General features: G+C 51.6%; 8 protein-coding genes and 3 long non-coding RNA genes across 15 annotated transcripts; 9 read left to right on the top strand and 2 right to left on the bottom strand.

Annotated features, from left to right (window-relative positions):
• The first annotated feature begins 7,820 nt into the window (after positions 1-7,820).
• HOXB13 (homeobox B13) lies at positions 7,821-9,560 on the top strand. The gene is made up of 2 exons (XM_032711062.1): positions 7,821-8,418; positions 9,301-9,560. Exons 1-2 carry the CDS (start codon positions 7,821-7,823, stop codon positions 9,558-9,560), a joined length of 858 nt encoding a protein of 285 aa, XP_032566953.1.
• A 44,461-nt stretch (positions 9,561-54,021) lies between these two features.
• Positions 54,022-58,634, top strand: HOXB9 (homeobox B9). The gene is made up of 2 exons (XM_032711595.1): positions 54,022-54,686; positions 58,067-58,634. Exons 1-2 carry the CDS (start codon positions 54,179-54,181, stop codon positions 58,300-58,302), a joined length of 744 nt encoding a protein of 247 aa, XP_032567486.1. The 5' UTR covers positions 54,022-54,178; the 3' UTR covers positions 58,303-58,634.
• An 8,828-nt stretch (positions 58,635-67,462) lies between these two features.
• On the top strand, positions 67,463-69,971 carry HOXB8 (homeobox B8). Of its 2 annotated transcripts, none has more exons than XM_032711598.1 (2): positions 67,463-67,928; positions 68,725-69,971. In XM_032711598.1, the coding sequence occupies exons 1-2, from the start codon at positions 67,508-67,510 to the stop codon at positions 69,027-69,029; spliced, it is 726 nt and encodes a 241-aa protein (XP_032567489.1). In that variant the 5' UTR covers positions 67,463-67,507; the 3' UTR covers positions 69,030-69,971. The 2 variants fall into 2 exon arrangements, with proteins under 2 accessions (XP_032567489.1, XP_032567487.1); XM_032711596.1 differs by having other exon boundaries at positions 68,722-69,971.
• Positions 69,972-71,422: 1,451 nt separating this feature from the next.
• HOXB7 (homeobox B7) lies at positions 71,423-75,584 on the top strand. Its single transcript, XM_032711601.1, has 2 exons — positions 71,423-71,953; positions 74,720-75,584. The coding sequence occupies exons 1-2, from the start codon at positions 71,551-71,553 to the stop codon at positions 74,971-74,973; spliced, it is 657 nt and encodes a 218-aa protein (XP_032567492.1). The 5' UTR covers positions 71,423-71,550; the 3' UTR covers positions 74,974-75,584.
• On the bottom strand, positions 71,556-74,612 carry LOC116798905. Its single transcript, XR_004360963.1, has 2 exons — positions 74,176-74,612; positions 71,556-71,870 (listed from the first exon to the last, which is right to left on the bottom strand). It is a non-coding gene; the product is annotated as an uncharacterized LOC116798905 (long non-coding RNA).
• A 2,632-nt stretch (positions 75,585-78,216) lies between the features above and the next one.
• Positions 78,217-87,763, top strand: HOXB6 (homeobox B6). 2 transcript variants are annotated; one of them, XM_032711599.1, is made up of 3 exons: positions 78,217-78,327; positions 85,388-85,975; positions 87,219-87,763. In XM_032711599.1, the coding sequence occupies exons 2-3, from the start codon at positions 85,567-85,569 to the stop codon at positions 87,485-87,487; spliced, it is 678 nt and encodes a 225-aa protein (XP_032567490.1). In that variant the 5' UTR covers positions 78,217-78,327; positions 85,388-85,566; the 3' UTR covers positions 87,488-87,763. The 2 variants fall into 2 exon arrangements, with proteins under 2 accessions (XP_032567490.1, XP_032567491.1); XM_032711600.1 differs by lacking the exon at positions 78,217-78,327 and having other exon boundaries at positions 85,198-85,975; positions 87,228-87,763.
• On the bottom strand, positions 78,432-108,714 carry LOC116798904. The gene is made up of 4 exons (XR_004360962.1): positions 108,256-108,714; positions 97,591-97,684; positions 83,359-83,672; positions 78,432-79,069 (listed from the first exon to the last, which is right to left on the bottom strand). It is a non-coding gene; the product is annotated as an uncharacterized LOC116798904 (long non-coding RNA).
• Positions 90,423-93,049, top strand: HOXB5 (homeobox B5). Its single transcript, XM_032711594.1, has 2 exons — positions 90,423-91,250; positions 92,238-93,049. The coding sequence occupies exons 1-2, from the start codon at positions 90,701-90,703 to the stop codon at positions 92,483-92,485; spliced, it is 798 nt and encodes a 265-aa protein (XP_032567485.1). The 5' UTR covers positions 90,423-90,700; the 3' UTR covers positions 92,486-93,049.
• Positions 94,473-112,801, top strand: LOC116798906. The gene is made up of 3 exons (XR_004360964.1): positions 94,473-94,744; positions 111,251-111,313; positions 112,742-112,801. It is a non-coding gene; the product is annotated as an uncharacterized LOC116798906 (long non-coding RNA).
• On the top strand, positions 108,015-110,355 carry HOXB4 (homeobox B4). The gene is given in 4 exon segments (XM_032711602.1): positions 108,015-108,033; positions 108,036-108,055; positions 108,166-108,592; positions 109,432-110,355. Coding segments are annotated over 4 exon segments (771 nt in total). The 5' UTR covers positions 108,015-108,029; the 3' UTR covers positions 109,752-110,355.
• Positions 112,802-128,418: 15,617 nt separating the features above from the next.
• On the top strand, positions 128,419-136,879 carry HOXB3 (homeobox B3). 3 transcript variants are annotated; one of them, XM_032711432.1, is made up of 3 exons: positions 128,419-128,453; positions 134,441-134,988; positions 136,063-136,879. In XM_032711432.1, the coding sequence occupies exons 2-3, from the start codon at positions 134,559-134,561 to the stop codon at positions 136,824-136,826; spliced, it is 1,194 nt and encodes a 397-aa protein (XP_032567323.1). In that variant the 5' UTR covers positions 128,419-128,453; positions 134,441-134,558; the 3' UTR covers positions 136,827-136,879. The 3 variants fall into 3 exon arrangements, with proteins under 3 accessions (XP_032567323.1, XP_032567325.1, XP_032567326.1); XM_032711434.1 differs by lacking the exon at positions 128,419-128,453 and adding an exon at positions 131,143-131,188; XM_032711435.1 differs by lacking the exon at positions 128,419-128,453 and having other exon boundaries at positions 132,619-134,988.
• Positions 136,880-137,215: the final 336 nt, after the last annotated feature.

Below are 137,215 nucleotides of genomic sequence, written 5' to 3'. Positions count from 1 at the left end.
GGAGGAAGGGAAACCAGGGAAGAGCATCAGGGAAGAGCAGCCTTGCAGGGAAACCAGGGAAGAGCAGCTCTGCAGACCCAGTTTGGCCCCGGAGAGTTCCCAGTTTCCAGTGAGTCACATTTTGTGTCCTGTTCTCGGTCCTGCTCTTCCCACCTCACTCTGGGATCTCCAGCTGGATTCAAGGGCGGAGAAGGGACAGGGAGGAGCCCCTGCCCTCAACCCTGGGATTAGGGAGTGATTAGAAACGTGTAAAAATGCACTAAAGGCCACGGGGATGGGGGTGTCTCTCCCTGTCCCCCGGGATGTCACAGCCCAGGCCACCCCGGAGCTTTGGGATGCTCCAGGCGGGATGCTCGGTGCCTTTCCATCTGCATCCAGGTGTTCTCACCCCAAGCCACAGGGCAGTGGGCAGGGAAGGTGGGAAAGGCCTCCCCAGGCCAGGCCTGGCAGGAGCAGTGCCAGTGCCAGTGGGGAGGGCAGGGCATGGATCGTCTCCCAACGTTTTTCCTGGCAACCCGTGAATCCCAAAGTCTCCCAGCACTCCTGGCACGGTCTCTGCTGTGCCTGTGCAATGCCTGTGCCTGCAGGGAACTCCCTTTAGGAGTTATGGATCCACCACCAGGCTCTGGAAGGCAGAAGAAGCCGGGCTGAAGCACTTGGCAGGGGTTTTTTTTTTGGATACACAGACGTCTCCCTGCAGCACGGGTGAGAAACACACAATATTTAGCTGGAAAAGCAGGAATGCTGCACTTCAGACACCTCCAGGGGGCATTTCCACAGTGTGGCTGCACTGAGGACGTTCACACCCCAATATTTTACCTGCTCTGAAAAACATCCCAAAGAGCTGGGGGTGTTTTGCCGTGAATTATGCAGGAAGCAAAATTCCCATGGCACAGGGGGCCTGGAGAGCTCAGTCACCGTCCTGCTGCCCTGAGCACCCCTGTGCCCAGCCTGGCACCAGGAGCAGCCTTTGCTCGTCCTGCTGTGGTTTATGATCCATCCTGCTGAGCCCAGTGAGGGTTCTCTGAGGGTGGAATTGTGCCAGGCAGTGAGTTAGGCCCTGGCCTCGGTGGGAACGTGGTATCCATGGCTCAGCCTGGAATTTCTGCCCTCGGGAGAAATCTCTGATCTGGTAGAGAGACCAGAAAAGAGATCAATAACCCACCCAGAGCAGCAGAGCCGTGCTGGAGCAGAGACACACTCACTCCCTGTGAGTTTATACTCCCAGGGAAGAGAATTCCTCTGGTTCCCACCTCCAGGATGTCCCATGCCCCGGGTACCAACCAGCGACACGCCTGGCACGGGAGAGCTGCTCCTGTCCTGGCTGGATTCCACCGGATCCACCTCCTGCACGGAACATTTTTGATCATAGGCCTCAAAATCCCCCTGATTCCACCCAAACCGTGTCTCCCCTCCAGCCCCTCCGTGCTGTGCCCCCTCGTGCAGCACCCAGAGCCAGCTCAGGGCTCTGGCAGCGCCAGAAACAGCTGGGAAGAGTGAAGGATCCCCACGGGAAGAGTGAAGGATCCCCAAGGGAAGAGTGAAGGATCCCCACGGGAAGAGTGAAGGATCCCCAAGGGAAGAGCAAAGGATCCCCATGGGAAGAGTGAAGGATCCCCACAGGAAGAGTGAAGGATCCCCACAGGAAGAGTGAAGGATCCCCAAGGGAAGAGTGAAGGATCCCCACAGGAAGAGTGAAGGATCCCCACGGGAAGAGTGAAGGATCCCCAAGGGAAGAGTGAAGGATCCCCAAGGGAAGAGTGAAGGATCCCCACAGGAAGAGTGAAGGATCCCCAAGGGAAGAGCAAAGGATCCCCATGGGAAGAGTGAAGGATCCCCACAGGAAGAGCGAAGGATCCCCATGGGAAGAGTGAAGGATCCCCAAGGGAAGAGTGAAGGATCCCCAAGGGAAGAGTGAAGGATCCCCATGAGAAGAGTGAAGGATCCCCACGGGAAGAGCAAAGGATCCCCACGGCTCCCAAGGAATGAAACATCAGCAGAAGGGCTTAAAAGCCAAGCCCAAAGCAACTCCCCTTTTCTCCCACAACAGCTGAAACAAATTGCTCTGGCTGAGCAGGAGCTGGGGGAACACAGAGTCAGGCCCTGGGGGAACACAGAGCCAGGAGCTGGGGGAACACAGAGCCAGGAACTGGGGGAACACAGAGTCAGACCCTGGGGGAACACAGAGCCAGGAGCTGGGGGAACACAGAGCCAGGAACTGGGGGAACACAGAGTCAGACCCTGGGGGAACACAGAGTCAGACCCTGGGGGAACACAGAGTCAGACCCTGGGGGAACACAGAGCCAGGAACTGGGGGAACACAGAGCCAGGAGCTGGGGGAACACAGAGCCAGGAACTGGGGGAACACAGAGTCAGACCCTGGGGGAACACAGAGTCAGACCCTGGGGGAACACAGAGTCAGACCCTGGGGGAACACAGAGCCAGGAACTGGGGGAACACAGAGCCAGGAGCTGGGGGAACACAGAGTCAGACCCTGGGGGAACACAGAGCCAGGAACTGGGGGAACACAGAGCCAGGAACTGGGGGAACACAGAGTCAGACCCTGGGGGAACACAGAGCCAGGAACTGGGGGAACACAGAGCCAGGAGCTGGGGGAACACAGAGCCAGGAGCTGGGGGAACACAGAGCCAGGAACTGGGGGAACACAGAGTCAGACCCTGGGCCGTGCAGGGACGGGCGAGCGCTGCCAAGGGGGAAATGTGAGCAGGAGAAGGGGCAGCTGCTGCAAAAGGGATGGATGGATGGATGGATGGATGGATGGATGGATGGATGGATGGATGGAGGCACAGCCCAGGGCACAGTGCATGGGTAGGGATGGGCAGACGTTCACATTTTACCATATCTACAGAGAGAGAGAGTTTGAAGGGCTGTGTTTTACCCAGAGCAAGGTAAGCGAGGACCCCCAGCTGCATTCCCGGGGCTGCTTCCAGGTGGAGGAGGCACAGATGTCTCTGTGTGGGGCAAACAGAGAGATAAAACACGAATAGGAATTATAACACACTCGTATTTTGTCTCTCTGCTCCTGGGCAGGAGCATTTCCTCCATAAACCTCACCCAGGCCTCATCCCCTCCAGGCCTCTCCCCCGTGGGTAAAACCATCCCTGACTCCCAGCACACTTTTCCCAGCACACTTTTCCCAGCACACTTTTCCCAGCACACTTTTCCCAGCACACTTTTCCCCCTCCTGGAGGCAGGAGGGGGGGCAGGGTTGGTCCCCTTTGGGGTTTCAGCCTCGCTGGGCTGGGGGGAGCTGGGGCTGGAGGGGAGGATGCAGGAGGTGGGCAGGGGGCTCACGGGGGGGTTATTTTCCAGGGGGGTTGGAGCTGGGAGCAGAGGGCACCACCAGCCTTCGAGGAGCCACCAAGGGACCTCATTTTCCATTTTTGTGAAGGGCAAGGAGAAACCAGACTGGAGGTTTCGGGTTGGACAGCCCAGGAGCAGCACAGCAGCAGAGCTCAGCTCCTCTGGTTCCTCAAAAAGGCAGGAAAAGGGAAGGAAGGAGCCTCCAGTCAAACCTTAGGAGCAAAAAGAAAACCAGGAAGGTGCAGGGCCGGCGAGAACCGGTTAAACAAAACACCCCGAGGCTGAAATCACCCCACATTTCAGCCCGAAAAGGGGGGAAGGGAGGGTCAGAAGGGCGCTGAAGTGGTTGCGGCGCCGGGGCTTCAGCAGCGAGGGGATAAAAAGAGCGAGGAGAAGCCAGGGCGGGCTCTCTGTTCCCCTGCCAACTGATCCGTTCAAAGGATCCACCAGGAACGCGCTGTAAAGTGCAGATTCTGCTCCTCCAGGCAGCGGGGAGAGAAATATTCGCACCTTCCGGGGCTGCCCGTGGGGTGGGAAAGGAGGGGCCGGTGGGGAAGAGAGGGGAAAAAAAATAATAATAATAAAAAAAAGAAATAAAAGATCAAAATGTTTGCCTTTATTTGATTTTTTTTTCCTTCCCCGAAATATTGTCAGAATCAGAAACCAAAAAGCTGGGCTCCCTTCCAGACCCAGAATTCAATTTTCCAACAATTGATTATTTCCAAACGTGAAGTCTTTAAGTAGTTCCAATTTTTTTTTTTTCTCCCCGCTTTCAAACTGCTTTGGGGTTTGGGTTGGTTTTGAGGTTTTTTTTTTTTTCTCTCGTATTTTGTGACGATGGTTCGAATTCAATCGCTTAAAAAAAAAAAAAAAAAGGAAAAGAAAAAATCACAGACTGTTAAAAAGTTATTCCACAGCTTTTCAGATTCCAGATGGTACAAATATTAAACGGATCCTATGGAGAATCTAATAAAAGAATAGTTGCAAACTGATAAGAGCATTTGATAATTTTTCTCTCGGCCACTGAGAGAAGAACTGACGAAAGAATTCGGGGGGGTTTTATTTTAAAATAACCCCGTTCCTCTTGCTTTATTGTGACCTTAAATATTACCCTGAAATTTTCCCCGCAAATTCGTCAAAGAAGGAAAATCTCAATATCAGTTTGGAAGTCACATTTTAGACCATTCCCAAGGCAAAGCCTGCTCGGAATTGTCCGCACATGTTGTGCAGGAGAGGGGCTGAAGGGAAGCGCGCTCTTAAAAACGCGAGGCTTCGGTTTCGGAAGAAAACGGTATTTTCTCTCAATAAATGACCCGAAGTGCGTTTTTGGGGGGGGTGAAAAAGGTGAATTCTTCCCCGGGGCGGCATCCGCGGGGCCGGGACAAAGCCGCACTCACCGGCCGGCCCGGGGACTCCTCGGGAAAGGGAATAAAATCCGATTTCCACAAACCGGCCTCATTTTTCGGGGTACCCGGCCGGCGGATCCCTGCTCCTCCTCTGGTGCTGAAAAAAAAAAAAAGAAAGAAATAGGAATAAATAATAAATAGGAATAAATAAATAAAAGGGAAAAGAAAGCGGGAAAGTCCCCGGCGGGTCTCTCTGTCCGCGGATCCCGCTCCGGCCTCGAGCGGGGGCACCTCGGGGGCTTCTCCCCGCGAAACCCCCGCGGGCTCCGGGCTCTTTTCCCGGGGTTCGGGCTCTCCCCGCGGGCTCCGGGCTCTCCCACCGGGGTTCGGGCTCTCCCCGCCGGGTCCAGGCTCTGCTCGTGGGGTTCGGGCTCTCCCCCCGGGATCTGAGCTCTGCCCATGGGGTCCAGGCTCTCCCCGCGGGCTCTGGGCTCTCCCCCCGGGATCCGAGCTCTTCCTCCGGGATCCGGGCTCTCCTCCCGGGATTCGGCTCTCCCTGCAGGGTCCGGGCTCTCCCTTCGGAGTCTGGGCTCTCCCCGCGGGCTCCGGATTCTCCCCCCGGGATCCGGGCTCTCTCCCCAGGATCCGGGCTCTCCCCTCGGGCTCGGGGCTCTCCCCCGTGGATCCAGGCTCTCTCCCCCGGGATCCGAGCTCTACCCCCGGAATCCGAGCTCTCCCCTCGGGATCCGGGTTCTCCCTGCAGGGTCCGGGCTCTCTCTGCGGGGTCCGGGCTCTCCTCCTGGGATCCAAGTTCTCCCTGCAGGGTCCGGGCTCTCCCCCCTGGATCCAGGTTCTCCCCCCGGGATCCGAGCTCTCCCCGCGGGATCCGGGTTCTCCCCCCGGGATCCAAGCTCTCCCCCTGGGATCCAAGCTCTCCCTGCAGGGTCCGAGCTCTCCCCCCTGGATCCAAGCTCTCCCCCCAGGATCCGAGCTCTCCCCGAGTCCGGGGGGTCTCCGGGGGGGCGATGGGGACGGCGCTGCCCCGACGGCGGCGGCCGCGGCGAAGCCCCGGAGCCAACAGGCTTTTAACTTTCAACTTGGCCTTGACCTCCGCGTTCAGCCCGACCTTTCGGTGCGGGGAAAAAGGGTGAGACGCGTCGGCAAACAGCCGGGCCCCGGCGCCCCGGTTATGGGGCTGTTGGGAAGCAAATGGGGAGAGGGCAGGAGCTGGGGGAGGGAGGGGGGGGGAATAAAAAGGGCATCAAAGAAGGAGTGCGGTCGTTAAACTGCGGAAAAGGGAAGAAAGAAGCTTTGAAATCGGGAAGGTGAAGGTTGAAGAAATAGGGATTTTTAAATTTTATTTTATTTTATTTTTTTTCCCTCCGGAAAAAAAAAATCGTGGAACGCGGGGAGAATCCGGGGATATTTTTTTAGGGGTCGAGGAGCGAAGGTGCAGCTCCGTGATGGGGTTGATTTCCCTCCCCGGGAGAGAGGACGCGATGCGGGAGCGGATCTCCCCCGACCAGCCCCGGGCAAAGCCCCCGCGGGCGCGGGGAGCTGGAAGGAGCCGTGTTTGGGGGTGCGAGGGCAGTGGGGGGCTGCCCCCAACAGCGAAACGGGGCCGCTCCCCCCCGGGCGAGCTTTGCCATCATCGCTTCTACCCCCTGTTTCTGCCGGGATTTCTGTCCCTCTGGGTCAAACCCTGTGGCGGCTCCTCTGGGTCGTTGCTCTGGAGGCCCAAAGACGCGGCAGAAGGAGGATTTTTATTGCCATTTGACAGTCGGAAGGCAGAAATCTCTTGATTTCTTTGCGACGCTTGAGTTCCAGCTGCCTGCGGGGCAATTTCGGCAAAGCTTTCCTCAGACGAGGCCTTCGGGAGAAAACCGGGTAGAAAAAGGAGGAGGAACGTGTCTCGGTGTGTTCGTGCCGTGTGTGCGGATGGTTAAAAACCTGCCTACCTGAATCATTCAGTAGCTATTAAACGGTTATTGTATTTAAATGATTCTTGTGTTCACCCCAAACTTTTCCAACCCGATGTGATCCCTCATCACCACGTCTGTCTGTCCTTCCCCTCCTCTGCTGTGTCTCCACCTGCCCAGTGCTCCTGAAACCCAAAGGGACTTTCTGCGTTATTTTCCCACCTCCATTTTCCCAAACCTTTTCCCTTTGGGATGGTTCCCAAGCGGGATCCCCATTAACCTGCAGCCCAGGATGCACCAGCCCCGTGTGTGGCAATATCTGTGTGCGAGCGGATTGTTCCCCACCAACACCTCTGCCGTTATTTTCTCGGGGTACCAGAGACCCTCTTTTCCCTCCATCCTTGCTTTTAGGGTTTTGAGGGCACGGCCCTCTCCCCAGAGATACAGAACTGGGGGTTTGCAGCTCAAAGAGGGGCTGCCCGATGATGTGCGTGGGATAAAGCCCCACCCGAGCAAGGGAAGAATGAGGCCGGAGCCGAGGGGAGGCCCCATCCCCGGGGGTCCATCACTGCCCCACCATCACCCACTGAGGTCGAGATGGGTCGCTGGGTCTGCTCGGGCTGTGCCGGGATTTTTGCGAGGGCAGAAGGCCCCGAACCTGCGTGGGAATGATCCACACAAAAAACGAAAAAGAAAAAAAGGTGGTTTAACCTGAACCCGGATTTTTCCACCGTGATTCTCTCTCTCCCCCCCTCCCCTCGTTCTCCCCATTTCTCCACCTCTGCCTACCCTTTTTTTTTTTTTCTCCAAGATGCAGCGCAGGAGGCGCTTCCCGTGTACCCGCCTGTCAAGTGCGGGGGGAAGGGGGGGTCCCCTCCTCCTCCTCCTCCTCCTCCTCCTCCTCCTCCTTCTCCTCCTCCTTCTCTTGCAATAAAAGTATTTTCGCAATTTCTGCAGCCGGGCTTTATTGGGGCTGGAAGGTTGGGTTGTTTTTTTTTTTTTTTCATTCTGTGCTGGGTTGGGGGTTTTTTTCCCTCCTCTCCGTCCTTTTCCCCCGCCAGCAGCAGCCAATGAGGCGGCCTCCGCCCGTTGCGTCAGGGCGGCCCGGCGGGGAAAGGCAGCTCTCGGCAGCTCTCTCAGCCTTTTAAAAAGATCCGGGGACCCCCCTCGGGCAGTGCCCGGGTGCCGCCGAGCAGGTTCTCCCCATGCCCCGGCCCCCGCGCCGCCCCCCATGCAGCCCCCGGAGCCCCGGGGCCTCGAGGGGCTCCTGGCAGCCGGCGGCTTCGCAGGCGGCCAGGGCAGGGGGTTGCTGCCTCCTCCGCCCCCGGCCCTCGGCGGCCCTTCGCCTCCCCCCGGGGTGAACCCGGGGTACCCCGCGGAGGGCCCCCCCGAGCCCCCCAAGCCGTGCCCCGCCGCTCCGCCCGCCCCGCCGGGTCCCGCCGCCTCCGCGCCGCTGCCCTACGGATACTTCGGCAGCGGGTACTACTCGTGCCGCGTCGCCCGCAGCGCCCTGAAAGCCGGCCCGGCCCAGGGGCCCTTCCCCGCCGACAAATACCTGGAGCCCCCCGCGGGCAGCGAGGACTTCCAGAGCCGCCCCGCCGAGTTCGCCTTCTACCCCGGCTACGGGGCCCCGTACCAGCCCGTGGCCGGGTACCTGGACGTGTCGGTGGTGCCGGGGCTGGGCGGCCCCGGGGAGGCCCGGCACGAGACTCTGCTGCCCGTGGACGGGTATCACCAGCCCTGGGCTCTGGGCGGCGGCTGGAGCGGCCAAATGTGCTGCCCCAAGGAGCAGGGGCAGGCCGGGTACCTCCTGAAATCCGCCTTCGCAGGTAAAGTCCCCTCTTCTGGGGCTGGGAGAGGATAAAGGAGGGGGTTGGGGGGGAAGAAATGATCGCCGAGGGTTAAAATGATCTGTCGTGGGTTTGTTCTTGCCACCCAGGAACGCTCGCTCGTGAGCTGGACCAAATGAGGCTTCACAAAATTAGTTATGTTTTAGGTTATTTAGGTTATCACCGCCCTTTGCAGCTCATCGCCCTGCGAGCAGGGAGGCAGATGATGCTATGGGGGTGACGATAATATCGGGGTTCGGATGGCGGTGTTACCGAGGTACAGACGCTGATACTATCGGGGTACAAGTGGTGACATTATCCACCTTCCGGTGGTGACACTATCCTGGTTCAGCCACGACCCGGGGCAGCCGCAGCCCGCAAGCAGCGCTGGGATTCGGGGAGCTTAAAAGGGAACAGGGGGTGCACATGGCCCCCATATTTCAGGGCCGTGAAGGAGGGGGGCTCTTCCCACCGCCCACGCCCCGCCCGTGGCATTGAACCTTCCCCCGGCCCTGCTCGGCCGCGTAGAAACCGCGGCGTTAGCGCGGCTCTCACCCGCGTCGGGATTGTGCCAATACCTGGATTTCCTCACCAAAAAAAAACACCAAAAAAACCCCTAAAAAAACACAAAAAAACCCCCCAACTTAAAAATTCAGGGAAGAAAAAAAAAATCTATAAGTATCAATAGGGAGAATACAGAAATTAATGATAGAACTGAAATATCTTTAATTATTGTCGCTGCCGCGAGGCTGGAGGGAAGAAACGGGGGGACAGGGAGAGAGGAAGGGAGGGTGCTGTGTGCGGGGAGGTGGGTGCAGGGTGGGTGCAGGGGGCGCGGGGACCCCCCCGGCCCCACTGAGCCCCGTGTCTCCCCTCACCCAGACTCGGCCGGGCAGTTGCCCCCCGACGGCTGCTCCTTCCGCCGGGGCCGCAAGAAGAGGGTCCCGTACAGCAAAGGGCAGCTGAAGGAGCTGGAGAAGGAGTACGCCAGCAGCAAGTTCATCACCCGCGACAAGAGGAGGAAGATCTCGGCCGCCACCAACCTCACGGAGCGACAGATCACCATCTGGTTCCAGAACAGGCGGGTGAAGGAGAAAAAAGTCGTGGCCAAAATCAAAAGCGGCACCGGCGGCACCCCGTGAGGACGCGGCCACCGCGAAGCCCCCGAGGGGTCCCCGTCCGTCCCCCGCCACCCCCGGGGGGCTCCAGCGGGGCCGGGGCAGCGCGGGGGGCGGGCATCGCTGCGAGGGGTGAGACCCCCTCCAAAGGAGGGGAGATGCCCCCTCCCTGCAGGCAGAGCCCCCCGGACAGTTCGCTGTCGCCTCCCCGCGCCGCGGTTCGAACGGAGCCCTCAGAAAGTAAAAATATCGACGAAAAACCGGCCCGATGGCGTTAATTAACCCCAACACGCAGCTCCCGGAGCGCGGGGTTGTCCGGGGATGGAGGGAGGGAGGGAGGGGGGAACAAGGAGAATTTGGTCTTTAGAAAACAAAACCCGTCCCTAAAAAAAAAAAAATCTCCTTAATTCAGGCCGAAGTATCCAAACGAGCTTGTAAGGGAGAATAAATAAATAAATCCGGGTGCGCGGCAGCGAAACGCACCTGAATTATCTGCGTAAAGGTGAATGTACAGAAAACACATATCACGTATATGTAGGCACGCATTTATAAAGGCACGTACGACTTTTTTTCTTTTTTTTTTCTTTTTTCTTTTTTCTTTTTTTTTTGCGCGCGGTTATGTATAAAATACACATACGCACACGCCGATATTTAGCGTTATTTTACCTATTTTATCACACGCGATATTTGTGTTGGTGAGTTTCTCTATCCCCGGCTCCGTGTCTGCACGTGTGCGTTCGATGTAGCCCTGGCTGTGTGGATATAAATATAAAATATATACTCGGATGAAGGTGTATATACGCGTGTTCCATATACCTGCAAATATCTATGCTCGTGGCTATATTTTGGCACAGGTAAACGCGACGCCTGTAATTCCAAACGCGCTTTCGTTTGTGCTTAAAATCCGTGTATTTGTACACAAGTTTTTTCCTCCTACTAATCCGGAATTACAGCGATTCACTTCGTAGCATGCGCTGAGATAATCCCCGTGTAACACTAAATGATCTTGGTTAATATTAAGGAGCGTCCTCGTCCTTTTCGGCGGAATAAATGGGGTGAAATTAAATACACTCGAACGTGCGTTTTTCTCTGCTCTTTTCGGCTTATTCGCGGCCCGGGGAAGCGCCAACTCCACCTACACGGTTCCTTTGTTTAATATCTCGGCTCGCAGAGTCCCCGTGGCGTTCAAACCCGCCTGAAACTCCCCCCAAAAAAATCCCAAACACCTTTACCACGACCAAAAAAAAAAAATCGCCTTTTTTCCCCGTGCCTTTTCCCTCTTTTCCCGAAATTCGAAGCTTTAAGCCGCGTTTTGCCCTAAATAACGATAATTTCAGATAGTTTGTTGTTTAATGAAATATTTATGAAATATTTCAGCCTCGGGGCGGCTCCGCTGCCCGCGGGTTCCCGTCGGGGGTTGGAGCAGAGTCGGTGCGTTATCCCTTGCTATTTTTCCCTTTTTCCCCCAGTTTTCCCCAGATATTTTCTCCCCGAGCTTTGCGGAGGTGCCGAACCCTTCTCCCAGTGACGTCACGAGTGACGTCAGAAGTCCAGGGAGGAGAACAGCCAATGGCGGAGCGCTTTGACCTGTGACGTAAGCACGGGAGGCGGGGCATACCGCCCCGGGGGGAGCCTCCGCGACCCCCGACGGCACAAAAAATTCCCGAAAAAAAAGAAAAAAAAGGAGGAAAAGGGGCGATCCGGCCCCCGGGAGCTGGGTTACCAAAAATGGGATTTCTCGCCCCAATTTCTGTGCGTTTGCACACGAAGCAGAGCAGAAGAGGCGGGAGGAGAACCCTCGGCTGCCCCCCAGAGAAAGGCAGAGAAGCCAAGAAAATAAAAGAAATCCGGTTGGCTTCAGGGGTTTGGAAAGGGACCCTCCTCCCAAAGTCTCCCCCCCGTGGCACGTTAGGGGTTAATCCTCTCAGTGAGACTTTTTCCCCCCATCCTTTTTTCCCCTCTCCATCTGGGGATCTTTCCCCGATGTCCCCAAGCCCGCACAGGAACTCCTGGAAAGCCCCGGACACCCCCTCGGGATCGTCACCCAGTGGGAAACTGGGCTGGAACTGGGAGAGACACCAACCCCCCCGCCCCCAACCCCTGCCCTCGGCTCCGGCCCCGGGTCCCAAGCGGAAAATGCAGATGGGAAGGGGAGGGGGAGAGTCTCGGGGAGAGCTGTAAAACCTTTACACGGCGGCCTCAGCAAAGGGCGAGAAAGGCCCGACATCCTCGTAAAACGCCGGCAAGGAGCCGCTGCCGGGGGGCGCCGGGCCAGGTGAAGGCTCCCCCTCCTCCCTTTGCCGTTGAACTTGAAACTCAGAAAACCTGGGCCAGAGCAGCCCCAAAACCTGGGCCAGAACAACCCCAAAACCTGGGTTAGAACAGCCCCAAAACCTGGGATAGAACAGTCCCAAAACCTGGGATAGAACAGCCCCAAAACCTGGGTTAGAACAGCCCCAAAACCTGGGATAGAACAGTCCCAAAACCTGGGATAGAACAGCCCCAAAACCTGGGCCAGAACAGCCCCAAAACCTGGACCAGAACAACCCAAAACCTGGGCCAGAGCAGCCCCAAAACCTGGGATAGAACAGCCCCAAAACCTGGGATAGAACAGCCCCAAAACCTGAGATAGAACAGCCCCCAAAACTGGGATAGAACAGTCCCAAAACCTGGGATAGAACAGCTCCAAAACCTGGGCCAGAGCAGCCCCAAAACCTGGGATAGAACAGCCCCAAAACCTGGGCCAGAACAGCCCCAAAACCTGAGATAGAACAGCCCCAAAACCTGGGCCAGAGCAGCCCCAAAACCTGGGATAGAACAGCCCCAAAACCTGAGATAGAACAGCCCCAAAACCTGGGCCAGAGCAGCCCCAAAACCTGGGCTAGAACAGCTCCAAAACCTGGGCCAGAACAGCCCCAAAACCTGAGATAGAACAGCCCCAAAACCTGGGATAGAACAGCCCCAAAACCTGGGATAGAACAGCCCCAAAACCTGGGCCAGAACAACCCCAAAACCTGGGACAGAACAACCCCAAAACCTGGGATAAACAGCCCCAAAACCTGAGATAGAACAGCCCCAAAACCTGGGCCAGAGCAACCCCGGGAGGTCCCGGCTGGGGAGGGGGAGTGGGGGGAGTGGGAGGCTCTGGGATGGTGTTGGTAAGAAAATTGTGTTTAAAACACAGTCTCTTTCTCTTCTCTTCTCTTCTCTTCTCTTCTCTTCTCTTCTCTTCTCTTCTCTTCTCTTCTCTTCTCTTCTCTTCTCTTCTCTTCTCTTCTCTTCTCTTCTCTTCTCTTCTCTTCTCTTCTCTTCTCTTCTCTTCTCTTCTCTTCTCTTCTCTTCTCTTCTCTTCTCTTCTCTTCTCTCCTCCTTCTCCCTTTCCCTCTCTCCCTTTCCCTCTCTCCTTTTCCCTCTCTCTGTCTCCCTTTTCTTCTCTCTCCCTCACCCTCTTTCCCTTTTCTTCTCTCTCTCCCTTTCTCCCTCTCTCTCCCCCTCTCCTTTCCCCTCTCCTTTGTTTTTTTTCCCCCTAAACCAAATTAAAACATCCCCAAAACGCACCTACAAACTCCAGCAAGGCAGAAAGAGGCGCGGTGGGAACACCTCTCGAGCCCTTCCCTTCCTTCCCGCCTCCCCCCTTTCCCAGCCTTTGACTCCTTTCCTTTGTTCAAGTTCATGCCCACAGCACAAAGTGTCTGGGACGCTTTTTTTTTTTCTTCCCCCCTCTTTTCCTCCCCTTTCCCCTTCAAAGGATTTTGTCATTGAACTTGAGCCCGCGCTGTAAACATTCTTGGGGCTTACAAGCATCTTGCCGGGATGTCATTAACGGGGACCTCAGACTGCTCTGTCTTCCCCTGCCTCTCCTCCAGCACCATCAAAGGTACATTTTTTACCTCCTCGCTCCATTTGCTTCTTAATTCGAGCCCCAAAAATACGACACAATATTTCGTTTTCTATGTAAAAAAGGGAGCTCTGCCTCTCTCCCCCTTTTTCCTTTCAATTTTTTTTATTACTGTTATTTTTTCGAGCTCTAAAAAGACGTGAACTCTTAGTGCGGGAGCTGCTCTACGTCACCTTGTAATTTTAGACCTGTAAACAAAATAGGAAAACTCCTCGTTGTAGTTACATCCAATAAATTCAGAATTAAATTCGTTCCTCTCCAGCCCTGCCAGGGCAATGCCTCCTCGATATGTCGGGGTTACACGCCGCGCAAAAAGGCAAAATAGAATTAATTTTCCACCGGAATCAACGCTTTCTTTTCTCTGCTAGGTGACTTAATTGCTTTTCATAAAATTAAAGATTTAAAAAAAAAAAAAACCAAAACAAACCAAACCAACATGAAACAGGTTTATTGTTTGCAGCCGCCTGGGCGTTGATGGGTCTCGCTCCACTCTGGAAGCGCCACGGGGACAAAATATTCCCCAAACAAGAACTAAACCGCCTTTTCGATGGGGTTTTTTTTTCGCTCCCATCCGCAGAACTTAAGCGTCCAAGTGAGGAATATTTCAATTTTCCGAGCTGAAATTTAATACGGCCGCGGTTTTCTAGCGGGGTTTCGTTCATTCCCACCCGAACCCATCTCGTTCCTGCTGCAGGGAACCGTGTGCGGAATGTTAATGTCCGCGGGGAGACCGGCAAATATCCGCATTAGGGACCCGGCCGCGAGTTTCTGTCGCAACCGAAACCCGCAGGAAAAAAAGGGGCTCTTTTCAATCCCTTCCAAGCGCCCTTTTGCCTTTATCCTGACGAATAAACGTTTCGGGTTTATCTTCATTTTTTTTTTTATTATAAAGGAAGGCCCGGAAACCCTTCGCATTTCCCCTCATCCCTCAGCCTCCTTCCCCCTCCTCGGCATCGGTTTGAGCGCAAAAAAAAACCGGCGAGGAAGAGGATGAGGAGAAACCAGAGCGCGGGGGTGAAATGAAGGGGGGAAAACCCGATTTTTTTGGTCCAGCCACCCCTGTCACCCCGCGGGAGATGCCGCACCCGAGAGGAGGGAAAAAACGCTTGGAAAAAACAATTTAACCTAAAAAGAGAAACCCTGAGAGCGTCTCCTGTGTCCATCAGTAATTTGAAGCCCGACAGAATTTTTGCAGTGCCTATTAGTTCTTTCGGTTTGTTTTTTTTTCACTAAATGCCCAAGGCTAAATTTTTTTATTATTATTAATCACCATTTTACCTCCTTGCTTTTAATGAATAAAGTCTCTCTCCAGCCACAGGAATGGGATTACCTGCTGAAAAAAAAATATGTGGAAATCAGCGCACTGGTTATTACGAGATTATGGGGGTTTTAGCACGGAGAAGGGTGAGAAAATCCAAGTGGTGCTTGTCTTCCCCTGCCGAAAACCAGGCAGTTTCCAGGACCTTGTGGGATTTGGGGCTCCCGAGGTTGTCCTCCAGCTCCACATGAAGCCACCACAGTCACGATACCTGGGGGTATAAATGGCTGAGGTCGCTGGGATGGTCATTGGCACCTGAAGGGCAGCAGAGGAGGCAGAGGAAAATATTTCTGGATTCGTGAATCCCATCAGGAAAAGGCCAGTTGGAAGAAATCTCTTCCTGGGAAAAAAAAAATAAATTAAATATTAAATATTCAATTAGCTGCAAGCCTTCCTCTCGCCTCCCCCATCCCAAATTAATGAAGTGATATATAAAAGAAATTCCCTTTTCTTTTAGCAGGGCACCTACACACCCATCCACATCCAAATCCACACACAAAACCAGGAACACACCTTTTACAAAGGTTACCAGGAAGATTTCCTTTCCTAGTAAATAAACAAACAACAACTTTTATTCTTTTCTCGTGTATTTTGGGGTTGAGCCGTTTAACAGGGGAGACAAGAGAGTCTGGATGTGGAATGTGACTGAATTGGGTTGAATGACGTTTGTCCTGCATGGGGGGGCTCAGTCAGCCTTGGGAGCTCCAGGAATGGCAACTTCCAGCTTTTTCCAGGGCAGAAGATCCCAGTTCTTCCCCGTGAGGGGCTGGGATGGATTTCCCAGAGGAGCTGTGGCTGCCCCATCCCTGGGAGTGTCCCAGGCCAGGCTGGAGCACCCTGGGACAGTGGAAGGTGTCCCTGGGGGTGGAACTGGGTGATCTGTGAGGTTCCTTCCAACCCAAACCATTCCATGACTCTCTGGGATTCCAAACATTCCCTCAAAAGCCAGGGCTGTGCCGAGGTGCAGCACTTTTGGCCTTGCTGGGCACACCCAGCCCTGAGGATGAGGGTGACCCTTTCCTTCCCTCCCATACCCGAGCTCAGCACCTCCACCCACCTCTCTCTTCACTTCCCAGGCTCACTCTGACCTAAATCAATAGCAATTCCCCTAAAATTCATCGGGAAAACCGTGCAGAGCTCTCCTCCACTAAAGCTCAAACCACCTCCCCAGGGTGGGTGCAGAGGGACCCTCCTTTCATGGGCATTTGTGAGGGATGAAGCAGCACCTTCCTACAGTGTGAGCCATCGTTTTATATCCCTTTATTGTGGCTTCTATTCAGCCCTCCACATCTCTCAGCCAGCACAGCCTGCTGCTGGAGCTGGGCATGGCTGCTGCCTCCGAGATTCCCTCTTCCCTGGATTTCCCTGCCTCTCCTCCCCATCTGAGATTCCCTCTTCCCTGAATTTCCCTCCCTCTCCTCCCCATCTGAGATTCCCTCTTCCCTGGATTTCCCTGCCTCTCCTCCCCATCTGAGTTTCCCTCTTCCATGGATTTCCCTGTCTCTCCTCCCTAATTGAGATTCCCTCTTCCCTGAATTTCCCTGCCTCTCCTCCCCATCTGAGATTCCCTCTTCCCTGAATTTCCCTCCCTCTCCTCCCCATCTGGAGCTGGGGATGGAGCTGTTGCCTCTGAGATTCCCTCTTCCCTGAATTTCCCTGCCTCTCTTCTCCATCTGAGATTCCTTTTTCCATGGATTTCCCTGCCTCTCCTCCTCGTCTGAGATTCCCTCTTCCATGGATTTTCCTGCCTTTCCTCCCCATCTGAGATTCCCTCTTCCCTGAATTTCCCTCCCTCTCCTCCCCATCTGAGATTCCCTCTTCCCTGAATTTCCCTCCCTCTCCCTCCCCATCTGAGATTCCCTCTTCCCTGGATTTCCCTGCCTCTCCTCCCCATCTGAGTTTCCCTCTTCCATGGATTTCCCTGTCTCTCCTCCCTAATTGAGATTCCCTCTTCCCTGAATTTCCCTGCCTCTCCTCCCCATCTGAGATTCCCTCTTCCATGGATTTCTCTGCATCTCCTCCCCATCTCGAGCTGGGGATGGAGCTGTTGCCTCTGAGATTCCCTCTTCCCTGAATTTCCCTCCCTCTCCTCCCTCTCCAGCCTTTCCAGCCGAAGTCTCTCATCTGGGGCCGAGCTCCGTGGGCTGCAGGAGCTGAGCCACCCTGTGCTCTCGTGTTCCTTCAGATGTGCCCCCAAAAACGCTCCCCGGGGGCCTGGGAACTCCAGGCTGGGCCAGACAGTCGGGAAAGAAGTGGGAATTCACGGCTCGTTCTCTTTATCCAGGAAATTCTGCCGGGGTGGAAGAAAGAGGAATTCTGTTGTGGTTTCTGGACGGCCGGAAACGCGGAACTGAGGAAAATAGGAGCGGATTGAATCCATGGGGATGTGTTTGGGATGTGCTGGGACCTGCCACACACGAGCCAGCTCCGGGCAGAGCCCTGACAGTGAGTCCAGCAGGGCTGCAGGGCCCACAAATCTGCTTCCTGCTGGGAATTTCCGAGCCCTGTCCGTCCTTCCTTCCTTCCCCTCCTTCCTCCAACACTCATTCCCTCCCGTGTTCTGGGTGCTCATTTTTTTTAACCCTGGTGAATATTGGTTAATCCCAAATATTCCCTCCCCTCCGGATTTGAAGTAGGGGGTGGCAAACACGTCCTGCAGGTCCTGCAGCAGCTCCAGAGCCGGAGCTGCCCAGGGAACCATCTGGGCCCGTTCTTCTGCTCCTGTAGAAGCACAGATCAGCTGTTAAATCAAATATCTTCCTCATCTCATCATTTCTCCCCTCTGATACTCCTCAAGAGTCTGATACTCCTCAAGAGTCTGCCTGAACTCTCGGATGCTGAGAACGTCCAAGTCTCTGCTCTGGAACCCGCAGGGTTTTGGTCGAGCAATAATTTGGGAAGGTTTTGAACCCCCCTCCCCACCTCCAGCCCTATGTGAAAAACAGCCGTGGAGAGTTTAATCATTAGAAACAATATGTAAACTGATGTGCTTGATTAAATTTAACAACGTGTGTAAAGCCATAAAGGCCGGAGCTGAGCTGGAGGAGACAGGCAGGTGCTTCTTGTTAAAATTCCTCTGCTCAACCACACGGCAGGTTGGGGGGAGCTTCCTGCCACTTGAAGGCTCCCCCTTTTTGCCAGGACCATCCCTCTCCCCCAGGATTCTCAAACAGCTTTTCACACCTCTGTATTTGCCGAAAACACTTCGGGATACTGTGATTTTTAAATGCATCAGCCTTTCCCGGAGCTCAGGTTATTTTTCTGAGAAGACACCCTTACAGAGATGGTTCTAGACAATGATTTTGCTCCTGCTTTTCCCTCCCAGAATTCAGGCACCAGAGGAGATATTTTTCCAGATTCTTCAGTGCATTTAGGTATATGTAGGCATTGATTCTTCATTTTTGAAGAATATGTAAGTATATACATATACATATGTGTATATATATAATGTAGGTATTTATTCTTCATTTTTGAAGAATATGTAGGTGTGTGTATATATATATGTGTATATATATATAAGTAGATATTTATTCTTCCTTTTTGAAGAATATGTAGATAGATATATATGTGTATATATATATATATAAGTAGGTATTCATTCTTCATTTTTGCAGAACCAACAGAACTAATTTTTCCAGCTCTCCCCAGCAGTGTGTTTTCTCCCTTGTGTGTTCTTTCCTTGCCCAGCCCTGGGTCTTTCTTTTCCCAGCCCTGGGACCTTCCCTGCCCAGCCCTGGGACCCTCCTCCCCGCCAGCATTAAAAGAAAAAGTGCTTTTGTGCAAACTGGGAAGGGAGCCCTGAGGTGCTGCAGCTCCTCAGCCAAGATTTGCCCGAGCAAGGGAAGGTCAGCGGTGCTTTTATGGGAGCCCCTGGTTAATGGGCGCTGCCCTGCCTGAGAAAACCCCTCAGTTTTCTATTCCTGTTGCTCCTGAGCTCCCTCCCTCAGCCCCGAGTGCCCCAGGATTGAGGAGGGTTTTCAAGGAAAGGTTTGCTCACGGCAAACGTGCCCCAGGTTCAGAGTCTGGAAGAGACCAAAGAACCGGCATCTAAATAAATGTTTGCATAAAAATCACACACCTTCAGCTTTATGGCCCCTCCTGGCTCTGTCTGCAGTCTGGGCAGGCCCTGCAGGGCAGGGGGGGGGTTTGTGGGCTCCCTGCACAGCCCGTGGCACGGAGGGGAAGATCAGACTCTCCTCTTGCCCCCCAGATGGGCTGGGCAGGGTTGGAGCTGGGCAGGCTGGTGCCCTCAGCTCCTCTGGCAGCTCCTCTGGCCCCCAGGGCTGGGAATCTCAGCTGGGGCCATTGGAGGAACCTCAGGGAAATCAGAGACTGGTTTTAACTGGCAGTCAGAGAGATTCTGGTCTCAGCCTCATCACTTTGTCCCCATCACCAAATGGGCTTTTCCTGCACAGTGGGGATGAAAAAAGGGACAAAGCTCATTCCCAGAGCCCTGCACGGCCCCAGCCCTGAAAGGGAGAGTCAGGAATAACAAGCCCTTCTCCCTGCCCTCAGTGTGGGTAGCTGATGGTGAAGAGTGACAGCACTTCACCTCATGGTTGTGCTGGTTCTGCTTCACCTCTCCAGGCTGAGTTTGGCTGAGTTGTGGATTCCTGGGAATCTCAATTCTCCCACCCCACCTGCCCAGAGCTCTCTGTGCCCAGAGCTCTCTGTACCTGGAGCTCTCTGTACCTGGAGCCCTCTGTGCCCAGAGCTCTCTGTACCTGGAGTTCTCTGTGCCCAGAGCTCTCTGTGCCCAGAGCTCTCTGTGCCCAGAGCTCTCTGTGCCCAGAGCTCTCTGTACCTGGAGTTCTCTGTGCCCAGAGCTCTCTGTGCCCAGAGCTCTCTGTACCTGGAGTTCTCTGTGCCCAGAGCTCTCTGTGCCCAGAGCTCTCTGTGCCCAGAGCTCTCTGTACCTGGAGTTCTCTGTGCCCAGAGCTCTCTGTGCCCAGAGCTCTCTGTACCCAGAGCTCTCTGTACCTGGAGCTCTCTGTACCTGGAGCTCTCTGTACCTGGAGTTCTCTGTGCCCAGAGCTCTCTGTACCCAGAGCTCTCTGTACCTGGAGCTCTCTGTACCTGGAGCACTCTGTACCTGGAGCACTCTGTACCTGGAGCACTCTGTACCTGCAGCTCTCTGTACCTGGAGCTCTCTGTACCTGGAGCTCTCTGTACCTGGAGTTCTCTGTGCCCAGAGCTCTCTGTGCCCAGAGCTCTCTGTACCTGGAGCTCTCTGTGCCCAGAGCTCCCCGTGCCCAGAGTTCTCTATGCCCAGAGCTCTCTGTGCCCCCAGCCAAGCCCCCAGCACCATAAATCCATGTTTTCCAACACAAACCACTGAACCACCTTCAGGTTCATCACTTCTCACTTCCCACTCGCTCTGTCTGTGTTGCTGAATCCACCCCCGAGCTGACTGGGACAGCAGCCCCCCGGTTTCCTGCCCCTCTCCCAAGTCCCCCATCAGCACCAGTCCGTAGAGGATGTGAAATCTGGGATGAGATTCCAGGGCTCGGAGCCTCCGTTCCTGCTGCTGCAGCTCCATTTATTGCCAGTCCCATGTCCTTTCTTGGAGTGCTTTTGGCAGTCCTTTCCTACATCTGTGCTCAACCATCATTCAGGCACATTCCACTAAACCTGGGACTGTGCACAGGCACATGGAACAATGGGATACGTGTGGAGCAGAACTGGAAAGGCACTGCAAGCTTTGGAATCATGTCCTGCTGTTGCCATTACCTTTGTCTGTGCTCCACATCTTAATGTTCCGTGAAGAGGTAAAATACCGAATTAGGAAATCCCATCCACAAAATAATTTGAGGTTTTGAGTGTGGCTGTAGCTATTCTTTATGGAAATACTTCCCAGAATCAAGTTCTTCCCCTTCCCCACCCAAGCTTCAGAGGAAAAGGGGAACATTCAGGACTTGGATTTCTGCAAGACTAAAATAAATGTTGGCTCGTCTCTGCTCCCAGCGGGAATTCAAAGCCCGAGACCGAGCACTTTAAACAAAAACCCCAAGATTTGGTTTGCATTTGGTTTATGGCTTCTGCTGTAAAGGAATTAATGTGTTTCAGAAGACCCAAAAGCCTGGTGGTTGGGTACTACCCTGGGACTTGAGAGGTCTGAGTAGAACTTCTGGCTTTACCATCACCTCTGATTTTATTTCCCCCTCTCCCAGCCACTGTAAACTGCGCAGAGATCTCTGTGAAACTTTGCTGTGTAAGGGCCAAAGTCGTTTATAGCCTAAATTGCAAAGAAATCCTCCTAAATCGGCCTGGAATCCAAGAATCCGCCTTGTTTGCCAACACCAGGCACGAAGCAACGTGAAACAGGGCAAAGCTGTGGGGTCACCCAGCCTGGAGGAGGGCAGGGCTCAGGGAAAGGCTGCAGGGATGCTTTGGGAACAGCAGGAATTGCCTGGAGCACCAGGAATGGCCCCAGCAGGGCCCAGGCCACCGAGATCCCCGAGGTGTGTCCCCCTCAGGGAGCTGTTCTGTCCCAAAATCCAACCCCCCTTTAGCTGCTCCCTTCTGCCAGCCCCCCAAATCCAGCTCTCCCAAACTTCCAGAGGAAAAGGGTGACGTGGGAGTGGCTGTTCCTGGCTCACAGGGATGATGCAGGGCAGGGGCAGCAGCACCCGAGCAGCAACCTCAGAGCTCAGCAAAACCCCGCAGGAGGACAGGACTGATCCCCCAAGTGGGGTTTCCAGACACAGGCTCTGAGAAAAGCCCTTTATTCCCACCTGTGCCACGGGAATTAGGGCAGGGATGGCTCTGGCTTTGCCCCCTGCAGCCCTGGCATCACCAGTGCTGAGGGGGCAGAGCTGGTGGGCACAGGTCTGACATTCCCAACTTCGGCTCCTTGGGGCTCCACATCTCCTCTGCTCTGGCCACCTCCCAGAACAGGCCTGTGGGAAAGGAGGAGAAATTAATTAGGAATTGGGGTTCTCTGTTCAGCCAGATTGATTGGTTTTGGTGGGGTTTATTGTGTTGGTTTTTTTTTTCCTTCTGTCTCCCTGTTTGGTCTTAAAAAAATCACCCCAATCAGTGGGAATTACCACTGTTCCTCCTTATTTTATTTTCTCTCCCTCTTTTTATTTTTTTTCCCCACTTTTTTTTTTTTTTTGCTGCAAATATCAAATGCGAGCAGGACAAGAAGTCAGATACAAAAATCCTCTGAGGGTTTCTCTGCTCTCTCCTCTTCTCTCAAAGTATTTCTCCCCCTCGTTGCTCACTTCCCCCTTGAACCCCTCAAGGGAAAATCCTCCGGGTTCTTCTACACGATGGAGCCCCGGCATGATTTGGGGGGGTTGAATCCACCCGAGCCCACCCCAAATGTCCTCATGCTCTGGACGGGGGCTCTTTTCCCCTCTGGGGCAGTGTAATTCCACCCCATAACGCTCTGGATATAAATCAGGATCCCTGATCCCCCTAAAACCTGCTCGTGGCACCTCCTCGCCGAGCAGGGGGTGATCCGCTGGGGAGCTGGGTTTGACCCCCCAGGATGAAGCTGCCGAGAACCGAGGGGCTGCAAACGAGCCCCCTTCCCGGCCGGGCCCCCCACCCCGTTTCCCCCCCGCCGGGGTTCAATTTGCTCCGTGCCACAGGGGAAATTTATCGCCGCCCGAACAAGAGCGCGGGGCTTTTTTTTTGCTTTTTTTTTTTTTTTTTTTGGCGACAAACTCGGCCCAAGTGACATTCTCAGACTTTGTCGCCTCGAGTTCCCCCTCCGGGAAAAGCCGCCGGTGCTTCGGCTTCCAACCGGACGGGTCGTAAATCCACAGCCCGCCCTCCCCCTCCCGCGGCCCCGGAGAGGAAGAAAAAAGGGGAGAAAAAACCTTTTCCGTGCAAGGAGACGGGGAGAGGGAAAAGGGCTGGGGATGGTTCGTTCATAAATTAAATAAATCCTGCGTAATGCCGGGAAATCCCGGCTCTGGGTGTCTTCTCCAGCCCAGGGACCTGAAGAAGGGGGGGTCCCCATCCAGGCTCCGCACCCACTGTCTGCAGGGAAAACCATCCCGAATAAAGCTCCCGGGAAGGGGCTGAGGGGCTTCTCCGGACAGAAAGGACCAGGAAGGTCTCGGGGGGCAGCCCTGGTGGTGCCACGGGAAGTTTTCTTGCCTCAAGGACGAGTCTGAGGCGGCGGTGGCAGCGTGGGGGTCACCCGGCAGCCGGGAGGGTCGGACCGAGCCTGTTCCCACCACCGAAAAAGCCCGGAGTTGTGCTTGTGGAAGTTTAGAAGCACGAAAACTACTCAATTTTATTTTTTTGCCAAAGAAAAGAAACTAATAAAGGCAGCGGGAAAAACCCAACCCCTTTCTTTACATCATTGAAACTGGTGGATAATGCCGATTTTAATTTATTTTGGACAACGACAACTCTCCAATATTCAACCTCAAACCCCACAACCTAAAGCCTTATTTCCCATTTTGAAGGGGAAACCCTTAAAATCAGTGTGGCCCTTCTGCCAGCGCACGTTTGCAAAAGCTCTGCAAAAACCTCTCGATTTTTGTTGTTTTCGTTTTCTTTGTTCTTTTTTTTTTTTTTACGTGAACACACAGCGAATAATGAGGAGGCATTTAAACAATAATATGGGCGCTGTGTAACGTTCTGCTGGGAGCAACGACTGCACAAAACGCAGATTTCAACCTCCAAAACATCGCTGTAAAAACACTCGCGCTCGCATCGACCATTTCCCTGCCGAAAACTTGCACTAATCCCCATCCCCAGCCGCTGTTGCTCTTCCCGAATCCGAAATAAATCTCTCCCTAGATCCGGACACCGAGTTTTTTAGGCTGCGAGTTATTGTTTGTCTCCATTCTCAGCTACACTTCCCGCCGGGGAAATGAAATTATCCGTACCGTGTGAGGCTTTTCTTTGTCCGCTGCCTGACCGAAGAAGAGGAGAGCGAAGCAGTTCAATAATGATATAAAGTTATAAGCGATAATAAGGAAGGTCCCGCAGCCCCAAAATTCTCGTGGAAAAGCGAAGAAAGGTTCCCTTTCGCCGGCGCTGAGGGGAAGGGAAAGAGGAGCTGAATTCTCCTCGCTCCGCTTTGCGTCCTCCTCGATTTCTGTTCTGCAAAGAGTCGTGATTACAGTTGTGCAACGTAAAACAAAATAAACCCGAACTCCACGTTTGTTCTTCGCACAAAGCCGCTGCTTATTCGGTAATTTTCCATCTGTTTGGCTGGCGAACAAAGGCGATTTTTCAGGGCTTGGCCACAAGAAAATGTATTTGAAAGGCGGCAGAGGGGAGCGGAGCCGCTTGTGCCGCACACGTGGGGTCTTCCCAGGCAATAATCCCCTCCCTGCACATTTGCAGACGCACCTGATGAGCTTGCAGAAAGCACAAATACATCACGGCACTCTGCTACCTTTATTTTACTCCTTATCTTCCTGATTTCCCCCTCCTCTGCCGGATAAATTATTCCTTCCGTCCCTTCGCATTAAATATTGCTGATGGTGCTTAAATAATTATTATTATTATTCTCTTTATTTTACTTTTGTAATTCGAGCTGGTCCAATTCTTTACTCTTGAAATTTAATTTGTGCTTCGCGGGGACTTCACGCAGCTGCAGGGGCGGCTACGAAGAAATAAAGGCGAGGGAGAAAAGCAAAGTACCAGCCCAAAAAACCGCTCTTATGGAGCGTCTGCGTTGCTTCAGGAGAGCGCGGTGGGACACGGGACTGACGGGGATTCACAACCATCGCAGCTCTTGCTCCTCACACCCACCCTTAGCGTTTGCTGCCTGTCACAAAGAGGGGACAGCCACCCCTCACTGCGGGCTCGTTTCGGAGGGTTGAGCTGGAAAACTAGAAGCCCTAAAGTTTGTGGGAAAGGAGAATCCAAGGCGGGATTTGGAGGAGCTTTGCTGTCGTCCGGCTCAGTCAGAAAATCTGGGGATGTCGACGCCCAGACGGAATGATTCTTAAATATATATATATATTTATATATGTACACAAATATAGATATAAAAATACGCTGTGTGGAGCCCGGTCGAGGCCCGGGGGTTCCCCTGCCCGAGCCGGGGGGTGCGGAGCTCTCCGCGGTGCTGCCGCCCCGGGTTCAATCTCGGGAGGATCCCACCGAGCCCGGAGCCCTCTGGGGTGGGACCCCCGGGCTGCGGGTCCCTGCTGCCCCCGGGATGGGCTCTGCCTTGGGCCGGGGGCGGTTCTGCCCCGATCCTGGGCAGGGATGTTCCTGCAGGAGCACCGGGAACATCCGATGGCGCAGCGCCACGTCCCGCCAGCCTGCGGGTCCCCGGAGCGTTTTGGGGGTAATTAAGGGAAAAGTAACATTTATTGTCTGTGTTCTGTCACTACGGGCATGGAGCGGGACACGACTCGCTTATCGTTTTCCCTGTGATCTTCCTCCTCAAAGGAACGAGACCCATCTGTCGGGCAGAGCAAAGCTGCTCGAGCTGAATCCATAAATGTTCCCGTTTAAGGGGTGCAACCTTTGACAGAACAGAGTACAAGCCTTTGAACGACTCAGTTGTGCAACCGGCGTTAAATGGCCCGACTGATTCCGTCACCAACCACACGCGCTCGCTTTGGGCAAAGGTTTGCTCTGTGCAAATATGATCCTGTCCATTTGCTGGGAAATTTATTGCCTTTCCAATCATGTGAGTCCCACGCTATCTGCCGACTTAAAAGCTTAAACATCGCGGATTCATCCTCTGCGTGCCCACGTTTCATTAAGGTGCCTCGTAAATTCATTCTGACTTTCATTAGTTTGCCTTCGCTTCCGCGTTACGCTCGTTTCTGTCTTTTCAAAGCGTCTCGGTTTGAGTTTCCCCTCAAGCTCTGCCCCTGCGAGCCGGAGACGCGATATTTGTTCTGGTGTGTGCTAAACCGGAGCGGTTTCTCCTGGCTGGGCAGCTGCCGTCTGAGGGGAGCCCCCAAAATCCTCTGGAGGTGTTGGCCACGTCCTCTCTCGAGTGGACATCTCATCCCCTCCCGGACTCTGCTCCTTCTCTCGCATTCCCGGGGGTCGTGGAGGAGCCGAAGCCGCGCAGGGAGGGCAGAATTCCCGCGGCCGGTCCTGCCTCCCGCTCCCTCCCGGCGGGTTTTATCCCGCACCTTTGGAGGGCAGAACTCCCACGGCCGGTCCTGCCTCCCGCTCCCTCCCGGCGGGTTTTATCCCGCACCTTTGGAGAGCAGAACTCCCACGGTCGGTCCTGCCTCCCGCTCCCTCCAGGCGGGTTTTATCCCGCACCTTTGGAGAGCAGGCTCGGGATCCCAAGGGGAAGTGAGGACAGGCTGGGGCTGGTCCGGAATCTGCTGCTCAGCTGCTCCCGGGCTCAGAGGTCAATAAAGGCGTCCTGCGAGGGCTGGAAGAAGGAAGGTCGGAGTCCCAGGCTCGGTTTGCCGCATGATCTCAGTTTTACCTCGTTCCCACCCAGCATCGGGGATCTCCCTCCGCCCTCGGCCTCCAAATCCGTCCTTTTTGTCCCTCGCAAACACAAAAACCACTGAAAATGTGTAACATAAATCTCAGCTGTGAACTAAACCCGCTGCTCCCTGTCCTGTCCACCAGGAAATTAGAAACCCCAACACACCCCAGTCTCGCCCCCACTTTCACCTATTATTTAGGCAGCACTCTGAAGTTCATCTCTAGACTTTATTTCTTCAGGAACTTAAGTATTTAAACATCTGCAAGGTCTCATTGCATTTATACAGAAAAAGAGAAATTGCTGGGATTCACTGCTCAGCGTTTGTGAAGGGTCTGAACCGGGGCAAAAATGAAAAGCCACTGGAATTTCTTTTTTTTTTTTCCTGCTTTGCAATCAGTTTGTGAGTCCCCCGTAGGATTTGGCCTCACGCAGCGACGGCAGGGCAATAATTTTTATTGATAATAATGGTAAAATGAGGTGCATATGGATGGTATTGTTATAATGTGACCGGGTTATAGCGTTACGGTTCTCTTTTATTTTTTAAAGAATTGTTATATACGGCCGTGAAAGGGAAGCTTAAATTAGAAAGCTGCTCTGGACATTGGATTTATTGCATTGCATAAAACACTCGTCAACCTGCTCGATCTGCTTTTTTCCTCTTTACAGCTTTCTGGGTGATGGCTGAGACGGGACTTTGCCCGGACTCTGCTCCTGGCAGAAGGAAAGTCCCTCCTGATGGTTATCACTGGCTTTAAGGAGTTAACTCCAGACCTTGCTCTGGCTCCATTTCTGCCGAGTGGGTTTTATGGGCTCCTTTTAACTCCCAGCACAGATTTGACACTCTGGCCTTTCGTAATAATCCTCTCACTCATGTTGTTTCTTCTGGAAGCTTCTCCTGCTCGGTCTGTGCCAAAAAGCTCCACATTCCACTTCTCCCAGGCCTGAGTGGTTTTATTCCTCATTCCTGCTTTTTTTTTTTCCCCTGTAGTTAACAGTGAGAGACAGGATGGTCCAAGGACTGTTGTAACAAGGTTTTGTTCATTTCTTTACCAGATATTCCCTCGCTGAGCCACTCACCCTCCCTGGGATGAAGTGGCCTGGTGGGATCCACTTCCCTTCCAATATCTGCACATTTTCCCAAGTTTCTCCCTGGAATCAGTCAGGAAATCACGGAGGTGACGAGCTGCCCTCCTCCAGAGGGTTGTACCTTCACTCAGGAGCATTTTGACCCCCTTTCCTCTGCCCACCTTCCCCTCCTGCCAGCTCCTGGACACCTCCAAGTGCTTCCCTGGCACAGCCGGGGCACCTCTCCCACGGCCAATAAAAGGGGTTGGAAAGACTGGCTTGGATCTTCACCACCCTCTTAGGGAAGAGGACATCTGAAAAAAATTAGGTTTAATTCCTGCCTTCTGCAACGGGGCATCTTGCAAAACGTTACAGTTTCGGGAACCTGATTTTGCAGATGGGGAGGCCGAGGCAGAGGAGAGGCTGCTTTGTTACCCAGTGGTACAGAATTAAACTGGGAATTTAACTTCTGCCAGGGTTTTGCTCTGCCTGCTCAGGGCAGAGTCTGTTTGCTGGTGTGGGAATGTATTGTATAAATAAATTGAGTGCTGAAAATCGAGTATTTGGAGGAGGTTGAGAGAGAGAGAGACCTGTAGAGCTGCTGGTTTTGTCCACCATGTAACTGAATAGTCTGGCTGGGGTTTAAAAAGAAAAGATTAAAGAAGATAAATTCAACAAAAACCTGATGAAAATAAATGATGAGCTGTGTTTAGGATTGGATCACCCAGCATGAAGTTCTGACTGATTCAAAAGAAACTCTGGCTTATTTTTAACTCTGATTTTTTTTCCTTTTCTTGGAGCCAGTTTGATGTATGTCACCGTGTAAAGAGACACTGGCTGCCCCAAACTCGCCCTCCCCATAAGTTCCCCCATCTGCGTTTTCCATTTTACAGCCTTCCTCCATCGCGGTAATTTGAGCTTTTGCCTGGAAGGAGCAGCGAGAGGGGAAAACCCTCCCGAGCATCTCGGTCTGAGCAGAGATTCCCGGCTCAGCTCCAGCTCCAGCTCCAGCCGGGCATTGCCCTCTCCTGGAGGACGGGAGAAAAGTCACATCCCGCGACCTCGCAGTCCCTCTTCTCGGGCTGGGGTCTGATCCCTCCACCTGCCAGAGCCCGGGGACAGTTCTCCATCCAAAAATTGGGGTGATGAGCCCGTCTGAGCTGCCAGGGACAGAGGGAGGGTGGGGATGGAGGGGGGAGAGCTCTGTCCCAGCCGGGGAGGTGAAGGGGAGGGTCCAGGGAAATATTCACCCTCTGTTTCAGAGCACAGGCAGGTGGTTCCTCCCCAAACACAGCAGAACTCGCTGCTGCTGGGGGACTGAGGAGCCAGGATTGTGGATGGGAGTTGGAAAGGGATCTGGAAAGGCAGATCACCGAGGGGTGCACCCAGTTTATCTGTCAGTCACCACAGACCAGGCCAGGAAGGTTTTTACCCTGCTGAGACATCATCCCCAGCAAAGGTGCACTCTGTGCATGCTGCCTTTTCCCTGGATATCTGCTCCTGGGCTGCACTGGAAGCCGGGATTGGGGTTGGGAGTGGGTTTGGATGATGCTCCAGGGTTGGAAGTGGGTTTGGATGATGCTCCAGGGTTGGAAGTGGGTTTGGATGATGCTCCAGGGTTGGAAGTGGGTTTGGATGATGCTCCAGGCTGACAAACGTTGTTCCACCCAGCAGCTCCTGGGACTCGCAGCATTCCTGGTGTTGGTTCCTTGCTAAGGGCCTGACATGTTCCAGTTCCAACCATCCTGGGTCACATGGAGAGTCACCTCCATCCAGGCGGGAAGGGAGCTGGGAGTTTGGATTGACAAGAAGCTGAACAGGAGCCAGAGTGTGCCCAGGTGGCCAAGAAGGCCAATGGATCCTGGCCTGGCTCAGGAACAGTGTGGCCAACAGGGCCAGGGAGGTGATTCTGGCCCTGGACTCAGCACTGGTGAGGCCACCCCTGGAGTGCTGTGTCCAGTTCTGGGCCCTCAGCTCAGGAAGGACATTGAGGGGCTGGAGCAGGTCCAGAGGAGAGCAACGAGGCTGGGGAAGGGACTGGAGCACAAGTGCTGTGAGGAGAGGCTGAGGGAGCTGGGGCTGTTCAGCCTGGAGAAGAGGAGGCTCAGGGGAGACCTCCTGACTCTCTGCAACTCCCTGACAGGAGGGGGGAGCCGGGGGGGGGGGGTTGGTCTCTTTTCCCAGGCAACCATCAGCAAGACAAGAGGGCTCGGGCTTCAGCTGTGCCAGGGGAGGGTTAGGTTGGAGATTAGGAAGAATTTCTTTGCAGAGAGGGTGCTCAGCCATTGGAATGGGCTGCCCAGGGAAGGGGTGGATTCTCCATCCCTGGAGGTGTTTAAGGTGAGACTGGATGTGGCATCAGTGCCATGGGCTGGGAACCACAGTGGGGTTGGATCAAGGGTTGGACTGGATGATCTTGGAGGTCCCTTCCAACCCAGTTGATTCTGTGATTCTGTGATTCTGTGATTCTGTGATTCTGTGATTCTCTGATTCCCTGATTCTGTGATTCTCTGATTCCCTGATTCTCTGATCCCTGGAGGTGCCCAAGGAACAGTGGCACTCGGTGCTCTGGGCTGGTTGACAAGGTGGGGATGGGTCAGAGGTTGGACTCAGTGATCTTGGAGGTCTTTTCCAACCCAAACCATTCTGTGATTCTGCGATTCTGCTGCTCTTTCCTCTCCCTTCCCGTGTCCCCAGCTCTGTCCCTGTGCCCATTTCCAGCAGCTGCTGCCCCTGGACATTCCCAGGGTGCCGGGAGAGCCCCGCGGGGCAGCGACACGGGAAGGTAAAGCATAAATCCTTTATGTATTTAAGTCTCGTAAAAACGAAGCCCACGTCTCCTTCAGCTGCTCCCCCGAGCCCCAGAGACTCGGCCTGATAGGAAGCGGGGTTGGGGGGGTGGGTTGTTTTTAGCGTTGCTATTTGGATAAGGGCACCAGCAGGGGAGAAGGTCCATTTCTCTGCCTAATGGTCCTTCAAGCGCTCTTGTGAAGTTGAATTAACGCCACTAAAGGGAAAGATTAGGAGTCACTTTAAAGCGGCTCTGGGGGAAGTTTTCAGCCCCATCTATTTGCACCCATGACACTGTGTAAAGGCAGAGCTAATGGGAGTGCAGCGAAGTCATAAAGACGGGCTTGGTTTTAAATTAACAAGAGCATTATTTACACCTAGGCCGTGGCACACAGCAAACCCTTCCCATCATCTCTGCCGCTTTCCAGCTCCCCCCCCCCTCACTGGCTTAAAAAATATCAGACAGATTAATTAAATAGACAATATAAAACTTCCAAAAGCTTTGATTCCCCTGTTTTCCTTATCGAGCAATTCGTTTTTATTAAGGTTGGTTGATTTCTGTCAAGATAAATGCACAATATCGGTGTTTTATTCTCCGAAGAGCCACTGAATGGGATGCTAATAACATTAAAATGACAATAAATAAGCCCAGCAGCAGCTTTTATGACCTCATTTCTTCCAAGATCCCTTTTGGTTCAGTTTTGCTCCCACTCAGGTCTGAACTCACCCACCACAGAGCTCCAACCCTTCCACCACGCCAGGGGGACCCACCTGGGGGCTTCTTTCCCTTTTTCCCCCTCACAAAAAAAATCTCTCTTTAAGTCTTCCACGACCCCTGAAAGTCCCTCATTGCTTTCAGGAGGGTTTGGTCCCGCAGTAAAGGGGAGGGGGAAGCTGAGCCTGAGGCTCAGGAGGGACCTGCAGACTCTTCTCCGTGCAGACAACACCCTACAGGGACCCCAAAACCCCGGGGATCCTCCTGTGGCTGCTCAGGCTGCACCCCAAACCCCCGGGGATCCTTCTGTGGCTGCTCAGGTTGTATCCCAAACCCCAGGGATCCTCCTGTGGCTGCTCAGGCTGCACCCCAAAACCCCGGGGATCCTCCTGTGGCTGCTCAGGCTGCACCCCAAAACCCCGGGGATCCTCCTGTGGCTGCTCAGGCTGCACCCCAAACCCCCGGGGATCCTTCTGTGGCTACTCAGGTTGCACCCCAAACCCCGGGGATCCTCCTGTGGCTGCTCAGGCTGCACCCCAAACCCCTGGAGATCCTTCTGTGGCTGCTCAGGCTGTACCCCAAACCCCCGAGGATCCTCCTGTGGCTGCTCAGGCTGTACCCCAAACCCCCGGGGATCCTTCTGTGGCTGCTCAGGCTGTTCTCCAAACCCCCGGGGATCCTTCTGTGGCTGCTCAGGCTGCACCCCAAACCCCGGGGATCCTTCTGTGGCTGCTCAGGCTGCACCCCAAACCCCGGGGATCCTCCTGTGGCTGCTCAGGTTGCACCCCAAACCCCCGGGGATCCTCCTGTGGCTGCTCAGGCTGCACCCCAAACCCCGGGGATCCTCCTGTGACTACTGAGACTGCACCCCAAACCCCCAGGGATCCTTCTGTGGCTGCTCAGGTTGCACCCAAGGGCCCCTAAACCCCTCACCCGTGACCCCTTGGCTGTGATCCCTCTGCATTTTCAGGCTCTGGAGCAGAGCCCGGGGTCCTTCCCAGACCCTCTGGTCTCCCCGGGCACGAGTTTATGGTTGGAAAACGTAAAACTCCTCAACATTTATTCCTTACGTTTCCCCTCCCTCCAGAGGCACTTCAAAAATCAGTGCTGGCATTAAAAGAAAAGGGGCATTTTGGAGACAGATTGATGCTTTTTGCTTCCCTACAAAGGCTTTAAAGCACAAAATAAATACGTAGATGAAGGGCGAGTGGGTCTGACAAGCCGTTTAAATCAATTGGAGCCCCAAATTGCCCCAAATCAGATCACAGAAACACAAAAGCCTTTTCCTTTGCTGTGTTTTGGGTTAGTGGCACCTCGCTGCTACACGCGTGGGGTTTTTTATTAATATATAAATGCAGCTTGAAATGCCAGTGACAGCTCAGGGAAGTGAATTCTCGCTCTGTCTCCCAGCTCCGATGTGTTTCCCACTCGGTTAATTCTCTCTCGTTAATTAATCGAGCCCGGGGCTCCCTCTAGCGTTGCTCAGGGTCGCTCCCGGGGCAGGGGGCTGCTCTCATCCCAGCCCTGTCCCGTCCCTCCCCGACCACCAGGCCTGAAAAAGGGCAGGGAAAGGCCCTAAGGATGAGCTCAAGCATCTCAGCAAACCCCGGGCTGTGGAGTTTTCCCCCTGGATCTCCAACCCCTGGGTGCATTTTGAGGGTGGATTTAATGCCATGTGACAGCCAGAGGGGTGTGTTTGCAGTGCTGTGTGGTGCTGCCTGCTTTGGGTGGGATGTGAAACCTCCAGCAGGGAACAGCAGCAGGACTGTGCCTGATCCTGCTCCCAGCACCCACATCTCCCTCCCTGGGCAGAGCAGGGCACAGCCTGGGCACAGGTACCCGGCAGGAGACACACACAGAGCTCCACCTGCAGGGTCCTGGGGTGCAACCTGATGTCTCTGAACCCCTGAATGCCTTATTTTCCTCTTTGGGATGGAGATCCCAGCAGAGAAATAAGATTTCTGTGGGCTGTTCTACCCTGTCTGCCCCAAAATAAGGCTTGGGGTGCTCTTTGCTCCTCTGGCTGCTGCTCCTGGGGGGAAAGCAAGGCACAGAGCTGGGAGTGACTCCCCAGAGCTCCAGGGGATCTCCGGGAGACTTTCCTGGTTGTGCTGGACACGGGTTTGAGATCCAACCTCCTGCTCTTCCTCTGTGCTCTTTCCCTGCCCTTTGGGGAATCTCTTCCTCTCTTTCCACACTGCAAAGATTCGTCTGGACAGCCTCTTTTCTCCCCTCTCTCCTCCTTTCTCCCTTCTCTCCTTTCTCCCCTCTCTCCTCCTTTCTCCCTTCTCTCCTCCTTTCTCCTCTCTCTCCTTTCTCCCTTCTCTCCTCCTTTCTCCCTTCTCCCCTCCTTTCTCCCTTCTCCCCTCCTTTCTCCCTTCTCCCCTCCTTTCTTCCTTCTCTCCTCCTTTCTCCCTCCTCTCTTCCTTTCTCCCTTCTCTCCTTTCTCCCCTCTCTCCTCCTTTCTCCCTTCTCTCCTTTCTCCCTCCTCTCTTCCTTTCTCCCTTCTCTCCTCCTTTCTCCCTTCTCTCCTTCCCCCCTTCTCTCCTCCTTTCTCCCTTCTCTCCCCCTCGAGGCTTCCCCAGTGCTGGGATGTTCTTTCTGTCCTTTCCTTCATAAACCTGCCAGCTCTGGGGCCTCTGGGCCTGCCCAGAGTGCAAATAGTAATAAATAATGGGGCCTCCTGGCTCCAGCCATCCTGCCCCTCCTTTCTGCCCTCCTTTCTCCCCTCCCTCAGCCCCCGAGCATCCTTTGGGGGGTCTGCAGGTATGCAGCCAGCCGGAAGGAGCCCATAATTCTTGGGGAAATCGTCGTTTCTCGCCCCCATCGAGGGCATTCCTCTTTGTTTGGAAGACTTTTCCTGGCGATCTCCAGCAGACACACCTCAAGTTTCAATCCCAACCTCGCACTCCTGCTCCTTTATTCAAGACCGTGACCTGCGACCTTCAAGGTCAGACGTCTCTAATCCCAAGAACAACATCTCTCCAGTCAACAGGGGGATCTCTCTCTCTCCCTTTCTCTCTCTCTCTCTCTCTGCCCCTAAATTCCTCCAATCTGGCTGCACAAATCCCTCCTCCTCCGAGAAAGGGAAAAAAAAAAAAAAGAGAAAAATCCCACCACATTAGTAAAAATAATATATGAGGGGTAGTGGCTCTGGGGGATGGGGTGGGGAGAAGAGACCTTAAAAGGCCCCCATCTCCCATAGATGGGAGCTAAATGGTTTCAGGATGGTGCCACAACTTGCCTTTGCTCTGTTGGAGGGGAGACACGTCGAGTTCTGCCTCTGGGATCCACCGTCTCGTTTTGCTCCTGTGACTCCCCTTTGGATTTTGGGGTCTTTTCGTTCTGTTTTATTACTTTATGGGGAACAGGGAGCAGACCCCCACCACCTCCCAAGCACAGAGGTGGAGAAGAGGTATTTTTTTGGCTCTGTCTGGGATCCAAACCTTCCGAGGGACCGGAGAAGGGGAGGTTGTGTCATCCAGGGTGTGAAACGCTGACACTGCCCAGAGAAGAACCATAAACCCAAGAGCCGAAGGTCCCTGGACAGGGGCCAGGTGGGTGAGGGGGAGAGGAAAGCTCACATCATCCACTTCCAAGGGGAGTTAAGCCATGGATTTGCTCTTGCTTTGTTTCTCCCCTGACTGGATTTCCAGGGCTGCTTTTCCCCTTCTCCGGCTGCTCCGGGCTGGGATTGGATCGGGATTTTTCTGCCAACACGGGAGCAGAGTGGCCTTTGGGATGTCCTGAGGCCGGGAAACCCTCGGGACAAACCAACCCCAGCATCTTCCTGCGAAGACCAGAGGGGCTCTGCCACCGCCACGGGAATTCCAAGGGCTTCTACAGAGCCGAAAATCCCCCCGGCTGGAATCAGAGTTCAACTCCAGACGGTCCGAAAATCCTGCGGTTTAAGGCCGGGTCGTGAATCAGCTGCAAGGTTTGAACGTTTAAATTCGCGCTAAACCCGGAGGGGTCTCTCAGTGGGAAAGGCAACCAGGAGGGAAAGGGACGGGGAGACACGGAATTAAATGAAATTTGTCCTGGGAGTCGGGTCGTAAAAACTCGTTACCTGGTAGTTTTCAGGCTCGGGAGATGTAAAGTGACTTTTACAAGGGAGGTTTTTCCGAGAACCGGGGGTGCCCCGAGCAGACCGGGAGGGGGATGCCCGGCCCGGGGCCCGTCGCCTCCAGCACCCGCCGGCAGAGAATTTGGGGAGGCAGCGGTTTGGGGCCGTTTCTCGTGTCATTTGTGTCGTGTGGTAAAAACCCGCCGCGTGTCCCCCGCCCCCGGTACCTCGCGCGGTTGTGGCCGCGGGGCTTCAGCGCGAAATCCCGAAAGAGAAGAAATTCGGGATGGGGAGGGGATGGAGCCGCCGGCTGGAGTCAAGTCGAGGAGCGATTATCGGGATTCGGCCCCGGGGGAAAAGGGAGCAGAGCCCTCGCCCCACCCGCCTCATGGGCCGCGTTTGGTCCGTCCCGTCGGTGTCTCCTCCGGGCGGGGATAAGGCCCCGAGCCCTCCCCAGCCCCCCCTGCGGAGGCCCATTTGGCATCCTTCGAGTATTTCCAGAAGAAAACCCTGGGGAGGGTCCTTCCCGAGGGATGATCCCTGCCCTCTTCCCCGCGAGGAGCGCAGCCCGCGGGCTCCAGCCGCCTTTTCCTTCGCCCTTTCCCAACAAATATTCGCTTTAAAAAAACCCCAAACCATCACCCAAACACCGACCAAACCACTCCTTTTGGCCTGAATTTTCGGGGTGTTTCAGCCCTGCATTTTCCTTTGCGAGTCCTGCTCCCATTTATCCTTCCTGTTCCCCCTCCCCAAATTCCCCGACGGCTCCCGGCGATGGGGAGACGGCAACGAGAAGGGAGCAAGTGCCGGGAGCGGGGTCGGGGCTGCGGCGGGTCCGACGGTCTGGGGGCATCTCCACGGCCGCTCCCCACGGGACCAGGCCGGTTTTATCCCCCCGGCTCGCTGGAAGCGTCCAAGGGTGACCGTTTGAACGGCAGGATCAATGTGCAAAACGCGCCTGGACTTCGGTCCCGGGGGGAAGAAGAGGCTGAAGGGAAAAGTCCCCCCGAGGGACAGCGGAGCAGGATCGGACCCTGCAGGAGAAAGGCGGATTTTTTTTTTTTTAATTAAGGACGGCAAAGGCCCGTCGTGAGAGCAAGTGGGGAACCGGTTGGAATCGGAGAGGGGAGGCAGAAAGATGAAAACGGGGGAAACCACCCCAATTTCACAGTCACGGCTGCGGCTCGGGAGCGGGTCCTGCGCGCTGCCCCAGGTCAGTCCCGGCCCGGGGGGAGCGTTGGGGTAGGAGGCGGCTGGAAAAGGGTTCAGGGCTCTCAGAAATGTGTCCCTTCTCCTCCCGCTCCGATTGTTTTGTGCCAGAGGTTTGGTTGGGTTTGGGGTCTTTTTTTTCCTGTGTGAAGTTTTGGTACATCCTTACGCTGCCCGAAACCTCTAAAATCCCACTCCTCCACATTTTCCCTTATTTTTTCCCCCATTATTAGCTATTTAAATTGGCGTATTTTAATATTTTTAGGAATGTGTCGCGAACACAGAACCAGACACAGTCGCAAAATACCTTCTGCCCCCCTAAGCTTTGGTAGGTTTCCTACGACACCCGGTTCCTCCCAGGTTCATTTCCAGGAGGGAAAGTGTATTATAATTGGGAAAATTGCATAAATGGATTCTATGGAAGAACCAGATTCCCCCTTTTCTCCATGTTCTGCGTCTGAGCCATTTTGGGAATGGTGCATCGAGCCATCGGAAACCCGCCAGTGCTGTCGGGGTTTGGGTTCTTTTCTTCTCTGCCATGACAGAGGGCTGTGCCACAAACCATCATTTTTCTTAAAGGCAGAGCCAGAACTAATTCCCGCCGATTATTAAATTGTCCTATGCGGGTGGGCTTTTAATCCCGGGAATAAATCCTTTCTGAGGAGAGAGCGAGTGGGCCGGGCTCCATCCTCCCGGGAATCCTGACTCCATCCTCCCGGGAATCCTGACTCCATCCTCCCGGGAATCCTGACTCCATCCTCCCGGGAATCCTGACTCCATCCTCCCGGGAATCCTGGCTCCATCCTCCCGGGAATCCTGGCTCCATCCTCCCGGGAATCCCAGATGTCTCTGTGCTGGACTTGCCCCCAGGCAACCCCCAAATTCGGGAGACCTCAACAGAGCCCGGGAGGAGGGTCCCCACACAGCCAAGAACTTGAATTCCTGCGGGAGAAGGGGTAGGAAAAAGGAGGTGGATGAGTGGGAACGGGGGGGACGCGGCCGGGAGGGGCTGCTCTGCCCGCTGCCCCCCAGCCCTGCAGCCCAGCCGGGCCCACGCGTGTGCCGGGCGGGTTTCCCGCGGACCTTCGCTCCGGTTTTGGCCCCGGGAAGGACGAGGCGAGGCCGGAGGAGGCGTCCTGGGGTCCTCCGACCTTTTGGACACTCGGTGTCATCCCCTGGCTCTTCCCTCCGTTGTTCTCGGCGCCGCAGCAAGAAAACCCATCCCGGAGGCCGGGTCGTCTTCCCTTCCCTAAAATCGCGTTTAATATCTAATGTTCAATATATAACATTTAATATTTGCCCCCCTCTGCAGCGAGCCGCGCTGCAAGGAGGCTTCGAGTGGGGGAATCTGGCGATCAGCTCCGCGCAGGGCTCTTTCTCCTCCTCGTTTTTTATTTTTGGGGATGGTCTTTCACACCCTTGGCACGGCCACGGGCCCTCGCTTCACCTCTGCCAAGGGCTTTCCCAAAATAATCCCCTCGCCAAAAATGGGGAACCCGGAAGGAGAGGTGGGAGCGAAACCTCCCGGGAGCCGAGCGGGCGGGGAGGGGCCGAGGCAGCCGCAGGTTTTATATCAAAAAATACATGGCAGCGAAGTTTCCCATTAAAACTGACCCCGGGGGACGGTCTCGGCAGCCTCGCCCGGCCCGGATTGGTGAGCTCGCTGCAGACGCGCTTCCTAACAGATAAGTCGATCGGCAGAGACCTCCCCCCACCCCGTTTTACCCCCAAAATACCGGCTTTGCCAAGCCCCAGCCCGCTCCTTCCCCCGCACCGGCGGCACCGACCCCTCTCCCCGCCGCCTCCCCTCCCTCCCTAGAGGGGGGAAGAGGGGTCCGGTCCCCCACCCCTCTTTTGGGGCTGGAAATGAGCGACCGGCAGCCGGGACTGCGGGTCCTGCCGCCTCCCCCCACCCCGCCGGGGTGACCCCCAGAAGAGCCCTGCCCACCCTCATCCCCCCCGGGCACAGAAGAGGGGTCCTGGCTGGAAAAGGAGGAGGTTGGAAGCCCCCTGGACCCCCCCCCGCGGCTCGGGGGGGGGACGTGCCCGAGAACGGCTCCCCGCTTTTGATTTTTTAGGCGGGTCTAAAGGCGCTGAAAGAGCCCCGAGAATTCGAAGGTGGGTAAAACGAATCAATAAAAACGAAGCTCCACTCCCCCCGTTTTACAGCAGAAGGCGGCAAACAGGAGCAGGAATTAGGGAGGAGCGGGGAAAGGCTGCGGTTCGCCGTCAAAACAGCGATTTGGTCTAGACGGGGAGGGAAGGTGCTTGGGGGTTTTTCGCCTTTTTTTTTTTCCCTTTTGCTAACACAATGGCCCTTTGGTTAAAAATTAATTGGCAGCACCCTCGCTCTCCAGCCAGACTAACGCTCAACCAGAAAGAGTCCCTGGGCTTAAAAAAAAAAACACACTAAAAAGAGAAATCTAAAATTCTTTAAGATTTATCGAATTAAATCAGGCGGAGCTGGAGAGGGTTTTGCTGGGCTGTAACAAGTGGTGGAAGGATGCCTGTGCAAAGGAGGGGTCTGCTGGGATTTCTTTATCTCCCTGGTGTTTTTAAGGGGGAGGGGAAGATTTTGATTAAAAAACAAAAGAAAAGAAAAGCCGGAGAGCAAAGGCACGGCCAGGTAAGTGAGTGCTGGCGGTGGCTGGAGAGGGCGGCGTTTTTCCTGTCGTGTCGGGCTTTGATAATTTCCCACGTGTAGCTTCCCGAGGATATTTTACCCTCGTCATCTGCAGAGCTCGGGGTAGAAAAGCGCCGCCCGGCTCTGGGGACGGGCGGACACACTCGCTCATCTTCCTCCTTCTCTATTATTTTTTTTTCCCGCGATAATTTCACGCCGCGGCTTCAGAACCACCTCGAGCTCTTCTGAAACACAGACGGGGGGCAAAGCCGCGCCGCTCGTGTCCCCCTTTCCCACCCGCCTGAGACTCCGCCGGGAATTCTGACGGTTCTTTTTCCATCCTTGATCCGACTCTTCGCCACTACCGGCACCTCTTTCGTTTTCTCTTCGCCTCAACCCACGAACCCGCGCGAGGGACTCGGGGATGGGAGGCGGCCCCGTCGCAGCTCCAGCTCCCCGCGGAGAAATCCCGCTCGGCTCAAAGGCCGGGAAAACCTCCGGGAATAACACACACACCCCCACACCCCCACACCCCTCTCCAGCCTCTCCCGGCGCGTACCTGGTGTTAAAATAACACCGAGAACAGCCCAACCCGCTCTTCCCACTCACGCGGCTCCACCTTTCGCACCGTCATCCCTTCTCCCTCTTTTCCTTCTCCGCCGGAGGGATGGGAAGGAAGGAAGGTTTCTGTGGGATGGGAAGGAAGATTTCTGTGGGATGGGAAGGAAGGTTTCTGTGGGATGGGAAGGAAGGTTTCTGTGGGATGGGAAGGAAGGTTTCTGTGGGATGGGAAGGAAGGTTTCTGTGGGATGGGAAGGAAGATTTCTGTGGGATGGGAAGGAAGGTTTCTGTGGGATGGGAAGGAAGGAAGGTTTCTGTGGCATGGGAAGGAAGGAAGGTTTCTGTGGGATGGGAAGGAAGGAAGGTTTCTGTGGGATGGGAAGGAAGATTTCTGTGGGATGGGAAGGAAGGTTTCTGTGGGATGGGAAGAAGGAAGGTTTCTGTGGGATGGGAAGGAAGGAAGGCTGCTGTGGGATGGGAAGGAAGAAAGGTTTCTGTGGGATGGGAAGGAAGGAAGGTTTCTGTGGGATGGGAAGAAGGAAGGCTGCTGTGGGATGGGAAGAAGGAAGGCTGCTGTGGGATGGGAAAGAAGGCAGGCTGCCGTGGGACGGGAAGGAAGGAAGGCTGCCGTGGGACGGGAAGGAATTCTCCTGGCTAGACTTGAAACCAAAAGGTCATTTCGCCGGGATTGCCAAGTCCACTCGCCGAGGGGGACTCGGCTTTTTTTCCCCGTCTCCACGTGTTTTTCTCTCCGTCTCCATGAACTCGCGTCCGCCCGCGGCGAGGCAGAGAAAGCGCTTGTGCCGTAACGAGGTACCTTTAAACTTAATTTCCTGTCCCTCCCCTGCTTTATGGATTTCTAATAACGACGTCGAAAACCGGAGAATAACCAATTAAAGCCTCCGGGACGGAGGGCTTGTGTAAATAATTGAAGGTAACCGGGCTTAATTGATTTTCCCAACAAATGGATGGAATAGGAACAAATGGACTATTTCGTCTAAGGGAACGCCCGGTGTTGGATTTATTTCTTTTGCTCGTTTTCGGGGAACTTTTATCAATATAATTCCTTTTTCCGTTTTTTTTTTCTTTTTTTAATTTTTTTTTTCTGACTAAAAACTCTCACAAATATTTAAGTGTAATTCACAAAACCCCGAACGTGGAAACTAAAAGACTTCCTAAAAAGCAAGGAAAACTCCCCGGAAAATTATTAAAAACAAGATTTCAGAATTACTTCGCTGGCATGAGAATACACGGGGCTAAATCAATTCTCGCACCAGTTGCTGGACCTGAAATGTTCTTGGCAAAGCGAGAGGTCTAATCCGGGAAAGTGAAATGCGCTTGACCGACGGATTTGTCCGACCCTCGCCTTCCCCGAAATATTTTGCTAATTAATTTTATTTAATCACGGATACTTTTATATCTGTAAATATTACTTTTTAAGTCTTAGGCCCCAAATCTTCCAGCCAAAGCCTCGATGGTTAATTAAGGGAAACCTCATTTGGCTGAACTTTACCGCAAGTCTGGAGATTAATTGATATTTTTTTCCCCAAGCGAAACAGCTTTTCCTGGGCCCGGTTTTTGGGGGTCGCGGCCCCGCGGTTGGGCCTGAGCTCAGCCGGGAGCCCGCAGAGGCTCCTCCGGCATCCCCGGACACCCCAAATTAAATTCGGGTGGAGGGGGAAGTTTCTTACGGGTTTCTTGGCGACGAGATCTCCTGGTTTTGCTCCTCGGAGCCATCGGCGCTTCCAGCTCGCCCTGCAAAAAAAATCGGGAATTGTCGGAGTTGTCAGGAGGCGGCTGTGCGTGAACCCCCCCACTTTTCCTTTCCTATTAATTAGAGTTTTCCTGCTAATTGGAGCTTTCGAGTTAATGAGAGCATTGAAGGGAACTTTTCCTTTTCAACCTGGGTTCTGCTTTTGGGGTTTGTCCTCCCTAATTCCTCAGAAGGCAGGGCCGGGGGGGAAGGGGCTCTGCGGGGACACGCGTGGGTCCTTCCTCTGCTTTTCCTTCTCGGGATTAATGATTCTGTCCGATTGTGGGTTCAATCCATAAAATCCGGGCTGTGCCCGGGATTCCCAGGGGGAGGGAAACCCCCGGAGGCAGAAAAGTGACTCCGACGGGGAGGGCGGGAGTTTGGGCCCCCTCTTTCACCCCACCCGTGCTTTCCTCGTCCCGGAGGAAAACTCTTCCCGCAGCCACAGGGAGAGGGGGCGACGCTGCCCTCGGGATTTTATTTATTTATTTTATTTCCTTCCATTTCTTTTTTATTTATTTAATGCCTTTTTTTATTATTATTTTATTTATTTATTTATATATTTTCATGCAATTTTTTGAGCTATTTTATTTCGCTTCGTGTTCATTCGACTTTATTTCATTTGACTTTCATTCCTTTTACTTGAGTTCATTTCATTTTATTTCATTCGACTTGCGTTCATTTCACTTCAGTTCATTTTAACGCGCCTTTCCTTGCGGGAGAAAGTTTGATTTTTTTTTATCGCGAAATCCTTTTCTTCTTCTTCTTCCCATAAAAAAAAAAAAAAAAAAAAAGAAAAAAAGGGGGGGGAAAGGGGGGAAAAAAAGAGAAAAAATAAAAAAGGGAAAAATAAAAAAAAAAAAAAGAAAAAAAAGGAAGAAAAAAAAAGCAAAGAAAACAAAAATCAGTGAAAATGTTTGTCTTCAGCTTGGCAGAGAAACAAAAGCGGGGCCGGGCCGAGGGCGCTGCGGGAACCGGCCGGCGAGCGCCGCCCCGAGGCCACGGGTACGGCCACCTCCTCCTCCTCCTTTTCCTCCTCCTCCTCCTCCTCCTCCTCCTCCTCTTCCTCCTCCCCATCCCTCCCCATCCCTCTCCTCCCTCTCCTCGCGGCTCCCAGGAGTCAATAATCGCAGCCCCTGCCAGCGCCGGGGCGGGATTTATTATTTATTCCCCTTTATTGAATTATTATTATTATTATTACCGGGCCTGCAATAATTCAAGCGCTCGCGTAAAAAAAAAAAAAAAATTAAATAAATAAATTACGGCTTATTTTTGCAAAGGGCGGTTCAGAAACATCCCAGGGCCTGAGGGATACACGGGAGAGAGGGAAAAGCTGCTTCCCGCTCCCATCCCCACACCGCGGGGAGGGGGAGGGCAGCAGGAGGGTGTAAGGGCCGTTTTTTAATCTTTTTGCCCTAAAAGCGCCTCCCGTCTGTCACCTATTCCGCTCGGGAATATCCGCCCGTGTCCCAGGGAACGGACCCCGGATATTCCCGCTGGAGGGGGACGGCGGGGACCGGCTGCTGGAACCGGGATTTAATAAAAATATCACTTTTTATCTGAGCGGGTCGCAAAGAAAGTGCAATTTTCGAGATTCGGGGCCATTTCCCTGGGCTCATCATTAATATATTCTTCTGCTCCGTGTGTCGTGGAGATACACGCACATCTACATTCGCTGATGGATGCTGCTGCAAACACTCGAAATCCCTCCGATTCATTATTTTGGCGCTTATTCCCCTGACAGGGAGGAGTTATCTCGGAGCTCGCACATCCTTTTACCCGCTAAGAGCTCCAGCTCGTCTCTGACATCTGAATTTAAAACGTCTTTCGAAACTTCAGCGACAGCCAGAAGGGAAGAAAAAAAAAGAAAAAAAGCCCATTACCTTAAAATGTTGTTCCAGCGCAAGAATTAAACCTGATACATCCCCTGCTTAGATTTGGGGCACTTCTAATATTTTTTCCCCCTCCTTTTCCCCCTTCCTGTTATTTATTTTTAAACGCAGCCGCGAAATTAAAGGGCCCGCGCACGTTTTTCACGCGGATCCTGAGCGCTTTCCTTCTGGTCCTGAGTGCTTTCCCTTATTTACGTTTTCCCTCTGCGATTCGGGGGCTTCATTTCCCACTGGCAGGAAGCGAAAGCTCTTTAAAAATATATCCCCTCCTGCCCGTTTTGGGCGCGAGAAAAGAGCTTTTGACAGCGCGGGTTCAAGTGTGACCGCGACTTTTGTTTCACAAATTGCGTTGGCAGAAAGAGTAAAGCGGCGGGTCTGAGGGTTTTTTGGCTTGTTTTTTTTTAATCCTCTTCTTATAAAATAGAAAATAGTCGCCAGATTGTTAAATTATCGTGGGTGTGGCGCTGTAAATAGAGGAGATTCTCTGTTTGCCTGTCTGCAAACACACATCAGGCAGTAATATGTAGTAACTGCTACAGGTATGTGATGCTACGGGTTCTTCGTTGGTAAAAATAATGGAAGTTTTACAGTAAACTTGAAATTCTCCCTCCTCACAGCTTTAATTTTGGGTTGAACTTGCCCATATTTGCGTATCAAAAAGGAGAGAAAGAATGAACTGTGAATGAATCGGGGGAAATCTGTATTAATTTCAAATTAGAGCCTATAAAAGGCGAGGGCTCGCACGACCTTTTCCTCCCTTTGTGCGTTTAGAGCTCCAACCAAGATAAAACCAGAATCCAACCCTCCTGTTGTCCATATTCCCCCTCAAAAAAAGAATTCCCCCTTCTCTTCTCTTCTCTTCTCTTCTCTTCTCTTCTCTTCTCTTCTCTCTTCTCTTCTCTTCTCTCTCTTCTCTTCTCTTCTCTTCTCTTCTCTTCTCTTCTCTTCTCTTCTCTTCTCTTCTCTTCTCTTCTCTTCTCTTCTCCCTCTTCTCTTCTCTTCTCCTTCTCTTTCCTCTTCTCTTCTCTTCTCTTCTCTTCTCTTCTCTTCCTCTTCTCTTCTCTTCTCTTTTCCTTCCCTTCCCTTCCCCTTCCCTTCCCTTCCCTTCCCTTCCCTTCCCTTCCCTTCCCTTCCCTTCCCTTCCTTCCCTTCCCTTCCCTTCCCTTCCCTTCCCTTCCCTTCCCTTCCCTTCCCTTCCCTTCCCTTCCCTTCCCTTCCCTTCCCTTCCCTTCCCTTCCCTTCCCTTCCCTTCCCTTCCCTTCCCTTCCCTTCCCTTCCCTTCTCCTCTCTTCTCCCCCAAATGGTTGTTTGGGTGTTTTTTCGGGGGTTTCTTTGTGGGTTGTTTTGTTTGTTTTCCGATTCCGCCCCGTCTCCGACCTGCTCTGAAGTGTTGGAAGTTCAACAGCGTGGCTCGGGTTTATTGTATTTCCGGTACCACAGATTTATTTCCCGGCCCAGCCAGGCTTTTCAAGGCTTTGGGGATGAAACGAAGCCAAGTTATAATCAAGTTCCTGGCTCCTCTTTGCGTCTCTCTTGAACTCGGAGGATTTGTTTCTCCAATGAACTTTTAAACTCCCCTAAACTTGCCCTCTCGGGCCGGGGCTATCTCTGCCTGTTGTCTTTCCAGCCTTTCTCATCATTCCTTTTGCTCGGCCCGGTTAGTTATTTATGGCACTTGAGGACAAACCCCCAGACTGCCAGGTAAGACACTGACTTTATATTAAATATACAATCGCCATATACACAGAGAAGTGGTTCGGGCCTGACCCGATGGGCTGCGGGTTGTATTGTCCTTTTTAAAAATATATAAATTTATTTTTTTTTCCCCTAAACGGGAATTTGGCCTTTTTTTTCCTGCCAGACTTCCCCCGCGGAAGTTGCTCGGAGCTCAGCAAAGCCCCCGGGCCTCCCCCGGCTTTAATTCTCCCTTTTATCACCACCGACTCATTATTTTATAACACGCTTTTCCAGCGCGTTGGAGGGAGAAAACGACACAATAAGTTTCTCTCTGTTGCTATTTACACCTCAAAAATAGCCCCGATGTCGCTTTTCCCCCTCTCTTGCTTTAATTGATTTATATGTTTTTGACTTTTTTCCTTCTTCTTCTTTTTTTTTCTTTAAATGAATCCCCTTATACTTCCTTTCGGGGGAGGAGAATATGAATTAATCGCCTTTTTTTCCCCCCGGAACTCGCTGCTTTAGCTCTATTCTCTGCGGAAAGTTCTCCAACCACTGGCAGGTTTAGATTAAAAAAAATAAATAAATCCGGTAATAGTGTTTTAATACGAAGCCTTGATAAATAAGCTTCATATAGGAAACGATCCTTTAAATTGGCTTTCCAGAGGAGGTGAGGGAAGAACTTTAGGGATTTTTTGCTCTTTTTTATAGCTGCGATAATCGCTTGTTTCTCAAAGTCAATAGCATTTTACTGTTTCCTCTGGTCTATTTGTAAACTATTTGTAAAGTCCTGCAGGAGGGATCCGCTCCAGACACTGTACATAGGAAATCATCTGAATGGTTGTTTCGGGCAATCCGAGGGGTTTTTATTTCGCCCCTGAAAAGATCCTTTTGTTGCTTTTGTTTCCTAGCAACTGTTTTCTATTATAAAAGTTCAGGTTGCAGCTGATGTCAAACAAAATGGCTGCGCGGGCGCCTTTCTTGGCAATTTTAGCCTTTGACCCAAGGCCGAACTAGAACTGCTCTGTGAATTAGGTAGTTTCATGTTGTTGGGGCTTTTAATTTTAAACACAAGGACATCGAACTACCTGATTTACTCCAGTTAACGCTCCTGGCTCTCGCTTGCCGAGGGCACTTGCCCCCGGGAGGGTGGGGAAGGGGTGGCAGCCCTGGATCCCCCTCTTCTCCAGCCCCTCCAGCCCCTCCAGCCCCTCCGGCCCCTGGACCGCACCCCCGAGCCGAATTCCCCTTCCTGGGCGCGAAAACATGCTCCAGGAAGGATGGGAAAGGGCTGGCAGCTCAGTTTTCCCCGTCTTTGCCACCCCCTGGACCGCACCGGGCGCGGAGGAACCGGCTCCGTGTCCCCCAGCCCAGGTCCGTGTCCCCTCCCCCGGGACCGTGATTCCTCTCCACCCTCGGTTCGAATTCCCCTTCCTGGGCGCGAACACTTGCCCCAGGAAGGATGGGAAAGGGCTGGCAGCCCAGTTTTCCCCGTCTTTTTCACCCCCTGGACCACACTGGCATCGGGCGAGAAGGCGCCGGGTCCGTGCCCCCTCCCCCGGGACCGTGATTCCTCTCCACCCCCGGTCCGAATTCCCCTTCCTGGGCGCGGGCACATGCCCCGGGACGGATGGGAGAGGGCTGGCAGACCGGTTTTCTCTCTCCTCTCCATCCCCATGGAACCGCCGGCTCCGTGTCCCCCATCCCTGCTCCGTGTCCCTCATCCCAGGTTCATGTCCCCCATCCTGGCTCCGTGTCCCTCATCCCGGGTTCATGTCCCTCATCCCGGGACCGTGTCCCTCATCCCGGGACCGTGACTCCCCTCCAGTCTGGGCCCGGATCCCTCTTCCCGGCCGCCAGCACTTGCCCCGGGAAGGATGGGAAAGGGGCAGCTGCCCAGTTTTCCCCCTCCTCTCCATCCCCCAGGGAACAGCCGCGCCCGTGTCCCCCACCCGGGACCGTGACTCCCCTCCACCCCCGCTCTGTGTCCCTCTTCCCGGGAAGGATGGGAAAGGGCTGGCGGCGCGGTTTTCCCCCTCCTCTCCATCCCCTGGATCCCATCGGAGCCGCCGGGTCCGTGTCCCCCACCCCCGCTCCGTGTCCCCCACCCGGGTCCGTGTCCCCCACCCGGGTCCGTGTCCCCCACCCGGGTCCGTGTCCCCCCCCCCCGTTCCGTGCCCCCCGCGCCCCCCCGGGCCCCAGGACTGGGCACGGCCGGGCCAGGGGGGATGGTTTCTTTGTTTAAATCCCCGTTTCAGGGACCCCTTGCGAGACAAGGCAGTCACGCCCCGAATCATCAAGAGCTTATTAACGGTCTAATTAGGCTGCGGCGCCTCTCAGAGGCTAAAATCCCCCTCCCCGGCAAATCCCCCCCGGGTCAGCAAACCCCTCCGTGTGCGCAATAAACTTTGTGTCTGGCATAAAAATACAATATCCCCATAAATATGCACAAAGCCATAAAGGAATTTAAGTGGGTCTTATTTTAGGAGCTGTGATCTCCACCTCGGTGTAAAGGGTAACGCGTGGGTTCAGGGAACACAAAAGAACTCCCGGGTTTAACTGTTCCAATGGATAAAATAAGTTTATTAAAGGTACCGCTGGCAATGCTTTTAGGGACCGGGGTGGGGAGTGGGTCCTGTGACTTCTCCTATGGAAAATACCGCATTTTGCCATCGGATAGGGAATATTCAGTCACCGAGGAGCTCCTGCATCTCGCAGTAAACATACCCACGTCTTTAGGGACTGATAAATGCCAAGCTGGGGTCTGTACCCCTCAAAAATGCTCGTGGCTGGGCACTGATCTGTGAGTTCATCATATAAAACTTCATTTTAAGTTCACAGATATGACATTTCTCAGACCACGGCTGCGAATTTCACTAAATAAATGGGTTTATAGGTGGTCTTGGAAATGCCCACAGTAGTTTCACCACATCCTTCCTCCGGGTCTCAACGTGTTGCGCTTGGGCATATATGGATTAAAAAAATAAATAAATAAATAAAATAACTTAAAACGGTAAAAACCTCTGTGAGAAAGAGGGAACGCGGAGAGTTCTGGGTGTCAAAGCGTGTGTTTGGATGAAGTGCACCCATTCCACTTTCTGCAGACTGGAAGCCCGCAGAGTTTCGTGTGTGTGTTTTGCGTGTAAGGAACCGGCTCATGGAAGCGATTTGCGCCGCACTGCTGTTCCAAACACGCATAAAACCGAATTTCACATGGTCCAGGCCATGGGACTCGATCTCCCTTCGAGCTTTAAAGAATTAAACTTTGATACCATATCCAGGGTCCAACCCACCATCTGCTGCTACTTTTTGTGGCCTTGGGTAGGGATTTTTTTGTCGTTGTGGTTTTTTTTTTCCCCCTCCACTCTGAGTGTTTAAAGAAAACGAAAACAAACAAACAGCGAGCTTGTCTGGGTTTTAAACTGGTGCGTGCTTTATTCCCGAAACTGGTGATTCTTGTAGGCGCTGTGCCCATCTCGCCTATAAACAAACACCCGCTCGAGGGGAGGAGAGGGAAAGTCAAACAGCGGAAAATAACTCGGAGTTTTCTGCCTCGCTCTGCGAGCCCCGTGACTCCTTCCTTAGAAACAAGGCGCTGCTTGTGCCCTCGCTCAAAGCCCTTCAACGGAAAAGGACAATCTGGGAAAGTTAATCATAAACCGCTCGGTAATAATGGCCCCAAAGGCAACCCCACCAACCTGCCTTGTAAATGTCTGGGCTTCTGATTTGGATCGGCCTCCTCCCCGCCTAAAGACAGGAAACAAGGGCCGGGGAGGAGAACGGGGGACACGGAGCTGGGAAAAGATCAGAATCAGGCCCGGGGGGGTCTGTGCGGCCGCCTGAGAACGGGAATTGGGGCTCGTTTCCCCAGGGAAGCAGCGGGGAGAGGTGGGCAGGGGGTCGGGGAGAGGTGGGCAGGGGGTCGGGGAGAGGTGGGCAGGGGGGTCCCGCCTCGGGAGCGCCTCGTTCGCCTCCTTTTGCGAATTAAAAAAAAAAAAAGAAGAAAAAAAAAAGAAAAAGGTAAGAGGACCTTACCTGGAGAAGCAGCTGCGTGGGGACGGATAAAAGGATTCTCCTCGGCGGAGGAATTGCCCGGTTTGGGACACGCTGCACATTTCTGAGCCAACACACGAGGAGCAACCGCGCTTTTAATGCGCCGCATCCCTCTCCCCCCCCCCCCCAAAGTCGCTGCCCTGCCAAAGTCCAGCCTGTCCCATATTCCCCCCACCCGGGACGAGTTTTAATCACGGGTAAAAGTGTTGATAGAAGAGCCTCTCCGCAAGAAACTCCCCCTTTTATTTCTCGGGGGCTCGCGCTCCCGGTTTTATGGAAACAATTCCATCGCAACTTCATCCCTGTACCTGTGCCTGTGTCTTCCCACCCTCTTCCCCTGCCTTGAGCGGGAGCGACAGATTTCTCACCACCGCGGGCTGTTACTTCCCTTCCTCCCAGACTAAACGCGACTGGGACGATGCTTTGGGGGTGGGTTTTTTTGGAGGGTTTGGGGTTTTCTTGGGACTATCCCGGTTATATGGCGGTGACCCCAAAGCAGAGCCAGTGGAATCCGCCCCAGCAGCTCCCGGGGTGTAAAATCCGCAGCAGCCTCAGCCCAACTATTCCATGGAAGCTGAACATTATTTCAAGGAGGGAGGCGAGGGGGAGATGGGTCCAGCAGCCAGACTGTGGGTTCCCGAGCAACAACCCAACTTTATTTCAACTTTCTCTCCTTCCAGCTTCCCTTTTCAAATGCACATACCCTTCTACTTTACAGGGGGACCTAAACGCTTTATTAACTGCTGAGATTACAAACCTCATTTGGAATTGGGTGGGTTTTTTTTCAGCCAGAGTACACTTTCGGTCCTTGGAAAATTGCCCACATGTGTAACTTGTTTTTGCTTCTCCTCAGACAAGGAATTCCCCCCCCCTCCTCCTCCCTCCTTCCCTCCCTCCCTCCCCACTTACGGATTTTTAACAGACGGCAACATTCAAACCGAGAGCCAGCACAGGAAATGGCAAAGGTAGATCCTTCGCCTTTTAGGCTGCAGAAACCTATTTCACTTTTTTTTTCCTTTTTTTTTTTTTTTTTTTTTTCCTGTAGGTTTTACTCTTCAGGAGGGAATTTTGTTGCCCTTTCCGTGACTGAAGTTTCTTTCATAACCTCTCAGACCTGCCCTCAAATGCATCGTTCACAAATTACGTTTGGCTTTATGCTGAGATTTTTGCTCCTGTTTCCCGACTCTTAAAAAAAAAAAAATAAGGAAAGAAAGAAAAGCCATTCCCTTGTCGTGATTATCAGTATTGTTGTTATTATTATTATTATTATATTGGAATGTTTTATATCACCAAAAATAAACGCTCAGCCCTTTGAAGGCTGAGTTATCAGAATCTGGTCTCCAGACTCTCCACAGCCGTGAAGTTCACTCTCAGCTTTTATCCTGCCTTAGCTTGTCCTTATCGCCTTCCAAACCTAAACTGGGGAAGCAAATATCCCTAAAATATCCCCAAAGTCGTGCAGGTTCCACCCCGACGCCGTGTCGGCCTCTGGGGGTAAAGATCCTGCTGGAATTCCCCCAATCCCGCCCCGTCTGGGTGGAAAAACTCCGCACCCCCAAATCTCCTCCACCTTCTCCATCTCAGTGACAAAGAGGCAAAATCGGCTGGAAGGAGTCGCCAGTTCTAATAAATTACAACAAAAAGCCCTAAAAAAAGTGGTTAAATGTGTTTCCGGTAAGAAAAGGACCATCCGGTCTTTTTCTTTCTTGAGGCCAAAACTTATAAATCAGTAAAAAGTGGCGATTGCACGGGCTTAAAATCTGCATATTTCAAAAATATTGCGTATTTGGCTACTTTCAGCTCAGAAACGCCGACCCGAGGAGTGACTTGTAAAGATGGATTTTGGCAGTTGGGTGTTTCAAAACGCTACTCGGAAAATATTCCTTCTCTCCACAAACAATAAAGATTATTTATAAACAGTGTCCGAGCTCAGAAGCTTCTGGTTCTCCACTGCGGGCTGACAATACTCTGAATTTCTCCTCACAGCCAGACACACTTGGCGCTGATTCTGCAAGCAGGAAAAAGTTTTCGCTTCGAATTTTATTTTGAATAACTCCTGCCACTTCCTCTTCCCTTTACACGCCACAACAACCCCATATCTACAATTAATCTCGTTCTCAAACCCAGCGAAACTCGCACATCCTGCCTCCTCTCTTCCAAAGATTCAGACTTTTGGACTCTGCTCCTCGAGTTTTCCTTCTCCGAGTCGGTTTTTTTGTTGTTTTTAATTTAATTTCTGGTGGGCTTTAATTAAGGATTTCAGCCCTAAACGCCTCTGGAATGTCACCCGGAGCAGGCAGCGCTGCACGACGTGGTCTCCAAGCGAGCAGACCTGGGAGATGAAGCTGTGATTTGCCTTAAGCCCCTCTCAGAAAAGGCCACAAAGAGATGAGCGATGGGGAGATGCATAAAAAATAAACTCTTGAACAAACGGAAACCTCCAGAGGAGCGAAAGCAAATGGATTTTGCAGATCTTCTTGTGAGGTTTCCGTTCACCAGGGATCTGAAAACCCCTTGGTTTCTGACTCACAGCCACGCTCCTGAGAGTCTTCTTGGTTTAAATTTATATACTACAGAAAATTATACACTCACATGCTGACATAGTTCATCATTATTTATAGGAGGCGCACCAGGATTTTTTTTTTTTTTCCCCAGGAATATATTTATTACAGGTAAGACACGGCCAATCTATCTGGCGAACAGAGAACAGGTGTTTTGCTTCAATTAACGTTCAATAATTTCATCTCTCCTTATTCAACACCCTGCTACCAACACGGCTGTTTATCCATCACTTGGATAAACACATTTCCGTGCGCCGGGCGAGTTTAATCTCCACAACACGCTTAAATCAGCCCTTTCCTTCTCCCGAGCTCTCACAACATTTGCGGAGTCCCTCCGAGTCTCCTGTGGACCGGCCTGATTTTTTAAAAATCATTTCTGAAAGGCAATAAAGCCGAGAAATATGACAGCGCGAGCTCCCGGCTCGTATTTCACGCCTGGTGACACAGGGGCTCTGCCTTTCGAAACCTCACCAACTCCCGAGGAAGTTTAAAGAAGGGAGTGGGGGGAAAAAAAAAAAAAAAAAAAAGGACGTAAAAATGTGGAAAGTTGGGGAAATGAGGAATTTCCCCCCTCGTTTCACACCAGCCCTGTTTGAGTGCGATGCGCTGGAGCGAGCAGCGCTCCTGCCCCGCTCTGCTCGCTGCTGGGGGATCCCTCTGCCTGCTCCAGGTCCGGGGGTGAAGTGGAGTCATTTTGGATAAAAACCCCCCCGGAAAGGAGAGCAGAGTTCGCAGGGCAGCGGGAAGTACTCCCAGCACTCACCTGGTGACATTTCCCCGCGGGTGGCTCGGCAAGATCTCAACCCCGAGGCTGGAGAGGGGTCCCCAAACTCTCCCCAACCCTCACCTTGGCTGGAGCCTGGGACGGGACCTCCTCGTCCCGCACAGGGAGGGGTTGGAGCTGCCTGGGGGGGGCTCTCGGTGTCCAGACAGTTGCAAAAATCCGAATTAAATCTGACCTCAGGCATTAAGCTCCGGTTCTCCTTGCCCATCATCCCGACCCTCCGGATTATTTTTTTTTTATTATTTTAAAATGAAAATGGACAGCTTCCTAATTGCGCCTCATTTAGAGGAACCCCGCTCCTGGACGGGGGGGAAACGCGTCCCTCCGTCAGGCTGCAGGGCACACGCTCCTGGAAAAGCCCCGTTTATAGGAATAAAGGGAAATCTCGGGCTTTGGATGGAGGTTTTTAATCGCCTTCATCATCCTCCAGCTTCGGTGAAACACCTCTGGCAGCGATTTCCCACCTCCGCTCTGTGCAGGCACAGACACTCACACGGACACGGGGAAACACGAAATAGGTTTTTCCTTCATCCCAGGCGGTTATTAGCAACCCCTCACTGTTATTATTAGCCTGTTAATATAGATTTCCCACCTCCGAACACTTCGGGAAGGATTCGCGATGATTTATCATTCCTAGAAATCTCTTTGCCCTTCACTTCAAATATCCTCCAGTGCTGTGGGGTGAGAGGGAGCAGGACGGAGGGGCAATAGATTAAAAGAGGCAAATTGATCCGGACTGTTGCGGCTGAAGTCCAGAGAAACACTTTTGCCGTGCTCACGGGGAGCACCTTTTCCTTAACCAACATTTACGGCGCCACCGGAGCGTCTCGCAATAAAGGGATTTATCCTCAGAACTTGGGCAAACCGAGCCCGTTTCCCCGCGTCGCCGGGGCTGGAGCCGCACCGAGCTCGAATCCCCGCGTCAATCCCCGGCCCCGGGGCGAGGGAACAATCCCGAAACCGCCGGGTTTGGGAAAACACGCGGAAAATGCGCGTGGGGCGGGGGGGGTGCTGGGCGCGCACCGCGGGCACAGGGATGCGAGGGGCGAGGGGGGCGCGGGGCGCTGCGGACGCGAGGGATTCCTCCTCCTTCGCCCCCTTTCTTTTCCGCGGGCAATAAATTCAAGGCTATAAAAATCAAAGAAAGCTAATGTAAGTTTTATTAAACTATTTAACCATCGCGGGTTTCGGGCGTTCTGTGACAAAGCCGGATCAGCGGCGCGCTGTGTTTTTACTGGCCTTGTAAAGTTAAAGGAAGGCTTCTGATTTCAGCGAGGTGGGGAACTATTTTAGCTCCAGCGAAGCGCCCCCGATGATGCCGCCAAACACGCGGACATATGTTCATATGCAGAGATATTTTTAATACATTTATATATATATATCTCTATCTGCAAGCACGAAGTCGAAGACAGGCTTTGGATGCACCCGGGGCTCGGCAGCTCCCTGGACAAAGTTGCCACGGCACCTCTGGCGTTTTGAATTTCATATTTACCCACATTATTTTACCGTGTTAACGATCCATTTTCCCCCATCCCAGATGGTTAATTATTTATAACGCCCTCCCCAGCACTCCTGCTACCTAGAGCCATCTTTCTGCTTTACAAAAAACGCACATACGTGTGTGTTTATGTGCGTGTGTGCGACTGTAATGAATGTATATGAAATCACGCGAGGAGGGGGGAAGTGGGGGGCGGTTTGTACTTATTCTCTGTTTTTCCCTATCGTGCTCCGGAGCCCGAGCGGCAAAGAACAGCTTTTATCTCTATTCCCCCATGGTCGTTATTAAAGGCGAAGCGAGCCCATCAGCATCTTTCTTTAACAGAAAAAAAAAAAAAAAAGACACCCCCCCCCCCCTTTCCGACCCCACCCCATAATATTCCAGGAGCAAACCTAGGAAAGGGAGATATTTACGAATATCAGCCCCGGCTTTGGCCATCCGGGGGCTTTTTTTTTTTTTTTTTTTTTTTTTTCGAAAACTCCTGACGTTTTGCAACATTGCATAAACATAAAACAATCCATCCTTGATATGGAATGCAAGGGCGGATGACAGCGCAGCGCAGCCCCCTCGGCTTCGATTGATTTACGCCGAGACTGACGCTTTATCAGGCACACGAAAAAAGTTTGACCAATCATTTCGCTGGGAGCTCACAACACAGCAGCCCAACTGTACTTTGTTGGCTGGGAAGTTGGAGAAGGGGGTAGAGTACAAATCTAGATCTGTCCTATATATATATATATTTTTTTTTTTTTTTCCCTTCACTGAACCGTGCTTTGTATGATGTCTGAGAATGTCCATTTCTGGGACTCTTAGCAATTATTATGTCGACTCCATTATAAGTCATGAGAGCGAAGACTCGCCTTCAGCTAAATTTTCGTCTGGGCAATATTCGAGTTCCAGGCAAGCTGGGCACAATGAGCATCTAGAATTCCCCTCCTGTAGTTTTCAGCCAAAACCTCCAGTTTTCAGCGCCTCCTGGACTCCTTTGAATCCACATTCTTCTGGTACCCTTCCTGCCGTCTACCATCCATATATTCAACATCAAAGCGTCCCATCTGAGAGCAGGTACCTCCGGAGCTGGCTGGATCCAGTACCCAGGGCAGAGAACCTCCCCGGGCAGGGATCTGTTAAGGCAGAGCCGCTGCTGGGCCGTCCCGGGGATGTCCATAAACAGGGAACACAGGAGTACAATTTAGAAACTTCTGCTGCAAGGGAAGGGATCGTTTCCAATCAAAGGCCCAGCTTCGAGGACAATAAAGTTTGTGAAGGAAGCGAAGACAAAGACAGGACAGATCAAAGTAAGTTATAAAAGTGAGGAAGTAAACAGTATAAAAGCTGGAGGAGGTGCAATAAAAGGGGACAATGCTGCGTTAAGTTTAAAATCGGGGCTTAAAGAAAAGTCTCGGCTTTGCTGGTGCCAGCCTAAGGGGAGAGGTGGGGAGGGGAGAGGGGTGGCATTGTCTCTGCCGGGAAATAAAAATAAAAATAAAAATGAGCGTCGTCTCTGGGCTTAAACGGAGTCCAGAGCGGACAAAAGCTGGAGCGAGTCACCCTCTTTCCTCCAGAGCGCTGGCTCCGGCAGCAGAGACGCTTTAGTAAGAGGGAGGAAACGCGCGGGTGCGGGAGCTGGGAAGGGAAGGGACGGGAAGGGACGGGAAGGGAAGGGAAGGGATGGGGGGAACCGGGGAACGTCGGGGAGACGGGAGAGGGGGAGAAGGTGGAGAAGGGGGGAAAAGAGGCGAAACCGCCGAGGAAAAGTTGCCGCGCGTGGGGGGGAAGCGAGGAGCAGCGGGGGCTTTGCCGCGCCCGGAGCATCAGCCCGGGGCCACCGCGCTCCCTCCGCGGCTCCCGCCGGGCTCTGCTGCCCGTGCCCGGCGTTTGTTCCTCGCCTTTGCTTGTCCGTTTGTGGGTTTAATCGTTCGTTTATTAAACGCGACGATATTCCGGGTACGAATAATTTCAAAGCCACACTCCTTCCTAGTTAAAAAAAAAAAAAAAAAAAGGGGGGGGGCGCTTCCAACTTAATTAGCTTTTATATCAGCTTTTATATCAGCTTTTATTTGTGATGTAGCCAGATTGGGGAAACGCTTAAACTCCAGCAGGCGCTTTTTCGGCGAGCTGGCTCGTCTTTTGCCCGTTGGAATATAGAAAAGGACTCGTTCGCCTTGAAAATATTTAACAATGCCATCAGCAAGGCGATTATTAACGCTAATGATGATACCAGCGTTGCTAATGATAACAATGCGTTCGAGTGAGGAAGAATCGGTACCTGCACCTCGTGCCTGCCCGGCTGGTACCTGGTTTGCAGCTGGAAGGTGAAGCCCGGGCAGGAGGAGAGAGGAAAACTTGGCTTCGCCCTCCCAGTAAAAATCTTTCGCAGGGAAAGGCGAACTTTTCCCGGGTGGCAGAGCAGGAGCCCCCGCCGAGGGTGGAACTCCTCGGGACGCCCTGACATCCTCCTTCCCTTTCAATCAACGCCTGTTTTCTTTTTCACTCGGCGTGGAACAGCCACGGGGTTTTTGCCATGGCAGCCACAGGATTAAAAACACAGAATATTCTGGCCCCCGTGATTTCCTCCCCTCCTTGTGCAGGATGTTATGGTGACATATATATTTTTTTTTCCCTACCGTTTAACTCGCGCACAGACACGCACTCACACACTCACACACTCACACACACACTCACACAAAAAGAAAGTCCTATTCTATTGTGCTGGGCAGAGATCCAGAACAAACTGCAACCGTGAGGTGAATGATTGGAGAGAATTAAATCTCCGGCTCCTGTGCTCAATGTCCCTGAAATTGAAAATATAAAAATCTTGTCCAAGAAAATGTTATTAAGTTCTAAGTGAGTGCAGGGACCCGCGCGAGGAGGACGCTGTGTGGTTTCCAGGGCGTGTGGTTACGACGCGTATTTTGTTTTAAATAATAGTTTAATTTGGGCTGATGTTGAGAGTCTGCCAGGGCTGGAAGACGAAGCTGTTTTGCAGAAAGTCCTCCCTCCCATTTCCCCGACTCTTTCCATTTTTGAAAGTATTTCTTCGTAATGGATCTCTGCCCCGTGCATGGCGCAGGAATCTCTTAAATTATTGGCTGGATTTTAAGGAAAAGACGTGCCAGAACCGCTTCCCATTCGCTTTCCTGTTCGGGGGTTTGTGTCTAGTGAGTAGATAAAGCAACGCTGGCGTTTAAAATGTATTTTAACGATCCAAAATACGACCAAAAAAAAAAAAATAAACCCAAACCGAATAAAAACCTGTTATGAAGCACGGCCCTCCATTGCCATTAAAGGATGGGTAGCAGGATTAACAGTATCAATTATTAACAGCTTTCTTCCTCTTTAATATTTAATTCTGCATATTAGATCAAGTCAATTACATTAAGGAAATAGCCGTGCAAATTTGTAAGAGGCAGTACTTACAGGGCAAGATTAACCGGATTATTTTTTTTAAAAATATTCAATATATTTCATTTTACGTGGAGGAAACGTTGCGACGGCGTGTGTGTGTGTGTGTGTATTTATAACGGTCCATTTAATTGGTGTAAAGGTTTATGGCTTCAGTCATAATTTCAGAGGAGGCAAAGGAAATAAAATAGAAATACGTGGTGTGTCCATAACCCTTCGTTTTACTCGTTCCCGCCTCTCAGTCACCCAACGGGCAGCCGATATTTGCATGTGATTAGTGACCGGTCCATTATTTACCCTAAACCCACTTCACCTCCGGGTGCGACCTTCGCCACTCTGGTGTCTGGGGGGGTGGCTTTGGTCCCAAAATGTTGGTTTTTCCCCCCCTTCCTCGCCCTCCACTAATCCCTGGAATGTCCTTTCTGCGAGATTCCCACGGAACTTCTCCCACCCGCGAGCGTGACGGGCAACCTTTTATTTATTTTCTGGCCTCGTTTCCAGCCCTGCAAATGTCCGTGGCTCGGGGTGACACTGTCCAGATCTCCTGCAGCAGCGTCCCTGCAGCCTCAGAGGATGTTTATTGTATCGAGACCGGTTTTTTTTTTGCCACAAAGCAGAAAAAAAAAAAAAAAAAAAAAAGGGCAGGATTTATAGGATTTATGAAAGGTTCCTCCAGCCCTCCTCTCTCTCTCTGCCCTTTTCCGTGCGCGGCGCGTCCGTCGAAGTAAATCTATGAGTAAATCTACGGACACGTGGGGAAAACGCGCCTCGGGAAAAAAAAAAAAATAAAAAAAATAGAGATATATGTAATTTTCGCCTGGGTTTCTTTGTAGCCGAGGCGCAGATGGGGCGCTCTGACAGCCTGGGAGGGGATGGGGGGGTTTACCTGGCACGGAGGGACCTGCGGGAAAGCGCGGGGGGGGGAAATTCTGGCATGTGTGAGCCCAGACATCCGTGTGAGCCCGGGCACGGGTGGGCACGGACAGGGTGGGCACGGACAGGGTGGGCACGGCCACGGCTCTGAGCCCACACAACGCGCCCCCGAGTCCCCCCCAAACTCGGGAGGGACTCGGGGGGCCTGTGGAACTCAGGGATCGGGCCCCCCACCATCTGTGCCGAGGATTCCAAATGATTTTCCTGCGGCCTCTCCCCTCCTCCCGAGCCGCCCGTATGCGCGTGTGGATAACCTGAATATTTGATGGCGTGATTAAAAACCTTCTGAGAAACACTCGGGGGCTGCGCGGTATTGATCTTGCTGCTGCTTTTCTTTCAGCCAACCCCGCTGCCAGCTGGCTGCACGCCCGCTCCTCCCGGAAAAAACGATGCCCTTACACCAAATACCAGACCCTGGAACTAGAGAAGGAGTTTTTATTCAATATGTACCTGACGAGGGACCGTAGACACGAAGTGGCCAGACTCCTCAACCTGAGTGAGAGACAAGTCAAAATCTGGTTTCAGAACCGAAGGATGAAAATGAAGAAAATGAACAAGGAGCAGGGCAAGGAATGAAAAAAGCAGAAAAGCAGCAAACCCCCCCCCCCTCAGCCCCTTTCCCCCTGTCCCAGGCTCCTCGGCAGCTCAACCCCCCTGTAGCGCTGCCGAATCCCCCCGAAACGAGGGAGAACACCCCCCTCCCCCTTTTTTCCCCCATCTCCACCTTTGCATGCGACATGTTGCTTATTATTCTTTCTTCCTTTTGTTTTTTATTTTTAAACCTTCTCAGTGCTGCCACTTAGGAGGCAACTTAGCCAGAACTGCAGCTCCTTTTTGGGGGACACACGCTGGGTTTTGTTTCTCTTTTCTTGTTTTCTTTTTCTCTTTTTTTTTTTTTCCTTTCTCCCCCCTCCCCTTCTCTCTTTTCCTCTCCCCAGCAGTGTTAACACAGCGCAGGCTCCCGTTGGAGCGGCAGCTTTCCCTCCTCGCGTTTTCTCCATGGAAAACACACAAAAAAACCCCCCCACGCCGGCCCAAACCCCCAGCAAAGCTGGCTGCCTTTCTTTCCCCACGTGAGGACAACGATTCCCTGGAAAACAGGCGCTCACCCCACTCCCACTCCCACGCCGAGCTGGCCAAGCAACCAGACGATTTAATTAAAACTACTCGCAGGACAGACACATTCGTAAGACTCGCCTTTAATTGCACCCAACAAATCATTTGCAATTCGCCAACTTTATCCCGGGGTAGCCGGTTAATGACAGCCCCAGCTCCCAACTGGGGTTTTCCCCCCCCCTCCTCTCCTCCATCCTCCCCCCCCTCCTTCTCCCCTCCCCGTTATTTTTTACTTTTTTAGCTCGTTTGATTCTGCGGAATTTTTGTTCCCGTCGTGCCGTGGCAGAAATGGGACTTTGACCCGAAAAGTTTAGTGGGATCTTCACAGGCGAACCTCCTCATCGGGTAGTTTTATACTGGGGCACTTGGAAGAAGAGAAAAGACGGGGAGGGAGGCGAGCGAGAGTGTGCGGGGGGCACTCTCAGAGCCGCATTGTAAATTATTTAGGAGAAAAAGGGGCGGAAGAACCCCTGCCAACTTATCCCTAACTTTTAGAGAAGAGAAGAATGGGATTTTTTTTCTAGTTAAAAAAAAAAACAAAACAAAACAAACTACCTTAGTAGAGCTATCAGGGAGGGGAAGGTTGTGTTCTTAGCGCTAGATATTTATAATTTATTGTGAATTGACTTTTCCTAAAGCAGTAGGGCTGTTGCAGAGATAAAGTGCCAACCCCAGCCTGTGCGTGATTCCTTCCCCCTCCCGTTCGCTGAGTCGCTTTTAATACTTGAATGTCGCTGGGGTTTTGCTGGGTTTGGGGGTTTTTTGAGCTCCCGGAGTGTTTTCCCCCGCTCCCCTCCGGGCCCCGGGGCCTCCCCGAGGAAGGAACCTCGTCCCGGGGGTGGCACCGGGGGATGCGGCGGCTCCTCCGGCTGCCTCCCCCCCTCCCTAATCCTCATCCTGAGCCCCAAGAGGAACAAATCTGGAGCTCTGCGGGCTCGTGTCCTGCGGCCGGAGCCGATTCCCCGTGGGAGAGACCCGCTGCAGGTCCCGCCCGGGCGGGACTGGGCTCCCCTTTATCTCTGTAAGACTTCACTTTGTTTTGGGAAGGGAGGAGGGAGGGAGGGAGGGAGGGAGGGCCGGGTTTGGGGGGGTTAGTTCCAGTCGCTGATATGGTGGGTGTCGTAAACCGTGTTCGTGGTTGTGTTTCTGTGAGTGTTGAAGCTCGTTTTCTGTTTCTACCGTGGCTTTTGAAGTATGCGAAGAGTCCTGCAGTTGATAGTGGACGGAAAAAATATCGAAATAAACCTCTGTCGTTTCCTTCGTGTGCAACTTCTGTATATTCAGCTGCCGGGAGGCTTTCTAGGAACAAGGCGAGTGCAAGGTGGCTTGTTTTAATAGGGCGAGGGGGGGAGAAAAAAGAGAGAAAAGACATTTTTTCATGAAGGAACCAGCGCGAACCTGTTTGCAGAAGTGACTTGTGTATCCTCAGAGCCAGGTTTGGCGAGACCACTTTTATCTGCTGAGCAGAGGCTGCTCTGGGAAGGAGCGATAGGCAGATTGGCGGGGTTTTTTTGGAAAGTGTTCCTGCTTTTTTTTTTTTTTTTCTCCCCCCCTCCCTCCCCGATCCAGAGATAAGAATCGCCTCTGAAATTTCCACCGCTTCAAATCCTCTGAAGGGGGCAAAAAAACCCCCCCCAACCAACAAAAACCTTCCCCTGGACAAGAAACCGGAGCTTAAGTGTTTAAGACCATTCCTCAGAAAGTTGGTTGAGTTTTAGTGTGGTTTGTTTTTTTTTTTAATGCCCAGACTTTCCCGGGAAGTGGCTCCTTGGGGGCTTCAAAATTTAACTGTTCTCCTGCCGGAGGGAGTTCAACGGAACCCAACTTGGCTCGGCGGCTCGAAACTAAATTAAGAAAAGCTGTTTTCAGGAGACATTTCGAGCCGCGGGAGTCGGTGGCAGCAGGACGGTTTTCCCTAAACGGGGATTTATTAAAAGAAAGAGAGAAAGAGGAGAGAAAGAGATAATGGGTCGAAAAACACGTTTTAGCTGCGTTTAAGCTGGGCAAAAAAAATTCCAGTTTCGTTTGATTCTTCCCAAGGATGGATGGATTTCAGATCTGAGTTGGTTTGTTCCTCGTATCTCGAGCTGAGTACGGACTTGCCTAAACCTTCATTACTATATTTTTCAGAAGCTTTTCCGTGAGTTAATTGACGTTTTGCAACCCATCGGCCACCAGGACTTAGAAACCCTTTTCCTTAGAATTGTGGTAAAGAGCGGATATTTTTAAGATGACGATATAAGGTTCTTTTAAAATAGAATTTAAAATGTTAGCTCATTTTATTAGGAAATATGCTTACTTTAAAAAAAAAAAAAGAAAATGTTGGAAAAAAAAAATTGTCTTCTGTAGCATCAGCCCGGATGTATTTTCCAGAGATGTTTAATGCTCCAGAATAAAAATCGATTTTAGAACAACAGCACCTATATGTCATTGTGTTCTACTGCTTCGTCTAAAACCTCAGCAATATTTGCGTTGTGTTTTCCTGCTCGTTAAGGGTGTTCCGAGGATTCTTATTTTTGCTTATGTTTTAAAAAAAAAAAAAAAGTCCAGAGGGAATGGAAATAATTCCCCTGTGGAGCAGCAGCGTTTCCTTGGTCCCACCCAAACTTGCTGCTCTCCCGATTCTTTTTATTGGGATTATTATTTTATTGTTAAAGGGGAGGTGGGGGCTCCCCGGTCCCGTTTCTCGGGGGTCTCTCGTTTGTTTGCCCGGTTGTTTTTTGAGGGTTTCATCCTCGCCGTCCCGCATCGGCCTTTGGGGACGGGATAAAGTGGATTTGCTGCCTTTGCTTTTATTCGCCCGAGGAAAAAAACTTGGCTGAAGGAAAATCCGAACCCCCAAAACCGAGCAGTGGGGAACCCCCCACCCCGCTTTCCCTTCTGGCATCACCTCGGCTCCGACACGCGGCTCCTTTTTCCCGGGGCTCGACCGGCGGTTCCTGGAATTCCCTCCCGAAATTCGTTTGACGTTTTATTGCTCGTGAAGAAACACAAGTGCTCGGAAAGCGCTTCTATCCCTGTATTTTAAAAAATAAATAAATAAACCCCACACCAACCCTGAGACCTGCTCAGCCCTGCAGGAAGCAGGTAGTGAGAAATATAAGCAGGGATCCCTCTCCACTAATTTTTAACATAATGGGCGCTCTAAAGGGCAATATTTCACTTCTTCTTTTTTTTTTTTCCCTCCCTTTAAAAAAAATCCTTTCTTTTGGGGCAGCCCTGAAAAGAAAACAAAAGAAGAAGAAGAAGAGAGATATTTGGAGCTTACAGAGGGAAGAGAGAGAAAGGGAAGTAACTTGTCATAAAAAAAGGAAAATTCAGTGCAGTGTGCTGCAATAAAAGAATATGACCGCTATAAAACTTTATAGGGTATAAATTTCTGAAGGTTAAGGAACTAAACGGCTGTAAAGGAAACAGTGCAAGAAAACTTTCAGGAACTCCTAAATTACTCCAACGACTTGGGAATGTGGGGAAACCCGTCGTGTAAATGCTTTTGCTTCTGCTTCAGTCACAAAGTTCTCCTCTTCTTCTTTTATTCTTTTTTTCCCATTAAGGGAGGGGGTGGTTAAAAAATAAGGGGGGGGGGGAAGAGAAAAGGTGGGGAGGGACTTTTGCTAATTTATTCTTCTCTTGCAGATGCCGTGAAAATCCAGCGCTCGGGATGATTCCCTTTGTTCTTTTTATTATTATTATTATTATTGTTATTTCTCCTTATTATTTTTTTTGCCTTTTTTTTTTTTGCCTTTTTTTTTTTTTGCCTTTTTTTTTTGCCTTTTTTTTTTTTTTTCCCTTTAAAGTAATTCCAGGCCGCCAGAATTCCAAACCACGCACAACAACACCACCACCCCCCCAGGCATAGGGGCACCCCCCTCACACCCTTCGAAGTTCTGGCGAGACGTCTGGGCTGGGGAAGGGTTTTATGAGTTTACAGCCCTGCTCCTTCTCCCCTTCTCCCTCCTCCGGTCCCCCTTCGGCAGCAGAATGACCAATTGTTTAGTCTCGGAATTTGAAACAATAGCGGGTTTCAAAAGCCAACCCGCTTTGCCTCTTTTTTTTTTTTTTATTGTCGCCACGGTGAAGCTTTTTAAAAAAAAACCAAAAACTGAAAAAAAAAAACAGAAAAAAAATAATTAAAAAAAAAAATCCAGGGCTACGAGGATAAAAAAACTCGATTTTTTTTTAATTATTTTTTCATTTAGCTTTTTATCCCCCCTTTTTTTTTTTTTTTTTTTTTGTTTTCACGGTTTTATCTCCCCGGGTGTGAACGGGACACTCCCCCCGCCCCCCCACTCCCCCCAACCCCCTCCCGGTTTTTTTTTCCCCCCTGGATTTTCCAAGGATTCCCTGCAATCCCGGGCGCGGACGCGAGGTGTCGGCCTTGCTCCACGTTACACGGCGCGTCCCCCCCCGCGCTCCTCCGCCGAAAAACACCTTGATTCCCTTCTCGGGGCCGGGTAAAACCCCCCCATCACCCCCCCCCGGTGTAAAATAAACCATTCATTTCAACCCTTTCCCCCCCTTTTTATACGTGACATCTCTTTTCCTCCGCCCCGGTTCAATTATCCCAGGTTTAAATAAAAAAAAATTAATAATTTAAAAAAAATATTAAAAACACCGACTGGGAGGAGGAATTTGGAATGTTCGTTTAGAGAGGGGGATGATAAAAAAAAAATCGGGGTTTTTTTGTCATTTGTGGAGGCGGGAGGGCGGTTTAATTATCCCAAAACCCCCCAAGATTTACAAGAGGGTGGCTCAAAGATTTCGGGGAAAAAAGGACGCACAGAATCAGGATTTGGGTTTTTTCCCTCCCTGGCTCTTCACTTTTGCCGTTAGAGTGATCTCTGCTTTCTGGGCTCCGTGTTTTATATGTTTTATAATCCCCTAGATATAATCCCCTGGACATAATCCCCTGGATATAACCCCATATAACGGCCGAAAAAAATTCCCCCCACCCAACAAAAGCAGAGCTGCCGCTTTTTCGAAGTTAAACGGGGCATTTTGGGTGCGTTTTGCCCCTTCTTTTGGCGACCCTGCTGCTCTTTGCTCAAGACTAAATAGGTTTAGAGATATTTTTAAAGCGCCACAAACCAGCAAATTAATCCGAAATGCCCTTTACCAGCACGGTTTGGGCTCCACATAAACACATCACCGAGGCAGGAGCAATAATGGCAACTTTTGATTCCATTTACTTCACTTTTATTTCGGCCTTTTTTTTTTTTTTTCTTCTTCGGAATTGCGGGAGGGGGAAAAAAAAAATATAATTATTCAGACGTTCTGATCCTTCGGTCGGAAGGAACCGTGGCAATAATTTCAATGTGGGGTTTTTCTCTCTCAATGCGGGTGTTTTTCTGACTCGATGTTTCTGCGAAGTTCCATCAGGAAACCCTCGATAAGACGCGTTCTGGGGGGGGGGGGGGGAGAACGGAACAATTTAAACCGGGAGGCGAGAGAGGCAAAGTTTCGGCATCTCCAGCCTCTGTTTAACCGCTGTAAAATGAAATACGGAAAGGGAACAGAAAGGGAAATTAAGGAAAACCTTGCCCTCGTGTCATTCAGCAAAAGGCAGAACAGCGAAAACTTCAGGTTTGCCCGGGAAAGGATTTGGGGCTTTTTTCCTTTATTTTTATTTTTTTTTTTAATCCTATGAATTCCTAATAAATCTTTCCTCCGCCGGGTATTTATAAATTATCTCTGGCGGACACACACCCGTCCCCGCTCGGGTTTTTTTTTTTTTTTTCCCTCGGAATAGAAACATTTTCCTTTCATCGGGACCCCGAGTCCGGTGCGGGGGATGATTTAGGATCAGCCATTGATTTCTGGGGCAGCGCTGAGTTCCCGTCGCATCGCCACCGGCAAATTCACATAAAAATGTGAACTTCCAAGACCAACTTCCCGGCTCCTGCAGGAACGGGAATTCCGGCGATTTTGCGCTTTGCAAAACTTCAAGGGACGAGCTCGAGGCTGTAAATCCGCGTGGAAGAAGAAGCTTCTTTTCTAAAATTACTTTGGTCGATCCAGTTGTTGGGTTTTGGTTGGGTTGTTGTTGGTTTGTTGGGTTTTTTTTTTCCCCTTGAATATTCCAGCGTCCCGCATCCCCCACGCCGGAGCTGCAGAGCTCTATTTACTTCTGTGCACCATTTCGGGGCTTTTTATGTGCGAAGATGAAACCCAAATCTGCTCAATCGACAATAAAAGTGTTGGGAAAAATAAAATGTTAACTTGTCTTTTAGGGGGGGAGAAAGCCTTAATTATACCACTGCAAGTACTCCCAACAACAATAATTACTTGAAAAGGCTCTTAGACTCGGCTGAAATTATCCCTACACAAAATAAAGGAAACGTATTTACTTAAATTATTTCTCTAAGGATGGTTTTAAAGTTTTATTCCGTTGCTATCTTTGTTTTCTTTCCTTCCCTTTCTTTCTGCCTGTCTTCATTCCCTGCCTATTCCCACTCTTGATTTTAGTGGATTTTTATTTTTTCTCCCCCAGAGCCTTGGCAAGACAGACTGACCGAAACATCCCAACTTTTTTTCCTCTTTTTCCACGTCGTGGAGGTCGAAAATTGTCCCCCAGCTGAAGGCAGGGAGGAGCAGAACCCCCTTTAATTCACCTTTCTCCGGGCAAAACCCGCGCAGAGGGATGCGACGGGAAGCAGCAGAAGGGCAAAAGGGTGGGAAAGGGGGGAGAAAAATTAAAAATAGAGGTTTAAAAGAGTGCCTTTAACTCGTCTTGGAAGGTGGAAGGGTTGGAGAACATTGCGAGGGGCTTGGAGGGGCGTCCTGGGGGTTGAGAGGCTGGGGCAGCGCTGGGGCCGGGGAGGGTTTGGAGTCGTTATTAACTGAAATACGCCTCGGTAATATTTGCTGACTGCGAGAAATGAATTTGAAAATCTACCCCCTGTGTGTTTAGGCGGTGGAAAATTGCAGCGTTGGCATCTTCGGGGGAAGTTTGCACCGTTGTTACCAAATGCCAATAAACCAGAAAGCCTCTCTCTCCTCTCTCTCCTCTCTCTCCTCTCTCTCCTCTCTCTCCTCTCTCTCCTCTCTCTCCTCTCTCTCCTCTCTCTCCTCTCTCTCCTCTCTCTCCTCTCTCTCCTCTCTCTCCTCTCTCTCCTCTCTCTCCTCTCTCTCCCCTTTCCCCCCGGTTTTCCTCAGCAAGGACGGGGCGAAATAAAGAAAGAAATGGAAGTTGTTGAGGAGGGGGCGAGCGGGGAGCGGCCACCGGGCGAGGTTCTGCTCGGGGGGTGATGAGCGACACCAGACTTGGAGTTCCCCATCATCCCCAACCGCATCTTGAGCGAGTCCTCGGCGGGGGAGGAGGAGGAGGAGGAGGAGGAGGAGGAGGAAGGCAGGGAAGGGGCTGCGGGAAGAGCCGCGAAAAGTCAATGTTATATATGAAAAACTATAATCATTTTAATTCAATATTGACACCCCGACATCTCGCCGTAACGCGGACGGGTCCAATCGAAACCTCTGCTTTATGGCGGTGGAGGAACGAACTCGTAAAATCCTAACGGCTTTTATGTAGTGCGGTATAAACAACAACAACATCCCCGGCTTTATGGCGTTTTATAGTTTGTTAAACAGTTTACAGCCTTTTTTGGGGCTATTACAAATGCAATTCCCTTCATGCGATAGTTAAACCTTTATCAATAATAAGGAAATTGATCATTAAAATGTTAAATATGACTACCTCGTTTGTTTTAAAATATGTTTAGGGTAAGAAGCTGTATGATTTGATAACTTGTATTAAAATACCAATTACATTTATAGGACCTTTTAAAACTGGTAGCAATTAAATCGTGTTCTTTTACAGTTTTCCAAAGCGACCCTGACATTTAAAAAGGCTAAAACTGCCTCGTTAAAATTTCGAAATTAACGACTGCGAGCGCTTCTCTTTAATTTTCCAACACTCCCCAAAAATCAATCTTTTGGGTGGTCTAGGTACGTGATTTGTTGTGAGGCGAGCGATATCTCATTAATGTAGGTAGTTAAACATATTTAATCCGTATATTCACCCCACCTCCTTCTCCCTTCCCCTCTCACTCCCTCTCTCTCTCTCTCTCTCTCTCTCTCTCTCTCTCGCTCCCTCTCCCTCTCTCGCTCCCCCTCGCTTGCTTTTCCTTCTTTATTCTCTCACACTCTTCCTTTCACAATCATGCGGTGCAGAGTCCGTGTGGAGTAAGGAGAAGCCAATAGGATGAGGTTTTGGTAATAGATGCAAATGATCATGAAAAGACACTGCAAAATATGAAACAACTCATTTGCGCTGAAGTAAATCACTGAAAACTGTTTATGAACTGGCATCTCTTCTTGGAAATGTAAAGCGAGAACTCTTTAAGTGGCGATTTTTTTTTTTTTTTTTTTTTAGGGGTGGGGGGGGAGGAAAGAATTCAATATCATGCAGGCTTAGAGTTTTGATTATATCCTCCTTTTATATTCCTGGAAATCACAAACTGTCGTTGCTTAGCATCTTAGCGCTTTCTTTTTTTGCTAATAGATTCCCGTGGTCTGCTTTTGGTTGGCTTCTCTTTTTGAGTTTGGGTTGGGTTGTTGTTTGTTTTTTTTTTTTTTTTTTAAAAAAACCTTTTTTTTTTTTTTTTTTTTATAAATATTTTTCTTCCTTCCCTTCCTCCAAACCCGACCGCTTCTTATTTAAATTAAAATGAGCTCTTATTTCGTCAACTCACTCTTCTCCAAGTACAAAACCGGGGACTCCCTGCGCCCCAACTACTATGACTGTGGGTTCGCTCAGGATCTCGGGGGCAGACCCACCGTGGTGTACGGCCCCAGCACGGGGGGCACCTTCCAGCACCCCACCCAAATCCAGGAGTTCTACCACGGAGCGTCCTCGCTCTCCAGCTCCCCTTACCAACAGAATCCCTGCGCCGTGGCGTGCCATGGGGACCCCGGCAACTTCTATGGCTACGACCCCTTGCAAAGGCAGAGCCTCTTCAGCGCCCAGGAGTCGGACTTGGTGCAGTACACGGACTGCAAGCTCGCCGCCAGCGGCCTCGGGGAGGAGGCGGAGAGCTCCGAGCAAAGCCCTTCTCCGACCCAGCTCTTCCCTTGGATGCGACCGCAAGGTGAGGCGAGCCGGAGAAAGGACGGCGAGGAGGCATTTCCTGAGCCCGCGAAGTCGCCCTCTCGCTTTTGCTTCCTCGCCCCTCTCGGTCGCTCGCTTTTCTTTTCGCTGCCTTTTTCTTTCCCCGCTGACTGTATTTTACTGCTTTATGGGGGTAAACTTTTGCACTTGTAAATTGCTTTATAGTTTAATTACCCTGAAGGAGACCTTTTCTTCTGGGGGCTGAGCGAGCCGGGCTTTCTGTGGAAGGAAGCGTCCTTAAAGTTTATGGCACTTTTATAGCCTTAAAAAGCCCCTTCATTTTTGTTTGGCGTTTGATTTGGGATCTCGGCGGTGCTGCCGGTTCTCCCGGGGCCGCGGCTATTTATTTATTTTTATTTTATTCGGGGCCTGTTGGGGTTTATTTTTCTCTCTCTTTTGCGGGGGTCCCGAAGTGCCGGAGTGTGTTGTTGTTGTTGTGGTGGTGGTGCTCGGGGTAATAATCAGTGTGCAAGTGCAGCCTGCTCGGGGTGGGCTGGTGGGTGACCCCCCCCTCCCCTCCCTTTCTCCGCCACCATCACCCCTTTCCTTTATAACCATCTTCCCTTTGAAAATATTCTCCGGGAGCCTTTCCCTCGCCCTCTTTGCTTCCTGCCTTGGCTCCCGCGAGCCCTTTCTTCCTTCCCCCTCCCCGGGTGTGAGTGTGTGGGAGCGGGTGGGAGCCCGCGTGTGGCTTTTCCCGAGCCTGGTTTATGTATCTCTCAACCTCCTTCTCTCTCCTTCCCCTCTCCCACCCAACCTTTGCAATCCCCCAGCAGCCGCTGGACGGAGGAGGGGGAGGCAAACCTACAGCCGCTACCAGACGCTGGAACTGGAGAAGGAATTTCTATTTAATCCCTACCTGACCCGCAAACGGAGGATCGAGGTCTCGCACGCCCTGGGATTGACAGAAAGGCAGGTCAAAATCTGGTTCCAGAACAGGAGGATGAAATGGAAAAAGGAAAACAACAAAGACAAGTTTCCCAGCAGCAAATGCGAGCAGGAAGAACTGGAAAAACAGAAAATGGAAAGAGCCCAGGAGGTGGACGAGGAAGGGGAAGCACAGAAGGCGGACAAGAAATAAAAGGATTTTTGAGGACTGAAAGGCAAGCGCTGCTGGGGTGGCAGAGCCCCCGAGCCCCACGTTAATGGCAGTTAATGTAAGGGAGGGGTGGGGAAAAAAACCCCAACAACAATGCATAGAAAAGAGAAAGGAAAAAAAAACCCCTTTTATTGCTGTAAAACAATATAGCTGTAAGCACCACTTTCCTGATTATCCTTTGATACAATGAACAGTATGCAAAAGTGATCGGGAGCTCTCTCCTGCCTTTTGCCAGTTATTAACTAGTGGTAGTGTAACGCAATAGCTTATGTAAAACATGACTGTGAAATCTTCTCTCTCTCTCTCTCTGTCTTTCTCTCTGTCTCTCTCTCTTCTTTCCTGGGGGGTGGGTTGGTTAACGTAGCTTTCAATGCTAGAGGAGTTACGTGAAATTACGTTCGTGCACTTTTTTTTTTTTTGAAATTTTATTTTTTTTTTTTTTTCTTTTTCCACCTTTTCGGTTGTGGTTTATCTGTATGTACCGGAGGTAGCTACTGAAACAAACATCCCAACAACATGAAACTGCCTATTTATGCTCTAGTTATCTCTCTCTTCCTCCCTCTCTTCCTCTCTTTGCTTTCCCTGTTCTTCTTTTCCTTGGTTCGGTCTTTTTTTTTCTTTTTTTTTTTTCTTTTTTTTTTTTTTTACCCAATTTTTAAATGTCTCTTCCAAAAAAGGGAAAAAAAAAGAAAAAAATACCAGAAAAAAAAAAAGCGTTTTTTCTCTCCTTTAGTTAGCATGCGCACAGTGAAGCAAGTCGTAAAGTGATCTTTAGGTTAACTGTGAAAAAGAATGTATACTGTATACGTGAATTACTTTATTGGGGGAACTAATGATATATTTTGTTGTTCTTTCATCACTTTGTTCTATTGTCTAAACCTGGAAGCGGCGGAAGAAAGTTACAATAAAGTTTACAAGCGAGAATTCCGTGACATCATTCTTTTTACCCCGCTCCGTTTCCTCCAGGACCCACTTTGATAGAAAGGAAATCAAAGTCAATCGTGGCGGAGCCGCAGCCGTGGCCATCAAAGCCCTTCCTCGCCCGGAGAGCGGCCGGGGGGCTGCGGGCCCGGCCCGAGCCGGGCTTTGGGGCCGGGGAGCTGCCGCCTGCGAGCCGCGGGCAAGGGGAGGAGGGGGCCGGGGCGACTGCCATGGCTTCTGCTCCTGTTGTTGTTCCCAACAGTTCCCGGCTGCTGACAGGTCGGGAGGCCGGCTGGAAATCCTTCCTCGAGAGGTAACGTGCCTTCTTTTGCTTTGGTGGTGGTGGTTGGTTTTTTTCCCTTCTTTTTTCCCCCTTCCCTTCCCTCCTTTCCCCGTCTCTCCGGGCCCTCCCCGCTGCCCCCGCCAGACTCAGCCCAGCTCTGGGTCCCCTTTCCTTTCCTTTCCTTTCCTCCCACTCATCTCGCCGTAAAAAAAAAAAAAAACCACATTGTCAGTGGCGCAGCTGAGCCGCTCTCTGCTCCTTCTCTCGGCCGGAGAGGAGCGCGGGGATGCACATAACCTTGGGAAAGGAGAACCGGCGCAAAGCCCAGATGCACATCCACCATTGTCTGCTTTTCCTGCCTGGAAACCTTTTCTTTCTGCGCGTCCCCCTCCCCTTTAAAAAAAAAGAACAACCAACAAACCCGAGGCAGATCCCATTTTGGAAGGTCTCTCTGCTTCTCCAGCAGAAAGCAAATCAGCCAGCTGGGAAGGTTTGACTTCTGACTGTAATTGAGTCCCGCAGAACCGCTGACACGCCAAACAAGGGATCTGTGCGCTCTTTATTTTTCGCGACAAGAAAAGCAAATGCCAGCTCAATACGGAGCTCAAAGCCTGTGGCACTGGAATAAATTAGATATAGAGCTGAATGGCATTTGGGGAGGGGGGAACAGAAGCCTGAAACTATTAGGTATCAATGAGACATTTGTCTTTTTTTTTTTTTTTTTTGGGGGGGGGGGGAGCGAGGGTCAAGGGGGGAGAGAAGGGAATTACGTACAGTCTCGTGAAAAAGTAGCTCGGGGCCGAGGAAACGGTGCGAAGGAGGGAATTTTAGAAGGGATCAATAAAGGGATAAATAGAGCTCCCTTCCTTTTCCTCCAGCAGAGAGAGACCGAGAGGGAGTCGCTGTTTTATCAGCAACGTGCTTTTTTTTACACCACACCCCCCCCCCCTCCCCTTTTTTCCCCTCTCTCTTTCTCCCCTCGGCCTGAGCTGAAAACTGATTACAGGTTGCTTATCGACTCCGGCACAATTTCACCCCTTTCCAGCATAGATCTTGGAGGGTTTTATATCGCATCAATTATTTATCATATTTTATAAATCCAGCCGCACAGTCTCGTGCCCCCGAGGAGGGGGCGGGCGGCGATTGGCGCCGCAGCAGCCACGTGCCCGCGCGTCACAAGGGCCGGGAGGAAAAAGGCTCCTTTTTGGTGTAAATCTGGACTCTAATTCCGTAATATATCACGGTACCTCGTAAAACCGACACTAAAACGTCCCGACCTACAAATCACCCGGCCAAATTATGAGTTCATTGTATTATGCGAATGCTTTATTTTCTAAATATCAAGCCGCAAGTTCGGTTTTCCCGTCCGGAGTCTTCCCCGAGCAAACTTCTTGCGCTTTCGCCTCCAACCCCCAGCGAGCGGGGTATGGGGCCGGATCCACGCCTCCCTTCGCCGCCTCCATGCCCGGGCTCTACTCCAGCGGCAGCGCCGTGCACCCCCAGCCCCCCGGCATGTACTCCTCGGGGTACGGCCTGGAGCCCGGCTCCTTCAACATGCACTGCTCCCCCTTCGAGCAAAACCTCTCGGTGATGTGCCCCGGGGACGCCTCCAAGCAGAACTGCAGCAAAACGGAGCAGAGGGACTCGGATTTGCAGAGCGACGGCGGCAACTTCCGCATCTACCCCTGGATGAGGAGCACAGGTAAGCCCCGGCCTCCCGAAAGGAAAAGCAGCGCGGGGTCGGGGGAGGGGGGTTAGGGGGTGGGGGGAGTGTAAATTATTCCATGGCGTGCGCGGGGGGTGGCGGAGGGGGAGGGGGGAATTGTCCCCAACTCCTTTCATGACGTCTCACTGAAAACGCATCTCCAAAAGAGAGAGGCAGAGAAGCGACTACACCACCACCCCCCCCTCCACCGCCACCCCCCCCCCGCCAGAAAGCCATCCTTTTAGCTTTAAATATTTATTGGTGTCGCCGGGGCCGTGGATGTGCCGTGCAAAAGGCAGTTTGTCTCGGAGGGGACAGAAATAATGGCCAGCCCCTTCTCCTCCTGTATTTACAGGGTGGAGGCTGCGCTGCCCCCGTGTAGGTAGAGGCGCGGGTTCTGGAGGAAGCTGTTTATGGGAAGCCCTTGCAGGCTCGGTTTGTTTTCTGTTAGATGGCCAACCCTTCGCTTGCCGGCCCCTCCGAGCGTCCCAAACACGGGGACCGAGCGCAGCCCTCAGAACCAGCAGCACATCGGGGCCTCCTCAGCCCAAAGCTCCGCTCCCGGCTCGGTGACGCTCCGGCCGGAATCCGGAGGGATGGAGGGAGGGATGGATAAAGGCGGGGGGGGGGTTGGCACGTTTAGCTGTGCCCTCAAAGCATCACACGTTGGGGAGGGCACTTTTGGGGACCTTGGGGTGCTCGACGTGGCCCTGCTGGGGGGGCTGGGTGACCCACGCCGGGTCACGCTGCCCCCGCACACGGGTCTCTCAAACCCTCCGCCTTCAGTCACCGGCGCGCTCCGTCTGAGGGTATTAATGTCAATTAACATTCAATAAATATCCATTTCCCTCGCCGGGAGCGGGCCCGGGGGTCCCGGCTCCCCCCGGGCCCTCCTGCTCTGGGCCGGAGCTCCGGGACACGTTTGTCCCCCTGGGAGCAGCCCGGGCCGTGTCCCAGCACACGCGTGGTGCTGTTTACACTCGTGTGATCCTCAGGAGGGGGGGAGAAAGGCGATGCTGTCCCTGCTGGGAGAGGGGGGAGAAGGCGTGAGCTCATTTTCCAGCCGCCGGATTGCGACTTGAGAGCATCGTCCCCCGCGGGCGAGACGCTCTCCACCGCCAAAAAAAATTCGGGAAAGGCCTCCTTAGGGGTGCGGACCAACCTCCCCGCGAGGCAGAGGCGAAAGAAAACAGCCGAGCAGCCAATGTGGAGCTGCTTCTAAAGGCAGGAGTTACCCTCACACTTATTTGGTGGTCAGTTCTTTCCATTACCTGCTCCATAATTCATCCACTTTTACAGTTGATTTATCAAAGACCAAATATTTCTGCTCGTAAACACTTCACCTCTGCTTTTATCTGACTTTAGATTTAAGGAAACACCCCCCCCCCCTCCTTGCTCACCCCTCTTTTAGCCCGTGACTCTGCGAGGACCGACCCTGGAGATGGTTTGGAAACGGGGCGAATGCTCGGAAGAGCCCTGGATGCTCCCGGATCTGCTGAGCCTAAGACCAGAAAAACTCGACCTGGGTCGTAAAAGCGGGGTCCCCCCTCCCACCCCCCTTTCCCAGGGCTCCTCCATGCCCACTGTGCGATCCTGCTTGTGGAATTTCATCAGCGAGCAGAGACAGAGTTGTCATCCCTATTCAGCAGCAGTTTATGGCTCTTCCCTCAGCGGATTTTACAACCCGCATTCCACGACCTGCACAGTTTTACTTTACAGCTAGCCTGGCTATTTTGCCTTTTTTTTTCCTCCCCTCTCCTCTTAATGACTGGATCTTTTCTTCTTTTAAAAAGAAAGAGAGCTGGGGTGGGGGGGGAAAGAGGGGAGAAGAAGAAGAGGAGTCCGGTGGAATGCGTGGAGGAGAGGCCGAGGGTTGCTCACCATCCCCAGTGCCCTGGGAAAAGAACATGTTCTGCTGCAGACATACACAACATTTACACAGAACACAGAGCCAGGATCACAAACACCATATTGTAGAATAATTTCCAATCAGACTGCAGGAAATGTCGGGTGGAGGGGAGAATCAGGAGCTGGGCCCTTTCCAAACCCCGCTCGCAGGCGGTTGGAGGGTGCTGGGGGGCCTGGGGCGAGTGTTGAGTCACTTCTCGCCTGCACACCCCCCAAAAAGAGCAGCCTGGGGGGGAGAAGCCTCTCTGAGAGCCCCAGAAGTCACCCCTGGGCCCAAAACATCCCCTGAAATGATTAAGACCATCACACACCTTCCAAGCAGGCATCCCGATGACAGCTTTAAGAGAGGACAAATAGTTGGATTGCTGTAGGTAGCAGATGTCTCTGTCGCTCTGCTCCACTGTATTTCTCCATTTATTCGCCAACCACCCCGATTTTCTGGTGTCTAAATTAAAATTAAAGCAGGAACTCAGAGTCTGACCGGGGATAGGAGGGCAGGAAACTTTCTGAACTTTGTTGTTCGCTCACAGACACGCACAGGCACACGTATGAAAAAAGCACTGCCCGCTTTCCCGGGAGGAAAGGAAGTTAAAGCTGGGGTGGTTTGGGGGGCTGAGAGCACAGAAGGTGAGCTGGGAAAGCCTCGAGCGGCAGGAGCTGATATTTCCAACAAAAAAGAAGGGCTGGCCCGGGTCGTGCAGCTCCTCCGAGGGTTTTGCCCCTCGTGGCGCGGCAGGGGCCGGGTCGGTGCCAGGCTGCACCCAGAGACAAAAGCGAGAGGGCGAACGGAACCAGCGGCCCCAAAATCATCCCCCCGCCCCCCCGGCTGACCCGAATCTGCCTTTTATTTCCCAGGCACCGACAGAAAACGCGGCCGCCAGACCTACACCAGGTACCAGACCCTGGAGCTGGAGAAGGAGTTCCACTACAACCGCTACCTGACCCGGAGGAGACGCATCGAGATCGCCCACGCGCTGTGTCTCACCGAGAGACAGATCAAAATCTGGTTCCAGAACAGGCGCATGAAGTGGAAAAAAGAGAATAAAAGCGCCTGCTCCGGCTCCGGCGGCCAGGAGAAACCAGACGCGGAGGACGACGAGGAGGAATGAGAGGGGAGAGGAGAGGGTGGATGCAGGAAACGCGGATGGAATCCCAGGCGGGAAGAAGAGAGGGGAATAAAAAAAAAAAAAGACTATGTATAAAAATAGAGAAATGATAAGCGCAGAAAGAATTCCAAACCCTAGGAGTGATACGTCGTGTTTCCTGACACTGAAAAAAAAATACTACCTATAATAAAGTCCTTTTTTTTTTTCTTTTTTTGTACAATAGAATATCTACCTATTAAATGTGGCTTTAGAGTCAGAATAGACCCATTTTTCTATGTGAGCCTTCCTCTAGTACCCGTAATTTGTAAATCTCCGTTTGTACTTCGCTGTGTACTTTTTTTGGGTAAAAAGAAGTAACGTGGTCGTGGTTTAGCACCTTTAATTTAGAAAATGTGACCTGAAAGCCTGAATGCAAATCACACTTAGCCGATATAGTCCTGTACAGAATATGGATTATTATTATCCCTTCTCCCTGTAACCTCTGTGGTTCTTTTCTCCTTGCTGTGCTCTTTTGTCCGTGTATATTTTTACCTGGGTTCCTTCGTTGTTCAAGTCTCTAAGGGGGAGGAAAAAAAAAAAAAAAAGAAAGATAAGAAAAGAAAAAAGAAGAGGAATTAATATTGTGCTACGTAAAATGTTGTATATCAAAGTAGCAAATTATTTAATGGCGACGCGTTGCTTTTTTATTATTATTATTATTATTATTATTTTCCTTGTCTGTGGTTATTATTCTTCGAAATAAAACGGAAATCTCCAGTAATCCACCAAGGCGTTGGGTGCGTCCCCCTTTTCTTATTAAAGATAACACACGGGGGGTTGAAGCACCTTTTTTTTCCCGTGCAAAATAAATGAGATAAAACATCCTTTCCCCCCCATCCAGCCCCTAAATTTCAATCCTTTTCTTTGAGACGGACAACCCGTTCAAAAGATTATTTTTTTTACAGTGGATTTGGCGCTTATATTGAGATATAATTGATATTCGGGGCTCTCGAAATGCGGGCTGGTCTCTTTTCTGTCCCTCCCTCTATGACTGCGCTGGTGCTGCTACTGAGAAAGGTAAGAGCAAAAAAGAGGAACGTAAAGAGCCCAGAATCAGCCCAAATAGCCTTTCCGCTCCCTATTTTAATTCTCTTCCTCTCGTAACTAATTTACAGAAAACCTGTTTCGCCGCGCCTTCAGTAATTTTATTTTTTTCTCTTTTTTTTTTTTAAGATTCTCCCTCCTCCCTTCAACGGCTTTACCGCGGGCCGCCACTCTTTTCATTAGCGCCCAATAATGTTTACCATCGAAGCGCGCATAAAATAAATTAAAGCAATTAAACGCGGGGAAGAGGGGGGGGGTGGGGGTAAAAAAAAAATAAAAAAAAAATAAAAAAAATCAACCACGCCGAACAAAAGGCGAGGAAATTTAAGCATCATCCGCCGCCCTCCCACCGCTGTTTATTTATTTACATCGCAGTAAAGACGCGGATCCTCCCGCGGAGGCTCCAGGTAATTTACTCCGAGATGCCCAGGGAAGGGGGGGAAAAAAAAAAGGGAGAGGCTCTGGAAGGATTTGGCGGTGGCAGCTTCCCACCTTTCCCCTTCCTTCCCTCCTTCCCTCCCTGATTTTCTCCCCCCCCCCGCCCCGATGTCTCCACGCCCCGAGTGAAGGCGCGCGGCGCGTCCTCGAGCAGGTTTTTTGCCCAAAATGAAGGTGCCACGTCAAAGCTCCCGGATCCCAATTCTGGGAAGCCCCGTTATTCAAGAGCAGCCGCTCCCGGGGCTTTTTTTTTTTTTGGCGCCCCGAAATTCCCACTCGAAGGGAAAATAAGGGAAATATTCCTTTTTTTTTTTTTTTTCCCCCTTGGTGCAGGCGCTTGGAGGGAGCGCTGGGTGCGCAGCGCGGAGGAGGAGGAGGAGGAGGAGGAGGAAGGGGGGGGAATAGAAGCGATTCCAGAAATTTCCCGCCCCCCCCTCCCACTCCTGGACCTCTGCGGTGGGGGGGGGGCGAGCAGGAATTGGGGGAGAATTCCAAGGAAAAAAAGGCGAAGCGGGTGGTGCCGGCGGGATAAAGGCAGGGCGGGGGTGGATGGGTGGGGTGACCCACCTTGGCGGGGCACCCCCCGCACCCCACCCCGAGCTGGCCTGGGGGTCCCCGGGGGGGGGTTTTTGGCCGTGGGGAGCCCGGGAGGGACGAACCCCTCGGGCTCCGCTGTGCCCGGGGCACGGGCACCCCAACCTCGCTTTTATTGCCTTTATTTCCCTCTCCCCCCCCTCCCCGAAACCTCCTAATTGCCCCTTTCGACAGAAAGGATCCCAACGGCGCGGAAAAAAAAAAAAAAAAAGGGGAGAACCATCCAAAATCGCGGCGAACCCCACTGTTTTACTGTGCTTTTCCTCGTTTAAAAGCCAACCCAAACCTCAAGCTCTTTATTCTGGGGGGGCTCTTATTGTTCATAGAGCGAGGAGATATTCGATTATTTCTCTCCAACGCTCCTTCTCCCCCCCCCCCTCCCAAGGAACGGTGGGGAGGGGGGGGGTAAAAAAAAATCCCCGAACCCCTTTTCCTATTCCTTTATTTTTGTGTTAAAAAAAAAAAAAAAAAAAAAAGAAGATGGCGGCTAAGAAAAAGACTGCTGTTAAACCGGTCATGAAGAAATGCAATAAATTCCTTGTTGTTTTATGAAAATTTACAACTTTGTGATAGAACTTTATGAGTGGCTGGGTTCTGGGATTGGCCAGAGCCGGTCATGTGGACTGCTAACCGTGAACATGAACTTTTTATTATTTCCCATGTGGTTATATTGCACCATTCTTCTGTCCGCTGCACCTTGGGTCGGATCAGTGTCCTCTATAGGGCTCTCGCCTCTTTACATTTTTTTACTTTTGTGTATAAGCTCGGTAGGGCTAAAACAGGGCAGAGAGGGGAGGGGGGGGCCGCCTGCACACACAGCCACACGCACGCGGAGACACCCGCCCTCCGCGCACACACGCGCCGAGCTAAACACTTAGAGAGGATTTTTTTGTTTAATTATTATTATTATTATTATTACCGTTATTTTTTTTTTTTTTTTTAAAGAGAGAGAGAGAGAAAAAAAAAAAAAATTTCCTCCGTTAATTCGCCCGCTGCTTTGGAATCTCAGTAATAATGGAAGGGCAGAGGAGATTCTGGACGGAGTGGAGGCGATCATTTTTCAAAGAGGGAAGTTGCTCCATTTTCTATGCAAATGACAGAAATGCAAGAAGCTCTCACAAGTCAGAGAGGCGACCGACGGCTCTCAGGTTGGGACAATATTTGTCAGCCAAACAGATAAGCAAACGCTGTCTCTCCCTCCCTAAATATTTTACCTTATGCCGCAGAAACGGACGTCAAAAGGTAAGGGAATCGCGCGTTTCTCTTCGTTTAATTTTTTTTCTTTTTCTTTCCTTGGAGAAAACGCGTTTGTCAAGATGCTTTTTCTGGTTCCTTCCCCATCTCCTTCTGCCCGGGGAGGGGGGGGGAGAGAAAGAAAAGGGTGGGGTGATGAAGAAGGGAGGCACTGGAAGAAATTTGGGCTGGTGGAAATCTGTTTGAGCGCCGTTTTTCCCCGGAAAATGTGTAACGTAAAGGTGAGGGAGAGAGGGAAGGGGGAGAGAAAGGAGAATGGAAGAAAGGGGAGAGAAAGAAACGGAGAGAAGGAGAGAAAGAAACAGCGAAAGAAAATAGGAAAATACGAGAAAGAACGGAAAAGAGGCGGGAGCAGAGGGGGGAAATGCAAGAAGGGAAATAAGAAAGAGAAAGAAGACTGAAATAACGGTCTGGGGAGGATAAAAATGAAGCCTGTGAGGTCACCTGGAGACAGTAGACTTGGACTGAAGGGCTTTGCAGCAGCTCGGTGACGGAGGCTTTTAGAGAGCGCCTTTAAAAAAATACCAAACCCTTTGTGGGCAGTTGTCGCGTTTTATTTTGTTCCCCCTCGCAGAATCTCTTGCCAGTTTTGCCTGTCGTGAGGCGAGCCCAGTAATTTGGCGAAGTTTGCGTGGAAGCCAGTTGGGTTTTGCGTTGCTCTCCAGGGTCGTTATTACGTGGGTGGTTTCTTCGGCGAGGGCAGCTCGCGCCAGTCCTCGGAACTGAGCTTCTGGAAATTAGGGGGTAAAAAAAAAAAAAAAAGAAAGAAACACAAACAAAAAAAAATAAAACCGCGAATTAAAAAAAAAAAAAAAAAAGAGAAAAAAATAATAATAAGAATGAAGCCAACCCAGAGCGCAGCGCTCTCATTGTAATTTTTTTTTTTAACTCCCAAATGAAGCTGACGTTGCGATGCAATAAAACCTCCTCGTATTTAATTGCTTTCTGCAGTGTTAAGGGGCTTTACGGCTTTCCCGACCGGAATACCGGCTTGGGTTTCAGCCCCGCGGTGTGTCGGGGCTTTTCCACGCCGGGTTATGTGCAAATCTCCCTCTCCTTTCCTGTCTGATACCTTAACGTTTGCCTTCCTCTAGGAAAATATTATTCCGGAGATGCCCGTCATTTTAAATGTCTTTTTTCTTTTTTTTTTTTTTTTCTTTCGCAATATTTCAATATATTTTGAAATGTAGAACTAATTGCTACCGTTACGAGGTGATTTTTAAATGAGATAATGTAAGAGCCTGTGCGTGTGAAGCGAGATTGAGCAAGAGGAGATTCATTACTTAAGCATAAACCATTTTATGACGTGACGATTTATCTCATCTAAACTGACTGCGCCTGAATATTGTGCGGACAAGAGTAAATGATCGCGAGCCGTGGAAGTAATAAACAGAAAGACATTTTTAAAAGCCATTTCTTCCCGAACCTGTTACATTTTTCATCAATCACGGGGCGGAAAAAAAAAAAAAAAAAGAACGCGGGTTCAACCTCCTGTTCTCCCTTTTCCCTCCCCGATCTCTCCTCGCTCGGGTTTTTCTCTTTCCTATTCGTAAAGGGAGGGGAGGGGGGGGATTAGAAATCAATAATTTAGTTTGTAAACCTGGCTCGGAAACGCTTTTGTGCCGGTTTTATGCCGGGCAACCACTTGTGGAAACCGCGCACCTCGGTGCGGGCGGGACGGGGCCACCGGGAAACCTCCGCGTCGGATGGTTACCGGGGGGGGTCTGAACTGCTCCCGGCCGGTCTCCCCTCCTGTTTTGCGCAGGAAAAGGGAATAAGAAGGGCAGAAAGGGCGGGCAGACCCCCCCCTTTCGCGCCTTTCCCCCCCCCCCGGTGCCGCCGCCGCCGCCGCGCTGCGGGATCGCCCATTCCCCGCCGTCTGCTGCCATCTACCGTCGGCGGGCGAAGGCTCCCGGGGGGCTCCCCCGCAGCCCCTGCCCCGCCGGGGGGGTCCCTGCCCCTCCAGGGGGGGTCCCTGCCCCACCGGGCCTCCCCTCTCCCCGCAGCGCGGCCCCCCCGGCGAAGCGCGGCCGCGGGACGCGCCTCTTTTTAGGCGGGGAAATGCGGGAAGGGAGGGATGGACGGAGGGATGGAGGGATGGAGGGAGGGATGGAGGGATGGACGGAGGGATGGAGGGATGGACGGAGGGATGGAGGGATGGAGGGATGGATGGAGGGATGGAGGGATGGAGGGATGGATGGAGGGATGGAGGGATGGATGGATGGACCTTATCCACAGGCTGAAAGCGCCTGGGAATACACCCAGAGGATGCGCTGAGATGGGGGCGTCTGATGCGTCTCTCTCTGTCCCAAATCTATCCATCGCCTCCCATCCGTCCGTCCGTCCGTCCATCCATCCGTCCAGCCGTGTGCGCGCCCACGGGGGATGAAAGGTGCCCGCTCGGGGGCTGCTGGGCGCGAACACGAGAGGAGAGATGCATCTCTACAGCCCCCCCCAGGCTGTCCCAAATCTATCCATCGCCTCCCATCCATCCATCCATCCATCCATCCATCCGTCCGTCCATCCGTCCATCCGTCCGTGTGCGCGCCCACGGGCGATGCCAGGTGCCCTCTCGGGGGTTGTCGGGCGCGGACACGAGCGGAGCTGTTGGAAAAGGCGCTGGGATGGTGACGCGCGAGCCCCCGGGGGGGGTTTTGTCGGTGCGTGTGGAGGTGGCGGGGGCGGCTCGGCAGAAAAGGCGGAGAGGAGCTTTTATTTCTTTATTGCTCGCGGGGGTCATTTCGCCGGGGGGCTGGAAAAGATACGTCAGGGCGCGGCCGCGGGGGTGAGGTGGTTGCCGGGGAAGGCGCTGGGAGCAGAGGCAGACGACGGATCACTTTTAAGTTACTGTAGGCTTTGAAGGGACAATGCGCGTCTGTTATTTTAAAAGGTTTCTCTCTCTCTCTCTCTCTCTCTCTCTCCCTCCCTCCCTCTCGCTTTTCTCCCTCTCGTTTTCTCCTTCTGCCACACAGTTTCCTGGCAACTGTTTACGTCTAGACTAGAGGCATTTTCTCGAAGAAAGTGAGATGTCCAGGGACTATGTGAAAAAAAAAAAAAAAAAAGGAAAAAAAAGTTTCTCTCTTTTGACCAGCAACAGTCATGATTAACTTGTTCCATGCTGTAATTCCCAACACCCCCCAGCACTCGCTTCCCGCATTACATGATCCGTCTCGCCTTTTCCTCTCCTTCTCCCTGCTTTCCCCACATTATCTGACCAGCAGCCCCCCTTTCCCCTTCCCGGGAGCTGCTTTCGCGGAAATATTTGGGTCTGGGTGCGTTTTGACTCCCTCAGTGTCCCTCTCTCCCTCCGGCCTCCCCCTCCTCTCCTCCACCTCCTCCCCTCTTTTTTCCCCCTTTTTGTTAATAATTAGCCGCACTCTTTAATGGAACAATGGTAGATTATTATTGCTCCTTTTCAAAGCTCCCATTAACAAGGTTATTATGCGCTGCACGGGAAGTCAGGTAAATTAAACTTGCGTTGCTGGAAATTAAGTTTCAGGCGGTTTCGCGCGGGGAGAGCGCGGATTTTTTTACACCTTCGGGGGTCATTGTTTTAAATACTCCAGCCCTGCAGCTCATGGCTCCGTCGGGTTTATTTTCCGATGTGATTTTGGGCGTGCATGAGCATTACAGGGGAGGCTTCACTGCCGCCAATGGCTTTCTATGTCTGAGTTCCAAGAACAAGGGGTTTTTTCAAGTGTTTTCCTGGTGTTGGCTTGACTTTATGGCTGCAATAAGTCCCTCGGTAGGGAAACCCCCGCTGTGTTCTCACTTCAGAAGGATCGGCAATTCCAACTCCCCATGAAAAAAAGGAGAGTTTCATTTTTTATTGGAACCAACTGCACTGAACTTTTTACCAAGTTCTCAGCGGCTTTAGCTCTCAGACAAGCAGCGCTCTGTTCTGTTTGCATTTCGAAATATTTGGGTGTTGTTTTAATCCCCTCATCTATCTGCCTGGCTCTGCTCGGTGGGCTCGATCTCCGCCGGCCAGAACAGCCAGGCGACAAAAAGTGGGACCTTCCCGAGCGGAGAACGGGGGTTGTACACGTCGTAAATACTTCTCTTTATCTTTATTTACACCCTGGCAGCTGAGTGATGTCTGTCAGGAGGGGAAAGCAGTTCAGTGTGTTCGACCACCTTCTGCTGCGTCCCGAGAGTTCCCCGCTTTATGGCTCCTTCTCAGCAAACCTGGCGCCTGGTTTTTGGGGAGATGAGGCCAAAAATTGAGGAAAGATGCGCCCGTCGGTGCCCTCAAAGAGCGGTGGAACTTAAGGGCTACTGTCTGAGCTGGCTTCAACCGTTATTGCTCCTGTCTGTCTCCCTCCCGGCTGAGCTGGGGCTGGAGGCGTCCAAAGAAAATACATTCGCAAAATCGCTCTCAGATTAACTTGGGACCTCAGGCGGGAGGGCGCCTGTTAAACAACTACACCAATAACCCGGGGGGTTTGTATTTTACATTTCGCTTGTAAAAGCTGCCGAACCGGGAGTGGAAACCGGGTCTGCGCTTAAAACATTCAATTCTCGGAGATTTAGTGCGGTTTAAGACCTCCGCTCGTATTTACATGTATCATAGGTGGCAAATCAATTAGACCGCGGGCCTGACCCTCCGGAAGATGAAAACTGGGACAGGCTTTGGGTTTGTTGTTTGGGTTTTTTTTTTTTTTTTTCCCACGTTGGGAACCAGGTTTTCTTTTTAAACTCCCCCAAATAACCACTTATAGGGGCGTCCTTCTAGGAGGAAAGGTGGTTTTTTTTATCTATAGCGCATCTAAGGTGTCAGCAATAAGCGATTAGCAAGCGGCCACCCTCGATTGGAGCATTTTAATTTTCTTTTAAAATACTGACCGTCAAACCACGCAAAGCGCCTGTTTCAACCGCGAATTACGGCAACAAGCAGCGTTGGGCTCGGGGGGTACGAGATTCCCCCCTCCCAAAACTATTTGGAGGGACGCGTTTGCGGAGCAATCGCGAGAAGTGGGAGAAAACATGAGAGCGAACATTTTCAGCGGATGTACTCACGCGTCGAGCTATCGGGACATCCCATTTCTTTGCCCAAAAAATTTGCATGCGGGGCTGCTCCTGCCAGATAATCGCCGGGTTTGCAGAGCTACAAATATTGCGTAACTCTCTAATCAGATGTGGGAGCTGTTCGGCTCCTGCAAAGCAGGAAACTTCAGGCTCTCAGCAGAGCTTTTCTCCTTTTTTTTTTTTTTTTCTCCTTCTTCTCTAGTCATCGTTCCCTTTCAATCTCACTTTTTTTTTCTTTTCCCCCTCACATGCCAATAAAGCAGATCTACGTAAGTTTGGGTCCGTTCCATACACAAAGGGAAACTCTGCAAGAACAAATACGAAAGATATCAGTCAGAGAGGGGGGTGGAGGGTGGAAAACTACTTCCTTTGCATGTTATTTCCTTGAATTATAAGGATTACGTTTCAGTCGAAATGTTCATTGCAGCCGTGGCATGAAACAATCTTGGCTTTGCTGCTGTAAACACGATGTTTAAAATAAATTAGCTCGTAATAAGATCCCGGTTTCGTAGACACTTAAAGCTCGGTCAGAGGGAGCCGCACTGGCAGCTCTGCAGCCACCACGGAAGATGTGGAATTCTAGATTTGGAGCGCACACGGTCACAGATTCGAGTAGTGGGGAGTGTGTGTTACGAGGCGTCTTTTCCACCGCGCTCACACCCGACAGACAGACGGTCACAAATTCGGACAGGAAACAAACCCTTGATAAAACGCCCATGAGCGGGGTGGGACGGTCCTGGGGGCGATTTAGGTGGGTTTTTTCGGTTTGGTTTTGTCTTCCCGCGCCACGACTTTTGATTTTTTCCCCCCTGGAAAATATAAAGCGGGCGGCGAGCAGGGCTGCGGCTCCACCTTGGGCAGCCGAGGAGCTGAGGGGGGGATGCGCAGGTAGAGAGAGCAAAGCCCATCTCTGGCCAGCGAATCCGGCAGAACCCGGAGCAAAGTGGAGCTTTTCGGGTGGGTGGCCGGGCATGGCTCGAGACTTTCGGCGCTGTCCTTTCCAGCCTTTGAACTTTGCAAAAAGAGGTGTTTTGGGGGGGACGGGCGGGCTCAGAGGGGGGGGGATGCAAACCCTGCGCACCTCCGAGGCACCGTCGCGGCGCAGCTTTCCCCTCGATAAAAAAACCCCCACGGCCACCTCGAGCGGTAACAATCAATAAACTCGGCTTTAGACCGTAACCCAAGGCTCTATTTTAGTCGTAAAAGGTCGGGGCATAGATTTGGTATTAGCAAAAAAACGCAAGAGGGCACAATGCGGTGCCGGACACCGGAGGAGAGCGGGATTTAGCAAAGGAGAAAGGAAATACTTCGATTTTCCATTTATCTTCCGAATGCGGAGCTGTGGCAGAAACAAGAAAGGGGAAAGATGCGATGGATGCAAAGGGAAGGTTGGGTTCAATCGAGCGCAGCTTTCCTGAGCAGGGAGTGCTAATCTGTGGCAATTAGACAAGCACGAACCGAAATAAGTTGTCAAAACCGCTTTCTTCCCATCCAGCAAATCTAACTCAATCAACCCGGCGGGATCTCCTCCTCGCAAAGTTCGCGCAAAAAACTTTTTTATTTCACTTATTTTCCTTCCCCTCACCCCCCATCTCCTGTTTTATTTAACTCTGGCGAAGCACCCGGACATTTTAGGACGATTTGCGAACACGAGGGGGTTTTTAAGTTTTCCGAATGCAAATAATTAACTTCCCCCCCCCCCCCCCGGCCCCCCCGTCCGCGTTCTATACGTGTAAATATATATATATACATCGCTGCCGGGCGCTCGCACACCCCCGCGCCGAGCTCCGGGGGAGGGAGGAAGGGAGGGAGGGGAGGGGAGGGGGGGGTGGAAAACACACGTTTATTTATTTATGAAGCTCCGAGCGCGCCGGGAATGTTTCTTTCGGCAGATATTATATATTTGGTTAAGGGGGTGCATTTCTGTTGTTTAAAAGGGAGGGAAAAGGGGGTGGATGGTTTGTTCTTAGGGTCCCTGGTGCAATCTCAGCTCCTCATGGGTGCTATTTTGCAACCTCAGGCGCCTGCTATTGGTCAGCCCATGATCAGATGGTTGTATTTCCTTGTGTCCCTCGCTGGCACCACGCCATCTCCCTTCAGCTAAAACCCAATCTCCGATATACTACTAATAGCTAAACCACTTGGACTATAAAACACAACAAATCATAAAGCCGGGAAAGGACGGAGAGGCTCCTTCCAATGAGTTCTTATTTTGTCAACTCGACCTTCCCGGTGAGTCTGGCGGCGGGGCAGGAGCCCTTCCTGGGACAGATCCCGCTCTATCCCTCGGGCTATGCGGATCCTTTGAGGCACTACCCCAGCACCTACGGAGCCACGGGCGTCCAGGAGAAGGGCTACACCTCCTCTCCTTACTACCAGCAAAACAACGGAGCCTACGGCCGCGGCTCCGCCTGTGACTATGGGGCCGGCGGCTTTTTCAGGGAGAAGGACCCCGCGTGTGCCCCCCCCAGCCTGGACGAGGTGCCCTTCGCCCCCGAGCCGCGCAAGTCGGACTGCGCGCAGAGCAAAACTGTGTTCGGAGAGAGCGAGGAGCAAAAGTGTTCCGCCCCGGTTTACCCCTGGATGCAGCGGATGAACTCTTGCAATAGTGAGTTTACTCTTTTACAGAAATAAATACATCAATCTCCTCCCCCCCTTTCTTATTTGTTAACCGCCAGAGAGAGAGAGAGAGCGAGCGAGGGAAGCAGGAATAAGGTTCACTTTAGAGCCCAAACTTCCAGCGGGGAACTTGGGAGACACGAGAGGCTCCAACTTGCTCCTGACACGCACCAAAACTTCCCACCGCCGGAGTATTTTCTCCCAGCGACCCCCCCCCGAGCTAAAAACTTTGCCCCGTATTTAAATCCCAATATAGTATTTCTTCCCCCCCCCCTTTTTTTTTTCTCTTTTCCACATTCCAGTTTGCGTGTCACTCAGCTACAACGATTTGTCTCTGTCTTTCCCCCACACGCACAGGGAGATATCTTTTCTAAATCAGATCTGGATGACTTTACACACACACGGACCCACGCCCCCACGCAGCTCCCTCTCTCGCTGGCTGCCCGACCCGGAGTTAAATGATATAAAAAGTGTTTAAATACGTGAAGGGAGACGGTTACATTTTTAATGAAATTCGCACGTAATGAAAAGTCTGCCCGGGAAGGATTTTTTTTTTCCCCCCTGGTGATATATGACTTCTTTAAGTGCTGTTTCCTCAATCAGAATTAAAAAAAAAAAACCCAACCAACCAAACAACAACAACCAAAACAACTGGGGGGGGGGAGAGGGGAGAGAGAAAAATAATAGAGGCTCACTACCCTCCTTCCCATGTTGAGATGCATTTGTTGCCTTTTAAGTTCCAAATTGATGTCCATTAGCGCAGGGACATAAAGTGTTGTGTCCTCTTTAATGCGGAGTTTGGGCAGATCGATTCACTTCATTATTGCTTAAATGCTCAGATCTATTACAGTTGCCGGCAGGGTGGAAAATAGCGAGGGCGGGCGAGGCGGGGGGGGGAGATGCCGAGAACACCTTGCGATTTTTCATGCCGGAATAAGACAGATCTCGCCCTGTCTCCCCAGCCCGGCGAGCGCAGCCTTAACCCCCCTCCCGGTCGGGGGGACCCTCTCAGGGCTTCGTTTGGAGTTGGCCAAAGCCTTTGGAGGGCAGGGGGGCGAGCGCACAGCCCCGGCCGGCATCCCTGCATCTCGGGGCTCTCCCTTCTTTTCGCTCTCGCGCGTCCTTTATCCCCCTTCTCCTCCCTCCCCTCCCCTCCCTATCTCCCCCTAGTTTTTCCCCTCTATTTGTCTCCTCCGTGTCTCCTATTTGTCTCCCGGTTTTGTTTCCCGCGGGTGTCCCAGGTTCTTCCTTCGGGCCCAGCGGCCGTCGAGGCCGCCAGACCTACACCCGCTACCAGACGCTGGAGCTGGAGAAGGAATTCCACTTCAACCGCTACCTGACCCGGCGCCGGCGGATCGAGATCGCGCACTCCCTGTGCCTGACCGAGCGGCAGATCAAAATCTGGTTCCAGAACCGCCGCATGAAGTGGAAAAAAGAGAACAAACTGCTCAACTCCTCGCAGCTCAGCGCCGAGGAGGAGGAGGAGAAAACGGCGGAGTGAAAGGATTATTTAAAAGCACACAAAAAAAAAAAAAAAAAAAAAAAAGAAAAAAAAAAGGGGAGAAATTCGGGAGTGAGTGAGGGAGTGTGAGAGCCGAGAGGATGAGGGGGGTGTGGGCTGGCTGCGGGGACAGGGGGAACCTGCGCGTTGGTGGGACAAGCCCTCTGCAGCAGAAAGTTTGGGCCACCAATGCCATGGACTCGTATTCCCAGTCGTGTCCAGCAAAAAAAAAAAAAAATCAGGCTTCTAGTCGCGTTTGGAATATTTTTTTTTTCCCTTCCTAGACCTCCCTTCCCTCCCACTCCGCCCCTCTCCTCCCCCTCGAAATGAAATAATAGTAATAATAATAATTAAAAAGCGAAGAGACGGCGAGAGAAGGAGGGAAAGAAAGGGAAAGAGAAAAGACACAAAAAGAAAAAAAAAAAAAAAAGGACTCCTAGCCGTGTTTCTACCCTTGGTGTCACTGTTAGTAACCTGCTAACTCTTGTATTTAATGGAAGTGCTGCAATATATGTCATTTGGGGTGTTTATTGTCCTAATTTTGTAAAAATGTTTCATGCACGGTCGACATAGGTTTTTGGTTTTGTTTTTTTTTCCTTTATTTTTTTCTCCTTTGGTAAATTAATCAAGCCCTGGGGTCTTTGTAATTAGTTTTGAGGGGTGGTTTTTTTGCCTCTTCTTTTTTTTTTTTTTTTTATGAAAAAGGAAAAATCTACTGAAAAGAACGAGTACTACCTAAAAGGATGCAAAAGCGACCACAGAAAGTTCTATTTTATTAATTTTTTTGTACGTGTTGTGTTTGAAGTTTGTCTTAGGTATGAACATGGAATTCTCTAATAAAAGCGAAGTCTTCGATCTCACGCACAACCCCCCCTGTCATTATTATCGCTTTTATTGTTGTTGTCTTTCCCTTTTCCAGGGGAACTTAAGGAGCAGAGGGTTGTAAAGAAAAGCCTTTTTTCCCTCTGTATGACAATGTCTCCTAATCTGCAAGGACAAGCAACTCCGAGCCCACGGAAGTTACAGTGGAGAGATAAATCTGGTTTTCCCTCTTTTTGTCTAATCTCAAATGGAAGACCTTTCACCAATAGTATTTCCTCGCTGACATTCGGCTTTAGCAGCGCTCTTTTTTCTCGGTACAGTACAAAGAGTTATGACGAAACGCTCTCCATATACATAATAAATCAAGGAAACGGGGCAAAAATATGCTCCCATTTATCTCGCAAAGATACCTAACATTTGCCCGGCATCTTTCAAACATCTGGTCCCTCACTCCATAGCCCCAAATCAAAGCGAAGTGTATGGCAAAAAAAAAAAAAAAATAAAAAAAAATCCGGATTTCCAGGGGATTCGCCCCGAGAAACGAGGAGCTTCCCAGCTCCAGGAATTACAGCGTCCGTTTGAGGTGGTGGGGTGTGGAAAAAAGAAATAAAAATCTAAACCAAATCTAACGAGCTCAAAGAGCGGATTTCTGTTTTCCCTTGGAAAAGCGTTTCCAGCGGCTCCTCGGGAGAGCTGGGACTTCCCCGGGAACGGGACGGGGACCGTCCCTGCTCCGCGCCGAGGAATCTCGTGCGAACAGCGAAACTTTGCCCGGTTGGGGTTTTTTTGGGGGCTTTTTTTGGGGAATGAAACGAAAGGAACCGCTTCTTCCGCCCGGGGATTCAGGACTGAGACCGAGCGAGCAGCGAGGCCGATTTCGGAGCCCGTTTTCTGCAGCTTCGCGGGGGGGAAAAAGGCGACGAAACAGCATCTCCTGCCCTCCCATCCCCTTTTTTCCCCCCTTCTCCCCACCAGAAATACCTATGTATGAATGCATTCCCCCGCGCCACAAGCCGCTCTAATGTCAGTCACTTTTAAAATCAATTCATGCAGAAGCTTCACAGCTGTAGGACATTTACTATTATTGCCACGCTTTTCATTGCCCGTAATTATTATAATTATATGTCACTTTCAATATGGCGCATAATTTCCAATGAGTTGCAGACGAGCACACGAAATTCCTAAACTGCCTCGGAACACAAAAAAAAAAAAAAAAGAAAGAAAGGAAGGAAAGAAGGAGAGAGGAAAAAAAAAAAGAAGAAGAAGGGAAAAAAAAAAAAAGAAAGTAGTGCTTAACAAAGCGCAGCTCTTTCCCAGCGTTTTTCCCACTTTCAGGGTGCTTTTGCTCCCCAGTATTCCTCGCAGGTTAAACAAACGGAAAGGATCAAACACAATGCTGTGCCCAAAGAGGACCTGAAGCGCTCAGGAACAAGAATATCCTAAAAGCAACGTTGTCAACCAGTTCCACCGGCCGGATTTTCCCTCCTTTTCCTTTCTCCCACCTCACCTTCCCCCCTCTTTTTTTGGGGGGGGATTTGTTTTGTTTGTTTTTTTTTTTTTAATTTTTATTTTCCCCTCCAGAATTAAGGTGCGACCTCATCGCTGCCCCCACTCTCAGCGGGCGAGAAACCTCGACTTTTTCCCGGCCACAACCACGCGAAACAGCCCCAAAGCCCCCCCCCCCACTTTCCCTCCCCAACAAGCAGCTCCTCGTTGCCCCCCTACTCCACTGGCACAAGAGAAGAAGACCCTCGCGGCGCCTCATCCCAAACTTCCCCCCCGCTTTTTTTTTTTTAATATAAAAAGGAGGAAATCAAAGAGTTTAATTACAAAAAAAGCCCAGAAGACCCAGGCAGCGGCCAGAACATCACCGCGACCTCCTTCACCACCAGCGGGGGTTTTGTGCCGATTTTTCTTTTTAATTTTTTTTTTTTAATGTGGAAAAAAAAAATAAAAAAGGGGGTGGAGGAGGGGGGGGGAAAGAGGAAAGGCCGGGGATGGTTTTGGGGGTGTCGGGGCCCCCCCGGAGGGGGGTGCAGGTCCCCCCGGTTGCCGGCAGGTGGCGCGGTCCGCCAAGGTGGGGGGCGATGGCGCGCCCGGGGATTTGGGGCGCCCGCGCACCGACTTCGGGCCTAAACCGGCTCCGCGCTCGTCATTATTTGTAACCATAGAGCATGAATTACCTCTTGAGGTCATCAGTGAGAATTTACGACTGGTCAACAAAAGCACGTGATTCCCAAACGCACCCCCCACCCTCCCCCCATATTTGGCCGCGTACATAGCAAAAACGAAGTACAGTGCATCGCTATAATTCATTAATACATCATAAATCGTCAAGCACAGGGTTATAACGACCACGAGCCACAAATCAAGCCCTCCAAAATAACCCAAATGAGCTCTTACTTTGTAAACTCGTTCTCAGGGCGCTACCCAAATGGCCCCGACTATCAGTTACTAAATTATGGGACCGGCAGTTCCATGAACGGTTCTTACAGAGATTCAAGCACCATGCATTCCAGCTCTTATGGCTACAACTACAATGGGATGGACCTTAGCATCAACCGCTCAGCCTCCTCTAGTCACTTTGGGGCTGTGGGGGAGAGCTCCCGCGGTTTCCCTTCTCCAGCTCAGGAGAGCAGGTTTAGACAGGCGTCAAGCTGCTCCTTATCTTCTCCCGACTCCCTTCCCTGCTCCAACAGCGAGAGCCATGGAGGCAAACCCGCCCCGTCCCCCTCCGACCAAGCTACTTCTGCCAGCACCACCAACACAAATTTCACAGAACTAGACGAGACCAGCGCGTCCTCGGGAGCCGACGAGGGCACTCCAATAAGCAGCAGCATCCCCCGAGCGCAGGCAGAGCCCATCGCGACCTCCACGGCAGCGACAGAAGGGCAGGCACCTCAGATATTCCCTTGGATGAGGAAACTTCACATTAGCCATGGTACAGCTACTTCTTTTTCCGTCGTTGTCCTTGTCGTTGTTTATTTTCGCACACCCCCCTCTCTTTTTCTCTCGTGTTTCTTGGGGTTTTTTCTTTCTTTCCCTTTCTCCCCCCCCCTTTTTTTTTTTCCCTCCCCCCCCCCACCCCACTCCCTTTTTTTCCCTCTCCTTCCTTTTATTCGGTGGAGGCGCTTTGATGAGAAACGCAGCTATTTATTGCTTTTGTATTTCTTGCTCTGCTCGCTGCTTTAAAGCTGCCTCTGGCGCCTGGAAGGGAGGGGGCTGGGGGGGCCCCTCGATTTTATTTTAGTTTCGCTATTCTCGCCGCGAAAGGGGCGCTTATTTTAAGCTGGTAGCGCTGTGGGGATGGTGGGAGAAGGTAATTTAAAAATTGAGGCGAGGGGGTGTTCCTTGGGGGTGGGGGGGGAAGGAAAGAATTGACCATTAAAATGGCATTATATGCACAGATGGGTCTCTCGGCCCTTTCCTACTCTTATTTTGCCGGGTGTATTCTTGGCAATCTGCTCTTGACAAAACCCAAATTGCGAGGAGATACACGGGGAATAGCGACCCCCCCCCCTTCCCTTCCCTTCCCCTTCCATTCCCGGTTTTTCTCCTGGAGACAAGAAAGCAGCACCAAACCTGGCGTTCCCTGCAAACAGCCCCACAGACCCCCGGGCAGAGGCGAAAAAGGGAGATTTCAGGCTCTGGCTCCTCCAGTTAAATTATGAATATTGAGTTGGGAATGTCGGTCCTGGAGGGGCCGAGGGTGGGGGGTTTTACACGTGTCTGGGGGTGTGGGAGAAAGAGGAGGCGGGGGGGGGGGTTGTTATTTGGGGAATAAGCAGCTTTCCAAGCTGCAGGAGCAAGGCGAATATTTTACCTCGGTTTAAAAAAAAAAATAAAAATAGTCTTTAAAAAAAAAATAAATTAAAAATTCTAGCAGAAAGCCAAAAACCCAAACCCCGCTGTTGTCCGTGTTATTCAGACATGACTGGACCAGACGGGAAGAGGGCGAGGACAGCGTACACTCGCTACCAGACCCTGGAGTTGGAAAAGGAATTCCACTTCAATAGATATCTCACCCGCAGGAGGAGAATAGAGATCGCTCACGCTCTCTGCCTCTCCGAGCGCCAGATCAAAATCTGGTTCCAGAACAGGAGGATGAAATGGAAGAAGGATAATAAACTGAAAAGCATGAGCTTGGCCTCGGCGGGCAGCGCCTTTCAGCCATAAATTCTAGAGGAGGAATTGTCGAGGAGAAAGAAGAGGAGGCGAGAAGAGAAATCACGTAAATAAATAAATAAAGCGCCGCAGATCTTAGTTCCCGAGTACTGTACAGTGAGGCACCTTCTTTTCGGCATGTTGTTGATATTCTAAAACGACTCGTATGGTACCGTTGTCCCAGGACTGAGTTCATGTCTTGTTCTGTTTTTGGGGGGTTTTTAAAAAAAAAAAAAAAATCTTTTTTTTTTTTTCCTTAATTAAATTTTATTTCCAGATGCTCCTCATGCTCTTGTTGTTCTTCTAAATGTTATGTGTCCGTGCTCTCTTGATGCTTTCTGGAAAGCCAGCATGTGTTCTGTGAGCCCTTTAAATGTTATAACTTATTTATAAATTGAGAACAGATACGATTGTTTGTTTATTTGTTGGGATTTTTTTTTCCCCCCCTCTTTTCTGAGTTTACTGCTTTTGGGGTGAGTTCTTCTCTGCCTAAGCTAAAATCGGGGGTTCCTGCACTACAGTCGCAGGGAAAAAAATAGCCTAAAAAACCAAACAAAAAGGTAAAAAAATGGGGGGGGGAAAGAAAAAAAAAAAAAAAAGAAAAAGAAGCAACTCTTGTATCTCTCTGTCTTAAAATTGTCCAGTCTGTGTTTTAGTCCAAACTTCAGGCCAGGATTTCTAATCCCAGGCTAATTCCGAGACGTACTCTTTTAGACGTGGCTAAACTTCACTATTAAAAGGAGGAAAAAAGAAAAAAATGTATAAAATCGGACCAACAATGGAGTGCTCTGATGTTTGTAAATACTAGAAATATTTCCGATGTGACTAATAGCCGGGTCGTAGTGGGCAGAGTGAATGCAATGTTATGTGTAAAAATGGCATCTGTCATGTCTAGCTGCCTGTTAGTACTTTGCCAATAAGCTTTTTGTATTTGTTTGTAGCTTTACTCGAAGTCAAATAAACGTTTCTCCTACTCACAAAGGCTCCCGGTCGCACTTTATCCCCACGCCCGGAGACCAAAGCCGGGCAGGCGCCTGGCACGGGGCTGGGAGCCCTCGGCAGAGCCGCAGCCTCTCCTGGGCATCCCTGGCAGCTCCCAAACACCCGAATATCCGCATCAAACCCCACCTTTCTGGCACCGCGCGCGGGGATAAAACACGAGGCTTCGCGCTGCCCCGAACGCCGCCTCACCCCAAAACAACCCAGGCTCCCCCCCCCAGCCCAACACCCCGCACCGCAGCGCCAGAGCCGCTCTCCGGTCCTTCGAGTTGCACTAACGCCGTTTCAAACCCGTCCCCGAACTGTCAGATCGGAACCAGGCGCCTTCCCAGAGCCAGAGGTGCCACAGACACATCCACGGCCACCAAAACCGAGGGAATCGCAGCGGGGAGAGGTGGGTTAGAGCCACAGAACGCGCCTGGAAATATCCCGGTTCTGGGCTCAGCTCAGCTCTCCGCTGCTTCTCCTCCTCGCTGTCCTGGGCTTTCACCTCTTTAGCCTCTGGCTCAACACGTACAGAAGAGCTCGCAGCTCTGTAACCACCGACACTACAACGAGGCGTTTCGGCTGCAGACAATTTAACATCCTCGAAGGTGGCAAATGTTGCCGTTTCGCTGCCCGGGGAATCCAACAAGGCACGAGATACCTCGGTCTAAAGTCGCTCGGGCTGGCAAAGCGCCACCGACATCTCTGCAACACGGCTCAGGCTTTTTCTGTCCGTAGCAAGTAAAGTTGGAGCTTAAAACTTACCAAACTTAATCTCCCACTGTTTAGGTACTTCTTAAGTGATTTTGAGAGGGATGTGAAGTGGACTGTCAGATCCCAAACCATTTGCTCGCCTTCCTTTGGTATTTTTTTTTTCCTTTCTTTCCTCTCTCTCTCTCCTTTTTTTTTTTTTTTTTTTTTTTTTTTTTTTTTACCAATAGCAAACTATACCAAAAGTGGGTATGACATTTAGATGTCAAATGGATAGGGTTTTATCTAGAAGTTAGATCGTAAAAATCGCCCAGACCTCAGACAGATACCCCTCACTGGCTCTCAAAAGTCACGTGAGGTCCATAAAGTTAGTTTTATGGTTTTGGGGAGTTGACAATGTACAATATATTTCACATTCTCTAGAATGTTAAGTGACACTTTAACTGCTTGGTTTGGCTTGTAAGGGGCAGCAATGGGTGAGCACTTTTCCAGATGAGATAAACGTTGCAATTGCAGGGAACATGTTTTGCGGGGCCACTTTTCAGTCCAGGGAGCCAATAGACTGGAGTCCTGAAAGTAAGTCCTTCTGAAATATTATCTGCTTAAACTTATTTTGAAGGGTTTGGATGTGGCTGAAGGCTGAGCGGGGACGGAAAGAGGGGCTGGCTCTCCTTGGGAGCTTTTATTTCTCGCTTTTCAGAAGGTCCTAATTCCCGGCCTCCCGAGAGCCGGAATTGGGTTACGTTTCCACCACAGCTCCCAGGCCCGCCAGGAAAACTTTGTGCGAGCGGGAGAAACAGATTAAGGGGGAAAAAAAAAAAAAATCTGTAAAGATTCATTATCGTCGCCAAAGCAAACTGCAGCCTGCCTTTGCCGGGGGAACGCGTGTGCTTCAGCCAAAGTTCGGGGGGAAAAGGCTCTTCTTGCTCGTTTGGGGGAGGTGGTTTGGGGTGGTTTGTGCTGCTCTCGAACGGCCCCAAACCCGGCCCACGCCTCTGCATCTCAGCCAGCTCTGTTCTGTCCGTGCTCCTCAGGTTGTTGCCACCTTCGCATTTTACTTCTTTTCCACCTGCTTTTGCCAAAGAAATGTGTGCACTTTTTTTATTATTATTATTTTTCCTTTCGGCCTGTGTAGAGACCGGGGTTGGTTGGTTGGTTTGAGGAATTGTTTTTTGGGGTTTTTTTCCCCCAGGGCTTTTATTTTTTTTTAATTATTTTTATTTTTTTTTCCTCTTGGGTTTCGGTTTGGTTGTTGTTTTTTTTTTTTTCCCCCTAATAATACGAATGAGTGTCCTCGTCTTTCTGTAGCTCGTTTCTACCCCATGGAGACACTGGATGGTCACTGTTAGGTCTCCAGCCCGTCTCCAAGTGCTACAGAAAAACAATCAGAGGAGCTGCACTTTGCCCACGGACCCTCCAAAGCTCATTGAACCCACCGGTACCCCCCAGACTCCCTTCTCTCCCCTCTCAGGGTGACAACTTTCTGGGAAAGGCAGGCAGCAGCAGCGGGTTTCTTTGGGAAAATAAACAAGTGAGCGGGGAAGGGCAGCAGAGCAGAGCCGGCCGTGGGTCGGGGGCGAGGGGCTGGGGCGGGCAGGTGGCCCCGACCAGGGGTTCCAGCCCCGGGCCCTCGCGAAATAAGACAGTTAGAGCAAAATAGAGGGGGAAAAACCCAAACTCGACCCCCCAGCCCAATCCTGGAGAGGCTCCTTATTTTTTTTTTTTCTCTTTTGAAAGCCCAGTGGTCACATCTGCAGGGGAGGTGTGGGGGGACGACACTCCGTCCACACCTGAACCAACTCCCCTCCTCCCCCTCCTCCCTCCTTAAAAAATAACATAATCTTTAAAAAAGACAGTTCAAAGCGAAGGTGCTGGGGGAGAAGGACCGTTTTCAAGAATTCAGAGCAACCACGAGCTTCTTTTTACTTCCCCCCCTCTTTCTTTCTCTCTTTCTTTCTCTCTCTCTTTTTTTTTTTTTTTACGGTGAGACAACATTTGGTGGACACATGTCCGTCTCTTTTACACAAAGCAGAGTGTCCCCCTTTCGCACACTTTGGAGATTGCTTTTCCTTCCTCGGGCTGTTTTTCCTGCCCCGCTCCATGTGTCTCCTCGTATCTTTGCCATCATCAGCTGAACTTTCTGGCTTCTCCCTCCCCGGGCCGGTCGGGGGGTGGCCACTGCGGCCCTGAACCCCCCCTGGAAACACAGATGCCAAAGCCGGGAAGCCGAGGGAGGGAAGGGATCTGCGGGCAGCCCTTCCCACCCGGCAGATCGCGTTGGTGCTCAACAACCTCTCCCTAATCCCCGCTTTTCAGTGGATAATAAAGATATTTTATGGGATGCTGGAGGACCCGGTCTCTAAGGGGGGGTTTGGCCGCACGGACGCGATGGGCTGCGGGCGGTTTGGAGAGATTTGGAGGAGAGGGGTGTGGGGAGAGGGGGGGGATGGTTTGGGGTCAGCCCCAGGGGTGACCTGCTCGTCCTTCGCCCTTCTCGGCCGCGCTGGTGACTTGAAATTGTCTCTCCTGACTCAAATATTTAGGCAAGAAAAGTGCCTCCCCCTGGCTTTAGTGGGTGTTTGGGACATAACCGTGGATTCAGCGCCTTCGTGTACCCACAAACACCGTTTTTCCAAACTCTGTCCATCCACCCATGTGTCCATGGATTATCCCTTCATCCACCTCCTCCCCATCCATCATCCTCATCACTGTCCCATCCCCACCCCAAGGTATTCAGGTTTTATCCAGTCCCAGGCAAACTTCCCTCCCAAACCCACTCTGATCACAGGAGATCCAAGGTTTTTTGCGGTTTTGTTGGTTTTTTTCCTTTCAAATACCATCATTTCTAATCGGTTGGTGCAGAAAACGTGTTCTTTAAAAGGAGGGGAAAAAGCAGAAGCAGACCCCCAGAGCAGGGGGGGTTGTGATGCAGTTTAGCTGCGGGATGAGAAGCCTGCAGGGGGGACAACAGGTAACAACCCTGGGCCGTCCCCTCGTCTGGAGCATCCCGGGCACCGGGAACAAGGGCTGGAGTTTCTTACTGGCATAATAACATCCTCCTTCCAATCGAGCACGAGAAATCCTGTCCTCTCTGGCCATGAGATCTCATTTCTACCTGCAGCACGTAGCATTTTTTGGGGTTGGTTTGGGGGGGTTTTATCTGGTTTTGTTTTAACAAGTTGGATTTTTTTTTTTTTTTTGCTTTACTTGGGCTTTTTTTTTTTTTTTCCTTTTTTTCCCCCCCGTTACTTGGTGAAACCTCGAGCTTCCTGTGAGGTATCATTGTCTGGCGTTTTACAGCCTGCAAAGGGTCACCGGCTTAGCACAGGCTTCCCCCCCTCCCCATCCTTTAAAGCAAAAACTCCCTGTTTCTGGTGAAAAAGGAAGTATAAGGAGAGTAAACAGGAAAGCGAAGCTCTGACCGTGCAGGTAGGCGGGGATTTTCCTCGGCATTTTTCATCGCTTCTCTCACTTTAATGCCACGCATCAGGCACGGGACAATTAGTTCTTCTGGAGCTCTAGAAGACACAGAATAAATACAAAGCGCTTTAATATCGAGCCTGAGAATATGGAGAATCTCTGGGACGTGATTCCTGCCGAGGAAGCTGGGAAAAAAAGAGAAATATCTCTTGTTTTAAGCGTGTAGTTGTGCAGATATTTCTGCGATGCCTTTGGGTTTAGGTGAGGAAACCTCTGATTTAAGGGCTCTCAAACCTGAGAAGGGTGACGACCTGGGTAGGTGGGGGTTGTTTGCCCCAAAAATGCCAAGTGAGGACCCTCCCTGTGAGTCCACCTGGCTCAGGGAATCTCTCCTTAAGAAATAGGTACCACTATCCCAAATTTCCCCTTTTTTTGCCCCCCTGTCCTCCGTCTTTAACCTCTCCCCTCCCCTGGCGGTGTTTTTGTTCAGTAAGCAGCATATAAACCTCGCTGGTGCTCTGAAGGGGGAAAAAACCCACCCCCGGAGCAGTTCTTCCTCCCCCAAGAGCCAAGCTCAGGTTCCCCAGCCCTCGAGAGCCGAGCCGAGCATCTGCATTAATTACAACCCTCATCAAGCCGCCTTTTGGGGGGGGAGCATCACCCCGGGGCAGGGCAGGAAGGGCCCCTCCTGCCCGGGTTGGAGAGGGAAAAAAGGTGGAATTTCACCCCTAAAACCCCCGTTTGGTTCCCGGGTTCGTCCAACACCGAACGATTTGGGGGGCGGATGGAGGGAAGAATCCGTCTGGGAGGTTTGGGGAGCTGCAAAAGGCAGCTCGGTGCTGCAGTGCCGTTGTCAGGCCATTTTGAACGCCGTGCCTTTATTTATTTCATTTTAGAGGATTTTTTTTTTTTCTTAACGTTTTAGACCTTCCCTGTTCGCTGAGACAAAACTCAGACGTCCTCCCACCCAAAAACCCAAGCAAGAAAGGCACAGGCCGAACTAAAAACCACCCCAAAAACAAAGAAACCCCCACCAAAAACAAACTTCGCCAAGGTAACCTAGTTACAGACGCCCGCGACGTCTTATTTTATTCAGCAAAAAGTGATTAAAATCTGTTAAAGGATTTAATTAAGAGAATTAAATGAAAAGGAAGGGGCACAAATGAGTTGGGGAAGAAAAAAAAAAAAAGCGGAGCTATTCTAAACGATTAAATCGCCATTTTAACAGTATAATGGGGTTTGCATACTGAAAAGAGAAATCAGAGCTCATATCTCATCAATAATTCATAGGCGAGAGGGATCATTGCGAGGTCAGCAGACTTGGGCAGCCCCGGCTCCTCTCTCGGAGGAGAAGGGTGAGCATCGGATCACAACACGACACGGACCCCGGGGCTGCCGGGTCACCTTTTTAAGGAAAACATCAGCTCCAGGGTTTTCTTGGGGGGGTTTTTGGTGTTGGGGTTTTTCTTTTTTTTCTTTCTTTCTTTTCCCCCCTTTTTTTAAATTTTTTTTTATTTTTTTTTTTTTAATTTCCCAAGTCCCGCGTTGGCAGTCGGGGAGGGGGAGGGCTGGGGAAGGGCTGGCCGTGGTTCATATTGCTCCGATACAGACACACACCAACAATGTGGTAATTATGCTTTGGAGAAGCCAAAGGGATCTCCATCTCCATTTCCATTTCCACACACCCCCCCTCCTCTTTTTTTTTTTTTTTTTTTCCCTTCCTGGCCACAAAAAAAACCCCAAAAACCCACGAAGGTCGGGAGGCTGCGGGTCCTTCTCTGCCTTGGAAGGGCTGGGCTGGAGGCAGGGACGAGGATTTGCGCTGCTCGGGCTCGTGTTTCATTCTATTTAGAGGAAAACTGCGATTATTCCCCTATTTATTTGCAACGGCGCCGTAAATTAGTCCGGCCTCCCCACACCCGCCGTGACCTCCCCGAGAAGGGAGAGCTTTCCAAAGGAACCGGCCCCTTCCCTCCAGCTCCGCTCCCCAAACCGCGTTTCCCTCCCCCACAGCTGAATTTCAGGCGGAGGAATTACTCTTTCTTTCCCCCAGCCCCAACCTCGGCCCTTTTTTTTTTTTTGCGTTTCTTTTGGTTTCTTTTTTTTTTTTTTTTTTTTTTTACACGTCCGAGCTGAAGGGAGCGAGCTGACGGGATTATTTAAAATCCTCTTGATAAAGGTCTCTCAATTAGGGAACCCGAGGAGGGACTTTTATGGGGTTTGGCTCCTCCTCTGGGGTCTCTTTCCAATCCTAGAATGGATTTAAGAGCGAAATTTTCTTTCAGAGCGCGGCTATTTCGGTGTCTGAGCTGATTTTTCCCATTCTTTCCTCTCCTAACGTTAAATAAATTATATTTGGAGGGAGGTTGATAACTTAACTCGAGAGGTGTCCACCCGGCGTAGTTTCCCCGTGTTCTGTTACCCTAAATAGCTTTGAAAAGAAACTATTTTGACAGCGAGCGTTGAAAGAATAGGACTAGAGCGAGGGGTTTTTTTTTTCCTCCTCCCTTTTGATTTATCTCTTTTTAACATGTGTATGTATGTCCACGGATATATACACGCGTATATATATACACCCTTCAAGTCAAAACAAATTACAGTGCCGGGATTTTGTGGAAAGGACGTTTTGTTTGGTGGCAAACCGGGGTTGTTTATGTCGGGAGGACTTGGCAAAAGCGGGGCGGGAGCTTTGTTGGAGGGATTTGGGGGGTGGCTGGAGCAAGGGGGGGAACGGGCGACCTCGGGCAGGGGGGTTTTCGGCGCATCGCTTGTAACGTCCCCGAGCAGCCAGCAGAGCTCGCTTCAGACCAAGTTCACTGCCAGCAGGGACGGGCCGAGCCGGGCCGGGCTGGGGATGGAGCGGGACCGGTCACCCCGCAGCCCCCGAGACCCCCGGGAGGAGGCTCCGGGTCCCCCCGGGTGGGAGCTCTGAATCCCCCCGGGTGGAAGCTCTGAATCCCCCCGGGTGGAAGCTCCAAATCCCCCCGGGTGGAAGCTCCAGGTCCCCCCGGGTGGAAGCTCCAAATCCCCCCGGGTGGAAGCTCCAGGTCCCCCCGGGTGGAAGCTCCAAATCCCCCCGGGTGGAAGCTCAGAATCCCCCCGGGTGGAAGCTCCAAATCCCCCCGGGTGGAAACTCCGAATCCTCCCGGGTGGAAACTCCAAATCCCCCCGAGTGGAGTCTCCGGGTCCCCCCGGGTGGAAGCTCTGAATCCCCCCGGGTGGGAGCTCCGAATCCCCCCGGGTGGAAGCTCCGGATTCCCCCGGGTGGAAACTCAGAATCCCCCCGAAGCTTCGAGTCCCCCCCGGGTGGAAGCTCTGGGTCCCCCCGGGTGGAAACTCTGAATCCCCCCGGGTGGAAGCTCCAGGTCCCCCCGGGTGGAAGCTCCGGGTCCCCCCGGGTGGAAACTCCAGGTCCCCCCGGGTGGAAGCTCCAGGTCCCCCCGGGTGGAAGCTCCGGGTCCCCCCGGGGTGGAAGCTCCAGGTCCCCCCGGGGTGGCCTCTCCAAGCCCTCCCGTCCTTCCAAACCCCTCCAAACCCCACCATGCCTCCTTATCCCCTCCCCCCCCAAAAAAACCTCCCATAAAAACATCGGAAATGATATCCCGAATGAAAGAGAAATAACGCCATTCAACCGCGCTTCGAGGAATTGTTTTTTCCTCTCGATCTGTAAAATATAAAAGCGATGGGGAGCAAAAGAAGGGGAAAAAAATAACGCAGCCATCTAAGAGAGCAGTGGGTGATGCGGAGATAAACGTCGAGCGCCTGCAAAACTCCGATTTTTGCTGTTCTCCCTCGGGGTAAAAAATCACCGAGAAACGTCCATTTTTTTTCCCCCACCCCCCCTGTTCTTTTTAAATTAAAATAAGTAAAATAGGAGAGTCAGCGCCGCGTTGGTTTCTGGAGACGTAGACGGTAACTGTGGTCTTGGGGGGCTTGTTAGTACAGCGTTATAGCTCGAGGGGTCAAAAAGTTGAGGGTCAAAAGTTTACGCCGTGCGTGACTCAGTCTTGTGTATAACCCTGATAGACCCATGGCAGTGTGAAAAAAAAAAAAAAAAAGAAAGAAAAAAAAGAGGGAGAGGGAGAGAAAAAGAAAGAGGGGAGGGGGGCGAGGTGGGAGGAAGAGTCTGGGCAGAGATGGGAGAAGATGGGGGCGAGGTGGGAGCGAGAGGAGAGGCAGGAATAAAAAAAAAATAAAAAATAAAAAAAAAATAAAATAATAAAAAAAAGGGGCTTCAGGATTTTGGGTCGGTAGAAAATCAGGTAAATTGATTTGGATCTCCCGCGAGGAAAAGCCGAGCAACTTCTTAGTGTTGGTTGTTTGTTTTTTTTTTTTTAAGATAACCCCTGAAACGCTATTTGGAGTCGAATTAACAGAATATGAGGGGAAATGCATTTATTAAATCCAATTACGCCGAGGTCCCTCTAGGATATTAACGCGAGCAGTTAAAAAATAATTTTCGTTCCGGCGTCGATTTTGTTCGGAGAGGGTTTAAATTAAAAAAAAAAAAAAAAAAAAGCGGTCTGACACGGTTGGTGAAAATCTGTTCTAACATCTTTACTTGGAAACGCTTCCAAAGCCCCTGGAGAGGTGCCGGAGCCTCAGTTTTTAATAGGTCCGCGCTGTGAGTGCAAATCCAAACCCAACAAAATAAAAGGATCACACGAAACAACGCCCGCGATTTATTTGCCTTTCTGCCTTAATCGTGGGAAATCTGGAATAATGATATATAGGCAGAATCAATGGGCTGATGGCTTTAAAAATTTCAATATATGTATTTAAAGGCCTCTCTAAGTGCCCGTTTCGCTCGGTCCGGTTGAAGTGGCTGATTTTTATTTTGCAGCCCGGTTTCCGTCGGAATTCGAATGAAATATTTTCTATTTCTTGCTTGAAATGTGACTCCACTCTGGTCACTGCAACAGTTTAATGAACTGATATAATAAATATTTCCCTTGGCCTTTCGAAGTTATTTCTGCGCCGCCAGACTTCGAAGCCTCCAAACCCTAAATATTATTTGCACTGGGACCGGGGAAGATCTTTTCCATCGCTCCTTAAGCAAACAGTGGGAGCGAGGCAAACTCTCCTGGAAAAAAGGAGGGCAAAAAAAAAAAAAAAACACACCAAAAAAAAAAAAAAACCCTGCAAATTTGCCTCCCTCCCCCGGCTTTTAAATATTTTTCAGCGACTAAATACTTCTAACAAGGGTCATTTTTCTTGGAGGAGAAAGGGAGAGAGAATATTAGAGCCCTGGGAAAGGCGTTCTGGAAAATCCATTTGCTTTCCCGATGCGGATATATTCACGGAGTAGGTGAAATTCAAGAGAACGTAAAGCGTTTTGTTTCGCCTGATAAGGCTCGGGTTTAATTAATTGCCGTGAATTTGCTTGGTATTTATAAAATATCACTATATAAGGGCTACCGTTTAGTTGTAACTTGGGTGATCCATCTCCTCGCCCTTGTAATTACTACACTTATCTCTCCAGAACAGTCATTTCTACTCCAGGTTTATAGAACAGGTAATGGATAATAAAGGCCATTTGTTTTCGGGGTATTAAAACAAGCAGGTATAATTTCACGGCAATAAAAAAATAAAAAAAAAAAATTTAAAAAAAAAAAAAGAAAGAATAAAAAAATCCAGCACCCACCTCCCAACTTTCCCCCGTAATTTTCCCTCCTCCATCACAGCGTTTAACTTTCGATTTAGGGGCGCGTTGGTTTGGAGCGGGTTCATTTGGAGAGGTGGGAGGAAGGAGGGAGGGAGGGAGGGAGGGAGGGAAGGGAGGGGAGAGGGAGGAAATTAAAGGTATCATTTTCAAGGATATTTCTAATTTATCTCCCCGGCTCGGCCCGGGGGTCTCTGAGTCCGGGGCAGGCGCTGCAAACGCGGTTCAGGCTGCGCTTCTTTCTGCTATCCTTTTTTTTTTTCCCCTCCCTACCGAACCATCTACTGAATACACTTTGAAATCCCGATTTTTCTCCCCAAATAACCTCTTTCTGGCGGTGTCGGAGCTGGCGGTGTGAACGCGGAGGTGGACGCGGGATTCCCGCGGGGATGCTCCTCTCCCCGGGCCCCCCGACCCTGCCGGGGCTCAGATGGAAATATTCCATTTTTGAGCATTATTATAAATTAAAAGGACGCACGAGGCCGGCTGGGAAACCACGCGAGGCTTAAATCTTCCTTTCCCTGTTGCAAAACAGGTGTGGGCTGATTTCCACCTTCCCTCCCCGCATTTTATTACATCTCAAAACGCCGTCGAGGCGCCCGTTGCTCTTTTATTAAAAGTTCTGCCCTAAGGAAACACCTCAGACCTCCCGCGCTCCCCCTTCGCTTGGCGGGGGGGGGAAATCCCAGTTTAATTCCCCCAAACCCGAAGGGGAAAGAGAAAAAGGGGGGGAGGGGGCGAGGAAAAAAAAAATTAAATTAAAAAAATAAATCTCCAGATTGGAGAGGGAGAGCTCCGGGGGGGAGGGGGGGGAATAAACCCAAGGGGATGAGGGGGGGCAAAAAAAAAAAAGGAGAAAAGAGCCCTAAAAGTTGCGGAGGGAGCGCGGCGCGGGGTGAACCGCGGGTCAGAGCGGCTCTCGGCGGCCGCCGCGCTGCGGACACGCCTCGCTGTTTAACAAAGACTGACAAACTATGAGATTAATACCAAAACTTGCGGGTTTCCCACCCCAAAATGCTCAGAGGGCCTCCCGGCACTGCCGGGAGCAGTTCCGCTCGCCCTGAGGGACAATAGTTGGGTCCTGGTGGGGGCGGCGAGGGGAGGGGGGCACCGGCAGAGCCCACCAAAACAGAGGAACAACCAAAAAAAAATAGAGGAAGAGGAAGGAGAGAGAGAAATTAGTGTCCTTATGGCGAATTAATGCCACCGAAAAAGCAACACGGAGAGAGGGAGAGCGGGACAAGCCGGGCTGGAGCGGGGAGGGGGCGCCGGGGGGGGGGTTTAGGGGGTTCCTGCGGGATTCCGCCTGCAAAACCTTCCCAAGTTTGGAGGGAGCGCCCAAAACCCCCTCGGGGATTCCTCCGAGCAGAGGAGCCGCGCTTCGCCAAGGTAGGTGCGGCCGGCGGGGTTACACCTGGCCCGGGGGGGGGAGGGCACCCCCCGCTTGGTGCCCCTTTTTTGGGGGAGCAGGAGCGGGGGGTTCCCCCTCCCTGCCCCGACAGGTGCCTCGGCCGGGATTTTGGGCAGGGTTGGGGGGTTCCGAGGGGTAGAACAAGCCGGGGGGTGCAGGGGAACCCCCCCTCCCCTCCGTCCCCCCCCGGCCGGGGCCGCTTTGAACCGGAGAAGAACCCGGGGAAAAGGGGGGGAAACTCCGGGAGCGAAACTTGCGCGGGTTCCCGGCCAGAGGAAGATGCGCGGAGCGGGGGGGGAAGGGGGGTGCGCAGAGGGGCTGCCTTTAATTCGGGATCTGAGGTGGCCGAGGGGGAGATTTCTTGGAGGTGTGAGGGGGGGAAAGAATTCTGGTAGACGCTAGGGGTGCTGCTTCGCAAACGCCGGCCCCGTGTCAGCGGGAAGGGAAATTAAAACCCTTTTTTTTTAAAAAAAAAAAGGATGTGGGAGGGGGGTAAAAACGCAGAATAGGCCTAGTTATTTCTAGCCAGGCTCCTCTCCTCGGGTAGGAGATAGTTACGGGGCCGGCTGTGAGAAAATACAATAAAATAAATCAGCGAGGGGATTGGAAAGGAGGAATAAAATCCGAGAGGAGGAGGGAAAAAAAAATAAAAAATAAAAGGAGCTCTAATGGGATTGGTTCTGTAGCGTTATTTTATGGCATCTCCACGTTGTACGAGCAGATTAGATTTGGTTTCTCACTTTTATGGCGGGTTTTGGAGGGGAAGGTAAATTTGAGGGTCGCTGTCGGCTCCGCAGCGCGGCGGAGGTGCAGCTTTGGGAGGTGGGAAACTCCTCTCTGAGCAAAAAGAGCCTTCGCTTGGCTGCTTCTGCTGGAAATTCGGGGGTTATTTACGCGCATAAATTGCTGTTGGGGTTGTCCGTGGTGCGTTTGGACGCGTTTCTTAAAACGCTGCTTGGGTTTGTCTGTTTATGTGGAAATCACACGTTTTAGCAGCAAATCCGACCCCTCACCTTAAAGTACCTGCCAAAATTTCGCGTCCTCACGAGCGGGGAGAGCGGCGGGGGTTTCATTCTTGGCCAGGACTGGCTTTTGTTGGGAAAAAATGGAGGAGTTCGTGGAATCTACTGAAGATATTCACAGGAATTTTGGAGCAGGGGAAAGGCAGGTTTTCTCTGATACAGTCTCGCTGCTGCGGCATTTAAATGCGATTAATTCGGGAGATGCTTTGGCCAGAAAATGTTCTGCCTTTTGAAACACAAAGGGACAAAAAAAAAAAAAAAAAAGGAAGAGAAAAGGGGGGTGCTGTACTTTTAATCTCTTGGGCAACTGTAATTTTAAACGAAATCTCAACATGATGCTACCCTCATTAGTTCCGAATGAAGGTTCATTACCTAGACAGTATGAATATTTTATTGCTTTATATCCCTTTTTTCGGAAATGAAACGCCTTTGATCTTTTTCTCGGGTTGTAAAAAGAATTGCCTGTCATTAAAAAAAAAACCTGTCGTCCCATCTGCCTTTACATTCTGTATTTCTTTTCATCTGTTTATTTCTCTTTTTTTTTTTCTTTCCCCCTCTATTTTTTTTTTTAAACGCGATTTATCTGCACTCGCACCCAGAAACCCAAACCTTGGTTGACCTCTAAGAACGAAAAAGGGATTAAATCTTTGCGCTGCGCATCAGGAAATAATTGCGAGGGTTTCAGGGTGAGGTGGGGACGGAGCTGTGACATTTTACTTTTAAAAGGCCGTCGTTTGGATTCGAGTCTCGTTGTGCGTCTACACTCAAATATTCGGTCCAGAAGCTGATTTCTTTTAGATCAACGATAAATTAAAGTACAAGACACGGAGGAGAGGGTGGAAAACTCCCAGTTTTTCTCTCCTGGTATCAACTATTCGCGTGCTGAGCTGGTGCTTTAATTAATCGCCTTTCCTCTCAAGAGTGAATATTTTAACCGGCTTCACCTATAGATTCATTCCTGATCTCTCGAGCCACAAAACTTTCCCCCCTCCCTGCCCCAGAAGAGAATTATGGCGGTAGGAGAAGATCTCTGACCGAGGAGGACGCATCTGTCTTCTATATGTACCCTGTAGATCCGAATTTGTGTAAAGGAAGTTGGGTCACAAATTCGCATCTAGGGGAATATGTAGTTGACACAAACACTACAGGTCACAAACCCAGAAGGAATTATCCCCCCTCCTCCCCCCAAAAAAAAAAAAAAAAAAAAAAAGCCACCCACATCCTCAGAGCCCGAAATACGGGGGGTGAAAACAAGGTCTTAACCAGAAAAGCGCTTTAGAGCTAAAAAGCAATACTTTGGATTTGACCTTAGCTCAACTCGGGCGCTCCTGCGATAAACTTTATCATCGCTTGGAGATAAAATCTGAGCCGCGAAGGGGATGGGGGAAGGGGGGGGGGTGTGCGGGCGTTATTGCTGCGATTCGAGAGCCGGGATCCCACCATCGCTTTGGTTTGTGTAATCTCAGCACCGACACCGAGAAACAAAATGTATATAGATATAGATATAGATATAGATATATTATGGCTTTCTTCCCTGCCGCTTGTGAGGAGTTCACGGCGCGTTTCGGGTCTAAAGGCGAATTTGAGGAATTAGGGGTGGCTTTTGAAAGGCTGCTGGTTCGCTCTGGCTTTTAAAGCGTCTTTATTACGAGAAGGGCGAGGCGAAGATGCATTAGGACTTGGACTAATTCGCTTTTGTAATTGTTCATCAAGTCCTCTCGCTCGGAGGACGGGCTCCTTTTTTCCATCGGTGCGTGGGAAAACAGTCAATCTCGGAGCCCGGCTAAATGTGATTTAGGAGCCCGGGTACCCCGAATTAGCTGATGAATTTCTTATCGATCCCAAAGCAGCCCTATTCATCTCTGCCAGGCTCGGGGCGCAATGTCCCTTCCCGTATCACCTTCGCGGGGAATGAGATGCAGCCCCCGCCCGGGGGGGCCCTCCCTGGATCATGTGCGGGGGCAGCGCTCGGGAGCCGCCGCCGCCCCCCCCGAAAAATCATTTTTACCTTATATCCTAATTAGCCTTTTTTTTTTTTTTTTTTTTTGGCGGCGGGTGGGGGGGGGGGGAGGGAAAAGGATTTTTATTTTCCCACCCTCCCCTTTCCCTCGGGTCCCCCGAGCCAGGACACACCCCCGAGGGGTGTGGGCCCAAGGGGGGGTGTCGGCGCTCGCCCACGGGGCGCTGCCGGAGCCCGGGGCCGGCGGGGCCGGGGGCGGCCGGAGGGGAGCGGGAGCCCCCGGGCCACCTCCCCGGGGATGCTGGGGGGCCCCGGGAGAGCCCGGGCTGGGCAGGTTTCCTTATCCGGGGCTCGCCGTGCCCCTCGCCATTGGCCCGCGCTGTCACATGGACTCAACTTTGTTCACTTGACAGTAAGTAGGAGGGTTCCACGAAACAGGAAAACGAGGAAAGGGGGGGGACAGGAATAAATTTTAGGAGAGAGAGAGATATATATTTTTTTTTTCGTGTGTGCAATTCTAAGAAATTAATGGCCATGAGCTCGTTTTTGATCAACTCCAACTATGTGGACCCCAAGTTCCCACCCTGTGAAGAGTATTCCCACAGCGATTACCTTCCCAATCACTCGCCGGAATATTACGGCAGCCAGAGGCGAGAGAGCCCTTTCCACCATGAAGCGATGTACCAGCCGCGGTCAGCCTGCAAGGAGCAGCTCTACTCGTCCTGTCAGAGCTCCGGCCACCAAGCAGCGGTGTTATCCCCCCGGGGTCATGTCCATCCTCCGGCCGGATTGCAGAGCCACCTCTCGGAGCCAAACCAGCCCCGCGAGCCGGTCACCCCCAGCCCGCCACCCTCCTGCAGCCAAAACTCTCTGAACCAAAGCCCTTCCAATTCCTCTTGCAAAGAGCCGGTAGTTTACCCCTGGATGAAAAAAGTCCATGTAAGCACGGGTAAGTGAACTAAAGTGGCTTCGCTTTATAGTTAAGTAGCACCTCAAAGTCTTGTAGAAATCTTATTGCACCAGTTGTAAAATAACCATTCGTGGAGATTTACGATCGCCTGTTTGCAGAGCGCTATAATTACATCCTCCATAAATTTTTATTGCTCTGCTTGGCCATGTGCCTTTGAAGTCTCTGTTACCATCCTCCTCCAATTTCTTGCAGGCTACTTTTTTTTTTATGGCTGTTGAATCTTCATAAGTTAAGTTTTATGTTTTTGTAATTTGTATTTAAGTGGCGGGTTGAGTAAACTTTTACTATTTTCCTTTCCCCTCCCCTCCCCTTTTTTTTTTTTTTTTTTTTTTGGGTGATATTTAATAAATAGGAGCGTCTGTGTTCGCCTGTTTGCACGCGTGTAGGGGGAACTTTAAAAGATTTGGGGATAACCGAGCGATGCTCTGGTGGAGGTGTGTGTATATACGAGTATATCCACACGTAGAGGGCACGGAAAATGTGTCTGGGGGACCTTAGAAAAACCTTTAGACAGGAATACACGTCAAGCAACGAGGATGGAGGTGGAGATTTGCAGATAGGTTGTGGGTATATTTTTAGGTTTGCCGTGTATTTTTTTTTTTTAGTATATCCCCCCACCGAAAGAATGTGTGATTTTTTTTTCTTTTTTTTCTTTTTTTTTTTGAGGGGGGAAAGGACCCGTTAAAGGAACAGCTCGGTAATTCTTCTGCTCTTTTTTTTTTTTTCCCCCCTTTTTTTTTTTTTTTTTTGTTTTTTTTTCCCCCTTTTTCTTTTTTTTTTTTTGTTTTTTTTTTTTTCCCTCCTTTGTGTTTGTTCAGTAAACCCCAATTACTCAGGAGGGGAACCGAAACGCTCCCGCACAGCCTACACCAGGCAGCAAGTCCTGGAGCTGGAGAAGGAATTTCACTATAACCGTTATCTCACCCGGAGGCGCAGGGTCGAGATCGCCCACTCCCTGTGCCTCTCCGAGCGCCAGATCAAAATCTGGTTCCAGAACAGGAGGATGAAATGGAAAAAAGACCACAAGTTACCAAATACCAAGATCAGGTCTAACCCTTCCAGCTCCTCCTCCGCCAGCCTGCAGATCCCCCAAGGAGGGTCTCAAACCCGATCCCATGGACCAGCCAGCAGCCTATAACTATTCCCGGGATGTTTGGAGTGTGTGTTTGTGGGTGTGAGTCCGTGCGTGTGTAGGGAACACAGGAGATTTTTGGTTGGTTTGGGTTTTTTGAACGTTCCGAGAAGCGAAGGAAGGAGGGTGCTCTTTATTTATAGGGGGAACAGAGGGAGACTCAGCTGCAACAAAGCAGAGCCGCGCTGCTGTGCCTCTCTTCCATTAAAAGGAGGCTGTAGATAGTAGTTTTCAGATTTGGCTAAGATGGATCCTTGTTTCATCTTTAATCACGCCAAGCTCTGCCCCATTTGTCATGTTTACTCTCCCGTACAAAGGATGGACCTTATGTCTGCTATTACCTCGACAACCAGCGCTCACTTTAATAAATGAGGCTCAGTTTCTTCAAGACGAACTGGATTTTCTACACCCCCTCTTCCCCCTCCCCAACCCCCCCCCTCCCCTCCCCATCCCTTTCTTTTCTCGCCTCCGAGCCACAAACGGAAAGTTTCTCTGGCCCGGCCACCCCAAAAAGAGCGGGCGGTTCCACCACAGCAACGGAGAGACAAAAAGAAAATCCACCCCAAAGCGACAAACCCACCCCAGAGCGACAAATCCAACCCAAAGGACAAACCCACCCCAAGGCGACAAACTCAACCTAAAGCGACAAACCCACCCCAGAGCGACAAACCCACCCCAGAGCAACAAATCCAACCCCAAAGCAACGAACCCACCCCAAAACAACAACCCCAACCCCAAAACAACAACCCCAACCCCAAAACAACAACCCCAACCCCAAATCCCCTCCGGGCGTGGGGAGCGCGGAGCTCTGGGGCGCTGCGGGGGAGTGGAGGGGACAAAAAAAAAGAGCGAAATTGGGTCAAGTAGGTGGTGGACAAAGAAAGGAAGAGGATGGAGAGCGATATAAACCCCGCTCCTTTTGGGTTTTTTCCTTTGTTGGTTGTTTTTTTTCGAGTCCGGTAGGTTTATTGTGAGTCCGGGAAGGGGAGGCGGGAGGGGGGAAAGCGGGGGGGGGTCAGGTTAGAAACTGGGTGATGAACCGCGGCACCTGAATTCACCCCCGCGGCCTCGGGCCAGGGGCAGAGGAGGGGGGAAAGGCTCCTCTCCCGCTGCCTCGCCCGGTTTTGGAGCGAAAATGTGAATTATACGGGCGGAGGGGCGAGGGTTTGCCCCTCCCGGGCTGAGCAGGGGCTCGGCTCGACCCCCCCCCGACCGCCTCCATCCCTCCCTTTGTCCTTCGGGATGTCCGGGATTACCTGTAAATAGCAGAGAAAAGGAACAACAACACCACCGACAACAACAACAACAACAAAAAGCGCGATTGAAAATAAATTTCCTCATTGTTGAATCTGCCCCCGTGTGGTTTTTGGTGGTTTTTTTTTGGTCTGGAGAGCGGGGAGGGGATGGGGGGGGGGTGGTTTGTCTTTTTGTTCCGTTGAGGGGAAAAAAAAAAAATACATATTTTAAAGCGATTAATTAAACAGCACGTTTCTTTTTTTTTCCAGGGGTTTCTGTTGTCAGTGGCACAACCTCGAGTCCCTAATGAAAACAAAAGATGTTTGACTAGGGTATATCAGCTTTAAGTACTGCTAAGCCGCACATATTATGATTTATTTGTTCAAAGCGTGTATTAATATGCTCTTCCCAAGCCGGTCTCGGACAAAAAAAATAAAAAACCAAACCCGAGGAGTCATCATTAGCGCTGCGCTTTGCTGGGAGGAACGTTTCTCCCGAGAGCTTTCCGGAGCTCAAAAAAAAAAAAAAAGAAAAGAAAAATAATAATTAAAAAAAAAAAATCTCCTTCTCCAAGGTAGTTAATGCATTAATGAGTCTAATTTTTGCCCAGATGTTTCTCGGTGTTCGCAGGTTTGCGGTGTATTTTTCTCTCACAAAGGAGCTGGCTCCTGCGATAGCTCATAGCCTGACAAGCAAATAGATAATCAAGAAGACAAATGGCTTCTTTTGTGAGCCGCAGCTCTTGTATTAATTTTCATTTTCTTCCTCATAGAAAAGTTATCGAAAATACCGTTCGGGACGAAATAACGTTCCAGTTCTAAGTTAGAAATATATATATATATATATATATAAAGAAAAGACTGTTGTGCTCAGGGGGGTGGAAGCCTCGGCGCCAGCTGAAGAAAATAATCATTTTCTTATGCTTGCCTCTTATAAAAAAAAATAATAATAAAATAAAAAAGAGTTTTGCTTATTTGTTCAACGTTCGAGGAAATTCTCCGAACCGAAATATCCCCCTGCATTATTCAGCAACAAAGGCAGGGCTGGAAATATTTAAACAGAGCGCGCGTTTGTGCGTTGTTCCTCTCGCTGCAGTGAAGTCACCTCGCAAATAAAGTGTCCCCAAAAGTGTCCCCCCCCCCCCGCTCCGAACAAAGGGCCGCTGGATTTTCCTTTGTGTTGACGTTTTAGATTTAAAAATAATATTAATGCGATCGCGTGGCGCGTGTGACGCCCGCTGATATAAAAGAAATGGATTTATGGCGGGATTTTTGTGAACTCTCGCGTTTTTAGAGGCAGCAACCGCTTTAAAGTTTCTTTTTTTAATTTATTTATTTTTTTTCTCTTTTTTTTTCCAGGGAGGGTGGCAAGGGCTGTATTTTATTTGTGATGCCTGAAGGTCGGGGCGTTTTGTTGTCGTTGCATTTTATTTTGCTGTTTTCTCTCTTTGATCTGCTGAGGGTTGTAAAAGGGGGTGTTATTTTCAGGATGGGCCTTCTAAGAACGGCAAAAAATGGTTGTTTTAAAAAAAAAAAAAAAAAAAGGCATATGCTTCCAGGAATGCGGGGTCTATAGAGGCAAATCAAAGCTGGAAAGTATGAATAGAATAGAAGGGGGAGAAAAGAAGATTTCTATAGGACCTAAAAGTTCACAGCCATTATAAGCAGACAGAAGCCAAGAAAAATGCGAGAATTATACAGAAAATCATTAATCACTTCTTTTCTTTAAATACTTATCCTTTTCCCATTGTTATTCAACAGCAAATCTCCGCAGACCGTCTGTTGGGAAAAAAGCACCCGGAGCCCTCCAAGAATCTTCAGGGGGAAATAATAATATTCATAATAAAATCTGGATCGTAAAGGTGAAAGCTTTATTTTTGGGGGAGAAAAAAACCCAAAAATCAAACGGGTGCCCCCCCCCCCCCTCCCGAGCCACCCCCTCCCCCCAGACCTCTCTCACTTTTGGAAGAAAACCACCCAAAGCATGAGGGCCGCCTCTGGGGCGTTGGAAAAAGGATGTGGGAGCGAACCAGGTAACGGAGCTGCTCTCTTGGCATGCATTTCGGATGGGTTTATTGCCTCCTTTCACCAGAAATCCGGGGCGAAAGAGAAAGGGGGGGGGGGGAAAAAAAGGAGATTTAAAAAAAAAAAGGGGGCTAAAAAAAGAAAAAAAAAGAGGGGAGGGGGGCGCAGAAAAAGGAAAAAAAAAAAGGGGGGGAATTCTCGTGCGGGGTTTTCTTTCTGTCTCCTGGTTTTATTTTGACCGAGGGGGAGCGGGCAGGGGAAGTTTACAGGCGGGTTACTGGTGGGGAGAGGGTTTGGGGTATTATTTTCCCTTCTGGATTTGGGGTTTGTGAGCGTTTGGGGCTGGGCCCTGCCGGGCTTTGCTGCGGGACTCTCGACCAGGATGGTGCGGGGTGGTTCGGGGGGTGTTTCTCTCTCCTTTGTTCATTGTTTTAAGTCTTTTTTTTTTTTTCCCCCTTTTTTTTTTTTTTTTACCTTTTTTTTGTTTTCCCCGAGGAAAATCTCGCCCGGGGCGTTGAGGGTAGAGCGTCCCCAAGGGCTGCGGGTGTCCCGGTTTAAGGACGTCCCGGAGGCCGCGAATATCCCGGGTTAAGGCCGCGTCTCTTTTGTCCCGGGACTGGGGATATCCTGGAAGCGCCGCTGCCGCTCCCGGGGTTTCGCCGCCCCGAACCCCGGGAGCGCCGCGGGGAGACGGTGGGAAGGGGGGAAAATCGGGGAGACAAAATCGAGCGCTGGCAAACCCCGGCTCGGGGGAGAGAGTTCACGCAGAGGACACGTTTTCTAGGCGATTAGCTGGGTATTATAGCCGGGGACTGACCTCGCAAACCCCTTGACCTCTCCGAGGCTGGACATTGTGCTGGGCGACAGCTCAGCCCCCAGTTCAGCGAAACTTTGCGTGTGCGGGGTCCCGGCCCGAAAAAAACCCGGGCTTTGAGCCGTGGAATCGGGGAAGCAGGCCCGGGAGAAAAACCGGGGGGGGCTAAAGGACTTAGAAATCGCTTTATTTCTGTTTTCGCACTCAAACCGCTTCCCTTCTCCTCTCGCCGAACATCCCTCGGTGTTTGCGCCTGGCTTCGCTTCGTGAGAGGGGAAAACGGGCAGGAGAGAGGGCGGTGGGCGCGGGGTTTGGCTTCGCAGAGCGGCCGGGCTGCTCTCGCCTTCCCAAAAATAATTTGGGGGGCGAAAAAATAACCCCCAACCCCGAGCAGAGGAGCGAAGCCGCGGCCTCTCCGCGTCCGTCGCCTCATCTCTCCTCTCATTTCCAGAAATTCCTTTGTTTCCGAGAGTCCCCTCTCCGACCCCCCCTCCCCACCTTTCTCTGTGTCCCCCCCCCCTCCCAATCTTCTCCCCTGCCCACGGCGCTCTCCAAAACTCCTCTGTGCCCCCGCGGAGGATCCCACCGGGCCCGGGGAATCCCGGGAAACCTCTTCCCGGTCCCCCCCGAGCCACGACCCCTCATCCCAAACCCCTCAAACCCCGGCCGTGGCCCTTTGTTACCTCCACATCCCCAAAATTTGATTTTTAAAGGGAATTTTTTAGGTGAGAAAAACCCGCTGGGTTGGGGGTATTGGAGAGCGGGAGTAGAGAGGAAGGGAAGATAAATATATATATATTTATAGCTGTGAATCCATGGATACAAGAGGGGTTCTGCCTGGGAAGGGGGGTCTCGGAAGAACCGGGGGGGTGGGATTCGCGCTGGCCCGGTGTGGCACCGACTGTCTTTAAAGGCTGCTCGGCTCTGGGAGCGGCTTGGGAGTTTCTCAGCCCCGGTGACAGATTTATGATCCGCAATAAGAACGGCGTGTTTAAATCTGTAAATCAATCTCGCTTTCTCACTATATAAACGCTCATTTTATCTTCAGAAAGAGAACGCCTTTGATCACGGCACCTCGGAGGGTGACGCCGCTGTTTATGGCCGCGTTTCCGACCCTTTGAACCGGGGGCTTTAAAACAAAACAAAAAAAAATCGCCAAACCCGAAATGGTGCTTCTTTTGCATGAAACAAACCCAAAAATGCCAGCGGAGGTGGTGGGGGGGGGGAGTATCTGCTCCGTTTGCTGCCTTGGGATGGCTCTGTTCTGGTTTGTTGTTTTTTTTTTTTCTCGTGTCCCTTTTTTTCCCCCCCTCTTCTTTTTAAAATTTATTTACCGGGTTCCGTTCACGGGGATGCACTTTTTATGGCAGAAAAAAAAAAAAAAGAAAAGAGGGGGAAAAAAATAAAAAAAGAAGTTGCTTTATGAAGTAAATTGACCTGAAGTCCTCATAAACCCCCCCCATCCTCCCCGAAGTTTCCTCCCTCGTGGAAATTCCACCCACCCACCCCCCCCAGCGACGGGAACTCCTTTTAATCGCGTTTTTCTTTTCCCCCCTCGCTTCCTCCCACACCTTGACCAAACGTCTTTCTTCCGACGACTCCCGGCACTCGATAAAATCGATTCAGAAATAATCGAGGGCTTTGGAGAACGAGGCGCTTCCCCCGCTCGCTCCTTCCCGGCCCTGGGGGGGGGGCCCAGCCCACCTCGTCCAGCCCCTTGGCTTCGACTTTAAGAGGGAAACACCCCCCGTTTTGATGCTTTTTAAATTCATTTTTTGCGTTTAACATAAGCTCCCCCCAGGCTTTAGGGATCTCTGCTCCCGGGGGGGGCGAGGGGAGCTGGGAAGGGGTGGGAGATGCTCCTGCCTGGGTTGCCTCTTGCTCTGGGCCACCCGCGGGCTCTGGGCAACCATCCCGATGGTTTCAGGCTCTTTTCTCGGGTGGCACTTTCCCCCCGTGGGCGTGGGGAGCGGGCAGGGCCGTGCCAGGGCCGTGCCAGGGCAGGGCCGTGCCAGGGCAGGGCCGTGCCAGGGCAGGGCCGTGCCAGGGCAGCGTTCCCGGTTCCCTGCTCCGCGTCTGCTCCGCGGCCTTTCCCAGCGGTTCCCTTTGTTGTCCTCTTTTTTTATTTATTTTTTTTTTTTTTCTCCCCTCCTCCTTGTACTTGGCAGCTTTTCCTCGCAGTCAAAATTTGATTTTTTATTTTTTTTTTCCCCCCCTAACGCAATAGTCTGGCCAAACAATAACAGCGGCGGGGAGAAAAGGCCTGGAAGTGAAGCGAAGGTTGAGCTTCTTAAACCCGGCGGGGTGAATATTTCTAATTAGCTGGTTTAGGCTCTGTGGTTGTTGTGTCTTTCAGTACAAGATCGTGGAGAGAAAAAAAAAACAAAACTAAAATAAGGAGAAATCGTGATGAGGCTTTGCTGAACCGAGGTCCAACAAAGCCAACTTCCAGCAGAGGTTTAGAGAAGGGTTTCAGCGCTCTTCACTCCACGCGGGGTGGGGGAATAAACCGAAAATCGCGCTCTTCAACAGAGGAGTGGGTGCCCCTCACCCTGCCCGACTGGCACGGCCCTGGGAGGGGGGTCTCTGTCCGTCGAGAAAAGCTGCGTTCAGTTCGAAACTTCTCTAAAAAAACCCTGTTCCGGTGGAAGGTCACAGTGGTCCTTTGAGTACGAAACCGAGAGACCCCCTTCCCCCTTCCCCATCACGTGATTCATTAAATAATTAATGCAGAGGTTGCAGAATAGATATGTATTCGTCAGGAAAATCGCAGACATGGTCTCCTTGTGTCTGACGTGAAATTCAACTGTCCTTTAAAAAACAAGCCTATAGCTGAGGGGGGAAAAAAAAAAAGGAGAGAAAGAGCGAGAGGGAGAGAGAGAAAGAGGGGGAGAGGAGGAGAGAGGGAGAGGAGCCCGCAATAAAACAATTCTCAGGAACCACGAAGCCACGCCGAGGGCTGGATTATTGTAAGTAGCAGGGGCTTCCCAATTCCTAGCGTGTCTATATGTCCATGTAAATTTATTGTTTGTTATTAATGTTATTGTCGTAAAATGTGACAAATAGCCGTCTTCATTTCCTCCCATTTCTCTTCACATGGTGGTATGTGTGTTTATACCCATCGAGGCATTTCATTGATATTTTTAGGAATATTCCTCTCCCTCTCTCTCCCTCTCTCTCCTCGCAACCTTTTTTTTTTTTTTTTTCCCCTCTCTCTTCCCCCTTTCTTGATTTATTACAATAAACATGTCAGCAGCAGTGCGGCTGCCATTGTGTGTGTGTTTGTGAGAGAGTTGTGTTGTTTATAGCGCTGTCCAAGATAAATCATTTCTCGAGTGAAAATGATGTGCGAGCGATGATATTTTAGAGCGAGGATCTCTCTCTGCCCCGCTCCCTGGAGTTGATTATTTCAGGCGATTTACAGTAATAGATCAGCAGCTAATATGAAAGCTCTGTAGCTGGGGGTCTTAAATTACAGCATCTGTGATTACCAATTAAGGAGAGATTTGTATAAATTTGGGAAAGCGGGAACGCCTCATTGGCATATAAACCTAGGAAAAGAGCACGACCTTAAGACAAAAATTACAGCTCGGAGTCCTGGGCTGGAGCATCCCTTTCTCAACGAGAACTCATTTTCTCCCCAGCCCCCGGGACGCCGGAGGGCAGGCACAGGTTGCTTTAGCAAAGCAAATTTCCGGAGGCGCTTCGTTTTAAACCAGATTTCGGACTTTAAATCGCAAAAAAAAAAAAAAAAAAAAAAAAAAAAAAATTAAGAGTAGAAGGGAGGTTGCAGCGGGAGGGATTGGAGGTAACTCTGCCTCAGAGAGACAGGGAGCTGCTCCCGGGCGGGACGCGCCGTTTGCCCATCGAAGCCAGAACAATGGGGGGCTGCGGGGACTGGGGCGCTGCCGAGTGACCCCAACACGGGCGGGTTGTCCCAAGAACCGCCGGCAACAACAGAAAGGGGAACAAACTCGTTGCGGGCGATTCGTTGGGCTTTTCCAGCCGGAGGATGACTTTGAGTGGCTTTTTAGCGCCCGGTTCCCGCTCAGGGCGGGATGGGAGTGGACGGAGAGGTAGAGGATGATGTTCGGGAGGAAAGTTGGAGAAGGTGCTCCAAGGGACATCTTTCTATGTAGGACCCCGGGCCTTTATTCACAGAGCTCCGAGAATAAATAGCACTGAAAAGAGGCTTGAACAGTAACAAAACCTGGCCGGCAGCTGTTAAATATCTGTAAATATCTTCTGTAAAATATCGCTGAGCTGGAGCAGGGAACTCTCTGCCAAGCCACTGAGGTGGGGCAGGGAGGGTGAAGTTTTGGGGGCGAGCTCTGTGTCCCAGACGGGGGGCACCGCTCCCTGCTCTGCTGTCAGCGCGGGGAGCGCATCCCCCGCGGGAAACGGGAGCTCAGGAGGCAACCGCTGCCCTCCCCTCCCGCCTCCGAACTGGACCAAATTGGTCCTGAGCGGGAGTGTTGAAAGGGAAGGAGGAAGTGGGAGACGGCGTTTTTAAATATTTTACAAGCCCCCAAACATGCGAGGAGTCAATAAAACTGACAACAGGAGCAAAGATTAAATGTTCGCACCGGATTCTCGGGTGAGAATTCACCGCTTTTCCCCCCTTGCCTTCCCTTCCCTCCCCTCCCCTCTGCTCGCCAGCCAAGCCTCACACCGCCCGAGCGGGGATATTTAACTCTGTCTGCTAGTGTAAACCTTTATGTAGCAAAATTAGAAGAACTCAGCGACTTTCATTAAATATTAAGGGATATCCAGGGACGGTGACTGAGCCAGAAATACGGCATCATTCTCTGTCAAGCCCCGTATTAATTTAAGTTGTCGACTTCGGATGGACGCAGACCCCCTCCCTTCTCCCTCCTCCCTCTTTATTTTTTTCTGTTGTGCTTGATTCTATTTTGTTTCGCTTTTTTAAATTATTTATTGTTTTTCCCTCTCGGTTCGGGACGTTGAGCGTGAGAAACCGGCCCTTGGGCTCGGTGCGGGGGATCCACCCCGCAGCCCCCGCCCCGGGCGGCGGCCCCCTTTAAATCAATACCGGGGCTTTATTTATCCCCGCTCCAGACGCCTTTGTGCGAGTGTCTTCCTTTAATAATCAGATGGCAGGAGGGGATGGGGTGGCCGAGGGCTGCCGGGTCGCTCCGGCCGAGCCTTCGTGCTGGGGACGCTGCCCCGAGCCCGGACCCGGGGGGAGGCTCCGGCCCCCAAACATGACCCTGGAGACGAGTCTCAGCCCCCGGTTATGAGGCTCAGAGGCAGAATAGAAGCTCAGCTCCCGGATAACAGCTCAGCACATCCATGAGGAGAAACAGAACCAGGAGGGCACCCCAAAACAGGGATGGGAGCCCAAAATACATCAGAACAGGGATGGGAGCCCAAAACCCGGGAGAAGAGTCTCCAGCCTTGGGCGGGTCCCCAGATCCATGACAGGACTCAGATTTGGGAGGGGACTCCACACTCGGGATAAGATCAGACCGGAGAGGGGGATCCCAAACCCAGGCTGGGCTCTGGGTCGGGCGATGGAAGGCAGAGTTCTCCCCGTCCTGCTTCGTGCCTGGCCGGGGGCTGAGGGAGGGGACGGGGGCAGAGAGAGGGGCTTGGGTGGTGCAAAACATCCCTCCAGGCGGGACCTGCTCTGGGGGAGCCCCGCGACCCCCCCGAGCTCCTCCTCACTCCCTCAGCTCCTCAGGGCTCTGCCTCCCCACCTCCCGTCAGCTCCAGCCTTCCCAAAAACCCCGAGTTTCCACTCCCTGGGGTCAGCGGGGACCCGCGGGAAAGGACTTGGTTTGGTTCAGAGCTGGGAAGGGAAGCCCGGAGCAGAAGCTCCTGCCCCGCGCATCTCCCGCGCATCTCCCGCGCATCTCCCGCGCAGCGCCTCTCCCAGCTCGGCAGCTCCGCCGCCTCCCCAGACCCGCCACAAACCACGAGCTGAGAGTTCCTTACCATTTTAAGCTGTCTGTCTTTATTAACTCGCGGAAAACGGGTTTTTCTAGAACCGACCACTGCGCCTTATGGCCACCAGGAATAACGCTGGAGAGGCGGGAGGGGATAATTGGCCATTTCGAGTGGCTCGAGAGAGAGGGAGTTCACTGATTTCTGGGCAAGAAGCCTTTCTCCTTGCCTGGCGTCTCGTCAGAAGGTCCCGGGCCATCAGCGCCGCGAATCCGCGTTTATCACATCTCATCCCCCCAAGAAATCTCCCTCCCTTCCCCTCTCGGCCCGACGCGCCCTGCTCCTTTCCCCAAAGAGGAAGCGATTAACGCTGTAAATATGAGTCAACGGCACCTTAATTCATAATTTATTGCGGGCGGCAGGAGAGAGTTATTTAAGATCAAAGCGTCGCCGAGGGCGTGGAGAGCAGGGAGAGGAGCAGGGAAGGGGGATAACGGGAAAACTTGTGGCTTGGGAGCGGAGAGGAGCGGAGCAGGGCGGGCAGAAGCTGTTTCTCACCCTTTTTTTTTTTTTAACGTGTTTTTTTTCCCCCGGAAAGGGGTTTGAGGCGACCCCCGGCATCGCCGTCGGGCTCCAGCGAGGCCGTTCGGGGCAGAACAGCCCCGGTGTCACCCCGGTCCCACCCGCCGCAGGCCGAGGAGCCGCCGGGGAGGGCCCGGAGCCAACGCCAGCGATGCTTCATTTTCATATTTAAAAAGGGAGGCGAACACAACTCCCGGGCAGTGAAGACAAAAGGGAAGGGCTCGGCGGCTTTTCGGTTAAATAGGCAGAAGTTTGGAAACAGGGACGGTTTGCTTTGAAGTGTTTTTTCCCTCTCTATTTTTTTTTTTTTTTTTGGCGGGGAGGAGTAGAGGAGGGAGACACGAAAGAAATAAAAGGCAACTACCACGTTTCAACACTTCCCCGCGCGCAACCACCCCAAGTTGAAAAGGAGGGCTATAAATCAGAGGCGATGGTGGAGATTTGACTCCTCTGTTTTTTTTTTTTCCTCTTCTTCTTCTTTGTTTTTTAGCGTAGATATGAGGGGAGGGGTTAAGGAGAAATCCCCGCTCGTTGCTCTTTCGTCTCCTTTTGATGTGCGGCTCAGTGCGAAAATACACCAGCGCTGCTTTATTGGCAGCCCTATCGAGGGGGCAGGGGAGAAGCCTGAAAAACTTCGGGTCGGATTCTCCCCGAGCGTGTCCCGGTGAAACGAGGAGGGCACGGCCACCCTCAGCCTCCGGGATGGGGGGAGAGGGACCGACCGTGTCCCCCCCCGGTCCCCGAGCCCTTCTCCCAGCGCCCCTGGGAGCGGAGCCTGCGAGCCCCTCACCTGCCTCCGCCCAGCTCGGGGTGGGGGGGTTTTTAAGGGTTTTTCCCCCCCTTCCCTGCAGGTTTTGGGGGAGCCCCTTCCCCAGCCCCCAGCTCGGTGTTTGCTCCGCCCGCGCTGAGCTCAGCTCGGCTCCGGCTAAAAATAACCCCCGGGATCTGCTCCGGGGCTACCGGGACCTCTCCCTCTCGGCGCTTCCAACGCCAGAATCCAAAATATTCCCCCCAAAAGGGGCGAGATCTTAACGGCAGCGCTCTTTCCCGGGGCTACTGGGAAAGGGTGGGGTGGTGAAAGAAAGTAAAAGAAACCCGGTGGGCTTTGCACAACTTTTATTGCCCCCCTTTCTCTCGCTTTCTTCCCTTCTTTCTTTCTTTCCTTCGTTTTTTCGCCTTTCCCCGGCCGAGACATATGGAATCAATTTTGAATCCTGACATTGAAGGCTGGCCAATTCCTACTGGCTCTAAAAACCAGAATCCATTTGGTTCCCTTCTCTCCGGCACCCCTTGTCACTCAGTATTATAACCCTCTTGCAACATTTTTAAGTCTTTATAAAGAGAAACAGCTTTCCAGATAGATACCGAGGATTCGGCAGTGGGGGTGGGTTTTTTTCGGGTTTTTTTTCGTTTTTTTTCTTTTTTTTTTTTTTTTTTTTAAGGAGAACGAGTGCGCACCCCCCTCCCGACACCCCCATCTCGGCGTCTCTCCGCGAAGGGCTCCTCATCCTTGCCGTGCTTTAAGCTCTTTTGGAAGAATTTCTTGGTTTTTTCTCCGCGTCGAGTCAGTTCCGTTTGAATCGAACGAGTCCAAAAAAAAAAAAAAAAAAAGAAAAAAAAGAAAAAAAAAAAAAATTAAAAAAAACAGAAGCATCTTTGGGGGAAAAAAAAAAATAAAAATTCCAAACCGTCCGAGAAAGCTGCCGGCGAGATCCAGCGGGGTGCAATAAAGTAGTTTCTTCTCCTTAATTTGCCTGCTCCTGTTGCCAAGTCTCACCACCCCGATCCGGCTTCGCTCCTTCTTCTTGAAGTCCCGGGTCGGACAGACTTCGCAGGTAAGAAGTTCCAAAAAATAAATAAATAAAAGACCGCCGCGGCTCTGCCTTTCCTACCTTCGCAGCTCCGGGGCTCTGGGATGTAATTAATTGCTCCGAAAAGCTTTGACAGCCTTCAGCGGTCACCGCGAGCCGGGGCTGACTTTCTCCCGCTCGCAAATTAAGAGTGATGCCTCGGGGAAGCTGAAGACGAGCAAAAAATGATCTCGCTGGGGTCCAGAACCGAGACCGGCCGCAAAAAACCAGCTTCTCCCCCGAGCGCGGGTTTGCCCCGCAAACTTTGCCGGGGGCCGCATTTGTGAAAGGTTTAGCACCTCTGTCTCGTTTGAAAAAGAAACTACAAAAGCCCGTTGGAAAAGTGGGGTGTTAAACTGAAGAATGGATGCGAGGGTGATTTATGGCCCCACGAAGTTTTTTGTTTACTCGAAGCAGACCCTAATTACAAGGGCTTCCAAAAAAAAGAGAGAGAGAGAGAGAGAGAGAGAGGGAGAGATTTCCCAAGCCCTGGGTACGTCTAGAGCGGGTTTTTCCCTCCCCAGGTCCGGGGGTAGCGGCCAGATGTGATCCACAAACATCTGGTTCCTGGAGCTGCTTTTCCTTGTAGCGCTCGAGCGAAACGGGTGAAGATGGAGACGCTGCAAAATTCGCCGTAAAAGTGGCGGCTACCGGGGGGAATCCCAAAGCCTGGGAGGATCAGGCTTTGGGAAAGGTCCCGTGTTTGTTTTGGACGGAGGGGGATGTCCTGGAAAATGGGTCATTTCGCTCAAACGCCGCCGCGGGGATCGAAAGGGAGGGCGCGATTTCGCGTGGGAATGTGGGACGCGTTTTATTCTATGGATTTGTGCTAAGAATTTCTGGCTCCGGGGAAAAAAAACCCAACCGAACCCCCTCCGCCCTCCGCCCTCCACCGTGAAGGCCCGACGCGCGTTTTAAAAGCGAGACAGGGAAATCTTTCGTATGGGGGGGTGGGGAAAGGTCGGAAAAATCGAATTAACCCGGGAAAGTTTCTCTCCACGCACACACATATATATATATATTTGTGCTCTCTGTTCTCCTCTGGCTCCTTTCCCTTTCGAGCGAGGTAATAACTCAGTCCCCGGGACGAGCTGCCAGATCTAAAAATGTCCTCAGACGTTGTGAAAGTGGAAAAGTTTGGGCTCAGCGTCCGATATTTCCCGAGGCCAAGCGGCGCCTTGGCAGAGAGAGCAGGAGCTCGGACACACGAGCGTCTGTTTGGGGTTTTTCTCTCCTTTTTATATGTTTTCTTTTTCTTCTTTGTGTTCGGTTTTTCCCGTCTGAAAATTGCTTTGCCTCACATTTCCTCGGCTTTAGAATTATCTTCGCTCGCCTCCAGCTAAAGTTGAGATTTTTTTTTTTTAACCGAGCGCTTGATCTGTCGGCGAATGAAACCCGAGAAGAAACCGCAGGCCCTAAGTGGCCGTAATTTAATTGATTTTATCATAAATCACCAACTTCATGAAGAACCAAAGTTTTCATTGAAGTAAATTGATATTAATGGACACTTTCTGATCTTTAACCGTGCAGATCTATACGGTGGCGGCGCTGCCGCTTCTGCTCTTTTGGGACAGGGGAATTTAAGGGGGGAGTTGGTGTGGGTTTTGTGTTGGTTTTTTTTTCACCCTTCCACTTCGCGTTTCTCCCACCCTCCCTAAAAAAACCGACTTTTATTTCCAGCCTGGGGAATCTGATTCCCCGGTGCGGAGGAGGGGATTTGAAAGCTCAGCTTGAGACTTATTTTAGGGGGAGGGGGGGGTGTAAATGAGCCCCGAATAGTTGGGTTTCTTCGGGTTATCCCCCCAGGTAGGTTGTCCCTCCGTCCGGGGGTTCCGCGGGCGTGTTTTTGGGATATTTGTGTCGAAACCACGCGTGTCCCGACGCGGCCACGGCCTCCCTCTCGTGCGTGTTAAAAATAGAAAATCGGATTTAAATCCTCCCGCCTCCCTCCGCGCGCTGCCGCTCCCGAACCTTCCCCGCCTAATTAAAAATTAACGAAGAGCTCGGGAGGGGTGGGAGCCCTTTGATATGGTGATGAGGGTGCCCGAGCGAACACCCTCAGACCCGGGGAGGGTTTTTAGCCCAGGGCAGCGGCTCGCGTGGGTGTTTTTTGGGGGGGTGTTGGCAGAGATGCCCCGCGCGGGGAGGATGCAGCTCTCGGTGGTGTCCGCGCAGGTCTCTACAGGCGGGAAATATTCCGTGGAAACAGCCCAAAGCAGAGAAATATCGTCCCTTGACACTCCTTTCTCTCCCCCTCCCGAGACTCCCACCCCTGGTAAAGTCTTTCTGACTTATCAGGAGGAAGCAGGTAAAATGGAACTCATTTCTTCTCCCAGGTCCCTTCTCCCCTATGCCCAGCTCGTCCTCCAGCGCCAGCCGGGGCCCGGATTCAGGCGAGTATCACAAAAAAAACCACCCCAGACCAACCGAATTCCTTCCTTTTCTCACAGAAACGCCGCGTGGGTGCCTGGTCCTCCCGGGGAGGGGGGGGGGGGAGAAGGAATTGCGGTGGGAGAAAAGCTTTGAATCCTCATTTTCTCCCCCCCCCTCTCTCTTTTTTTTTTTTTAGTATTTTTTTTTTCATTTGGAGGAGGAGGAGGAGGGGGGGGGTTCAAATGGGGAGAAACGGGAGCCTGGATGTGAGCGCAGGAACCGCCTCCTCCGAGCCCGTCCCCAGGGTCCTCAGGGGAGGCAGAGCAGCCCCTCTCCTCTTTCCCTGTCCCCAACCCCCGTTGTTTCCCCCTCCTTTCCCGTCTCCTTGGCCTTCTTGCCGGTCTCCGAGGCTTTGGGAGCGGCGCTGGCTGCAGTCGCTTTCCTCCTTAGCGTCTCCTTGGGGTTAAAAGATAAAAAAGGAAAAGAAAACTAGAAGCGAAAATAAGAATAAGAAAGGATAAAGCAGCCCAGAAGGTCCCGAAGGCTGCGGCAGGAGGGAGAGAGAGGAACCGCCCGCCCGGCTCCCCGGGAAGTTTTGGGAATTTGCTGATGGGGGAATTAGCGGGACTGGAGGGGGGAGCCGCTCATTTACCAATTCTCTATAAAATGGGCAAAAGGTTGACGTGTCTCGGTCACGTGAGCGCATAATTCCAGCGATTATTTTGGCGTTTGGAAGGAAGGGGGGGGTGTGGGGGGGTGGGGAGGAGAAGAAAAGCGGGGACGGTGATTCCCAGCCCCTCTCCGCGAGCTGCTCCCAAAATAACTCCTCGGGGCGCGGTGACCCCGCGATTTGCCGCCCCCTCGCCCCCCCCCCTCCTCCGATCCCCTCCCACCCCCCAAAATCGCACCTCACCCCTCTCTGGGGCCAGAGGAGGTTTTTGGCTGCCCCATGGCAGAAGGGTTCTGAAGAGGGGGGGTCGGTGGGATCCAACCCGGGGGGTGTGTGGGGGGGGTGTTTCTGCCCCCGTTTTTATTTTGGGGTGTTTTGCTTTCTTTTTTTTTTAAGACAATTCCAAAGCGCTTCCGCTGATTGATCATTAACCCGGTGAGTTATTGCTCTCCCAAGCAAAGGTCAGGGGGAGAAAAAGGTCTAATCTGTCAAGGCGAAGCCACCGCTCGCTCAGTTTAATTTTGATTTCTTATCCCGGCCGGCTTCTGTTTGGGGTTTCAGGAGGTCCCGGACCCTCCATAAGTCTCTCCTCCTCCTCGCAGCTCTCCCCCCCCTCCCGCTCTGTGGCTGTGGAACGGGAAAACCCAAATTCCTTCCTTTTAGCCAAAAAAAAGGCCCCGCGGGAGGGGGAGATGACCCGGGGGGGCTTCAACCCACGGGCGGGCGCGGGAGGAGCGGCACCGCCCCCGAGAGAAAAATTAATAGAGGGGGAAAAAAAAAAACAAAACAACCCCAAATCAAAACAAAGAACACGGGGAGGGGGTGGGGGAAACCTCGCTCCATCCCTCTTCTGCGAGGGGAGAAATTAAAAACAAAGAACCCCCCCCCCCCCTTGCTGGAGCCGTTATTTATTCCGGCTCCTTTTAGTTGTTTGCTTGTTTCTCTTTTCCCCTCCTCCGCTGCGAATAAACGCCTTTTCCCCCCTCTTTTCTCCACCTCCTCGTGGCTTTGCCCACTTTTCTCCTCTTCCTCCCCGGGCCCGGCGTGGGAGGAACTTGCCAAGGCTCGGGTTGGGTTTGCTGAGCTCGCAGCGCAGAAAAGGCGCTTTTCTTTCCTTTCCTTCATTATTTTTCGCCCCCCTTCTCCTCACAAACCTCAGCAGAGGGGACTGCAAAGCCCCAGTTCAGCGGGGCGGGCGGGGCCGTAAGTGGAATATTGCCAAAGCTGTGTATTAAAGCGCGTGTAATAATAGCACTAATAAAAAATACAGCTACAGGCCGCCGACTAGAGAAGGTCACGAAGCATCCGCGGGTGATTTATGGACTCGGGGATGTTGTCACAAGCGGGAGCAGGGGTGCGAGGGGAACATTTTTATTTGAGATTAATAACATCAACATACAGAACGGAAACAGGATTATTAAAGCGGCCGAATGTTTCCCCGAACGAAAATATTTTTAAATGAGATTGCTTTTTCTTTCCTCCTTTTTCCCTTCTCCCTTCCCGGGCCCTCCGCGCCCAAGTGGCGGCGATAAATCTCGGCGTGGCTCTAAAAATGTTTACGGCTCGAAACCCGTTAATTCCGGGGCCGGATCGCTGCTGTGGGGAGGGGTGTCCTCGAACCCCATAAAGCATCCCCGTCCTCCCCCCTCCCCTTGGCGGAGATCCTCCGAGCGCGCTGTGGAAACTCCAAAAAAACCAAAAAAAAGAGAAACATATTCTGGATCCTTGAGGATTTTCAGGGAAACGGCCTCGTGTTTTCCCCACTGTTTTATTGTTGGTAGCCTCAAACTAATTAACTGCGCGTATTTAGTCTCTTAAACGCCTTTAATTCCGAAACGAGCATCAGAATTTAACCAAAAGGCTCCATGATGCTCATATTTTTTTAAATTGTGGTCGGAGTTCCCCCCCAGCCGTGGAGAAAGTGGACAAAGTGTTTCCATCCCTAACGCGACCCCCAGGACGGGGAAAGCGCTTCCCTGTCCCCGGGGGGGGGGGTTCCAGGGAGGGAAGGTGGAAGGAAACACCGGAGAGAGAGGGGGGAGATGGCATCAAACCTCCCGGAATAACCCCGGGAGAGCCCGGGGGATGGAGAGTCCCCAAATCCCTGGGAATGTTATCAGGGGATGGAGAGCCCCCAAATCCCTGGGAATGTTCTCAGGGGATGGAGAGCCCCCAAATCCCTGGGAATGTTCTCAGGGGATGGAGAGCCCCCCAAATCCCTGAGAATGTTATGGAGGGATGGAGAGTCCCCCCATCCCTGGGAATGTTCTCGGGGGAGGGAGAGTCCCCAAATCCCTGGGAATGTTATGGGAGGATGGAGAGTCCCCCAATCCCTGGGAATGTTATGGAGGGATGGAGAGTCCCCCAATCCCTGGGAATGTTATGGAGGGATGGAGAGTCCCCCAATCCCTGGAAATGTTCACGGGGGATGGAGAGTCCCCCAATCCCTGGGAATGTTCTCAGGGGATGGAGAGTCCCCCAATCCCTGGGAATGTTCTCAGGGGATGGAGAGTCCCCCAATCCCTGGGAATGTTATCAGGGGATGGAGAGTCCCCCAATCCCTGGGAATGTTATGGGAGGATGGAAAGTCCCCCAATCCCTTGGAATGTTCTCGGGGGAGGGAGGGTCCCCCAATCCCTGGAAATGTTATGGGAGGATGGAGAGACCCCCAATCCCTGGGAATGTTATGGAGGGATGGAGAGTCCCCCAATCCCTGGGAATGCTCTCGAGGGATGGAGAGTCTCCCAATCCCTGGGAATGTTATGGGAGGATGGAAAGGCCCCCAATCCCTGGGAATGTTATGGGAGGATGGAAAGTCCCCCAATCCCTTGGAATGTTCTCGGGGGAGGGAGGGTCCCCCAATCCCTGGAAATGTTATGGAAGGATGGAGAGTCCCCCCATCCCTGGGAATGTTATGGGAGGATGGAAAGTCCCCCAATCCCTTGGAATGTTCTCGGGGGATGGAGAGTCCCCCAATCCCTGGGAATGCGCTGCTTGCTGGGGTGGGAGATAATCCCGGAGGAAACGCCGGGGCTTTTGTTCGGGAGAGCCCGTCCTGTCCCCACTTCCACCCCAGGGTCCCTCCCGAGGATGACTCCCCCTGTTCACGCTTTTCTGACCGAAGTTTCATACTTTTTTTTGTTGTTTCTTTTGTTTGTTTGTTTGTTTTCCCTTTTTCCCCCCCCTCAGTCCTTCTCCTTCCTCCAAATCCGCCGCTGCCCGGAGTTCTTTGGACCGGCCATCCGAGAACTGGTGAGTTTTGCTGAACCTCCTACCTGCTCCCTGCCTCTCTTGTCTCTCCCTCCGCACCAGCCTTGGAAGCTTTTCCTTCTCTGAACTCCCACAACGTGACTTTTTTTCCTTTTTTTTTTTTTCCTCTCCTTTTCTTTTTTTTTTCTTTTCCCTCCCCTCCACCAAACCCCAGGATAAGCCAAAGCTGCCCTGGATTTCAGCTGAGTATTTTCCTTTTGCTACCGGCTTGTCTTTAAACTTTCGTGATTTATGGCCGTAAACTTTGAGGGAGTGTTTTAGACGGAAGATATTTCCTGTGCTCCCTTTGAAGGGAAATCCAGTCAGATTGCAACATTTGCTGCTGATTTCGTGACGAGTGCGAGGGAGTTACAGTTTAAAGAAAAATAAGCTGCAACCAAAGCAAAAAAAAAAAAAAAAGGCAATACACTGGGAGCCTAAAATAACTACTTACAGGAGCTCAACATATAAACGTGCAACGACCTCCTGAACGGGGATTTTTTCAGCTGGTTAAGGTTAAAACAAAATTTTGCACTTCAGAGGAGTTCCTTGCAGAATCCGAGGTACTTCTGGTTGCCCAAGTGCTCTAAATAAGTCAGTGGAGATCCATATTCAGAGATCTAGAGAGCACTTCAGCTACGGGGAAGTCTTTAAATAGTCCACTACTGTTTTTCCTCTTTCCTTCCCTGGGATTTCAACGCCGGGGTTCCAAAATAGGAGCTGTCTTGTAGCAGAAGATTTATGTCGGAGCAGTTCATAAAAAGCCAGATGAGGGGGGGGGGAGAAAAAAAAAAATAAAATCGCAATAATGGTGTTCCCTGGTCGAAACCCTCCCATCTGGGATCCGAACGCTGCAGCCAGAACAATAGCTGGAAACACCGTAATCCTCGGGATAAGACTTTATCCATCACCTAGAAAACCTTGGCTTCCAACCCAGAGCGAGTCCTCTTAAAAGTCAGATGTTTGCTTGGACATCCTTCTTTTTCTTTGCAGAGCTCCTCAGCCTAAAGGTGAACACACACACCCAAAAAAAAAAAAAAGGAAAAAGAAGGGAAAAAAAGGCGATGGAACCCCCTGGACGGGTCGTACCTCCCCAGCAAAAGTCCAGAGAGCCTTTGTGGTCCCTCTTTTTCTTGCTTTGCTAAACGCAAATTCCCCCCCGCGTCAGCACTTTAAGGAACTGAAGGAGGGGAGATAAATCGCGGCGCGAAACAAAAGTAGCACTTAAAAAAAAAAAAAAAAAAAGAGGAGAAGAAGAAGAAGAAGCAGAAGTGCAGACACCTAAATTCCTCGCCCTGCCTTCCTCCCACTCGCCGGCCCCTCCTCGTCACACGGACTTTACCCCCCCCCCCCCAAAAAACAGCCTCTTGGTGCTCCCGGGGGCCGCGGGGGAGCGGGGGAGAGGCGGAAATCTCCCGGCGATCGCGGCCTTATTAATAACGGCAATAATAATAATAATAATAATAATAATAATAATAATAATAATAATAATAATAATAATAATAATCAGCTTTATTGGCCGGCACCGCCTCGGCCTCCCCCGAGGCCCGTTTGCCTCCCCCCCCCCAAACCCCGCAGCCGCTCCCCCCCTTCCCAGAGGAGGCCCAGAGGAGCCCCCGCGGCCGCCGGGACGCGCAAAGTTTGCGCCGAAGTTCCGCGGGAGTTGCGCCGACCCCTCCCCGTCCTCCCCCATCTTCCCTCCCCCTCTGCGAACCCCCGTCCTCCCCCAGCCCCCCGGGGCCCTAAAAAAAGGGGGTTTAGGATTGGGGGGGGAGGCAGGAGAAGGGCCGGGGAGGGGGGGGGTGGGAGCGGCAGCTCTTGAAAGAGCCGCCGAGGGCCGGGGGGGGCCCGGGGCCGGTGTGGAACCGGCGCATCAGCATAAATTGGCACCTAATTGTTAAACACGTGAAGCAAAGCCCAGCTTCGCTCTCTTTCCGCCTAGGCCTCTGTCCACCCCGGCCGCAATTAGCATCATTTTTCGCGAGTGACGCCGCTCGGGAGGCTCGTTTGGCTCTGCCCGGCGATCCGACCCGAATCTTTGATTTTTAAATACCCCCTCCGCTTTATTCCACCCCCCTCGCCCACCCCCGGCTCCCCCGTAGCCTGGATTCTTTTCGTTATTATTTTAATCCCGGCCAAGCATCGCGTAGTTAAAAGGGGGGGTGGTGTGTGTGGGGGGGGTGTTGTGTTCAGCTTTTCTTTCTTTCTTTTTTTTTTTTTTTTTTTTTTTTCCTCCCTTCTCCTTTCCCTTCTTCCCCTTTGCCGTGGTAAAGCAGAGGCCATTGTTATCAGTGAGCAGCGCGAACCAGTCCGTAGGGCAACCAGAAATCTCAGGGTTTGTCCATTCAAAGCCCCGCAGCTTTTCTGCACATCTTGGAAGCTGGAAAGCATCTTGATTTTTTTTTTTTTTTTTTTTTTCCCTCTCCCTCCTCTCCCCCAAACGCGAGACCGAGAGACAATTTGAGCTGCCGTAACCGAAAGCTCCACTGGCTGAGCCCCCTCCCCCTCTGTTTTGGCTTTTTTTTTTTTTTTTTTAATACATATATCCATGCCTATGCCGGATTTTTTTTTTTTCCTCCCTCTCTCTCTCTCTCTCGTATATTCCTTTAACGCTTTTTTTTAAAGGAAAAGGCGGCGGGCGGGGTGTGTGGGGGGGTCATTCCTTGCTTATTGATTGCGTGGATGCTGGATGTGAAAATATATTATGTCTGCCTGGGCTTTGCTCGTCAGAGACTAAGGTAAGCCGGACTCAAATAGGCTATCACTTTGTGAATGGCGGAGTATATGTCCCAATGATTTATGACCATATGACTCCAATCTCGGTTCAAGAAGAGTTCACAAGCTTTAAGGCTTCCTTCCACGCAGAGACTCTTTTGCAGCCCTCATCCAGGGCCCTTTCCCCCCCCCCTCCGCCGCCCCCCCCCCCCCCGCTTTTTACAACTGGGGAGTTTCTGCTTGGGGTGAAGCTCCGCCGGTGGGGGGAGGGAGGAGGGAAATTTTAGGAATGTCTCTCTTATTTTCCAGGCATCTCCAGCGCCAGGCGGGCGGCTGCGAGCTGAGCTCTTTCCGAGCGGCCGCCCCATTGTTACAGGGGCGCGTTTGGACTATTTATTATTAATAATAATTTAAATTAAAAGCCGGGGCTATGCCTGGCTTCTCCGGCTCCGCGAAATGTACCTTAGGAGGGGGCGGGGGAGGGGAGAGGCGCTGCTCTTCTTCCCCAACACACTCAGGTTGGGAATTTAGGATTTCCAACATGGAGGGGACGGCTTTCCAGCAGAATACCTCTGCATTAGCTTCCTTTTATCTTTTTCCCCCGGTCGCCTGATTTTTTTTTTTCCTCCCCGTGAGCATCCTCCTCCCCGCGGCCCTTTCCCTTCTCGCACCTTCCCCCGAGATCTACTTGGCTTTTTAATATTTTTTTTTGCATTTTTTTTTTTTTTTAAATGCCTCTAAATCCTCGCCCTCCAAAGTTGCGGGCAAAAGAGTTTGTGGGTAAATGTTACCGCTCGCAAAGTGAAACTTGGAGCGCGGTGGAAACAGCGGGCGCGGATCCTGCCCGGCTTTAATTGGAACGGGACATCATCGAATATTTATTATTCTGCCTGAGAAATTTTTTTTTTTTTTTTTTAAGCAATTCCTTGGAGTAAATAATTAGGATTGCGGCCGTCCTGGGCGAAGATAAATGAGCGGCATTTGCGAGGCGCTGAGAGATGAGGTACAAAGCAAAGCCGTGGAAGCCACAAGCCAGGGAGCTTTTTGGGCGAAGGGGGCTGTAAATTTATTTTATGGACATTAAAAAAAAAAAAAAAAAAAAAAAACACAACAAAAAAAACCCAAAATCGCCGCTGTTATTTTTAGCTGAGCCTCACAGCCCTGATTTGGGTTTGTTTTGTCGTTTTGTTTTGCGTGGTTTTTGATTTTTTTTTTTTTTTTTAATAAAGAAACCTTCGCCAGACAGGAAGGCCTTGGAGAAATTCCCACCTCTGCCCTCGCAGATATTTTCGGCAAACCTATTCCTAATAAAGGCGCTGCCGTTCGTTATTAATTAATTCACGGCTCCTCGGCTCGGGCAGAGGGCTCCACTTTTTTTTTTTTTGTTTTTTTTTTAATAAACCATATTTCTCCTGGCGAGGAAACCGAAGGAGAACAACTCCCCGCGAGGATCTCGTCCCCTCTGGAGACAATAACGCATCTCCGTGGAAGAGGCAAACGCGGATCTGGGAATGCAGCGAGGATTTAATCAGTGTGAAAAAAAAAGCCGAGCAGCCCCTTCGTGGACACGTTGTCTGAGGCTGTGGTAGAAGCAAACGGAGGTTTCATGTGACCCGACATAAAAACGCAGCAGTCGGGGAAGGGGGGAAAAAAAAAAAAAGAGAGATGTTATTTATCGTCGAGCCGCGGCTTCTGTTAAACCCCGGTGCTTAGAAATATCGCATTAGACTTTATCTCGGCGGAGTTTATTTTATTTTATTTTCCCGAGTGAAAGAGCCCCGATAAAATTAAATATACAAGAGATACGATTAAATATACAGTGGATGTCAACGGGCCAAACAAAACGCACAGTGGCTCCTCGCAAACTCTTGGCTGCGGGGAGAAGTCTCCCTGGCTTTTTAAAGCCTTTTTAAAACCCGTGTGCCGCTGGATTGAGCCTCACCCAGCAGATTATTTTCAGGTCGAGGTAGTTTTACTGGTTTTGAGGGTATTTCTGCTCTGGCTTTACGGTGGAAAAAGTTTGTGCTTTGAGAAAAGAGAAAAGAGAGGGAAAGAGATAAAAGAACCGTAAAAAAGGTCAGAGAGAGAAGGGGAAAAAAAAGGAAGGTTTCGTTTTGTAATTTTAGGCTTTGGAATGGTTTTTTTATTTTTTTGGACTTTTTTAGATCTTGGGTTGAGGGAGGGAGGATGAAAAATCAAAGGGGGAGAAAGTTGAGAGCAAATGGCCTGGTGACGTGTTTGTTTTCCAAAGGAGGGGGGAAAAAAAAATAACAACAGCAACTGGACTGGTTTGGGAATCAACCTCTCGCCAACGGTAGCTCCAGATTCAGGACTGCTGAGTACAAAGCCACGCAGGCAGGGAAGGGGGTTGTTTTCTAAATACAACCTGTGCTTCCAGAGAGGGGGAGAGGGAGAGAGAGACACTCGGGAGCAGGCCAAAGGCAGCACATTCTTGAATTCGTGCCCCTGCTTAAATCTGCTGAAAATATTTGCTCTGAATTCCAGAGACATTGTGAGTTCCTGTGCAAACAGCAAAGGGAGCCAACTGTGCCAGGACACGGTTACCTGGAGAAAACATATTGATGTTTGCTGTGTGCAGCTTCCAAACAAACAGAGCGGGCAGAGGCCCTGCAATAAAACCCACCAGACTTTTAATTTGGGAAGGTGCAACGTCTGGCCCGTTGTTGTGCTTGTGAGGGGCTGATTTGAATGGGTCAGGGCTGAGAAAGCAGGACTTTCATTCCTTTCGTGCCTGTGGCCAGCAATTCTCCCTTCTGGACCCCGATATTGGGGTTATTTTTCGTGTTATGTGGACGTGGGTGTGTGCACGTGACCCACATCCCCGTGGATGCACCCACGTGTTTAACGGGGAGTGGGTGCAGATATATTTAATTGTGCAGTGCACAGAGAAATACAGGAGGCAATAGATGGGTGCAGATGAGACCAGGTGCACTTTTGGAGCACGTTGTGCATCCTGGCTGGGGGGGAAAAAAAAAAATAAAAAAAAAAGGTGCAACCAACAGCCAACCAAACCAACCAGGAAAACTGTGTGTGTGTGTGTGTCCCCCCCCCAAAAAAAAAAAAAAAAAAATCAGCTCAACTTTTGCACTGTGACATTTGTTGGAGCCTCCTTAGGCTGCACACGGGACGAAATCTGCTCCAAGCATCTGTTCCTCCCGTTCTGCGGGACCCTATTCATGTCATGGGCCTTTCAGGCCCCAAGATGGATTCATGGGCCGGGGACTATTATTGTGTGTTTTCTCCTAACCTTTCAGGTCAGCTTCCAATAGACAGCTGGAAACGGCCTGTCACGTGGCCTTGGGGTGCCAATGTTCTGCCATAGGGGTGTCAAGACCCTGGTAGCCGGAAAAATCGTTTTGGGGAGCCCCAGAGATGCAGAAGACCACGTACTACGACGGCTCCACGCTCTTCGGGGGCGGCTACTCCTCCTACGGGAGCGCCAACGGCTTCGGCTACGAGGGTCCCCAGCAGCCCTTCCAGGCGGCCTCTCACGTGGAGAGCGACTTCCAGAGGGCTGCCTGCTCCCTCCAGTCTCTTGGCAACACGAGCAAAAGTAAAGAGCTGAACGGGAGCTGCATGAGGCCCAGTTTGCCCCAGGAGCACCACCCGCCCCCGCCCGTGTCGCCGCCCCCCAACCCCGCCGGCAGCGCCGGCGGCAACGGCAACAACCAGCCCGGGGGAGGCAAAAACGCCCCCGGCAAGGCCAACCTGGGCGCCAGCGCCAGTCTCACCAAGCAGATCTTCCCCTGGATGAAAGAGTCGAGGCAAAACTCCAAGCAGAAAAACAGCTCCCCCAGCGCAGGTACTCGGTCGGGCTCTGGTGGCCGTCTGTCTGTCTCCCGCTCGCCCCGCACAAGGTGGGGAAGCCCCAGGTCAGGGTGGGCTCCTTTGGAGGGAGGGGAGGACCCGGAGAGGATGCAGAGAAGATGCAGAGAGGATGCAGAGAGGGCACGAGCCCATCTTGCAACTCTGGCCCCGCACACTTGGTTTGTTTCCGAGCCGAGCGCCGCGGGGGGACGCGGCCAGGTGGTTGGACACAGGTGATGTCCGACTGTGCAGACACAGAAACATGGAAACGGGCACCCGACCGCTCAGCCTGGGGCTGCTAAAGCTGTTTGTTCTCTTGCCACCTCCCTGCCCCCAGACATGGCCGTGAACACGGGGTAGGTGGGCACCCAGGGAGCAGATGCACAAACATCTGCACCTCCTCGCACAAGGACACACCAAAGGCCGACAGGAGCCAAAAAAGCCCCAAATCCCATTGGGAATATCCCTGTTTTGACAAATATATTGGTGTAAACTTAGTGGCACACACTTCATCCTACATTCATCTAATTTAGCTGTTGCATCACGTTTCCCTCACAGAAAGGGAGGTACAAACGTGATCCGGCGTTGAACGACGTGCGCGCAAATATTTTTGTTGCACAAACACGAGCCACACAAATATTTGTGTTGCACAAACACGAGCCACACGAGACGAGTGTGAGTGAGTGTCTGAGTGTGCATTCACACCTCAGCAAACAAAACACCTCCCAGCACTGCCCCGTGTTAGCGTTAATTGGCTTTGCAGCTCCTGCCCCCCTCCCCTGCCAAATATTATTTTCTCGAAATTATCTGCTGGAAATAATCGACTCCTAAATAAATGGCCCTGGAATCCTTTTCTACATGACATGATCAAATTTTCATAAACCAGGGGCAGCTTTGGAGAACAGAACTCTTAATAAATGACATGATTATGGAGCGCAGGCTAATGGGAAGGGGCGAGGGAAGGGGGGAGGGGGGGGTCGAACTCTGTCCCAGGATTTATTAAGAAGCGATGCATTCAATTTCTGCGTGTCAGTAATTATCTTTTATTTCATTTTGGGGGCCCCGGCAGAAACCTGCGGCGGCGAGAAAAGCCCCCCGGGCTCCTCGGCCTCCAAGAGGGCCCGCACGGCCTACACCAGCGCCCAGCTGGTGGAGCTGGAGAAGGAATTCCACTTCAACCGCTACCTGTGCCGGCCCCGGCGCGTGGAGATGGCCAACCTGCTGAACCTCAGCGAGAGGCAGATCAAGATCTGGTTCCAGAACCGGAGGATGAAGTACAAGAAAGACCAGAAGTCCAAAGGCGTGGGGTCCTCCTCCGGAGGGCCTTCCCCCACGGGCAGCCCGCCCCAGCCCGTGCAATCCTCCGCCGGCTTCCTCAACGCCTTGCACGCCATGGGCGGCAGCTACGACGCCCCCTCGCCGCCTTCCTTCAACAAACCCCACCAAAATGCCTATGCCATGTCCAGTAACTACCAAAACCCCATCAAAGGCTGCCCCTCCCAACAGAAATACGCCAACACGGCCCCCGAGTACGACCCGCACGTGCTCCCGGGCAACGGGGTGGCCTACGGGACTCCCAGCATGCAGGGCAGCCCCGTCTACGTCGGAGGGAACTATGTGGATTCTATGCCCGCCTCCGGCCCGGCCCTGTACGGCCTCAACCACCTGCCACACCACCAGGCTGCCAGCATGGACTACAACGGGCCCCCCCAGATGCCCCCGAGCCAGCACCACGGGCCGTGCGAGGGCCACCCCACCTACACAGACCTTTCCAGCCACCACGCTTCTTCTCAGGGCAGAATCCAAGAGGCGCCCAAGCTCACCCACCTGTGATAGGGGGCCGGGCTGGAGCAGCTGGGACCCCCTCCGTGGGGCGGGGGAGAGGGGAAGAGGGGCAGGCTCAGCTTCAGGAACATTTGTGTTGAGCTGCTTTCCTTTCCTTCTTTCCTTGGCGGGGATGTTTCCACTGGGCTGTCGCGCTCTCCGTTGTCGTTTCTGGGATTTCTTAGGCACCCTTTCGGTGCTCACTGCCTAAAGCAGCTCGCTCTCTCTCTCTCTGAAGAGAAATACCTCCTGTGTTTCAACACAAATGCTTCTGAAATGGGTCTGGGGGGGTTTTGTGGGGATGTGGCAGATTGGGAGCAGCGACACCCCCGAGCTCCAGCCCGAGGACAGATCACCACTGACAGTCCTTGGACAACTGGAAAGGAGAAGAGTCAACC

This window comes from Chiroxiphia lanceolata, chromosome 26, assembly GCF_009829145.1.
Source record: "Chiroxiphia lanceolata isolate bChiLan1 chromosome 26, bChiLan1.pri, whole genome shotgun sequence".
Taxonomy (NCBI): Eukaryota; Metazoa; Chordata; class Aves; order Passeriformes; family Pipridae; genus Chiroxiphia; species Chiroxiphia lanceolata.
This window is presented reverse-complemented; position numbering and strand designations above follow the sequence as displayed.

Coding starts and splice junctions, on each gene's coding strand:
- HOXB9 (XM_032711595.1), top strand. CDS start 54,179: ATGTCCATTTCTGGGACTCTTAGCAATTATTATGTCGACTCCATTATA. Junction 54,687..58,066: donor CAAAGACAGGACAGATCAAA/GTAAGTTATAAA, acceptor CTTTTCTTTCAG/CCAACCCCGCTGCCAGCTGG.
- HOXB3 (XM_032711432.1), top strand. CDS start 134,559: ATGCAGAAGACCACGTACTACGACGGCTCCACGCTCTTCGGGGGCGGC. Junction 134,989..136,062: donor AAACAGCTCCCCCAGCGCAG/GTACTCGGTCGG, acceptor GGGCCCCGGCAG/AAACCTGCGGCGGCGAGAAA.
- HOXB7 (XM_032711601.1), top strand. CDS start 71,551: ATGAGTTCATTGTATTATGCGAATGCTTTATTTTCTAAATATCAAGCC. Junction 71,954..74,719: donor CCCCTGGATGAGGAGCACAG/GTAAGCCCCGGC, acceptor TTTATTTCCCAG/GCACCGACAGAAAACGCGGC.
- HOXB8 (XM_032711596.1), top strand. CDS start 67,508: ATGAGCTCTTATTTCGTCAACTCACTCTTCTCCAAGTACAAAACCGGG. Junction 67,929..68,721: donor CCCTTGGATGCGACCGCAAG/GTGAGGCGAGCC, acceptor GCAATCCCCCAG/CAGCCGCTGGACGGAGGAGG.
- HOXB13 (XM_032711062.1), top strand. CDS start 7,821: ATGCAGCCCCCGGAGCCCCGGGGCCTCGAGGGGCTCCTGGCAGCCGGC. Junction 8,419..9,300: donor CCTGAAATCCGCCTTCGCAG/GTAAAGTCCCCT, acceptor CCCCTCACCCAG/ACTCGGCCGGGCAGTTGCCC.
- HOXB6 (XM_032711599.1), top strand. CDS start 85,567: ATGAGTTCTTATTTTGTCAACTCGACCTTCCCGGTGAGTCTGGCGGCG. Junction 85,976..87,218: donor GCGGATGAACTCTTGCAATA/GTGAGTTTACTC, acceptor TGTTTCCCGCGG/GTGTCCCAGGTTCTTCCTTC.
- HOXB5 (XM_032711594.1), top strand. CDS start 90,701: ATGAGCTCTTACTTTGTAAACTCGTTCTCAGGGCGCTACCCAAATGGC. Junction 91,251..92,237: donor GAAACTTCACATTAGCCATG/GTACAGCTACTT, acceptor CGTGTTATTCAG/ACATGACTGGACCAGACGGG.